The sequence below is a fragment of the Anser cygnoides genome, chromosome 14 (assembly GCF_040182565.1).
Source record: "Anser cygnoides isolate HZ-2024a breed goose chromosome 14, Taihu_goose_T2T_genome, whole genome shotgun sequence".
In the NCBI taxonomy this organism is placed as follows: domain Eukaryota; kingdom Metazoa; phylum Chordata; class Aves; order Anseriformes; family Anatidae; genus Anser; species Anser cygnoides.
Window position 1 is genome coordinate 20,424,826 of NC_089886.1, and position 144,179 is coordinate 20,569,004.

The following is a 144,179-nucleotide window of genomic DNA, read 5'->3' on the forward strand; positions in this document are numbered from 1 at the left end:
GCACTCTCCGGACTCACTGCAGTGCATCCGCAGTGGTGCCAGTGCACTCTTTCGAGTCACTGCACTGCATCCCCATTACTGCCAGTGCATTCTCTGGACTCACTGCAGTGCATCCCCAGTGGTGCCAGTGCACTCTCTGGACTCAATGCAGTGCATCCCCAGTGGTGCCAGTGCACTCTGTGGACTCACTGCACTGCATCCCCACTGGTGCCAGTGCACTCTCTGGAGTCACTGCAGTGCATCCCCAGTGGTGCCAGTGCACTCTGTGGACTCACTGCACTGCATCCCCAGTGGTGCCAGTGCACTCTCTAGAGTCACTGCAGTGCATCCCAGTGGTGCCAGTGCCCTCGCTGCACTCACTGCACTGCATCCCCAGTGGTGCCAGTGCACTTCTGGACTCACTGCAGTGCATTCCCCGTGGTGCCAGTGCACTCTCTGGACTCACTGCAGTGCATCCCCAGTGGTGCCAGTGCACTCTCTGGACTCACTGCACTGCATCCCCAGTGGTGCCAGTGCACTCTCTGGACTCACTGCACTGCATCCCCAGTGGTGCCAGTGCACTCTCTAGAGTCACTGCAGTGCATCCCCAGTGGTGCCAGTGCACTCTCTGGACTCACTGCACCGCATCCCCAGTGGCGCCAGTGCACTCTCTGGACTCACTGCAGTGCATCCCCAGTGGTGCCAGTGCACTCTCTGGAGTCACTGCAGTGCATCCCCATTGGTGCCAGTGCACTCTCTGGACTCACTGCAGTGCATCCCCAGTGGTGCCAGGGCACTCTCTGGACTCACTGCAGTGCATCCCCAGTGGTGCCAGTGCACTCTGTGGACTCACTGTACTGCATCCCCAGTGGTGCCAGTGCACTCTCTGGACTCACTGCACTGCATCCCCAGTGGTGCCAGTGCACTCTCTGGACTCACAGCACTGCATCCCCAGTGGTGCCAGTGCACTCTCTGGACTCACTGCAGTGCATCCCCAGTGGTGCCAGTGCACTCTCTGGACTCACTGCAGTGCATCCCCAGTGGTGCCAGTGCACTCTCTGGACTCACTGCACTGAATCACCATTGGTGCCAGGGCACTCTCCGGACTCACTGCAGTGCATCCGCAGTGGTGCCAGTGCACTCTTTCGAGTCACTGCACTGCATCCCCATTACTGCCAGTGCATTCTCTGGACTCACTGCAGTGCATCCCCAGTGGTGCCAGTGCACTCTCTGGACTCACTGCACTGCATCCCCACGGGTGCCAGTGCACTCTCTGGAGTCACTGCGCTGCATCCCCAGTGGTGCCAGTGCACTCTGTGGACTCACTGTACTGCATCCCCAGTGGTGCCAGTGCACTCTCTAGAGTCACTGCAGTGCATCCCAGTGGTGCCAGTGCCCTCGCTGCACTCACTGCACTGCATCCCCAGTGGTGCCAGTGCACTCTCTGGACTCACTGCAGTGCATTCCCCGTGGTGCCAGTGCACTCTCTGGACTCACTGCACTGCATCCCCAGTGGTGCCAGTGCACTCTCTGGACTCACTGCACTGCATCCCCAGTGGTGCCAGTGCACTCTCTAGAGTCACTTCAGTGCATCCCCAGTGGTGCCAGTGCACTCTCTGGACTCACTGCACCGCATCCCCAGTGGTGCCAGTGCACTCTCTGGACTCACTGCAGTGCATCCCCAGTGGTGCCAGTGCACTCTCTGGAGTCACTGCAGTGCAGCCCCTGAGGTGCCAGTGCACTCTCTGGACTGACTGCAGTGCATCCCCAGTGGTGCCAGGGCACTCTCTGGACTCACTGCACTGCATCCCCAGTCGTGCCAGTGCACTCTCTGGAGTCACTGCAGTGCATCCCCAGTGGTGCCAGTGCACTCTCTGGACTCACTGAAGTGCATCCCCAGTGGTGCCAGTGCACTCTCTGGACATTCAGCACTGGATCCCCTGTGGTGCCAGTGCACTCTCTGGAGTCACTGCAGTGCATCCCCTTTGGTGCCAGTGCACTCTCTGGACTCACTGCAGTGCATCCCCAGTGGTGCCAGTGCACTCTCTGGACTCACTGCAGTGCATCACCATTGGTGCCAGGGCACTCTCCGGACTCACTGCACTGCATCCGCAGTGGTGCCAGTGTACTCTTTCGAGTCACTGCACTGCATCCCCATTACTGCCAGTGCATTCTATGGACTCACTGCAGTGCATCCCCAGTGGTGCCAGTGCACTCTCTGGACTCAATGCAGTGCATCCCCAGTGGTGCCAGTGCACTCTCGGGACTCACTGCACTGCATCCCCAGTGGTGCCACTGCACTCTCTGGACTCACTGCACTGCATCCCCAGTGGTGCTAGTGCACTCTCTAGAGTCACTGCAGTGCATCCCCAGTGGTGCCAGTGCACTCTCTGGACTCACTGCACTGCATCCCCACTGGTGCCAGTGCACTCTCTGGACTCACTGCAGTGCATCCCCAGTGGTGCCAGTGCACTCTGTGGACTCACTGCAGTGCATCCCCAGTGGTGACAGTGCACTCTCTGTAGTCACTGCGCTGCATCCCCAGTGGTGCCAGTGCACTCTCTGGACTCACTGCACTGCATCCCCAAGGTGCCAGTGCACTCTCTGGACTCACTGGAGTGCATCCCCAGCGGTGCCTGTGCACTCTCTGCACTCACTGCACTGCATCCCCAGTGGTGCCAGTGCACTCTCTGGACTCACTGCAGTGCATCCCCAGTGGTGCCAGGGTAGTCTCTGGACTCTCTACACTGCATCCCCAGTGGTGCTAGTGCAGTCTCAGGACTCACTGCAGTGCATCTCCAGTTGGTGCCAGTGCAGTCTCTGGACTCACTGCACTGCATCCCCAGTGGTGCCAGTGCACTCTCTGGACTCACTGCAGTGCATCCCCAGTGGTGCCAGTGCACTCTCTGGACTCACTGCACTGCATCCCCAGTGGTGCCAGTGCACTCTCTGGACTCACTGCACTGCATCCCCAGTGATCCCAGTGCACTCTCTAGACACACTGCATTGCATCCCCAGTGGTGCCAGGGTAGTCTCTGGACTCTCTACACTGCATCCCCAGTGGTGCGAGTGTAATCTCAGGACTCACTGCAGTGCAGCACCAGTTGGTGCCAGTGCACTCTCTGGAGCAACTGCACTGCATCCCCAGTGGTGCCAGTGCACTCTCTGGACTCACTGCAGTGTATCCCCAGTGGTGCCTGTGCTCTCTCTGGACTCACTGAACGACATCCCCAGTGGTGCCAGTGCACTCTCTGGACTCACTGCAGTGCATCCCCATTGGTGCCAGTGCACTCTCTGGACTCACTGCAGTGCAGCCCCTGAGGTGCCAGTGCAGTCTCTGGACTCACTGCAGTTCATCTCCAGTTTTGCCACTGCACTCTCTGGACTCACTGCAGTGCATCAACAGTGGTGCCAGTGCACTCTCTGGACTCACTGCAGTGCATCCCCAGTGGTGCCAGTGCACTCTCTGGACTCACTGCACTGCATCAACAGTGGTGCCAGTGCACTCTCTGGACTCACTGCAGTGCATCCCCAGTGGTGCTAGTGCACTCTCTGGACTCACTTCACTAAAGCCCCAGTGGTGCCTGGGCACTCTCTGCACTTACTGCAGTGCATCCCCAGTGGAGCCAGTGCACTCTCTGGACTCACTGCAGTGCAGCCCCTGAGTTGCCAGTGCACTCTCTGGACTCACTGGAGTGCATCCCCAGCGGTGCCAGTGCACTCTCTGCACTCACTGCACTGCATCCCCAGTGGTGCCAGTGCACTCTCTGCACTGCATCCCCAGTGTTGCCAGTACACTCTCTGGACTCACTGCACTGCATCCCCGTTGGTACCAGTGCATTCTTTGCACTCACTGCACTGCATCCCCAGTGGTGCCAGTGCACTCTCTGGACTCACTGCAGTGCATCACCAGTGGTGCCAGTGCACTCTCTGGACTCACTGCAGAGCAGCCCCTGAGGTGCCAGTGCAGTCTCTGGACTCACTGCACTGCATCACCAGTGGTGCCAGTGCACTCTCTGGATTCACTGCACTGCATCCCCAGAGGTGCCAGGGCACTCTCTGGACTCACTGCGTTGCATCCCCAAAGGTGACAGTGCACTCTCTGGACTCACTGCAGCGCATCCCCAGTGGTGCCAGTGCACTCTCTGGACTCACTGAACTGCATCCCCAGTGGAGCCAGTGCACTCTCTGGACTCAAAGCAGTGCAACCCCAGTGGTGCCAGTGCACTCTCTGGGCTCACTGCACTGCATCCCCAGTGGTGTCAGTGCACTCTCTGGACTCAGTGCACTGCATCACCAGTGGTGGCAGTGCACTCTCTGGACTCACTACAGTACATCCCCAGTGTGCCAGTGCACTCTCTGTAGTCACTGCGCTGCATCCCCAGTGGTGCCAGTGCACTCTCTGGACTCACTGCACTGCATCCCCAAGGTGCCAGTGCACTCTCTGGACTCACTGGAGTGCATCCCCAGCGGTGCCTGTGCACTCTCTGCACTCACTGCACTGCATCCCCAGTGGTGCCAGTGCACTCTCTGGACTCACTGCAGTGCATCCCCAGTGGTGCCAGGGTAGTCTCTGGACTCTCTACACTGCATCCCCAGTGGTGCTAGTGCAGTCTCAGGACTCATTGCAGTGCAGCTCAAGTTGGTGCCAGTGCAGTCTCTGGACTCACTGCACTGCATCCCCAGTGGTGCCAGTGCACTCTCTGGACTCACTGCAGTGTATCCCCAGTGGTGCCTGTGCACTCTCTAGACTCACTGAACTGCATCCCCAGTGGTGCCAGTGCACTCTCTCGACTCACTGCACTAAATTCCCAGTGGTGCCAGGGCACTCTCTGCACTCACTGCAGTGCATCCCCAGTGGTGCCAGTGCACTCTCTGGTCTCACTGCAGTGCATCCGCAGTGGTGCCAGTGCACTCTCTGGACTCACTGCAATGCATCCCGAGTGGTGCCAGTGGACTATCTGGACTCAGTGCAGTGCATCACCAGTGGTGCCAGTGCACTCTCAGGACTCACTGCACTGCATCCCCAGTGGTGCCAGTGCACTCTCTGGACTCACTGCACTGCATCCCCAGTGGTGCCAGTGTACTCTCTGGACTCACTGCGCTGCATCCCCAGTGGTGCCAGTGCACTCTCTGGACTCACTGCATTGCATCCCCAGTGTGCCAGTGCACTCTATGGAATCACTGCAGTGCATCTCCAGTGGTGCCAGTGCACTCTCTGGACTCACTGCACTGCATCCCCAGTGATGACAGTGGCACTCTGGACTCACTGCACTGCATCCCCAGTGGTGCCAGTGCACTCTCTGGAGTCACTGCAGTGCATCCCAAGTGGTGCCAGTGCACTCTCTGGACTCACTGCACTGCATCCCCAGTGATGACAGTTGCACTCCGGACTCACTGCACTGCATCCCCAGTGGTGCCAGTGCACTCTCTGGACTCACTGCACTGCATCCCCAGTGGTGCCAGTGCACTCTCTGGACTCACTGCACTGCATCCCCAGTGGTGCCAGTGCACTCTCTAGAGTCACTGCAGTGCATCGCCAGTGGTGCCAGTGCACTCTCTGGACTCACTGCAGTGCATCCCCAGTGGTGCCAGTGCACTCTCTGGACTCACTGCAGTGCATCCCCAGTGGTGCCAGTGCACTCTCTGGAGTCACTGCAGTGCATCCCCATTGGTGCCAGTGCACTCTCTGGACTCACTGCAGTGCATCCCCAGTGGTGCCAGGGCACTCTCTGGACTCACTGCAGTGCATCCCCAGTGGTGCCAGTGCACTCTGTGGACTCACTGTACTGCATCCCCAGTGGTGCCAGTGCACTCTCTGGACTCACTGCACTGCATCCCCAGTGGTGCCAGTGCACTCTCTGGACTCACAGCACTGCATCCCCAGTGGTGCCAGTGCACTCTCTGGACTCACTGCAGTGCATCCCCAGTGGTGCCAGTGCACTCTCTGGACTCACTGCAGTGCATCCCCAGTGGTGCCAGTGCACTCTCTGGACTCACTGCACTGAATCACCATTGGTGCCAGGGCACTCTCCGGACTCACTGCAGTGCATCCGCAGTGGTGCCAGTGCACTCTTTCGAGTCACTGCACTGCATCCCCATTACTGCCAGTGCATTCTCTGGACTCACTGCAGTGCATCCCCAGTGGTGCCAGTGCACTCTCTGGACTCACTGCACTGCATCCCCACGGGTGCCAGTGCACTCTCTGGAGTCACTGCGCTGCATCCCCAGTGGTGCCAGTGCACTCTGTGGACTCACTGTACTGCATCCCCAGTGGTGCCAGTGCACTCTCTAGAGTCACTGCAGTGCATCCCAGTGGTGCCAGTGCCCTCGCTGCACTCACTGCACTGCATCCCCAGTGGTGCCAGTGCACTCTCTGGACTCACTGCAGTGCATTCCCCGTGGTGCCAGTGCACTCTCTGGACTCACTGCACTGCATCCCCAGTGGTGCCAGTGCACTCTCTGGACTCACTGCACTGCATCCCCAGTGGTGCCAGTGCACTCTCTAGAGTCACTTCAGTGCATCCCCAGTGGTGCCAGTGCACTCTCTGGACTCACTGCACCGCATCCCCAGTGGTGCCAGTGCACTCTCTGGACTCACTGCAGTGCATCCCCAGTGGTGCCAGTGCACTCTCTGGAGTCACTGCAGTGCAGCCCCTGAGGTGCCAGTGCACTCTCTGGACTGACTGCAGTGCATCCCCAGTGGTGCCAGGGCACTCTCTGGACTCACTGCACTGCATCCCCAGTCGTGCCAGTGCACTCTCTGGAGTCACTGCAGTGCATCCCCAGTGGTGCCAGTGCACTCTCTGGACTCACTGAAGTGCATCCCCAGTGGTGCCAGTGCACTCTCTGGACATTCAGCACTGGATCCCCTGTGGTGCCAGTGCACTCTCTGGAGTCACTGCAGTGCATCCCCTTTGGTGCCAGTGCACTCTCTGGACTCACTGCAGTGCATCCCCAGTGGTGCCAGTGCACTCTCTGGACTCACTGCAGTGCATCACCATTGGTGCCAGGGCACTCTCCGGACTCACTGCACTGCATCCGCAGTGGTGCCAGTGTACTCTTTCGAGTCACTGCACTGCATCCCCATTACTGCCAGTGCATTCTATGGACTCACTGCAGTGCATCCCCAGTGGTGCCAGTGCACTCTCTGGACTCAATGCAGTGCATCCCCAGTGGTGCCAGTGCACTCTCGGGACTCACTGCACTGCATCCCCAGTGGTGCCACTGCACTCTCTGGACTCACTGCACTGCATCCCCAGTGGTGCTAGTGCACTCTCTAGAGTCACTGCAGTGCATCCCCAGTGGTGCCAGTGCACTCTCTGGACTCACTGCACTGCATCCCCACTGGTGCCAGTGCACTCTCTGGACTCACTGCAGTGCATCCCCAGTGGTGCCAGTGCACTCTGTGGACTCACTGCAGTGCATCCCCAGTGGTGACAGTGCACTCTCTGTAGTCACTGCGCTGCATCCCCAGTGGTGCCAGTGCACTCTCTGGACTCACTGCACTGCATCCCCAAGGTGCCAGTGCACTCTCTGGACTCACTGGAGTGCATCCCCAGCGGTGCCTGTGCACTCTCTGCACTCACTGCACTGCATCCCCAGTGGTGCCAGTGCACTCTCTGGACTCACTGCAGTGCATCCCCAGTGGTGCCAGGGTAGTCTCTGGACTCTCTACACTGCATCCCCAGTGGTGCTAGTGCAGTCTCAGGACTCACTGCAGTGCATCTCCAGTTGGTGCCAGTGCAGTCTCTGGACTCACTGCACTGCATCCCCAGTGGTGCCAGTGCACTCTCTGGACTCACTGCAGTGCATCCCCAGTGGTGCCAGTGCACTCTCTGGACTCACTGCACTGCATCCCCAGTGGTGCCAGTGCACTCTCTGGACTCACTGCACTGCATCCCCAGTGATCCCAGTGCACTCTCTAGACACACTGCATTGCATCCCCAGTGGTGCCAGGGTAGTCTCTGGACTCTCTACACTGCATCCCCAGTGGTGCGAGTGTAATCTCAGGACTCACTGCAGTGCAGCACCAGTTGGTGCCAGTGCACTCTCTGGAGCAACTGCACTGCATCCCCAGTGGTGCCAGTGCACTCTCTGGACTCACTGCAGTGTATCCCCAGTGGTGCCTGTGCTCTCTCTGGACTCACTGAACGACATCCCCAGTGGTGCCAGTGCACTCTCTGGACTCACTGCAGTGCATCCCCATTGGTGCCAGTGCACTCTCTGGACTCACTGCAGTGCAGCCCCTGAGGTGCCAGTGCAGTCTCTGGACTCACTGCAGTTCATCTCCAGTTTTGCCACTGCACTCTCTGGACTCACTGCAGTGCATCAACAGTGGTGCCAGTGCACTCTCTGGACTCACTGCAGTGCATCCCCAGTGGTGCCAGTGCACTCTCTGGACTCACTGCACTGCATCAACAGTGGTGCCAGTGCACTCTCTGGACTCACTGCAGTGCATCCCCAGTGGTGCTAGTGCACTCTCTGGACTCACTTCACTAAAGCCCCAGTGGTGCCTGGGCACTCTCTGCACTTACTGCAGTGCATCCCCAGTGGAGCCAGTGCACTCTCTGGACTCACTGCAGTGCAGCCCCTGAGTTGCCAGTGCACTCTCTGGACTCACTGGAGTGCATCCCCAGCGGTGCCAGTGCACTCTCTGCACTCACTGCACTGCATCCCCAGTGGTGCCAGTGCACTCTCTGCACTGCATCCCCAGTGTTGCCAGTACACTCTCTGGACTCACTGCACTGCATCCCCGTTGGTACCAGTGCATTCTTTGCACTCACTGCACTGCATCCCCAGTGGTGCCAGTGCACTCTCTGGACTCACTGCAGTGCATCACCAGTGGTGCCAGTGCACTCTCTGGACTCACTGCAGAGCAGCCCCTGAGGTGCCAGTGCAGTCTCTGGACTCACTGCACTGCATCACCAGTGGTGCCAGTGCACTCTCTGGATTCACTGCACTGCATCCCCAGAGGTGCCAGGGCACTCTCTGGACTCACTGCGTTGCATCCCCAAAGGTGACAGTGCACTCTCTGGACTCACTGCAGTGCATCCCCAGTGGTGCCAGTGCACTCTCTGGACTCACTGAACTGCATCCCCAGTGGAGCCAGTGCACTCTCTGGACTCAAAGCAGTGCAACCCCAGTGGTGCCAGTGCACTCTCTGGGCTCACTGCACTGCATCCCCAGTGGTGTCAGTGCACTCTCTGGACTCAGTGCACTGCATCACCAGTGGTGGCAGTGCACTCTCTGGACTCACTACAGTACATCCCCAGTGTGCCAGTGCACTCTCTGTAGTCACTGCGCTGCATCCCCAGTGGTGCCAGTGCACTCTCTGGACTCACTGCACTGCATCCCCAAGGTGCCAGTGCACTCTCTGGACTCACTGGAGTGCATCCCCAGCGGTGCCTGTGCACTCTCTGCACTCACTGCACTGCATCCCCAGTGGTGCCAGTGCACTCTCTGGACTCACTGCAGTGCATCCCCAGTGGTGCCAGGGTAGTCTCTGGACTCTCTACACTGCATCCCCAGTGGTGCTAGTGCAGTCTCAGGACTCATTGCAGTGCAGCTCAAGTTGGTGCCAGTGCAGTCTCTGGACTCACTGCACTGCATCCCCAGTGGTGCCAGTGCACTCTCTGGACTCACTGCAGTGTATCCCCAGTGGTGCCTGTGCACTCTCTAGACTCACTGAACTGCATCCCCAGTGGTGCCAGTGCACTCTCTCGACTCACTGCACTAAATTCCCAGTGGTGCCAGGGCACTCTCTGCACTCACTGCAGTGCATCCCCAGTGGTGCCAGTGCACTCTCTGGTCTCACTGCAGTGCATCCGCAGTGGTGCCAGTGCACTCTCTGGACTCACTGCAATGCATCCCGAGTGGTGCCAGTGGACTATCTGGACTCAGTGCAGTGCATCACCAGTGGTGCCAGTGCACTCTCAGGACTCACTGCACTGCATCCCCAGTGGTGCCAGTGCACTCTCTGGACTCACTGCACTGCATCCCCAGTGGTGCCAGTGTACTCTCTGGACTCACTGCGCTGCATCCCCAGTGGTGCCAGTGCACTCTCTGGACTCACTGCATTGCATCCCCAGTGTGCCAGTGCACTCTATGGAATCACTGCAGTGCATCTCCAGTGGTGCCAGTGCACTCTCTGGACTCACTGCACTGCATCCCCAGTGATGACAGTGGCACTCTGGACTCACTGCACTGCATCCCCAGTGGTGCCAGTGCACTCTCTGGAGTCACTGCAGTGCATCCCAAGTGGTGCCAGTGCACTCTCTGGACTCACTGCACTGCATCCCCAGTGATGACAGTTGCACTCCGGACTCACTGCACTGCATCCCCAGTGGTGCCAGTGCACTCTCTGGACTCACTGCACTGCATCCCCAGTGGTGCCAGTGCACTCTCTGGACTCACTGCACTGCATCCCCAGTGGTGCCAGTGCACTCTCTAGAGTCACTGCAGTGCATCGCCAGTGGTGCCAGTGCACTCTCTGGACTCACTGCAGTGCATCCCCAGTGGTGCCAGTGCACTCTCTGGACTCACTGCAGTGCATCCCCAGTGGTGCCAGTGCACTCTCTGGAGTCACTGCAGTGCATCCCCATTGGTGCCAGTGCACTCTCTGGACTCACTGCAGTGCATCCCCAGTGGTGCCAGGGCACTCTCTGGACTCACTGCAGTGCATCCCCAGTGGTGCCAGTGCACTCTGTGGACTCACTGTACTGCATCCCCAGTGGTGCCAGTGCACTCTCTGGACTCACTGCACTGCATCCCCAGTGGTGCCAGTGCACTCTCTGGACTCACAGCACTGCATCCCCAGTGGTGCCAGTGCACTCTCTGGACTCACTGCAGTGCATCCCCAGTGGTGCCAGTGCACTCTCTGGACTCACTGCAGTGCATCCCCAGTGGTGCCAGTGCACTCTCTGGACTCACTGCACTGAATCACCATTGGTGCCAGGGCACTCTCCGGACTCACTGCAGTGCATCCGCAGTGGTGCCAGTGCACTCTTTCGAGTCACTGCACTGCATCCCCATTACTGCCAGTGCATTCTCTGGACTCACTGCAGTGCATCCCCAGTGGTGCCAGTGCACTCTCTGGACTCAATGCAGTGCATCCCCAGTGGTGCCAGTGCACTCTCTGGACTCACTGCACTGCATCCCCACTGGTGCCAGTGCACTCTCTGGAGTCACTGCGCTGCATCCCCAGTGGTGCCAGTGCACTCTGTGGACTCACTGTACTGCATCCCCAGTGGTGCCAGTGCACTCTCTAGAGTCACTGCAGTGCATCCCAGTGGTGCCAGTGCACTCTCTGGACTCACTGCACTGCATCCCCACTGGAGCCAGTGCACTCTCTGGAGTCATTGCAGTGCATCCCCAGTGGTGCCAGTGCACTCTCTGGACTCACTGCACTGCATCCCCAGTGGTGCCAGTGCACTCTCTGGACTCACTGCACTGCATCCCCAGTGGTGCCAGTGCACTCTCTAGAGTCACTTCAGTGCATCCCCAGTGGTGCCAGTGCACTCTCTGGACTCACTGCACCGCATCCCCACTGGTGCCAGTGCACTCTCTGGACTCACTGCAGTGCATCCCTAGTGGTGCCAGTGCACTCTCTGGAGTCACTGCAGTGCAGCCCCTGAGGTGCCAGTGCACTCTCTGGACTCACTGCAGTGCATCCCCAGTGGTGCCAGGGCACTCTCTGGACTCACTGCAGTGCATCCCCAGTGGTGCCAGTGCACTCTCTGGACTCACTGCACTGCATCCCCAGTCGTGCCAGTGCACTCTCTGGAGTCACTGCAGTGCATCCCCAGTGGTGCCAGTGCACTCTCTGGACTCACTGCACTGCATCACCATTCGTGCCAGGGCACTCTCTGGACATTCAGCACTGGATCCCCTGTGGTGCCAGTGCACTCTCTGGAGTCACTGCACTGCATCCCCCGTGGTGCCAGTGCACTCTCTGGACTCACTGCACTGCATCCCCAGTGGTGCCAGTGCACTCTCTGGACTCACTGCATTGCATCCCCAGTGTGCTAGTGCACTCTATGGACTCCCTGCAGTGCATCCCCAGTGGTGCCAGTGCACTCTTTCGAGTCACTGCACTGCATCCCCATTACTGCCAGTGCATTCTATGGACTCATTGCAGTGCATCCCCAGTGGTGCCAGTGCACTCTCTGGACTCAATGCAGTGCATCCCCAGTGGTGCCAGTGCACTCTCGGGACTCACTGCACTGCATCCCCAGTGGTGCCAGTGCACTCTCTGGACTCACTGCACTGCATCCCCACTGGTGCCAGTGCACTCTCTGGACTCAGTGCAGTGCATTCCCCGTGGTGCCAGTGCTTTCTCTGGACTCACTGCACTGCATCCCCAGTGGTGCCAGTGCACTCTCTAGAGTCACTGCAGTGCATCCCCAGTGGTGCCAGTGCACTCTCTGGACTCACTGCACCGCATCCCCAGTGGTGCCAGTGCACTCTCTGGACTCACTGCGCTGCATCCCCAGTGGTGCCAGTGCACTCTCTGGAGTCACTGCACTGCATCCCCAGTGGTGCCAGTGCACTCTCTGGACTCACTGCAGTGCATCCCCAGTGGTGCCAGTGCACTCTCTGGACTCACTGCACTGCATCACCATTGGTGCCAGTGCACTCTCCGGACTCACAGCACTGCATCCCCAGTGGTGCCAGTGCACTCTCTGGAGTCACTGCACTGCATCACCATTGGTGCCAGGGTACTCTCCGGACTCACTGCAGTGCATCCCCAGTGGTGCCAGTGCACTCTGTGGACTCAATGCAGTGCATCCCCAGTGGTGCCAGTGCACTCTCGGGACTCACTGCACTGCATCCCCAGTGGTGCCACTGCACTCTCTGGACTCACTGCACTGCATCCCCAGTGGTGCTAGTGCACTCTCTAGAGTCACTGCAGTGCATCCCCAGTGGTGCCAGTGCACTCTCTGGACTCACTGCACTGCATCCCCAGTGGTGCCAGTGCACTCTCTGGAGTCACTGCAGTGCATCCCCAGTGGTGCCAGTGCACTCTGTGGACTCACTGTACTGCATCCCCAGTGGTGCCAGTGCACTCTCTAGAGTCACTGCACTGCATCCCAGTGGTGCCAGTGCCCTCTCTGCACTCACTGCACTGCATCCCCAGTGGTGCCAGTGCACTCTCTGGACTCAGTGCAGTGCATTCCCCGTGGTGCCAGTGCAGTCTCTGGACTCACTGCAGTGCATCCCCAGTGGTGCCAGTGCACTATCTGGACTCACTGCAGTGCATCCCCAGTGGTGCCAGTGCACTCTCTAGAGTCACTGCAGTGCATCCCCAGTGGTGCCAGTGCACTCTCTGGACTCACTGCACCGCATCCCCAGTGGTGCCAGTGCACTGTCTGGACTCACTGCAGTGCATCCCCAGTGGTGCCAGTGCAGTCTGTGGACTCACTGTACTGCATCCCCAGTGGTGCCAGTGCACTCTCTGGACTCACTGCAGTGCATCCCCAGTGGTGCCAGTGCACTCTCTAGAGTCACTGCAGTGCATCCCCCGTGGTGCCAGTGCACTCTCTGGACTCACTGCACTGCATCCCCAGTGGTGCCAGTGCACTCTCTAGACTCACCGCAGTGCATCCCCAGTGGTGCCAGTGCACTTTCTGGACTCACTGCACTGCATCCCCAGTGGTGCCAGTGCACTCTCTGGACTCACTGCACCGCATCCCCAGTGGTGCCAGTGCACTCTCTGGACTCACTGCAGTGCATCCCCAGTGGTGCCAGTGCACTCTGTGGACTCACTGTACTGCATCCCCAGTGGTGCCAGTGCACTCTCTGGACTCACTGCAGTGCATCCCCAGTGGTGCCAGTGTACTCTCTGGACTCACAGCACTGCATCCCCACTGGTGCCAGTGCACTCTCTGGACTCACTGCAGTGCATCCCCAGTGGTGCCAGTGCACTCTGTGTACTCACTGTACTGCATCCCCAGTGGTGCCAGTGCACTCTCTAGAGTCACTGCAGTGCATCCCAGTGGTGCCAGTGCCCTCTCTGCACTCACTGCACTGCATCCCCAGTGGTGCCAGTGCACTCTCTAGAGTCACTGCAGTGCATCCCCAGTGGTGCCAGTGCACTCTCTGGACTCACTGCACCGCATCCCCAGTGGTGCCACTGCACTCTCTGGACTCACTGCAGTGCATCCCCAGTGGTGCCAGTGCACTCTCTGGAGTCACTGCAGTGCATCCCCATTGTTGCCAGTGCACTCTCTGGACTCACTGCACTGCATCCCCAGTGGTGCCAGGGCACTCTCTGGACTCACTGCACTGCATCACCATTGGTGCCAGGGCACTCTCCGGACTCACAGCACTGCATCCCCGGTGGTGCCAGTGCACTCTCTGGAGTCACTGCACTGCATCACCATTGGTGCCAGGGTACTCTCCGGACTCACTGCAGTGCATCCGCAGTGGTGCCAGTGCACTCTTTTGAGTCACTGCACTGCATCCCCATTACTGCCAGTGCATTCTCTGGACTCACTGCAGTGCATCCCCAGTGGTGCCAGTGCACTCTCTGGACTCAATGCAGTGCATCCCCAGTGGTGCCAGTGCACTCTCTGGACTCACTGCACTGCATCCCCAGTGGTGCCAGTGCACTCTCTGGACTCACTGCAGTGCATCCCCAGTGGTGCCAGTGCACTCTGTGGACTCACTGTACTGCATCCCCAGTGGTGCCAGTGCACTCTCTAGAGTCACTGCACTGCATCCCAGTGGTGCCAGTGCCCTCTCTGCACTCACTGCACTGCATCCCCAGTGGTGCCAGTGCACTCTCTGGACTCACTGCACTGCATCCCCAGTGGTGCCAGTGCACTCTCTAGACTCACCGCAGTGCATCCCCAGTGGTGCCAGTGCACTTTCTGGACTCACTGCAGTGCATCCCCAGTGGTGCCAGTGCACTCTCTGGACTCACTGCACTGCATCCCCAGTGGTGCCAGTGCACTCTCTGGACTCACTGCACTGCATCCCCAGTGGTGCCAGTGCACTCTCTAGAGTCACTGCAGTGCATCCCCAGTGGTGCCAGTGCACTCTCTGGACTCACTGCAGTGCATCCCCAGTGGTGCCAGTGCACTCTGTGGACTCACTGCAGTGCATCCCCAGTGGTGCCAGTGCACTCTCTGGACTCACTGCAGTGCATCCCCATTGGTGCCAGTGCACTCTCTGGACTCACTGCAGTGCATCCCCAGTGGTGCCAGTGCACTCTCTGGACTCACTGCAGTGCATCCCCAGTGGTGCCAGTGCACTCTCTGGACTCACTGCACTGCATCCCCAGTGGTGCCAGTGCACTCTCTGGAGTCACTGCAGTGCATCCCCAGTGGTGCCAGTGCACTCTCTGGACTCACTGCACTGCATCCCCAGTGGTGCCAGTGCACTCTCTGGACTTTCACTGCACTGCATCCCCAGTGGTGCCAGTGCACTCTCTGGAGTCACTGCACTGCATCCCCAGTGGTGCCAGTGCACTCTCTGGACTCACTGCAGTGCATCCCCAGTGGTGCCAGTGCACTCTCTGGAGTCACTGCAGTGCATCCCCAGTGGTGCCAGTGCACTCTCTGGACTCACTGTGCTGCATCACCATTGGTGCCAGTGCACTCTCTGGAATCACAGCACTGCATCCCCAGTGGTGCCAGTGCACTCTCTGGAGTCACTGCACTGCATCCCCATTGGTGCCAGGGCACTCTCCGGACTCACTGCAGTGCATCCGCAGTGGTGCCAGTGCACTCTTTTGAGTCACTGCACTGCATCCCCATTGGTGCCAGTGCACTCTCTGGACTCACTGCAGTGCATCCCCAGTGGTGCCAGTGCACTCTCTGGACTCACTGCAGTGCATCCCCAGTGGTGCCAGTGCACTCTCTGGACTCACTGCACTGCATCCCCAGTGGTGCCAGTGCACTCTCTAGAGTCACTGCAGTGCATCCCCCGTGGTGCCAGTGCACTCTCTGGACTCACTGCACTGCATCCCCAGTGGTGCCAGTGCACTCTCTAGACTCACTGCAGTGCATCCCCAGTGGTGCCAGTGCACTCTCTGGACTCACTGCACTGCATCCCCAGTGGTGCCAGTGCACTCTCTGGACTCACTGCACTGCATCCCCAGTGGTGCCAGTGCACTCTCTGGACTCACTGCAGTGCATCCCCAGTGGTGCCAGTGCACTCTGTGGACTCACTGTACTGCATCCCCAGTGGTGCCAGTGCACTCTCTAGAGTCACTGCACTGCATCCCAGTGGTGCCAGTGCCCTCTCTGCACTCACTGCACTGCATCCCCAGTGGTGCCAGTGCACTCTCTGGACTCACTGCAGTGCATTCCCCGTGGTGCCAGTGCACTCTCTGGACTCACTGCACTGCATCCCCAGTGGTGCCAGTGCACTCTCTGGACTCACTGCACTGCATCCCCAGTGGTGCCAGTGCACTCTCTAGAGTCACTGCAGTGCATCCCCAGTGGTGCCAGTGCACTCTCTGGACTCACTGCAGTGCATCCCCAGTGGTGCCAGTGCACTCTCTGGACTCACTGCACTGCATCCCCAGTGGTGCCAGTGCACTCTCTGGACTCACTGCACTGCATCCCCAGTGGTGCCAGTGCACTCTCTGGACTCACTGCACTGCATCCCCAGTGGTGCCAGTGCACTCTCTGGACTCACTGCACTGCATCCCCAGTGGTGCCAGTGCACTCTCTGGACTCACTGCACTGCATCCCCAGTGGTGCCAGTGCACTCTCTGGACTCACTGCACTGCATCCCCAGTGGTGCCAGTGCACTCTCTGGACTCACTGCACTGCATCCCCAGTGGTGCCAGTGCACTCTCTGGACTCACTGCACTGCATCCCCAGTGGTGCCAGTGCACTCTCTGGACTCACTGCAGTGCATCCCCAGTGGTGCCAGTGCACTCTCTGGACTCACTGCACTGCATCCCCAGTGGTGCCAGTGCACTCTCTGGACTCACTGCAGTGCATCCCCAGTGGTGCCAGTGCACTCTCTAGAGTCACTGCACTGCATCCCCAGTGGTGCCAGTGCACTCTCTGGACTCACTGCACTGCATCCCCAGTGGTGCCAGTGCACTCTCTGGACTCACTGCAGTGCATCCCCAGTGGTGCCAGTGCACTCTCTGGACTCACTGCACTGCATCCCCAGTGGTGCCAGTGCACTCTCTGGACTCACTGCACTGCATCCCCAGTGGTGCCAGTGCACTCTCTGGACTCACTGCAGTGCATCCCCAGTGGTGCCAGTGCACTCTCTGGACTCACTGCACTGCATCCCCAGTGGTGCCAGTGCACTCTCTGGACTCACTGCAGTGCATCCCCAGTGGTGCCAGTGCACTCTCTGGACTCACTGCACTGCATCCCCAGTGGTGCCAGTGCACTCTCTGGACTCACTGCAGTGCATCCCCAGTGGTGCCAGTGCACTCTGTGGACTCACTGTACTGCATCCCCAGTGGTGCCAGTGCACTCTCTAGAGTCACTGCAGTGCATCCCCAGTGGTGCCAGTGCACTCTCTGGACTCACTGCACTGCATCCCCAGTGGTGCCAGTGCACTCTCTGGACTCACTGCAGTGCATCCCCAGTGGTGCCAGTGCACTCTCTGGACTCACTGCACTGCATCCCCAGTGGTGCCAGTGCACTCTCTGGACTCACTGCAGTGCATCCCCAGTGGTGCCAGTGCACTCTCTGGACTCACTGCAGTGCATCCCCATTGGTGCCAGTGCACTCTCTGGACTCACTGCACTGCATCCCCAGTGGTGCCAGTGCACTCTCTGGACTCACTGCAGTGCATCCCCAGTGGTGCCAGTGCACTCTCTGGACTCACTGCACTGCATCCCCAGTGGTGCCAGTGCACTCTCTGGAGTCACTGCAGTGCATCCCCAGTGGTGCCAGTGCACTCTCTGGACTCACTGCACTGCATCCCCAGTGGTGCCAGTGCACTCTCTGGACTTTCACTGCACTGCATCCCCAGTGGTGCCAGTGCACTCTCTGGACTCACTGCACTGCATCCCCAGTGGTGCCAGTGCACTCTCTGGACTCACTGCACTGCATCCCCAGTGGTGCCAGTGCACTCTCTGGAGTCACTGCAGTGCATCCCCAGTGGTGCCAGTGCACTCTCTGGACTCACTGCAGTGCATCCCCAGTGGTGCCAGTGCACTCTCTGGACTCACTGCACTGCATCCCCAGTGGTGCCAGTGCACTCTCTGGACTCACTGCACTGCATCCCCAGTGGTGCCAGTGCACTCTCTGGAGTCACTGCACTGCATCCCCAGTGGTGCCAGTGCACTCTCTGGACTCACTGCAGTGCATCCCAGTGGTGCCAGTGCACTCTCTGGAGTCACTGCACTGCATCCCCAGTGGTGCCAGTGCACTCTCTGGACTCACTGCAGTGCATCCCCAGTGGTGCCAGTGCACTCTCTGGAGTCACTGCAGTGCATCCCCAGTGGTGCCAGTGCACTCTCTGGACTCACTGCACTGCATCCCCAGTGGTGCCAGTGCACTCTCTGGACTCACTGCAGTGCATCCCCAGTGGTGCCAGTGCACTCTGTGGACTCACTGCACTGCATCCCCAGTGGTGCCAGTGCACTCTCTGGACTCACTGCACTGCATCCCCAGTGGTGCCAGTGCACTCTCTGGACTCACTGCACTGCATCCCCAGTGGTGCCAGTGCACTCTCTGGACTCACTGCACTGCATCCCCAGTGGTGCCAGTGCACTCTCTAGACTCACTGCAGTGCATCCCCAGTGGTGCCAGTGCACTCTCTGGACTCACTGCACTGCATCCCCAGTGGTGCCAGTGCACTCTCTGGACTCACTGCACTGCATCCCCAGTGGTGCCAGTGCACTCTCTGGACTCACTGCAGTGCATCCCCAGTGGTGCCAGTGCACTCTCTGGACTCACTGCACTGCATCCCCAGTGGTGCCAGTGCACTCTCTGGACTCACTGCAGTGCATCCCCAGTGGTGCCAGTGCACTCTCTGGACTCACTGCACTGCATCCCCAGTGGTGCCAGTGCACTCTCTGGAGTCACTGCAGTGCATCCCCAGTGGTGCCAGTGCACTCTCTGGACTCACTGCACTGCATCCCCAGTGGTGCCAGTGCACTCTCTGGAGTCACTGCAGTGCATCCCCAGTGGTGCCAGTGCACTCTCTGGACTCACTGCACTGCATCCCCAGTGGTGCCAGTGCACTCTCTGGACTCACTGCAGTGCATCCCCAGTGGTGCCAGTGCACTCTCTGGACTCACTGCACTGCATCCCCAGTGGTGCCAGTGCACTCTCTGGACTCACTGCACTGCATCCCCAGTGGTGCCAGTGCACTCTCTGGACTCACTGCACTGCATCCCCAGTGGTGCCAGTGCACTCTCTGGACTCACTGCAGTGCATCCCCAGTGGTGCCAGTGCACTCTCTGGACTCACTGCACTGCATCCCCAGTGGTGCCAGTGCACTCTCTGGACTCACTGCAGTGCATCCCCAGTGGTGCCAGTGCACTCTCTGGACTCACTGCAGTGCATCCCCAGTGGTGCCAGTGCACTCTCTGGACTCACTGCACTGCATCCCCAGTGGTGCCAGTGCACTCTCTGGACTCACTGCAGTGCATCCCCAGTGGTGCCAGTGCACTCTCTGGACTCACTGCACTGCATCCCCAGTGGTGCCAGTGCACTCTCTGGACTCACTGCAGTGCATCCCCAGTGGTGCCAGTGCACTCTCTGGACTCACTGCACTGCATCCCCAGTGGTGCCAGTGCACTCTCTGGACTTTCACTGCACTGCATCCCCAGTGGTGCCAGTGCACTCTCTGGACTCACTGCAGTGCATCCCCAGTGGTGCCAGTGCACTCTCTGGACTCACTGCACTGCATCCCCAGTGGTGCCAGTGCACTCTCTGGAGTCACTGCAGTGCATCCCCAGTGGTGCCAGTGCACTCTCTGGACTCACTGCAGTGCATCCCCAGTGGTGCCAGTGCACTCTCTGGACTCACTGCACTGCATCCCCATTGGTGCCAGTGCACTCTCTGGACTCACTGCACTGCATCCCCAGTGGTGCCAGTGCACTCTCTGGAGTCACTGCACTGCATCACCATTGGTGCCAGGGCACTCTCTGGACTCACTGCAGTGCATCCGCAGTGGTGCCAGTGCACTCTTTGGAGTCACTGCACTGCATCCCCATTACTGCCAGTGCATTCTCTGGACTCACTGCAGTGCATCCCCAGTGGTGCCAGTGCACTCTCTGGACTCAATGCAGTGCATCCCCAGTGGTGCCAGTGCACTCTCTGGACTCACTGCACTGCATCCCCAGTGGTGCCAGTGCACTCTCTGGACTCACTGCAGTGCATCCCCAGTGGTGCCAGTGCACTCTGTGGACTCACTGCACTGCATCCCCAGTGGTGCCAGTGCACTCTCTAGACTCACTGCACTGCATCCCAGTGGTGCCAGTGCCCTCTCTGCACTCACTGCACTGCATCCCCAGTGGTGCCAGTGCACTCTCTGGACTCACTGCAGTGCATCCCAGTGGTGCCAGTGCACTCTCTGGACTCACTGCACTGCATCCCCAGTGGTGCCAGTGCACTCTCTGGACTCACTGCAGTGCATCCCCAGTGGTGCCAGTGCACTCTCTGGACTCACTGCACTGCATCCCCAGTGGTGCCAGTGCACTCTCTAGAGTCACTGCAGTGCATCCCCAGTGGTGCCAGTGCACTCTCTGGACTCACTGCACTGCATCCCCAGTGGTGCCAGTGCACTCTCTAGACTCACTGCAGTGCATCCCCAGTGGTGCCAGTGCACTCTCTGGACTCACTGCACTGCATCCCCAGTGGTGCCAGTGCACTCTCTGGACTCACTGCAGTGCATCCCCAGTGGTGCCAGTGCACTCTCTGGACTCACTGCAGTGCATCCCCAGTGGTGCCAGTGCACTCTCTGGACTCACTGCACTGCATCCCCAGTGGTGCCAGTGCACTCTCTGGACTCACTGCAGTGCATCCCCAGTGGTGCCAGTGCACTCTCTGGACTCACTGCACTGCATCCCCAGTGGTGCCAGTGCACTCTCTGGACTCACTGCAGTGCATCCCCAGTGGTGCCAGTGCACTCTCTGGACTCACTGCAGTGCATCCCCAGTGGTGCCAGTGCACTCTCTGGACTCACTGCAGTGCATCCCCAGTGGTGCCAGTGCACTCTCTGGACTCACTGCACTGCATCCCCATTGGTGCCAGTGCACTCTCTGGACTCACTGCAGTGCATCCCAGTGGTGCCAGTGCACTCTCTGGAGTCACTGCACTGCATCCCCAGTACTGCCAGTGCACTCTCTGGACTCACTGCAGTGCATCCCCAGTGGTGCCAGTGCACTCTCTGGACTCACTGCAGTGCATCCCCAGTGGTGCCAGTGCACTCTCTGGACTCACTGCACTGCATCCCCAGTGGTGCCAGTGCACTCTCTGGACTCACTGCACTGCATCCCCAGTGGTGCCAGTGCACTCTCTGGACTCACTGCAGTGCATCCCCAGTGGTGCCAGTGCACTCTCTGGACTCACTGCACTGCATCCCCAGTGGTGCCAGTGCACTCTCTGGAGTCACTGCAGTGCATCCCCAGTGGTGCCAGTGCACTCTCTGGACTCACTGCACTGCATCCCCAGTGGTGCCAGTGCACTCTCTGGACTCACTGCAGTGCATCCCCAGTGGTGCCAGTGCACTCTCTGGACTCACTGCACTGCATCCCCAGTGGTGCCAGTGCACTCTCTGGACTCACTGCACTGCATCCCCAGTGGTGCCAGTGCACTCTCTGGACTCACTGCACTGCATCCCCAGTGGTGCCAGTGCACTCTCTGGACTCACTGCAGTGCATCCCCAGTGGTGCCAGTGCACTCTCTGGACTCACTGCACTGCATCCCCAGTGGTGCCAGTGCACTCTCTGGACTCACTGCAGTGCATCCCCAGTGGTGCCAGTGCACTCTCTGGACTCACTGCAGTGCATCCCCAGTGGTGCCAGTGCACTCTCTGGACTCACTGCAGTGCATCCCCAGTGGTGCCAGTGCACTCTCTGGACTCACTGCAGTGCATCCCCAGTGGTGCCAGTGCACTCTCTGGACTCACTGCACTGCATCCCCAGTGGTGCCAGTGCACTCTCTGGACTCACTGCACTGCATCCCCAGTGGTGCCAGTGCACTCTCTGGACTCACTGCAGTGCATCCCCAGTGGTGCCAGTGCACTCTCTGGACTCACTGCACTGCATCCCCAGTGGTGCCAGTGCACTCTCTGGACTCACTGCAGTGCATCCCCAGTGGTGCCAGTGCACTCTCTGGAGTCACTGCACTGCATCCCCAGTGGTGCCAGTGCACTCTCTGGACTCACTGCAGTGCATCCCCAGTGGTGCCAGTGCACTCTCTGGACTCACTGCAGTGCATCCCCAGTGGTGCCAGTGCACTCTCTGGACTCACTGCACTGCATCCCCAGTGGTGCCAGTGCACTCTCTGGAGTCACTGCAGTGCATCCCCAGTGGTGCCAGTGCACTCTCTGGACTCACTGCACTGCATCCCCAGTGGTGCCAGTGCACTCTCTGGACTCACTGCAGTGCATCCCCAGTGGTGCCAGTGCACTCTCTGGACTCACTGCAGTGCATCCCCAGTGGTGCCAGTGCACTCTCTGGACTCACTGCACTGCATCCCCAGTGGTGCCAGTGCACTCTCTGGACTCACTGCACTGCATCCCCAGTGGTGCCAGTGCACTCTCTGGACTCACTGCACTGCATCCCCAGTGGTGCCAGTGCACTCTCTGGACTCACTGCAGTGCATCCCCAGTGGTGCCAGTGCACTCTCTGGACTCACTGCAGTGCATCCCCAGTGGTGCCAGTGCACTCTCTGGACTCACTGCACTGCATCCCCAGTGGTGCCAGTGCACTCTCTGGACTCACTGCAGTGCATCCCCAGTGGTGCCAGTGCACTCTCTGGAGTCACTGCACTGCATCCCCAGTGGTGCCAGTGCACTCTCTGGACTCACTGCAGTGCATCCCCAGTGGTGCCAGTGCACTCTCTGGACTCACTGCAGTGCATCCCCAGTGGTGCCAGTGCACTCTCTGGACTCACTGCAGTGCATCCCCAGTGGTGCCAGTGCACTCTCTGGACTCACTGCACTGCATCCCCAGTGGTGCCAGTGCACTCTCTGGACTCACTGCACTGCATCCCCAGTGGTGCCAGTGCACTCTCTGGAGTCACTGCAGTGCATCCCCAGTGGTGCCAGTGCACTCTCTGGACTCACTGTACTGCATCCCCAGTGGTGCCAGTGCACTCTCTAGACTCACTGCACTGCATCCCCAGTGGTGCCAGTGCACTCTCTGGACTCACTGCACTGCATCCCCAGTGGTGCCAGTGCACTCTCTGGACTCACTGCAGTGCATCCCCAGTGGTGCCAGTGCACTCTCTGGACTCACTGCACTGCATCCCCAGTGGTGCCAGTGCACTCTCTGGACTCACTGCAGTGCATCCCCAGTGGTGCCAGTGCACTCTCTGGACTCACTGCACTGCATCCCCAGTGGTGCCAGTGCACTCTCTGGACTCACTGCAGTGCATCCCCAGTGGTGCCAGTGCACTCTCTGGACTCACTGCACTGCATCCCCAGTGGTGCCAGTGCACTCTCTAGACTCACTGCAGTGCATCCCCAGTGGTGCCAGTGCACTCTCTGGACTCACTGCACTGCATCCCCAGTGGTGCCAGTGCACTCTCTGGACTCACTGCAGTGCATCCCCAGTGGTGCCAGTGCACTCTCTGGACTCACTGCACTGCATCCCCAGTGGTGCCAGTGCACTCTCTGGACTCACTGCAGTGCATCCCCAGTGGTGCCAGTGCACTCTCTGGACTCACTGCACTGCATCCCCAGTGGTGCCAGTGCACTCTCTGGACTCACTGCAGTGCATCCCCAGTGGTGCCAGTGCACTCTCTGGACTCACTGCACTGCATCCCCAGTGGTGCCAGTGCACTCTCTGGACTCACTGCAGTGCATCCCCAGTGGTGCCAGTGCACTCTCTGGACTCACTGCACTGCATCCCCAGTGGTGCCAGTGCACTCTCTGGACTCACTGCAGTGCATCCCCAGTGGTGCCAGTGCACTCTCTGGACTCACTGCACTGCATCCCCAGTGGTGCCAGTGCACTCTCTGGACTCACTGCAGTGCATCCCCAGTGGTGCCAGTGCACTCTCTGGACTCACTGCAGTGCATCCCCAGTGGTGCCAGTGCACTCTCTGGACTCACTGCACTGCATCCCCAGTGGTGCCAGTGCACTCTCTGGACTCACTGCACTGCATCCCCAGTGGTGCCAGTGCACTCTCTGGACTCACTGCAGTGCATCCCCAGTGGTGCCAGTGCACTCTCTGGACTCACTGCACTGCATCCCCAGTGGTGCCAGTGCACTCTCTAGAGTCACTGCAGTGCATCCCCAGTGGTGCCAGTGCACTCTCTGGACTCACTGCACTGCATCCCCAGTGGTGCCAGTGCACTCTCTGGACTCACTGCAGTGCATCCCCAGTGGTGCCAGTGCACTCTCTGGACTCACTGCAGTGCATCCCCAGTGGTGCCAGTGCACTCTCTGGACTCACTGCACTGCATCCCCAGTGGTGCCAGTGCACTCTCTGGAGTCACTGCAGTGCATCCCCAGTGGTGCCAGTGCACTCTCTGGACTCACTGCAGTGCATCCCCAGTGGTGCCAGTGCACTCTCTGGACTCACTGCAGTGCATCCCCAGTGGTGCCAGTGCACTCTCTGGACTCACTGCAGTGCATCCCCAGTGGTGCCAGTGCACTCTCTGGACTCACTGCAGTGCATCCCCAGTGGTGCCAGTGCACTCTCTGGACTCACTGCAGTGCATCCCCAGTGGTGCCAGTGCACTCTCTGGACTCACTGCAGTGCATCCCCAGTGGTGCCAGTGCACTCTCTGGACTCACTGCACTGCATCCCCAGTGGTGCCAGTGCACTCTCTGGACTCACTGCAGTGCATCCCCAGTGGTGCCAGTGCACTCTCTGGACTCACTGCACTGCATCCCCAGTGGTGCCAGTGCACTCTCTGGACTCACTGCAGTGCATCCCCAGTGGTGCCAGTGCACTCTCTGGACTCACTGCACTGCATCCCCAGTGGTGCCAGTGCACTCTCTGGACTCACTGCAGTGCATCCCCAGTGGTGCCAGTGCACTCTCTGGACTCACTGCACTGCATCCCCAGTGGTGCCAGTGCACTCTCTGGACTCACTGCAGTGCATCCCCAGTGGTGCCAGTGCACTCTCTGGACTCACTGCAGTGCATCCCCAGTGGTGCCAGTGCACTCTCTGGACTCACTGCACTGCATCCCCAGTGGTGCCAGTGCACTCTCTGGACTCACTGCACTGCATCCCCAGTGGTGCCAGTGCACTCTCTGGAGTCACTGCAGTGCATCCCCAGTGGTGCCAGTGCACTCTCTGGACTCACTGCACTGCATCCCCAGTGGTGCCAGTGCACTCTCTGGAGTCACTGCAGTGCATCCCCAGTGGTGCCAGTGCACTCTCTGGACTCACTGCACTGCATCCCCAGTGGTGCCAGTGCACTCTCTGGACTCACTGCAGTGCATCCCCAGTGGTGCCAGTGCACTCTCTGGACTCACTGCACTGCATCCCCAGTGGTGCCAGTGCACTCTCTGGACTCACTGCACTGCATCCCCAGTGGTGCCAGTGCACTCTCTGGACTCACTGCAGTGCATCCCCAGTGGTGCCAGTGCACTCTCTGGACTCACTGCACTGCATCCCCAGTGGTGCCAGTGCACTCTCTGGACTCACTGCAGTGCATCCCCAGTGGTGCCAGTGCACTCTCTGGACTCACTGCAGTGCATCCCCAGTGGTGCCAGTGCACTCTCTGGACTCACTGCACTGCATCCCCAGTGGTGCCAGTGCACTCTCTGGACTCACTGCAGTGCATCCCCAGTGGTGCCAGTGCACTCTCTGGACTCACTGCACTGCATCCCCAGTGGTGCCAGTGCACTCTCTGGACTCACTGCACTGCATCCCCAGTGGTGCCAGTGCACTCTCTGGACTCACTGCACTGCATCCCCAGTGGTGCCAGTGCACTCTCTGGACTCACTGCAGTGCATCCCCAGTGGTGCCAGTGCACTCTCTGGACTCACTGCACTGCATCCCCAGTGGTGCCAGTGCACTCTCTGGACTCACTGCAGTGCATCCCCAGTGGTGCCAGTGCACTCTCTGGACTCACTGCAGTGCATCCCCAGTGGTGCCAGTGCACTCTCTGGACTCACTGCACTGCATCCCCAGTGGTGCCAGTGCACTCTCTGGACTCACTGCACTGCATCCCCAGTGGTGCCAGTGCACTCTCTGGACTCACTGCACTGCATCCCCAGTGGTGCCAGTGCACTCTCTGGACTCACTGCACTGCATCCCCAGTGGTGCCAGTGCACTCTCTGGACTCACTGCAGTGCATCCCCAGTGGTGCCAGTGCACTCTCTGGACTCACTGCACTGCATCCCCAGTGGTGCCAGTGCACTCTCTGGACTCACTGCAGTGCATCCCCAGTGGTGCCAGTGCACTCTCTGGACTCACTGCACTGCATCCCCAGTGGTGCCAGTGCACTCTCTGGACTCACTGCACTGCATCCCCAGTGGTGCCAGTGCACTCTCTGGACTCACTGCACTGCATCCCCAGTGGTGCCAGTGCACTCTCTGGACTCACTGCAGTGCATCCCCAGTGGTGCCAGTGCACTCTCTGGACTCACTGCAGTGCATCCCCAGTGGTGCCAGTGCACTCTCTGGACTCACTGCACTGCATCCCCAGTGGTGCCAGTGCACTCTCTGGACTCACTGCAGTGCATCCCCAGTGGTGCCAGTGCACTCTCTGGACCACTGCACTGCATCCCCAGTGGTGCCAGTGCACTCTCTGGACTCACTGCAGTGCATCCCCAGTGGTGCCAGTGCACTCTCTGGACTCACTGCACTGCATCCCCAGTGGTGCCAGTGCACTCTCTGGACTCACTGCAGTGCATCCCCAGTGGTGCCAGTGCACTCTCTGGACTCACTGCAGTGCATCCCCAGTGGTGCCAGTGCACTCTCTGGACTCACTGCACTGCATCCCCAGTGGTGCCAGTGCACTCTCTGGACTCACTGCAGTGCATCCCCAGTGGTGCCAGTGCACTCTCTGGACTCACTGCACTGCATCCCCAGTGGTGCCAGTGCACTCTCTGGACTCACTGCAGTGCATCCCCAGTGGTGCCAGTGCACTCTCTGGACTCACTGCAGTGCATCCCCAGTGGTGCCAGTGCACTCTCTGGACTCACTGCACTGCATCCCCAGTGGTGCCAGTGCACTCTCTGGACTCACTGCACTGCATCCCCAGTGGTGCCAGTGCACTCTCTGGACTCACTGCAGTGCATCCCCAGTGGTGCCAGTGCACTCTCTGGACTCACTGCACTGCATCCCCAGTGGTGCCAGTGCACTCTCTGGAGTCACTGCACTGCATCCCCAGTGGTGCCAGTGCACTCTCTGGACTCACTGCACTGCATCCCCAGTGGTGCCAGTGCACTCTCTGGACTCACTGCAGTGCATCCCCAGTGGTGCCAGTGCACTCTCTGGACTCACTGCACTGCATCCCCAGTGGTGCCAGTGCACTCTCTGGACTCACTGCACTGCATCCCCAGTGGTGCCAGTGCACTCTCTGGACTCACTGCAGTGCATCCCCAGTGGTGCCAGTGCACTCTCTGGACTCACTGCACTGCATCCCCAGTGGTGCCAGTGCACTCTCTGGACTCACTGCAGTGCATCCCCAGTGGTGCCAGTGCACTCTCTGGACTCACTGCAGTGCATCCCCAGTGGTGCCAGTGCACTCTCTGGACTCACTGCAGTGCATCCCCAGTGGTGCCAGTGCACTCTCTGGACTCACTGCACTGCATCCCCAGTGGTGCCAGTGCACTCTCTGGACTCACTGCACTGCATCCCCAGTGGTGCCAGTGCACTCTCTGGACTCACTGCACTGCATCCCCAGTGGTGCCAGTGCACTCTCTGGACTCACTGCAGTGCATCCCCAGTGGTGCCAGTGCACTCTCTGGACTCACTGCACTGCATCCCCAGTGGTGCCAGTGCACTCTCTGGACTCACTGCAGTGCATCCCCAGTGGTGCCAGTGCACTCTCTGGACTCACTGCAGTGCATCCCCAGTGGTGCCAGTGCACTCTCTGGACTCACTGCACTGCATCCCCAGTGGTGCCAGTGCACTCTCTGGAGTCACTGCAGTGCATCCCCAGTGGTGCCAGTGCACTCTCTGGACTCACTGCACTGCATCCCCAGTGGTGCCAGTGCACTCTCTGGACTCACTGCACTGCATCCCCAGTGGTGCCAGTGCACTCTCTGGACTCACTGCACTGCATCCCCAGTGGTGCCAGTGCACTCTCTGGACTCACTGCAGTGCATCCCCAGTGGTGCCAGTGCACTCTCTGGACTCACTGCACTGCATCCCCAGTGGTGCCAGTGCACTCTCTGGACTCACTGCAGTGCATCCCCAGTGGTGCCAGTGCACTCTCTGGACTCACTGCACTGCATCCCCAGTGGTGCCAGTGCACTCTCTGGACTCACTGCAGTGCATCCCCAGTGGTGCCAGTGCACTCTCTGGACTCACTGCACTGCATCCCCAGTGGTGCCAGTGCACTCTCTGGACTCACTGCAGTGCATCCCCAGTGGTGCCAGTGCACTCTCTGGACTCACTGCACTGCATCCCCAGTGGTGCCAGTGCACTCTCTGGACTCACTGCAGTGCATCCCCAGTGGTGCCAGTGCACTCTCTGGACTCACTGCACTGCATCCCCAGTGGTGCCAGTGCACTCTCTGGACTCACTGCAGTGCATCCCCAGTGGTGCCAGTGCACTCTCTGGACTCACTGCACTGCATCCCCAGTGGTGCCAGTGCACTCTCTGGACTCACTGCAGTGCATCCCCAGTGGTGCCAGTGCACTCTCTGGACTCACTGCACTGCATCCCCAGTGGTGCCAGTGCACTCTCTGGACTCACTGCACTGCATCCCCAGTGGTGCCAGTGCACTCTCTGGACTCACTGCACTGCATCCCCAGTGGTGCCAGTGCACTCTCTGGACTCACTGCACTGCATCCCCAGTGGTGCCAGTGCACTCTCTGGACTCACTGCAGTGCATCCCCAGTGGTGCCAGTGCACTCTCTGGACTCACTGCAGTGCATCCCCAGTGGTGCCAGTGCACTCTCTGGACTCACTGCACTGCATCCCCAGTGGTGCCAGTGCACTCTCTGGACTCACTGCAGTGCATCCCCAGTGGTGCCAGTGCACTCTCTGGACTCACTGCACTGCATCCCCAGTGGTGCCAGTGCACTCTCTGGACTCACTGCAGTGCATCCCCAGTGGTGCCAGTGCACTCTCTGGACTCACTGCAGTGCATCCCCAGTGGTGCCAGTGCACTCTCTGGACTCACTGCAGTGCATCCCCAGTGGTGCCAGTGCACTCTCTGGACTCACTGCACTGCATCCCCAGTGGTGCCAGTGCACTCTCTGGACTCACTGCACTGCATCCCCAGTGGTGCCAGTGCACTCTCTGGACTCACTGCACTGCATCCCCAGTGGTGCCAGTGCACTCTCTGGACTCACTGCACTGCATCCCCAGTGGTGCCAGTGCACTCTCTGGACTCACTGCACTGCATCCCCAGTGGTGCCAGTGCACTCTCTGGACTCACTGCAGTGCATCCCCAGTGGTGCCAGTGCACTCTCTGGACTCACTGCACTGCATCCCCAGTGGTGCCAGTGCACTCTCTGGACTCACTGCAGTGCATCCCCAGTGGTGCCAGTGCACTCTCTGGACTCACTGCACTGCATCCCCAGTGGTGCCAGTGCACTCTCTCTCACTGCAGTGCATCCCCAGTGGTGCCAGTGCACTCTCTGGACTCACTGCAGTGCATCCCCAGTGGTGCCAGTGCACTCTCTGGACTCACTGCACTGCATCCCCAGTGGTGCCAGTGCACTCTCTGGACTCACTGCACTGCATCCCCAGTGGTGCCAGTGCACTCTCTGGACTCACTGCAGTGCATCCCCAGTGGTGCCAGTGCACTCTCTGGACTCACTGCACTGCATCCCCAGTGGTGCCAGTGCACTCTCTGGACTCACTGCAGTGCATCCCCAGTGGTGCCAGTGCACTCTCTGGACTCACTGCACTGCATCCCCAGTGGTGCCAGTGCACTCTCTGGACTCACTGCACTGCATCCCCAGTGGTGCCAGTGCACTCTCTGGACTCACTGCACTGCATCCCCAGTGGTGCCAGTGCACTCTCTGGACTCACTGCAGTGCATCCCCAGTGGTGCCAGTGCACTCTCTGGACTCACTGCACTGCATCCCCAGTGGTGCCAGTGCACTCTCTGGACTCACTGCACTGCATCCCCAGTGGTGCCAGTGCACTCTCTGGACTCACTGCAGTGCATCCCCAGTGGTGCCAGTGCACTCTCTGGACTCACTGCACTGCATCCCCAGTGGTGCCAGTGCACTCTCTGGACTCACTGCACTGCATCCCCAGTGGTGCCAGTGCACTCTCTGGACTCACTGCACTGCATCCCCAGTGGTGCCAGTGCACTCTCTGGACTCACTGCAGTGCATCCCCAGTGGTGCCAGTGCACTCTCTGGACTCACTGCACTGCATCCCCAGTGGTGCCAGTGCACTCTCTGGAGTCACTGCACTGCATCCCCAGTGGTGCCAGTGCACTCTCTGGACTCACTGCACTGCATCCCCAGTGGTGCCAGTGCACTCTCTAGAGTCACTGCAGTGCATCCCCAGTGGTGCCAGTGCACTCTCTGGACTCACTGCACTGCATCCCCAGTGGTGCCAGTGCACTCTCTGGACTCACTGCAGTGCATCCCCAGTGGTGCCAGTGCACTCTCTGGACTCACTGCAGTGCATCCCCAGTGGTGCCAGTGCACTCTCTGGACTCACTGCACTGCATCCCCAGTGGTGCCAGTGCACTCTCTGGACTCACTGCACTGCATCCCCAGTGGTGCCAGTGCACTCTCTGGACTCACTGCACTGCATCCCCAGTGGTGCCAGTGCACTCTCTGGACTCACTGCAGTGCATCCCCAGTGGTGCCAGTGCACTCTCTGGAGTCACTGCAGTGCATCCCAGTGGTGCCAGTGCACTCTCTAGAGTCACTGCAGTGCATCCCCAGTGGTGCCAGTGCACTCTCTGGACTCACTGCAGTGCATCCCCAGTGGTGCCAGTGCACTCTCTGGACTCACTGCACTGCATCCCCAGTGGTGCCAGTGCACTCTCTGGACTCACTGCACTGCATGCCCAGTGGTGCCAGTGCACTCTCTGGACTCACTGCAGTGCATCCCCAGTGGTGCCAGTGCACTCTCTGGACTCACTGCACTGCATCCCCAGTGGTGCCAGTGCACTCTCTGGACTCACTGCACTGCATCCCCAGTGGTGCCAGTGCACTCTCTGGACTCACTGCACTGCATCCCCAGTGGTGCCAGTGCACTCTCTGGACTCACTGCACTGCATCCCCAGTGGTGCCAGTGCACTCTCTGGACTCACTGCACTGCATCCCCAGTGGTGCCAGTGCACTCTCTGGACTCACTGCAGTGCATCCCCAGTGGTGCCAGTGCACTCTCTGGACTCACTGCAGTGCATCCCCAGTGGTGCCAGTGCACTCTCTGGACTCACTGCACTGCATCCCCAGTGGTGCCAGTGCACTCTCTGGACTCACTGCAGTGCATCCCCAGTGGTGCCAGTGCACTCTCTGGAGTCACTGCACTGCATCCCCAGTGGTGCCAGTGCACTCTCTGGACTCACTGCAGTGCATCCCCAGTGGTGCCAGTGCACTCTCTGGACTCACTGCAGTGCATCCCCAGTGGTGCCAGTGCACTCTCTGGACTCACTGCACTGCATCCCCAGTGGTGCCAGTGCACTCTCTGGACTCACTGCAGTGCATCCCCAGTGGTGCCAGTGCACTCTCTGGACTCACTGCAGTGCATCCCCAGTGGTGCCAGTGCACTCTCTGGACTCACTGCACTGCATCCCCAGTGGTGCCAGTGCACTCTCTGGACTCACTGCACTGCATCCCCAGTGGTGCCAGTGCACTCTCTGGACTCACTGCACTGCATCCCCAGTGGTGCCAGTGCACTCTCTGGACTCACTGCACTGCATCCCCAGTGGTGCCAGTGCACTCTCTGGACTCACTGCACTGCATCCCCAGTGGTGCCAGTGCACTCTCTGGACTCACTGCAGTGCATCCCCAGTGGTGCCAGTGCACTCTCTGGACTCACTGCACTGCATCCCCAGTGGTGCCAGTGCACTCTCTGGACTCACTGCACTGCATCCCCAGTGGTGCCAGTGCACTCTCTGGACTCACTGCAGTGCATCCCCAGTGGTGCCAGTGCACTCTCTGGACTCACTGCACTGCATCCCCAGTGGTGCCAGTGCACTCTCTGGACTCACTGCACTGCATCCCCAGTGGTGCCAGTGCACTCTCTGGACTCACTGCACTGCATCCCCAGTGGTGCCAGTGCACTCTCTGGACTCACTGCAGTGCATCCCCAGTGGTGCCAGTGCACTCTCTGGACTCACTGCAGTGCATCCCCAGTGGTGCCAGTGCACTCTCTGGACTCACTGCAGTGCATCCCCAGTGGTGCCAGTGCACTCTCTGGACTCACTGCACTGCATCCCCAGTGGTGCCAGTGCACTCTCTGGACTCACTGCACTGCATCCCCAGTGGTGCCAGTGCACTCTCTGGACTCACTGCACTGCATCCCCAGTGGTGCCAGTGCACTCTCTGGACTCACTGCACTGCATCCCCAGTGGTGCCAGTGCACTCTCTGGACTCACTGCAGTGCATCCCCAGTGGTGCCAGTGCACTCTCAGTGCACTCACTGCACTGCATCCCCAGTGGTGCCAGTGCACTCTCTGGACTCACTGCACTGCATCCCCAGTGGTGCCAGTGCACTCTCTGGACTCACTGCAGTGCATCCCCAGTGGTGCCAGTGCACTCTCTGGACTCACTGCACTGCATCCCCAGTGGTGCCAGTGCACTCTCTGGACTCACTGCACTGCATCCCCAGTGGTGCCAGTGCACTCTCTGGACTCACTGCACTGCATCCCCAGTGGTGCCAGTGCACTCTCTGGACTCACTGCAGTGCATCCCCAGTGGTGCCAGTGCACTCTCTGGACTCACTGCACTGCATCCCCAGTGGTGCCAGTGCACTCTCTGGACTCACTGCAGTGCATCCCCAGTGGTGCCAGTGCACTCTCTGGACTCACTGCACTGCATCCCCAGTGGTGCCAGTGCACTCTCTGGACTCACTGCAGTGCATCCCCAGTGGTGCCAGTGCACTCTCTGGACTCACTGCACTGCATCCCCAGTGGTGCCAGTGCACTCTCTGGACTCACTGCAGTGCATCCCCAGTGGTGCCAGTGCACTCTCTGGACTCACTGCACTGCATCCCCAGTGGTGCCAGTGCACTCTCTGGACTCACTGCAGTGCATCCCCAGTGGTGCCAGTGCACTCTCTGGACTCACTGCACTGCATCCCCAGTGGTGCCAGTGCACTCTCTGGACTCACTGCAGTGCATCCCCAGTGGTGCCAGTGCACTCTCTGGACTCACTGGACTCACTGCACTGCATCCCCAGTGGTGCCAGTGCACTCTCTGGACTCACTGCACTGCATCCCCAGTGGTGCCAGTGCACTCTCTGGACTCACTGCACTGCATCCCCAGTGGTGCCAGTGCACTCTCTGGACTCACTGCACTGCATCCCCAGTGGTGCCAGTGCACTCTCTGGACTCACTGCACTGCATCCCCAGTGGTGCCAGTGCACTCTCTGGTGCCAGTGCACTCTCTGGACTCACTGCACTGCATCCCCAGTGGTGCCAGTGCACTCTCTGGACTCACTGCAGTGCATCCCCAGTGGTGCCAGTGCACTCTCTGGACTCACTGCAGTGCATCCCCAGTGGTGCCAGTGCACTCTCTGGACTCACTGCACTGCATCCCCAGTGGTGCCAGTGCACTCTCTGGACTCACTGCAGTGCATCCCCAGTGGTGCCAGTGCACTCTCTGGACTCACTGCACTGCATCCCCAGTGGTGCCAGTGCACTCTCTGGACTCACTGCACTGCATCCCCAGTGGTGCCAGTGCACTCTCTGGACTCACTGCAGTGCATCCCCAGTGGTGCCAGTGCACTCTCTGGACTCACTGCACTGCATCCCCAGTGGTGCCAGTGCACTCTCTGGACTCACTGCACTGCATCCCCAGTGGTGCCAGTGCACTCTCTGGACTCACTGCACTGCATCCCCAGTGGTGCCAGTGCACTCTCTGGACTCACTGCACTGCATCCCCAGTGGTGCCAGTGCACTCTCTGGACTCACTGCACTGCATCCCCAGTGGTGCCAGTGCACTCTCTGGACTCACTGCACTGCATCCCCAGTGGTGCCAGTGCACTCTCTGGACTCACTGCAGTGCATCCCCAGTGGTGCCAGTGCACTCTCTGGACTCACTGCACTGCATCCCCAGTGGTGCCAGTGCACTCTCTGGACTCACTGCAGTGCATCCCCAGTGGTGCCAGTGCACTCTCTGGACTCACTGCACTGCATCCCCAGTGGTGCCAGTGCACTCTCTGGACTCACTGCAGTGCATCCCCAGTGGTGCCAGTGCACTCTCTGGACTCACTGCACTGCATCCCCAGTGGTGCCAGTGCACTCTCTGGACTCACTGCAGTGCATCCCCAGTGGTGCCAGTGCACTCTCTGGACTCACTGCACTGCATCCCCAGTGGTGCCAGTGCACTCTCTGGACTCACTGCACTGCATCCCCAGTGGTGCCAGTGCACTCTCTGGACTCACTGCACTGCATCCCCAGTGGTGCCAGTGCACTCTCTGGACTCACTGCAGTGCATCCCCAGTGGTGCCAGTGCACTCTCTGGACTCACTGCACTGCATCCCCAGTGGTGCCAGTGCACTCTCTGGACTCACTGCAGTGCATCCCCAGTGGTGCCAGTGCACTCTCTGGACTCACTGCACTGCATCCCCAGTGGTGCCAGTGCACTCTCTGGACTCACTGCACTGCATCCCCAGTGGTGCCAGTGCACTCTCTGGACTCACTGCACTGCATCCCCAGTGGTGCCAGTGCACTCTCTGGACTCACTGCAGTGCATCCCCAGTGGTGCCAGTGCACTCTCTGGACTCACTGCACTGCATCCCCAGTGGTGCCAGTGCACTCTCTGGACTCACTGCACTGCATCCCCAGTGGTGCCAGTGCACTCTCTGGACTCACTGCAGTGCATCCCCAGTGGTGCCAGTGCACTCTCTGGACTCACTGCACTGCATCCCCAGTGGTGCCAGTGCACTCTCTGGACTCACTGCACTGCATCCCCAGTGGTGCCAGTGCACTCTCTGGACTCACTGCACTGCATCCCCAGTGGTGCCAGTGCACTCTCTGGACTCACTGCAGTGCATCCCCAGTGGTGCCAGTGCACTCTCTGGACTCACTGCACTGCATCCCCAGTGGTGCCAGTGCACTCTCTGGAGTCACTGCACTGCATCCCCAGTGGTGCCAGTGCACTCTCTGGACTCACTGCACTGCATCCCCAGTGGTGCCAGTGCACTCTCTAGAGTCACTGCAGTGCATCCCCAGTGGTGCCAGTGCACTCTCTGGACTCACTGCTGCATCCCCAGTGGTGCCAGTGCACTCTCTGGACTCACTGCATGCATCCCCAGTGGTGCCAGTGCACTCTCTGGACTCACTGCAGTGCATCCCCAGTGGTGCCAGTGCACTCTCTGGACTCACTGCAGTGCATCCCCAGTGGTGCCAGTGCACTCTCTGGACTCACTGCACTGCATCCCCAGTGGTGCCAGTGCACTCTCTAGAGTCACTGCAGTGCATCCCCAGTGGTGCCAGTGCACTCTCTGGAGTCACTGTAGTGCATCTCCAGTTTAGCCAGTGCACTCTCTAGAGTCACTGCAGTGCATCCCCAGTGGTGCCAGTGCACTCTCTGGAGTCACTGCAGTGCATCCCCAGTGGTGCCAGTGCACTCTCTGGACTCACTGCACTGCATCCCCAGTGGTGCCAGTGCACTCTGTGGACTCACTGTACTGCATGCCCAGTGGTGCCAGTGCACTCTCTGGACTCACTGCACTGCATCCCCAGTGGTGCCAGTGCACTCTCTGGACTCACTGCACTGCATCCCCAGTGGTGCCAGTGCACTCTCTGGACTCACTGCACTGCATCCCCAGTGGTGCCAGTGCACTCTCTGGACTCACTGCACTGCATCCCCAGTGGTGCCAGTGCACTCTCTAGAGTCACTGCAGTGCATCCCCAGTGGTGCCAGTGCACTCTCTGGACTCACTGCACTGCATCCCCAGTGGTGCCAGTGCACTCTCTGGAGTCACTGCACTGCATCCCCAGTGGTGCCAGTGCACTCTCTAGAGTCACTGCAGTGCATCCCCAGTGGTGCCAGTGCACTCTCTGGACTCACTGCACTGCATCCCCACTGGTGCCAGTGCACTCTCTGGAGTCACTGCAGTGCATCCCCAGTGGTGCCAGTGCACTCTGTGGACTCACTGCACTGCATCCCCAGTGGTGCCAGTGCACTCTCTAGAGTCACTGCACTGCATCCCCAGTGGTGCCAGTGCACTCTCTGGACTCACTGCAGTGCATCCCCAGTGGTGCCAGTGCACTCTCTGGACTCACTGCAGTGCATCCCCAGTGGTGCCAGTGCACTCTCTGGACTCACTGCAGTGCATCCCCAGTGGTGCCAGTGCACTCTCTGGACTCACTGCACTGCATCCCCAGTGGTGCCAGTGCACTCTCTGGACTCACTGCACTGCATCCCCAGTGGTGCCAGTGCACTCTCTAGAGTCACTGCAGTGCATCCCCATTGGTGCCAGTGCACTCTCTGGACTCACTGCACTGCATCCCCAGTGGTGCCAGTGCACTCTCTGGACTCACTGCACTGCATCCCCAGTGGTGCCAGTGCACTCTCTGGACTCACTGCACTGCATCCCCAGTGGTGCCAGTGCACTCTCTGGACTCACTGCACTGCATCCCCAGTGGTGCCAGTGCACTCTCTGGACTCACTGCACTGCATCCCCAGTGGTGCCAGTGCACTCTCTGGACTCACTGCACTGCATCCCCAGTGGTGCCAGTGCACTCTCTGGACTCACTGCAGTGCATCCCCAGTGGTGCCAGTGCACTCTCTGGACTCACTGCACTGCATCCCCAGTGGTGCCAGTGCACTCTCTGGACTCACTGCACTGCATCCCCAGTGGTGCCAGTGCACTCTCTGGAGTCACTGCAGTGCATCCCCAGTGGTGCCAGTGCACTCTCTGGACTCACTGCAGTGCATCCCCAGTGGTGCCAGTGCACTCTCTGGACTCACTGCACTGCATCCCCAGTGGTGCCAGTGCACTCTCTGGACTCACTGCAGTGCATCCCCAGTGGTGCCAGTGCACTCTCTGGACTCACTGCACTGCATCCCCAGTGGTGCCAGTGCACTCTCTAGAGTCACTGCAGTGCATCCCCAGTGGTGCCAGTGCACTCTCTGGAGTCACTGCAGTGCATCCCCAGTGGTGCCAGTGCACTCTCTAGAGTCACTGCAGTGCATCCCCAGTGGTGCCAGTGCACTCTCTGGAGTCACTGCAGTGCATCCCCAGTGGTGCCAGTGCACTCTCTGGACTCACTGCACTGCATCCCCAGTGGTGCCAGTGCACTCTCTGGACTCACTGCACTGCATCCCCAGTGGTGCCAGTGCACTCTCTGGACTCACTGCACTGCATCCCCAGTGGTGCCAGTGCACTCTCTGGACTCACTGCACTGCATCCCCAGTGGTGCCAGTGCACTCTCTGGACTCACTGCACTGCATCCCCAGTGGTGCCAGTGCACTCTCTGGACTCACTGCACTGCATCCCCAGTGGTGCCAGTGCACTCTCTGGACTCACTGCACTGCATCCCCAGTGGTGCCAGTGCACTCTCTGGACTCACTGCACTGCATCCCCAGTGGTGCCAGTGCACTCTCTGGAGTCACTGCAGTGCATCCCCAGTGGTGCCAGTGCACTCTCTGGACTCACTGCAGTGCATCCCCAGTGGTGCCAGTGCACTCTCTGGACTCACTGCACTGCATCCCCAGTGGTGCCAGTGCACTCTCTGGACTCACTGCAGTGCATCCCCAGTGGTGCCAGTGCACTCTCTGGACTCACTGCACTGCATCCCCAGTGGTGCCAGTGCACTCTCTGGAGTCACTGCACTGCATCCCCAGTGGTGCCAGTGCACTCTCTGGACTCACTGCAGTGCATCCCCAGTGGTGCCAGTGCACTCTCTGGACTCACTGCAGTGCATCCCCAGTGGTGCCAGTGCACTCTCTGGACTCACTGCAGTGCATCCCCAGTGGTGCCAGTGCACTCTCTGGACTCACTGCACTGCATCCCCAGTGGTGCCAGTGCACTCTCTGGACTCACTGCACTGCATCCCCAGTGGTGCCAGTGCACTCTCTAGAGTCACTGCAGTGCATCCCCAGTGGTGCCAGTGCACTCTCTGGACTCACTGCACTGCATCCCCAGTGGTGCCAGTGCACTCTCTGGACTCACTGCACTGCATCCCCAGTGGTGCCAGTGCACTCTCTGGACTCACTGCACTGCATCCCCAGTGGTGCCAGTGCACTCTCTGGACTCACTGCACTGCATCCCCAGTGGTGCCAGTGCACTCTCTGGACTCACTGCACTGCATCCCCAGTGGTGCCAGTGCACTCTCTGGACTCACTGCACTGCATCCCCAGTGGTGCCAGTGCACTCTCTGGACTCACTGCAGTGCATCCCCAGTGGTGCCAGTGCACTCTCTGGACTCACTGCACTGCATCCCCAGTGGTGCCAGTGCACTCTCTGGACTCACTGCACTGCATCCCCAGTGGTGCCAGTGCACTCTCTGGACTCACTGCAGTGCATCCCCAGTGGTGCCAGTGCACTCTCTGGACTCACTGCACTGCATCCCCAGTGGTGCCAGTGCACTCTCTGGACTCACTGCACTGCATCCCCAGTGGTGCCAGTGCACTCTCTGGACTCACTGCACTGCATCCCCAGTGGTGCCAGTGCACTCTCTGGACTCACTGCACTGCATCCCCAGTGGTGCCAGTGCACTCTCTGGACTCACTGCACTGCATCCCCAGTGGTGCCAGTGCACTCTCTGGACTCACTGCAGTGCATCCCCAGTGGTGCCAGTGCACTCTCTGGACTCACTGCACTGCATCCCCAGTGGTGCCAGTGCACTCTCTGGACTCACTGCAGTGCATCCCCAGTGGTGCCAGTGCACTCTCTGGACTCACTGCACTGCATCCCCAGTGGTGCCAGTGCACTCTCTGGACTCACTGCAGTGCATCCCCAGTGGTGCCAGTGCACTCTCTGGACTCACTGCACTGCATCCCCAGTGGTGCCAGTGCACTCTCTGGACTCACTGCAGTGCATCCCCAGTGGTGCCAGTGCACTCTCTGGACTCACTGCACTGCATCCCCAGTGGTGCCAGTGCACTCTCTGGACTCACTGCACTGCATCCCCAGTGGTGCCAGTGCACTCTCTGGACTCACTGCACTGCATCCCCAGTGGTGCCAGTGCACTCTCTGGACTCACTGCAGTGCATCCCCAGTGGTGCCAGTGCACTCTCTGGACTCACTGCACTGCATCCCCAGTGGTGCCAGTGCACTCTCTGGACTCACTGCAGTGCATCCCCAGTGGTGCCAGTGCACTCTCTGGACTCACTGCACTGCATCCCCAGTGGTGCCAGTGCACTCTCTGGACTCACTGCAGTGCATCCCCAGTGGTGCCAGTGCACTCTCTGGACTCACTGCACTGCATCCCCAGTGGTGCCAGTGCACTCTCTGGACTCACTGCACTGCATCCCCAGTGGTGCCAGTGCACTCTCTGGACTCACTGCAGTGCATCCCCAGTGGTGCCAGTGCACTCTCTGGACTCACTGCAGTGCATCCCCAGTGGTGCCAGTGCACTCTCTGGACTCACTGCACTGCATCCCCAGTGGTGCCAGTGCACTCTCTGGACTCACTGCAGTGCATCCCCAGTGGTGCCAGTGCACTCTCTGGACTCACTGCACTGCATCCCCAGTGGTGCCAGTGCACTCTCTGGACTCACTGCAGTGCATCCCCAGTGGTGCCAGTGCACTCTCTGGACTCACTGCACTGCATCCCCAGTGGTGCCAGTGCACTCTCTGGACTCACTGCACTGCATCCCCAGTGGTGCCAGTGCACTCTCTGGAGTCACTGCAGTGCATCCCCAGTGGTGCCAGTGCACTCTCTGGACTCACTGCACTGCATCCCCAGTGGTGCCAGTGCACTCTCTGGACTCACTGCAGTGCATCCCCAGTGGTGCCAGTGCACTCTCTGGACTCACTGCAGTGCATCCCCAGTGGTGCCAGTGCACTCTCTGGACTCACTGCACTGCATCCCCAGTGGTGCCAGTGCACTCTCTGGACTCACTGCAGTGCATCCCCAGTGGTGCCAGTGCACTCTCTGGACTCACTGCACTGCATCCCCAGTGGTGCCAGTGCACTCTCTAGAGTCACTGCACTGCATCCCCAGTGGTGCCAGTGCACTCTCTGGACTCACTGCACTGCATCCCCAGTGGTGCCAGTGCACTCTCTGGACTCACTGCAGTGCATCCCCAGTGGTGCCAGTGCACTCTCTGGACTCACTGCACTGCATCCCCAGTGGTGCCAGTGCACTCTCTGGACTCACTGCAGTGCATCCCCAGTGGTGCCAGTGCACTCTCTGGACTCACTGCACTGCATCCCCAGTGGTGCCAGTGCACTCTCTGGACTCACTGCACTGCATCCCCAGTGGTGCCAGTGCACTCTCTGGACTCACTGCACTGCATCCCCAGTGGTGCCAGTGCACTCTCTGGACTCACTGCAGTGCATCCCCAGTGGTGCCAGTGCACTCTCTGGACTCACTGCACTGCATCCCCAGTGGTGCCAGTGCACTCTCTGGACTCACTGCACTGCATCCCCAGTGGTGCCAGTGCACTCTCTGGACTCACTGCAGTGCATCCCCAGTGGTGCCAGTGCACTCTCTGGACTCACTGCACTGCATCCCCAGTGGTGCCAGTGCACTCTCTGGACTCACTGCACTGCATCCCCAGTGGTGCCAGTGCACTCTCTGGACTCACTGCACTGCATCCCCAGTGGTGCCAGTGCACTCTCTGGACTCACTGCAGTGCATCCCCAGTGGTGCCAGTGCACTCTCTGGACTCACTGCACTGCATCCCCAGTGGTGCCAGTGCACTCTCTGGACTCACTGCACTGCATCCCCAGTGGTGCCAGTCACTGCACTGCATCCCCAGTGGTGCCAGTGCACTCTCTGGACTCACTGCACTGCATCCCCAGTGGTGCCAGTGCACTCTCTGGACTCACTGCAGTGCATCCCCAGTGGTGCCAGTGCACTCTCTGGACTCACTGCACTGCATCCCCAGTGGTGCCAGTGCACTCTCTGGAGTCACTGCAGTGCATCCCCAGTGGTGCCAGTGCACTCTCTGGACTCACTGCAGTGCATCCCCAGTGGTGCCAGTGCAGTGGACTCACTGCACTGCATCCCCAGTGGTGCCAGTGCACTCTCTGGACTCACTGCACTGCATCCCCAGTGGTGCCAGTGCACTCTCTGGACTCACTGCACTGCATCCCCAGTGGTGCCAGTGCACTCTCTGGACTCACTGCAGTGCATCCCCAGTGGTGCCAGTGCACTCTCTCACTGCAGTGCATCCCCAGTGGTGCCAGTGCACTCTCTGGACTCACTGCAGTGCATCCCCAGTGGTGCCAGTGCACTCTCTAGAGTCACTGCAGTGCATCCCCAGTGGTGCCAGTGCACTCTCTGGAGTCACTGCAGTGCATCCCCAGTGGTGCCAGTGCACTCTCTGGACTCACTGCACTGCATCCCCAGTGGTGCCAGTGCACTCTCTGGACTCACTGCACTGCATGCCCAGTGGTGCCAGTGCACTCTCTGGACTCACTGCACTGCATCCCCAGTGGTGCCAGTGCACTCTCTGGACTCACTGCACTGCATCCCCAGTGGTGCCAGTGCACTCTCTGGACTCACTGCACTGCATCCCCAGTGGTGCCAGTGCACTCTCTGGACTCACTGCACTGCATCCCCAGTGGTGCCAGTGCACTCTCTGGACTCACTGCACTGCATCCCCAGTGGTGCCAGTGCACTCTCTGGACTCACTGCAGTGCATCCCCAGTGGTGCCAGTGCACTCTCTGGACTCACTGCACTGCATCCCCAGTGGTGCCAGTGCACTCTCTGGACTCACTGCACTGCATCCCCAGTGGTGCCAGTGCACTCTCTGGACTCACTGCAGTGCATCCCCAGTGGTGCCAGTGCACTCTCTGGACTCACTGCACTGCATCCCCAGTGGTGCCAGTGCACTCTCTGGACTCACTGCACTGCATCCCCAGTGGTGCCAGTGCACTCTCTGGACTCACTGCAGTGCATCCCCAGTGGTGCCAGTGCACTCTCTGGACTCACTGCAGTGCATCCCCAGTGGTGCCAGTGCACTCTCTGGACTCACTGCACTGCATCCCCAGTGGTGCCAGTGCACTCTCTGGACTCACTGCACTGCATCCCCAGTGGTGCCAGTGCACTCTCTGGACTCACTGCAGTGCATCCCCAGTGGTGCCAGTGCACTCTCTGGACTCACTGCACTGCATCCCCAGTGGTGCCAGTGCACTCTCTGGACTCACTGCACTGCATCCCCAGTGGTGCCAGTGCACTCTCTGGACTCACTGCACTGCATCCCCAGTGGTGCCAGTGCACTCTCTGGACTCACTGCACTGCATCCCCAGTGGTGCCAGTGCACTCTCTGGACTCACTGCACTGCATCCCCAGTGGTGCCAGTGCACTCTCTGGACTCACTGCACTGCATCCCCAGTGGTGCCAGTGCACTCTCTGGACTCACTGCAGTGCATCCCCAGTGGTGCCAGTGCACTCTCTGGACTCACTGCACTGCATCCCCAGTGGTGCCAGTGCACTCTCTGGACTCACTGCACTGCATCCCCAGTGGTGCCAGTGCACTCTCTGGACTCACTGCAGTGCATCCCCAGTGGTGCCAGTGCACTCTCTGGACTCACTGCACTGCATCCCCAGTGGTGCCAGTGCACTCTCTGGACTCACTGCACTGCATCCCCAGTGGTGCCAGTGCACTCTCTGGACTCACTGCACTGCATCCCCAGTGGTGCCAGTGCACTCTCTGGACTCACTGCAGTGCATCCCCAGTGGTGCCAGTGCACTCTCTGGACTCACTGCACTGCATCCCCAGTGGTGCCAGTGCACTCTCTGGACTCACTGCACTGCATCCCCAGTGGTGCCAGTGCACTCTCTGGACTCACTGCACTGCATCCCCAGTGGTGCCAGTGCACTCTCTGGACTCACTGCAGTGCATCCCCAGTGGTGCCAGTGCACTCTCTGGACTCACTGCACTGCATCCCCAGTGGTGCCAGTGCACTCTCTGGACTCACTGCAGTGCATCCCCAGTGGTGCCAGTGCACTCTCTGGACTCACTGCACTGCATCCCCAGTGGTGCCAGTGCACTCTCTGGACTCACTGCAGTGCATCCCCAGTGGTGCCAGTGCACTCTCTGGACTCACTGCACTGCATCCCCAGTGGTGCCAGTGCACTCTCTGGACTCACTGCACTGCATCCCCAGTGGTGCCAGTGCACTCTCTGGACTCACTGCAGTGCATCCCCAGTGGTGCCAGTGCACTCTCTGGACTCACTGCACTGCATCCCCAGTGGTGCCAGTGCACTCTCTGGACTCACTGCAGTGCATCCCCAGTGGTGCCAGTGCACTCTCTGGACTCACTGCACTGCATCCCCAGTGGTGCCAGTGCACTCTCTGGACTCACTGCAGTGCATCCCCAGTGGTGCCAGTGCACTCTCTGGACTCACTGCAGTGCATCCCCAGTGGTGCCAGTGCACTCTCTGGACTCACTGCAGTGCATCCCCAGTGGTGCCAGTGCACTCTCTGGACTCACTGCACTGCATCCCCAGTGGTGCCAGTGCACTCTCTGGACTCACTGCAGTGCATCCCCAGTGGTGCCAGTGCACTCTCTGGACTCACTGCAGTGCATCCCCAGTGGTGCCAGTGCACTCTCTGGACTCACTGCACTGCATCCCCAGTGGTGCCAGTGCACTCTCTGGACTCACTGCACTGCATCCCCAGTGGTGCCAGTGCACTCTCTGGACTCACTGCAGTGCATCCCCAGTGGTGCCAGTGCACTCTCTGGACTCACTGCACTGCATCCCCAGTGGTGCCAGTGCACTCTCTGGACTCACTGCAGTGCATCCCCAGTGGTGCCAGTGCACTCTCTGGACTCACTGCACTGCATCCCCAGTGGTGCCAGTGCACTCTCTGGACTCACTGCACTGCATCCCCAGTGGTGCCAGTGCACTCTCTGGACTCACTGCACTGCATCCCCAGTGGTGCCAGTGCACTCTCTGGACTCACTGCACTGCATCCCCAGTGGTGCCAGTGCACTCTCTGGACTCACTGCAGTGCATCCCCAGTGGTGCCAGTGCACTCTCTGGACTCACTGCACTGCATCCCCAGTGGTGCCAGTGCACTCTCTGGACTCACTGCAGTGCATCCCCAGTGGTGCCAGTGCACTCTCTGGACTCACTGCACTGCATCCCCAGTGGTGCCAGTGCACTCTCTGGACTCACTGCAGTGCATCCCCAGTGGTGCCAGTGCACTCTCTGGACTCACTGCACTGCATCCCCAGTGGTGCCAGTGCACTCTCTGGACTCACTGCACTGCATCCCCAGTGGTGCCAGTGCACTCTCTGGACTCACTGCAGTGCATCCCCAGTGGTGCCAGTGCACTCTCTGGACTCACTGCAGTGCATCCCCAGTGGTGCCAGTGCACTCTCTGGACTCACTGCAGTGCATCCCCAGTGGTGCCAGTGCACTCTCTGGACTCACTGCACTGCATCCCCAGTGGTGCCAGTGCACTCTCTGGACTCACTGCAGTGCATCCCCAGTGGTGCCAGTGCACTCTCTGGACTCACTGCACTGCATCCCCAGTGGTGCCAGTGCACTCTCTGGACTCACTGCACTGCATCCCCAGTGGTGCCAGTGCACTCTCTGGACTCACTGCACTGCATCCCCAGTGGTGCCAGTGCACTCTCTGGACTCACTGCACTGCATCCCCAGTGGTGCCAGTGCACTCTCTGGACTCACTGCAGTGCATCCCCAGTGGTGCCAGTGCACTCTCTGGACTCACTGCAGTGCATCCCCAGTGGTGCCAGTGCACTCTCTGGACTCACTGCACTGCATCCCCAGTGGTGCCAGTGCACTCTCTGGACTCACTGCAGTGCATCCCCAGTGGTGCCAGTGCACTCTCTGGACTCACTGCAGTGCATCCCCAGTGGTGCCAGTGCACTCTCTGGACTCACTGCACTGCATCCCCAGTGGTGCCAGTGCACTCTCTGGACTCACTGCAGTGCATCCCCAGTGGTGCCAGTGCACTCTCTGGACTCACTGCACTGCATCCCCAGTGGTGCCAGTGCACTCTCTGGACTCACTGCAGTGCATCCCCAGTGGTGCCAGTGCACTCTCTGGACTCACTGCAGTGCATCCCCAGTGGTGCCAGTGCACTCTCTGGACTCACTGCACTGCATCCCCAGTGGTGCCAGTGCACTCTCTGGACTCACTGCACTGCATCCCCAGTGGTGCCAGTGCACTCTCTGGACTCACTGCACTGCATCCCCAGTGGTGCCAGTGCACTCTCTGGACTCACTGCAGTGCATCCCCAGTGGTGCCAGTGCACTCTCTGGACTCACTGCACTGCATCCCCAGTGGTGCCAGTGCACTCTCTGGACTCACTGCAGTGCATCCCCAGTGGTGCCAGTGCACTCTCTGGACTCACTGCACTGCATCCCCAGTGGTGCCAGTGCACTCTCTGGACTCACTGCAGTGCATCCCCAGTGGTGCCAGTGCACTCTCTGGACTCACTGCACTGCATCCCCAGTGGTGCCAGTGCACTCTCTGGACTCACTGCAGTGCATCCCCAGTGGTGCCAGTGCACTCTCTGGACTCACTGCAGTGCATCCCCAGTGGTGCCAGTGCACTCTCTGGACTCACTGCACTGCATCCCCAGTGGTGCCAGTGCACTCTCTGGACTCACTGCACTGCATCCCCAGTGGTGCCAGTGCACTCTCTGGACTCACTGCAGTGCATCCCCAGTGGTGCCAGTGCACTCTCTGGACTCACTGCACTGCATCCCCAGTGGTGCCAGTGCACTCTCTGGACTCACTGCACTGCATCCCCAGTGGTGCCAGTGCACTCTCTGGACTCACTGCACTGCATCCCCAGTGGTGCCAGTGCACTCTCTGGACTCACTGCACTGCATCCCCAGTGGTGCCAGTGCACTCTCTGGACTCACTGCACTGCATCCCCAGTGGTGCCAGTGCACTCTCTGGACTCACTGCAGTGCATCCCCAGTGGTGCCAGTGCACTCTCTGGACTCACTGCACTGCATCCCCAGTGGTGCCAGTGCACTCTCTGGACTCACTGCAGTGCATCCCCAGTGGTGCCAGTGCACTCTCTGGACTCACTGCACTGCATCCCCAGTGGTGCCAGTGCACTCTCTGGACTCACTGCAGTGCATCCCCAGTGGTGCCAGTGCACTCTCTGGACTCACTGCAGTGCATCCCCAGTGGTGCCAGTGCACTCTCTGGACTCACTGCAGTGCATCCCCAGTGGTGCCAGTGCACTCTCTGGACTCACTGCACTGCATCCCCAGTGGTGCCAGTGCACTCTCTGGACTCACTGCAGTGCATCCCCAGTGGTGCCAGTGCACTCTCTGGACTCACTGCACTGCATCCCCAGTGGTGCCAGTGCACTCTCTGGACTCACTGCAGTGCATCCCCAGTGGTGCCAGTGCACTCTCTGGACTCACTGCAGTGCATCCCCAGTGGTGCCAGTGCACTCTCTGGACTCACTGCACTGCATCCCCAGTGGTGCCAGTGCACTCTCTGGACTCACTGCACTGCATCCCCAGTGGTGCCAGTGCACTCTCTGGACTCACTGCACTGCATCCCCAGTGGTGCCAGTGCACTCTCTGGACTCACTGCACTGCATCCCCAGTGGTGCCAGTGCACTCTCTGGACTCACTGCAGTGCATCCCCAGTGGTGCCAGTGCACTCTCTGGACTCACTGCACTGCATCCCCAGTGGTGCCAGTGCACTCTCTGGACTCACTGCAGTGCATCCCCAGTGGTGCCAGTGCACTCTCTGGACTCACTGCACTGCATCCCCAGTGGTGCCAGTGCACTCTCTGGACTCACTGCAGTGCATCCCCAGTGGTGCCAGTGCACTCTCTGGACTCACTGCACTGCATCCCCAGTGGTGCCAGTGCACTCTCTGGACTCACTGCACTGCATCCCCAGTGGTGCCAGTGCACTCTCTGGACTCACTGCACTGCATCCCCAGTGGTGCCAGTGCACTCTCTGGACTCACTGCACTGCATCCCCAGTGGTGCCAGTGCACTCTCTGGACTCACTGCACTGCATCCCCAGTGGTGCCAGTGCACTCTCTGGACTCACTGCACTGCATCCCCAGTGGTGCCAGTGCACTCTCTGGACTCACTGCACTGCATCCCCAGTGGTGCCAGTGCACTCTCTGGACTCACTGCAGTGCATCCCCAGTGGTGCCAGTGCACTCTCTGGACTCACTGCACTGCATCCCCAGTGGTGCCAGTGCACTCTCTGGACTCACTGCACTGCATCCCCAGTGGTGCCAGTGCACTCTCTGGACTCACTGCACTGCATCCCCAGTGGTGCCAGTGCACTCTCTGGACTCACTGCAGTGCATCCCCAGTGGTGCCAGTGCACTCTCTGGACTCACTGCAGTGCATCCCCAGTGGTGCCAGTGCACTCTCTGGACTCACTGCAGTGCATCCCCAGTGGTGCCAGTGCACTCTCTGGACTCACTGCACTGCATCCCCAGTGGTGCCAGTGCACTCTCTGGACTCACTGCACTGCATCCCCAGTGGTGCCAGTGCACTCTCTGGACTCACTGCACTGCATCCCCAGTGGTGCCAGTGCACTCTCTGGACTCACTGCAGTGCATCCCCAGTGGTGCCAGTGCACTCTCTGGACTCACTGCAGTGCATCCCCAGTGGTGCCAGTGCACTCTCTGGACTCACTGCACTGCATCCCAGTGGTGCCAGTGCACTCTCTGGACTCACTGCAGTGCATCCCCAGTGGTGCCAGTGCACTCTCTGGACTCACTGCACTGCATCCCCAGTGGTGCCAGTGCACTCTCTGGACTCACTGCAGTGCATCCCCAGTGGTGCCAGTGCACTCTCTGGACTCACTGCACTGCATCCCCAGTGGTGCCAGTGCACTCTCTGGACTCACTGCACTGCATCCCCAGTGGTGCCAGTGCACTCTCTGGACTCACTGCACTGCATCCCCAGTGGTGCCAGTGCACTCTCTGGACTCACTGCAGTGCATCCCCAGTGGTGCCAGTGCACTCTCTGGACTCACTGCACTGCATCCCCAGTGGTGCCAGTGCACTCTCTGGACTCACTGCAGTGCATCCCCAGTGGTGCCAGTGCACTCTCTGGACTCACTGCACTGCATCCCCAGTGGTGCCAGTGCACTCTCTGGACTCACTGCAGTGCATCCCCAGTGGTGCCAGTGCACTCTCTGGACTCACTGCACTGCATCCCCAGTGGTGCCAGTGCACTCTCTGGACTCACTGCAGTGCATCCCCAGTGGTGCCAGTGCACTCTCTGGACTCACTGCAGTGCATCCCCAGTGGTGCCAGTGCACTCTCTGGACTCACTGCAGTGCATCCCCAGTGGTGCCAGTGCACTCTCTGGACTCACTGCACTGCATCCCCAGTGGTGCCAGTGCACTCTCTGGACTCACTGCAGTGCATCCCCAGTGGTGCCAGTGCACTCTCTGGACTCACTGCACTGCATCCCCAGTGGTGCCAGTGCACTCTCTGGACTCACTGCAGTGCATCCCCAGTGGTGCCAGTGCACTCTCTGGACTCACTGCAGTGCATCCCCAGTGGTGCCAGTGCACTCTCTGGACTCACTGCACTGCATCCCCAGTGGTGCCAGTGCACTCTCTGGACTCACTGCATTGCATCCCCAGTGGTGCCAGTGCACTCTCTGGACTCACTGCACTGCATCCCCAGTGGTGCCAGTGCACTCTCTGGACTCACTGCACTGCATCCCCAGTGGTGCCAGTGCACTCTCTGGACTCACTGCAGTGCATCCCCAGTGGTGCCAGTGCACTCTCTGGACTCACTGCACTGCATCCCCAGTGGTGCCAGTGCACTCTCTGGACTCACTGCACTGCATCCCCAGTGGTGCCAGTGCACTCTCTGGACTCACTGCACTGCATCCCCAGTGGTGCCAGTGCACTCTCTGGACTCACTGCAGTGCATCCCCAGTGGTGCCAGTGCACTCTCTGGACTCACTGCACTGCATCCCCAGTGGTGCCAGTGCACTCTCTGGACTCACTGCACTGCATCCCCAGTGGTGCCAGTGCACTCTCTGGACTCACTGCACTGCATCCCCAGTGGTGCCAGTGCACTCTCTGGACTCACTGCACTGCATCCCCAGTGGTGCCAGTGCACTCTCTGGACTCACTGCACTGCATCCCCAGTGGTGCCAGTGCACTCTCTGGACTCACTGCACTGCATCCCCAGTGGTGCCAGTGCACTCTCTGACTCACTGCACTGCATCCCCAGTGGTGCCAGTGCACTCTCTGGACTCACTGCAGTGCATCCCCAGTGGTGCCAGTGCACTCTCTGGACTCACTGCACTGCATCCCCAGTGGTGCCAGTGCACTCTCTGGACTCACTGCACTGCATCCCCAGTGGTGCCAGTGCACTCTCTGGACTCACTGCACTGCATCCCCAGTGGTGCCAGTGCACTCTCTGGAGTCACTGCAGTGCATCCCCAGTGGTGCCAGTGCACTCTCTGGACTCACTGCAGTGCATCCCCAGTGGTGCCAGTGCACTCTCTGGACTCACTGCAGTGCATCCCCAGTGGTGCCAGTGCACTCTCTGGACTCACTGCACTGCATCCCCAGTGGTGCCAGTGCACTCTCTGGACTCACTGCACTGCATCCCCAGTGGTGCCAGTGCACTCTCTGGACTCACTGCACTGCATCCCCAGTGGTGCCAGTGCACTCTCTGGACTCACTGCAGTGCATCCCCAGTGGTGCCAGTGCACTCTCTGGACTCACTGCAGTGCATCCCCAGTGGTGCCAGTGCACTCTCTGGACTCACTGCACTGCATCCCCAGTGGTGCCAGTGCACTCTCTGGACTCACTGCAGTGCATCCCCAGTGGTGCCAGTGCACTCTCTGGACTCACTGCACTGCATCCCCAGTGGTGCCAGTGCACTCTCTGGACTCACTGCAGTGCATCCCCAGTGGTGCCAGTGCACTCTCTGGACTCACTGCAGTGCATCCCCAGTGGTGCCAGTGCACTCTCTGGACTCACTGCACTGCATCCCCAGTGGTGCCAGTGCACTCTCTGGACTCACTGCACTGCATCCCCAGTGGTGCCAGTGCACTCTCTGGACTCACTGCAGTGCATCCCCAGTGGTGCCAGTGCACTCTCTGGACTCACTGCAGTGCATCCCCAGTGGTGCCAGTGCACTCTCTGGACTCACTGCAGTGCATCCCCAGTGGTGCCAGTGCACTCTCTGGACTCACTGCACTGCATCCCCAGTGGTGCCAGTGCACTCTCTGGACTCACTGCACTGCATCCCCAGTGGTGCCAGTGCACTCTCTGGACTCACTGCAGTGCATCCCCAGTGGTGCCAGTGCACTCTCTGGACTCACTGCACTGCATCCCCAGTGGTGCCAGTGCACTCTCTGGACTCACTGCAGTGCATCCCCAGTGGTGCCAGTGCACTCTCTGGACTCACTGCACTGCATCCCCAGTGGTGCCAGTGCACTCTCTGGACTCACTGCACTGCATCCCCAGTGGTGCCAGTGCACTCTCTGGACTCACTGCACTGCAGCCCCAGTGGTGCCAGTGCACTCTCTGGACTCACTGCAGTGCATCCCCAGTGGTGCCAGTGCACTCTCTGGACTCACTGCACTGCATCCCCAGTGGTGCCAGTGCACTCTCTGGACTCACTGCAGTGCATCCCCAGTGGTGCCAGTGCACTCTCTGGACTCACTGCACTGCATCCCCAGTGGTGCCAGTGCACTCTCTGGACTCACTGCACTGCATTCCCAGTGGTGCCAGTGCACTCTCTGGACTCACTGCAGTGCATCCCCAGTGGTGCCAGTGCACTCTCTGGACTCACTGCACTGCATCCCCAGTGGTGCCAGTGCACTCTCTGGAGTCACTGCACTGCATCCCCAGTGGTGCCAGTGCACTCTCTGGACTCACTGCACTGCATCTCCAGTGGTGCCAGTGCACTCTCTGGACTCACTGCACTGCATCCCCAGTGGTGCCAGTGCACTCTCTGGACTCACTGCAGTGCATCCCCAGTGGTGCCAGGGTAGTCTCTGGACTCTCTACACTGCATCCCCAGTGGTGCTAGTGTAATCTCAGGACTCACTGCAGTGCAGCTCCAGTTGGTGCCAGTGCAGTCTCTGGACTCACTGCACTGCATCCCCAGTGGTGCCAGTGCACTCTCTGGACTCACTGCAGTGTATCCCCAGTGGTGCCTGTGCTCTCTCTGGACTCACTGAACTGCATCCCCAGTGGTGCCAGTGCACTCTCTGGACTCACTGCAGTGCATCCCCAGTGGTGCCAGTGCACTCTCTGGACTCACTACAGTGCAGCCCCTGAGGTGCCAGTGCACTCTCTGGACTCACTGCAGTGCATCCCCAGTGGTGTGCACTCTCTGGACTCACTGCACTGCATCAACAGTGGTGCCAGTGCACTCTCTGGACTCACTGCAGTGCATCCCCAGTGGTGCCAGTGCACTCTCTGGACTCACTGCACTGCATCCCCAGTGGTGCCAGTGCACTCTCTGCACTCACTGCAGTGCATCCCCAGTGGTGCCAGTGCACTCTCTGCACTGCATCCCCAGTGTTGCCAGTGCACTCTCTGCACTCACTGCACTGCATCCCCATTGGTGCTGCACTCTCTGCCCTCACTGCACTGCATCCCCAGTGGTGCCAGTTCACTCTCTGGACTCACTGCAGTGCATCCCCAGTGGTGCCAGTGCACTCTCTGGACTCACTGCACTGCAGCCCCTGAGGTGCCAGTGCAGTCTCTGGACTCACTGCAGTGCATCCCCAGTGGTGCCTCTGCACTCCCTGGACTCACTGCACTACATCAACAGTGGTGCCAGTGCACTCTCTGGACTCAATGCAGTGCAACCCCAGTGGTGCCAGTGCACTCTCTGGGCTCACTGCACTGCATCCCCAGTGGTGTCAGTGCACTCTCTGGACTCACTGCACTGCATCACCAGTGGTGGCAGTGCACTCTCTGGACTCACTACAGTGCATCCCCAGTGTGCCAGTGCACACTCTGGACTCACTGCAGTGCATCCCCAGTGGTGACAGTGCAGTGCACTCTCTGGACTCACTGCAGTGCATCCCCAGTGGTGCCAGTGCACTCTCTGGACTCACAGCACTGCATCCCCAGCGGTGACAGTGCACTCTCTGCACTCACTGCACTGCATCTCCAGCGTTCCCGGTGCACTCTCTGGACACACTGCACTGCATCCCCAAGGTGCCAGTGCACTCTCTGGACTCACTGCACTGCATCCCCAGTGGTGCCAGTGGACTATCTGGACTCACTGCAGTGCATCTCCAGTGGTGCCAGTGCACTCTCTGAGTCACTGCAGTGCATTCCCAGTAGTGCCAGTGCACTCTCTGGACTCACTGCAGTGCATCGAAAGTGATGCCAGTGCACTCTCTGGACTCACTGCACTGCATCCCAAGTGGTTCCAATGCAATCTCTGGACTCACTGCAGTGCATCTCCAGTGGTGCCTGTGCAGTCTCTGGACTCACTGCAGTGCATCCCCAGTGGTGCCAGTGAACTCCCTGGACTCACTGCACTGCATCCCCAGTGGTGCCAGTGCACTCTCTGCACTCACTGCACTGCATCCCCAGTGTTCCCAGTGCACTCTCTGGACTCACCGAGGTGCAGCCCCTGAGTTGCCAGTGCACTCTCTGGACTCACTGGAGTGCATCACCAGGGGTGCCAGTGCACTCTCTGGAATCACTGCACTGCATCCCCAGTGGTGCCAGTGTACTCTCTGGACTACTGCACTGCATCCCCAGAGTTGCCTGTGCAGTCTCTGGACTCACTGCATTGCATCCCCAGTGGTGCCATTGCAGTCTCTGGACTCACTGCAGTGCATCCCCAGTTGTGCAAGTGCAGTCTCTGCACTCACTGCAGTGCATCTCCAGAGGTGCCAGTGCACTCTCTGGACCCACTGCAGTGCATCCCCAGTGGTGCCAGTGCACTCTCTGGACTCACTGCAGTGCATCGCCAGTAGTGCCAGTGCACTCTCTGTAGTCACTGCGCTGCATCCCCAGTGGTGCCTGTGCACTCTCTGGACTCACTGCACTGCATCCCCATTGGTGCCAGTGCACTCTCTGCACTCACTGCACTGCATCCCCAGTGTTGCCAGTGCACTCTCTGGACTCATCCCCGAGGAGCACTGCACCCCAGTGGTGCCTGTGCACTCTCTAGACTCACTGTACTGCATCCCCAGTGGTGCCAGTGCACTCTCTGCACTCACTGCACTGCATCCCCAGTGGTGCCAGTGCACTCTCTGGACTCACTGCACTGCATCCCCAGTGGTGCCAGTGCACTCTCTAGAGTCACTGCAGTGCATCCCCAGTGGTGCCAGGGTAGTCTCTGGACTCTCTACACTGCATCCCCAGTGGTGCTAGTGCAGTCTCATGATTCACTGCATTGCAGCTCCAGTTGGTGCCAGTGCAGTCTCTGGACTTCACTGCACTGCATCCCCAGTGGTGCCAGTACACTCTCTGGATTCACTGCAGTGTATCCCCAGTGGTGCCTGTGCACTCTCTAGACTCACTGAACTGCATCCCCAGTGGTGCCAGTGCAATCTCTGGACTCACTGCAGTGCATCCCCATTGGTGCCAGAGCACTCTCTAGAGTCACTGCACTAAAGCCCCAGTGGTACCAGTGCACTCTCTGCACTCACTGCACTGCATCCCCAGTGGTGCCAGTGCACTCTCTGGAGTCACTGCAGTGCATCCCCCGTTGTGCCAGTGCACTCTCTGGACTCACTGCACTACATCCCCAGTGATGCCAGTGCAATCTCTGGACTCACCGCAGTGCATCCCCAGTGGTGCCAGTGCACTCTCTGGACTCACTGCAGTGCATCCCCAGTGGTGCCAGTACACTCTCTCGACTCACTGCACTAAATCCCCAGTGGTGCCAGTGCACTCTCTGGACTCACTGCAGTGCATCCCAGTGGTGCCAGTGCACTCTCTGGACTCACTGCACTGCATCCCCAGTGGTGCCAGTGCACTCTCTGGACTCACTGCACTGCATCCCCAGTGGTGCCAGTGCACTCTCTGGACTCACTGCAGTGCATCCCCAGTGGTGCCAGTGCACACTCTGGACTCACTGCAGTGCATCCCCAGTGGTGCCAGTGCACTCTCTAGACTCACTGCAGTGCATCCCCAGTGGTGCCAGTGCACTCTCTGGACTCACTGCACTGCATCCCCAGTGGTGCCAGTGCACTCTCTGGACTCACTGCAGTACATCCCCAGTGGTGCCGGTGCACTCTCTGGACTCACTGCACTGCATCCCCAGTGGTGCCAGTGCACTCTCTGGACTCACTGCAGTGCATCCCCAGTGGTGCCAGTGCACTCTCTGGACTCACTGCAGTGCATCCCAGTGGTGCCAGTGCACTCTCTGGACTCACTGCAGTGCATCCCCAGTGGTGCCAGTGCACTCTCTGGACTCACTGCAGTGCATCGAAAGTGGTGCCAGTGCACTCTCTGGACTCACTGCACTGCATCCCCAGTGGTGCCAGTGCACTCTCTGGACTCACTGCAGTGCATCCCAGTGGTGCCAGTGCACTCTCTGGACTCACTGCACTGCATCCCCAGTGGTGCCAGTGCACTCTCTGGACTCACTGCACTGCATCCCCAGTGGTGCCAGTGCACTCTCTGGACTCACTGCACTGCATCCCCAGTGGTGCCAGTGCACTCTCTGGACTCACTGAGGTGCATCCCCCTGGTGCCAGTGCACTCTCTGGACTCACTGCACTGCATCCCCAGTGGTGCCAGTGCACTCTCTGGACTCACTGCAGTGCATCCCCAGTGGTGCCAGTGCACTCTCTGGACTCACTGCAGTGCATCCCCAGTGGTGCCTGTGCAGTCTCTGGACTCACTGCAGTGCATCCCCAGTGGTGCCATTGCACTCTCTGGACTCACTGCACTGCATCCCCAGTGGTGCCAGTGCACTCTCTGCACTCACTGCACTGCATCCCCAGTGGTGCCAGTGCACTCTCTGGACTCACTGCAGTGCATCCCCAGTGGTGCCAGTGCACTCTCTGGACTCACTGCAGTGCATCCCCAGTAGGTGCCAGTGCACTCTCTGGACTCACTGCACTGCATCCCCAGTGGTGCCAGTGCACTCTCTGGACTCACTGCACTGCATCCCCAGTGGTGCCAGTGCACTCTCTGTACTCACTGCACTGCATCCCCAGTGGTGCCAGTGCACTCTCTGGACTCACTGCAGTGCAGCCCCAGTGGTGCCAGTGCACTCTCTGGACTCACTGCACTGCATCCCCAGTGGTGCCAGTGCACTCTCTGGACTCACTGCAGTGCATCCCCAGTGGTGCCAGTGCACTCTCTGGACTCACTGCACTGCATCCCAGTGGTGCCAGTGCACTCTCTGGACTCACTGCAGTGCATCCCCAGTGGTGCCAGTGCACTCTCTGGACTCACTGCACTGCATCCCCAGTGGTGCCAGTGCACTCTCTGACTCACTGCACTGCATCCCCAATGGTGCCAGTGCACTCTCTGGACTCACTGCACTGCATCCCCAGTGGTGCCAGTGCACTCTCTGGACTCACTGCAGTGCATCCCCAGTGGTGCCATGTGCACTCTCTGGACTCACTGCACTGCATCCCCAGTGGTGCCAGTGCACTCTCTGGACTCACTGCACTGCATCCCCAGTGGTGCCAGTGCACTCTCTGGACTCACTGCACTGCATCCCCAGTGATGCCAGTGCACTCTCTGGACTCACTGCAGTGCATCCCCAGTGGTGCCAGTGCACTCTCTGGACTCACTGCACTGCATCCCCAGTGGTGCCTAGTGTAATCTCAGGACTCACTGCAGTGCAGCATCCCCAGTGGTGCCAGTGCACTCTCTGGACTCACTGCACTGCATCCCCAGTGGTGCCAGTGCACTCTCTGGACTCACTGCAGTGCAGCCCCTGAGGTGCCAGTGCAGTCTCTGGACTCACTGCAGTGCATCCCCAGTGGTGCCACTGCACTCTCTGGACTCACTGCAGTGCATCCAGTGGTGCCAGTGCACTCTCTGGACTCACTGCAGTGCATCCCCAGTGGTGCCAGTGCACTCTCTGGACTCACTGCACTGCATCCAGTGGTGCCAGTGCACTCTCTGGACTCACTGCAGTGCATCCCCAGTGGTGCCAGTGCACTCTCTGGACTCACTGCACTAAATCCCCAGTGGTTCCAGTGCACTCTCTGGACTCACTGCAGTGCATCCCCAGTGGTGCCAGTGCACTCTCTGGACTCACTGCAGTGCATCCCCAGTGGTGCCAGTGCACTCTCTGGACTCACTGCAGTGCATCCCCAGCGGTGCCAGTGCACTCTCTGGACTCACTGCAGTGCATCCCCAGTGGTGCCAGTGCACTCTCTGACTCATGCAGTGCATCCCCAGTGGTGCCAGTGCACTCTCTGGACTCACTGCACTGCATCCCCAGTGGTGCCAGTGCACTCTCTGGACTCACTGCACTGCATCCCCGTTGGTGCCAGTGCACTCTCTGCACTCACTGCACTGCATCCCCAGTGTGCCAGTGCACTCTCTGGACTCACTGCAGTGCATCCCCAGTGGTGCCAGTGCACTCTCTGGACTCACTGCACTGCATCCCCAGAGGTGCCAGTGCACTCTCTGGACTCACTGCAGTGCATCCCCAGTGGTGCCAGTGCACTCTCTGGACTCACTGCACTGCATCACCAGTGGTGCCAGTGCACTCTCTGGACTCACTACAGTGCATCCCCAGTGTGCCAGTGCACTCTCTGGACTCACTGCAGTGCATCCCCAGTGGTGCCAGTGCACTCTCTGACTCACTGCACTGCATCCCCAGTGGTGCCAGTGCACTCTCTGGACTCACTGCAGTGCATCCCCAGTGGTGCCAGTGCACTCTCTGGACTCACTGTAGTGCATCCTCCAGTGGTGCCAGTGCACTCTCTGGACTCACTGCAGTGCACCCCCAGTGGTGCCAGTGCACTCTCTGGACTCACTGCAGTGCATCCCCAGTGGTGCCAGTGCACTCTCTGGACTCACTGCACTGCATCCCCAGTGGTGCCAGTGCACTCTCTGGACTCACTGCAGTGCAGCCCCAGTGGTGCCAGTGCACTCTCTGGACTCACTGCAGTGCATCCCCAGTGGTGCCAGTGCACTCTCTGCACTGCATCCCCAGTGTTGCCAGTACACTCTCTGCACTCACTGCACTGCATCCCCAGTGGTGCCAGTGCACTCTCTGGACTCACTGCACTGCATCCCCAGTGGTGCCAGTGCACTCTCTGGACTCACTGCACTGCATCCCCAGTGGTGCCAGTGCACTCTCTGGACTCACTGCAGTGCAGCCCCTGAGGTGCCAGTGCAGTCTCTGGACTCACTGCAGTGCATCCCCAGTGGTGCCAGTGCACTCTCTGGACTCACTGCACTACATCAACAGTGGTGCCAGTGCACTCTCTGGACTCACTACAGTGCATCCCCAGTGTGCCAGTGCACTCTCTGGACTCACTGCACTGCATCCCCAGTGGTGCCAGTGCACTCTCTGGACTCACTGCACTGCACCCAGTGGTGCCAGTGCACTCTCTGCACTCACTGCACTGCATCCCCAGTGGTGCCAGTGCACTCTCTGGACTCACTGCACTGCATCCCCTGTGGTGCCAGTGCACTCTCTGGACTCACTGCAGTGCATCCCCAGTGGTGCCATTGCACTCTCTGGACTCACAGCACTGCATCCCCAGTGGTGCCAGTGCACTCTCTGGACTCACTGCACTGCATCCCCAGTGGTGCCAGGGCACTCTCTGGACTCACAGTACTGCATCCCCAAGGTGGCAGTGCACTCTCTGGACTCACTGCTCTGCATCCCCAGTGGTGCCAGTGCACTCTCTGGACTCACTGCACTGCATCCCCAAGGTGCCAGTGCACTCTCTGGACTCACTGGAGTGCATCCCCAGCGGTGCCTGTGCACTCTCTGCACTCACTGCACTGCATCCCCAGTGGTGCCAGTGCACTCTCTGGACTCACTGCAGTGCAACCCCAGTGGTGCCAGGGTAGTCTCTGGACTCTCTACACTGCATCCCCAGTGGTGCTAGTGCAGTCTCAGGACTCACTGCAGTGCAGCTCCAGTTGGTGCCAGTGCAGTCTCTGGACTCACTGCACTGCATCCCCAGTGGTGCCAGTGCACTCTCTGGACTCACTGCAGTGTATCCCCAGAGGTGCCTGTGCACTCTCTAGACTCACTGAACTGCATCCCCAGTGGTGCCAGTGCACTCTCTCGACTCACTGCACTAAATTCCCAGTGGTGCCAGGGCACTCTCTGCACTCACTGCAGTGCATCCCCAGTGGTGCCAGTGCACTCTCTGGACTCACAGCAGTGAATCCGCAGTGGTGCCAGTGCACTCTCTGGACTCACTGCACTGCATCCCGAGTGGTGCCAGTGGACTATCTGGACTCAGTGCAGTGCATCCCCAGTGGTGCCAGTGCACTCTCTGGACTCACTGCACTGCATCCCCAGTGGTGGCAGTGCACTCTCTGGACTCACTTCAGTGCATCCCCAGTGGTGCCAGTGCACTCTCTGGAGTCACTGCAGTGCATCCCCTGTGGTGCCTGTGCAGTCTCTGGACTCACTGCAGTGCATCCCCAGTGGTGCCAGTGCACTCTCTGGACTCACTGCACTGCATCCCCAGTGGTGCCAGTGCACTCTCTGCACTCACTGCACTGCATCCCCAGTGTTCCCAGTGCACTCTCTGGACTCACCGAGGTGCATCCCCAGTGGTGCCAGTGCACTCTCTGGACTCACTGCAGTGCAGCCCCTGAGGTGCCAGTGCACTCTCTGGACTCACTGCACTGCATCAACAGTGGTGCCAGTGCACTCTCTGGACTCACTGCAGTGCATCCCCAGTGGAGCCAGTGCACTCCTTGGACTCACTTCACTAAAGCCCCAGTGGTGCCAGTGCACTCTCTGCACTTACTGCAGTGCATCCCCAGTGGAGCCAGTGCACTCTCTGGACTCACTGCAGTGCAGCCCCTGAGTTGCCAGTGCACTCTCTGGACTCACTGGAGTGCATCCCCAGCGGTGCCAGTGCACTCTCTGCTCTCACTGCAGTGCATCCCCAGTGGTGCCAGTGCACTCTCTGCACTGCATCCCCAGTGTTGCCAGTACACTCTCTGCACTCACTGCACTGCATCCCCAGTGGTGCCAGTGCACTCTCTGCACTCACTGTACTGCATCCCCGTTGGTGCCAGTGCACTCTCTGCACTCACTGCACTGCATCCCCAGTGGTGCCAGTGCACTCTCTGGACTCACTGCAGTGCATCCCCAGTGGTGCCAGTGAACTCTCTGGACTCACTGCAGTGCAGCCCCTGAGGTGCCAGTGCAGTCTCTGGACTCACTGCAGTGCATCCCCAGTGGTGCCAGTGCACTCTCTGGACTCACTGCACTACATCAACAGTGGTGCCAGTGCACTCTCTGGACTCAAAGCAGTGCAACCCCAGTGGTGCCAGTGCACTCTCTGGGCTCACTGCACTGCATCTCCAGTGGTGTCAGTGCACTCTCTGGACTTAGTGCACTGCATCACCAGTGGTGGCAGTGCACTCTCTGGACTCACTACAGTACATCCCCAGTGTGCCAGTGCACTCTCTGGACTCACTGCAGTGCATCCCCAGTGGTGACAGTGCACTCTCTGTAGTCACTGCGCTGCATCCCCAGTGGTGCCAGTGCACTCTCTGGACTCACTGCAGTGTATCCCCAGTGGTGCCTGTGCACTCTCTAGACTCACTGCACTAAATTCCCAGTGGTGCCAGGGCACTCTCTGCACTCACTGCAGTGCATCCCCAGTGGTGCCAGTGCACTCTCTGGACTCACTGCACTGCATCCGCAGTGGTGCCAGTGCACTCTCTGGACTCACTGCAATGCATCCCGAGTGGTGCCAGTGGACTATCTGGACTCACTGCAGTGCATCCCCAGTGGTGCCAGTGCACTCTCAGGACTCACTGCACTGCATCCCCAGTGGTGCCAGTGCACTCTCTGGACTCACTGCGCTGCATCCCCAGTGGTGCCAGTGCACTCTCTGGACTCACTACAGTACATCCCCAGTGTGCCAGTGCACTCTCTGGACTCACTGCAGTGCATCCCCAGTGGTGACAGTGCACTCTCTCTAGTCACTGCGCTGCATCCCCAGTGGTGCCAGTGCACTCTCTGGACTCACTGCACTGCATCCCCAAGGTGCCAGTGCACTCTCTGGACTCACTGGAGTGCATCCCCAGCGGTGCCTGTGCACTCTCTGCACTCACTGCACTGCATCCCCAGTGGTGCCAGTGCACTCTCTGGACTCACTGCAGTGCATCCCCAGTGGTGCCAGGGTAGTCTCTGGACTCTCTACACTGCATCCCCAGTGGTGCTAGTGCAGTCTCAGGACTCACTGCAGTGCAGCTCCAGTTGGTGCCAGTGCAGTCTCTGGACTCACTGCACTGCATCCCCAGTGGTGCCAGTGCACTCTCTGGACTCACTGCAGTGTATCCCCAGTGGTGCCTGTGCACCCTCTAGACTCACTGCACTAAATTCCCAGTGGTGCCAGGGCACTCTCTGCACTCACTGCAGTGCATCCCCAGTGGTGCCAGTGCACTCTCTGGACTCACTGCAGTGCATCCGCAGTGGTGCCAGTGCACTCTCTGGACTCACTGCAATGCATCCCGAGTGGTGCCAGTGGACTATCTGGACTCAGTGCAGTGCATCCCCAGTGGTGCCAGTGCACTCTCAGGACTCACTGCACTGCATCCCCAGTGGTGCCAGTGCACTCTCAGGACTCACTGCACTGCATCCCCAGTGGTGCCAGTGCACTCTCTGGACTCACTGCACTGCATCCCCAGTGTGCCAGTGCACTCTATGGAATCACTGCAGTGCATCCCCTGTGGTGCCAGTGCACTCTCTGGACTCACTGCACTGCATCCCCAGTGATGACAGTGGCACTCTGGACTCACTGCACTGCATCCCCGGTGGTGCCAGTGCACGCTCTGGACTCACTGCAGTGCATCCCAAGTGGTGCCTGTGCACTCTCTGGACTCACTGCACTGCATCCCCAGTGGTGCCAGTGCACTCTCTGGACACACTGCAGTGCATCCCCAGAGTTGCCACTGCACTCTCTGGACTCACTGCAGTGCATCCACAGTGGTGCCAGTTTAGTCTCTGGACTCTCTACACTGCATCCCTAGTGGTGCTAGTGTAATCTCAGCACTCACTGCAGTGCAGCTCCAGTTGGTGCCAGTGCAGTCTCTGGACTCACTGCACTGCATCTCCAGTGGTGCCAGTGCACTCTCTGGACTCACTGCAGTGTATCCCCAGTGGTGCCTGTGCTCTCTCTGGACTCACTGAACGACATCGCCAGTGGTGCCAGTGCACTCTCTGGACTCACTGCAGTGCATCCCCAGTGGTGCCAGTGCACTCTCTGGACTCACTGCAGTGCAGCCCCTGAGTTGCCAGTGCAGTCTCTGGACTCACTGCAGTGCATCCCCAGTGGTGCCACTGCACTCTCTGGACTCACTGCACTGCATCAACTGTGGTGCCAGTGCACTCTCTGGACTCACTGCAGTGCATCCCCAGTGGTGCCAATACTCTCTGGACTCACTGCAGTGCATCCACAGTGGTGCCAGTGCACTCTCTGGACTCACTGCAGTGCATACCCTGTTGTGCCAGTGCACTCTCTGCACTCACTGCACTGCATCCCCAGTGGTGCCACTGCACTCTCTGGACTCACTGCACTGCAACCCCAGTGGTGCCAGTGCAGTCTCTGGAGTCACTACAGTGCATCCCCAGTGGTGCCAGTGCACTCTCTGGACTCACTGCACTGCATCCCCAGTGGTGCCAGTGGACTATCTGGACTGACTGCACTTCATCCCCAGTGGTGCCAGTGCACTCTCTGGACTCACTGCAGTAAAGCCCCAGTGGTGCCAGTGCAGTCTCTGGACTCACTGAACTGCATCCCCAAGGTGCCATTGCACTCTCTGGACTCACTGCACTGCATCCCCAGTGGTGGCAGTGCACTCTCTGGACTCACTGCAGTGCATCCCCAGTGGTGCCAGTGCACTCTCTGGAGTCACTGCAGTGCTTCACCTGTGGTGCCTGTGCAGTCTCTGGACTCACTGCAGTGCATCCCCAGTGGTGCCATTGCACTCTCTGGACTCACTGCAGTGCATCCCCAGTGGTGCCAGTGCACTCTCTGCACTCACTGCACTGCATCCCCAGTGTTCCCAGTGCACTCTCTGGACTCACCGAGGTGCATCCCCAGTGGTGCCAGTGCACTCTCTGGACTCACTGCAGTGCATACCCTGTTGTGCCAGTGCACTCTCTGCACTCACTGCACTGCATCCCCAGTGGTGCCAGTGCACTCTCTGGACTCACTGCACTGCAACCCCAGTGGTGCCAGTGCAGTCTCTGGAGTCACTACAGTGCATCCCCAGTGGTGCCAGTGCACTCTCTGGACTCACTGCACTGCATCCCCAGTGGTGCCAGTGGACTCTCTGGACTGACTGCACTTCATCCCCAGTGGTGCCAGTGCACTCTCTGGACTCACTGCAGTAAAGCCCCAGTGGTGCCAGTGCAGTCTCTGGACTCACTGAACTGCATCCCCAAGGTGCCATTGCACTCTCTGGACTCACCGAGGTGCATCCCCAGTGGTGCCAGTGCACTCTCTGGACTAACTGCAGTGCAGCCCCTGAGGTGCCAGTGCACTCTCTGGACTCACTGCACTGCATCCGCAGTGGTGCCAGTGCACTCTCTAGACTCACTGCAGTGCATCCCCAGTGGTGCCAGGGTAGTCTCTGTACTCTCTACACTGCATCCCCAGTGGTGCTAGTGCAATCTCAGGACTCACTGCAGTGCAGCTCCAGTTGGTGCCAGTGCAGTCTCTGGACTCACTGCACTGCATTCCCAGTGGTGCCAGTGCACTCTCTGGATTCACTGCAGTGTATCCCCAGTGGTGCCTGTGCACTCTCTGGACTCACTGAACTGCATCGCCAGTGGTGCCAGTGCACTCTCTGGACTCACTGCAGTGCATCCCCAGTGGTGCCAGTGCACTCTCTCGGCGCACTGAACTAAAGCCCCAGTGGTGCCAGGGCACTCTCTGCACTCACTGCACTACATCCCCAATGGTACCAGTGCACTCTCTGGACTCACTGCACTGCATCCCCTGTGGTGCCAGTGCACTCTCTGGACTCACTGCAGTGCATCCCCAGTGGTGCCATTGCACTCTCTGGACTCACAGCACTGCATCCCCAGTGGTGCCAGTGCACTCTCTCGAGTACTGCACTGCATCCCCAGTGGTGCCAGTGCACTCTCTGGACTCACTGCACTGCATCCCCAGTGGTGCCAGGGCACTCTCTGGACTCACTGCACTGCATCCCCAGTGATCCCAGTGCACTCTCTGGACACACTGCAGTGCATCCCCCGTGGTGCCAGGGTAGTCTCTGGACTCTCTACACTGCATCCCCAGTGGTGCTAGTGTAATCTCAGGACTCACTGCAGTGCAGCTCCAGTTGGTGCCAGTGCAGTCTCTGGACTCACTGCACTGCATCCCCAGTGGTGCCAGTGCACTCTCTGGACTCACTGCAGTGCAGCCCCTGAGGTGCCAGTGCAGTCTCTGGACTCACTGCAGTGCATCTCCAGTTTTGCCACTGCACTCTCTGGACTCACTGCAGTGCATCAACAGTGGTGCCAGTGCACTCTCTGGACTCACTGCAGTGCATCCCCAGTGGTGCCAGTGCACTCTCTGGACTCACTGCACTGCATCAACAGTGGTGCCAGTGCACTCTCTGGACTCACTGCAGTGCATCCCCAGTGGTGCCAGTGCACTCTCTGGACTCACTTCACTAAAGCCCCAGTGGTTCCTGGGCACTCTCTGCACTTACTGCAGTGCATCCCCAGTGGAGCCAGTGCACTCTCTGGACTCACTGCAGTGCAGCCCCTGAGTTGCCAGTGCACTCTCTGGACTCACTGGAGTGCATCCCCAGCGGTGCCAGTGCACTCTCTGCACTCACTGCAGTGCATCCCCAGTGGTGCCAGTGCACTCTCTGCACTGCATCCCCAGTGTTGCCAGTACACTCTCTGCACTCACTGCACTGCATCCCCAGTGGTGCCAGTGCACTCTCTGCACTCACTGCACTGCATCCCCGTTGGTGCCAGTGCACTCTCTGCACTCACTGCACTGCATCCCCAGTGATGCCACTGCACTCTCTCGACTCACTGCAGTGCATCCCCAGTGGTGCCAGGGCACTCTCTGGACTCACTGCAGTGCAGCCCCTGAGGTGCCAGTGCAGTCTCTGGACTCACTGCAGTGCATCCCCAGTGGTGCCACTGCACTCTCTGGACTCACTGCACTACATCAACAGTGGTGCCAGTGCACTCTCTGGACTCACTACAGTACATCCCCAGTGTGCCAGTGCACTCTCTGGACTCACTGCAGTGCATCCCCAGTGGTGACAGTGCACTCTCTGTAGTCACTGCGCTGCATCCCCAGTGGTGCCAGTGCACTCTCTGGACTCACAGCACTGCATCCCCAAGGTGGCAGTGCACTCTCTGGACTCACTGCTCTGCATCCCCAGTGGTGCCAGTGCACTCTCTGGACTCACTGCACTGCATCCCCAAGGTGCCAGTGCACTCTCTGGACTCACTGGAGTGCATCCCCAGCGGTGCCTGTGCACTCTCTGCACTCACTGCACTGCATCCCCAGTGGTGCCAGTGCACTCTCTGGACTCACTGCAGTGCAACCCCAGTGGTGCCAGGGTAGTCTCTGGACTCTCTACACTGCATCCCCAGTGGTGCTAGTGCAGTCTCAGGACTCACTGCAGTGCAGCTCCAGTTGGTGCCAGTGCAGTCTCTGGACTCACTGCACTGCATCCCCAGTGGTGCCAGTGCACTCTCTGGACTCACTGCAGTGTATCCCCAGTGGTGCCTGTGCACTCTCTAGACTCACTGAACTGCATCCCCAGTGGTGCCAGTGCACTCTCTCGACTCACTGCACTAAATTCCCAGTGGTGCCAGGGCACTCTCTGCACTCACTGCAGTGCATCCCCAGTGGTGCCAGTGCACTCTCTGGACTCACTGCAGTGCATCCGCAGTGGTGCCAGTGCACTCTCTGGACTCACTGCACTGCATCCCGAGTGGTGCCAGTGGACTATCTGGACTCAGTGCAGTGCATCCCCAGTGGTGCCAGTGCACTCTCTGGACTCACTGCACTGCATCCCCAAGGTGCCATTGCACTCTCTGGACTCACTGCACTGCATCCCCAGTGGTGGCAGTGCACTCTCTGGACTCACTTCAGTGCATCCCCAGTAGTGCCAGTGCACTCTCTGGACTCACCGAGGTGCATCCCCAGTGGTGCCAGTGCACTCTCTGGACTCACTGCAGTGCAGCCCCTGAGGTGCCAGTGCACTCTCTGGACTCACTGCAGTGCATCCCCAGTGGAGCCAGTGCACTCTCTGGACTCACTTCACTAAAGCCCCAGTGGTGCCTGGGCACTCTCTGGACTCACTGGAGTGCATCCCCAGCGGTGCCAGTGCACTCTCTGCTCTCACTGCAGTGCATCCCCAGTGGTGCCAGTGCACTCTCTGCACTGCATCCCCAGTGTTGCCAGTACACTCTCTGCACTCACTGCACTGCATCCCCAGTGGTGCCAGTGCACTCTCTGCACTCACTGCACTGCATCCCCGTTGGTGCCAGTGCACTCTCTGCACTCACTGCACTGCATCCCCAGTGGTGCCAGTGCACTCTCTGGACTCACTGCAGTGCATCCCCAGTGGTGCCAGTGAACTCTCTGGACTCACTGCAGTGCAGCCCCTGAGGTGCCAGTGCAGTCTCTGGACTCACTGCAGTGCATCCCCAGTGGTGCCACTGCACTCTCTAGACTCACTGCACTACATCAACAGTGGTGCCAGTGCACTCTCTGGACTCAAAGCAGTGCAACCCCAGTGGTGCCAGTGCACTCTCTGGGCTCACTGCACTGCATCCCCAGTGGTGTCAGTGCACTCTCTGGACTTAGTGCACTGCATCACCAGTGGTGGCAGTGCACTCTCTGGACTCACTACAGTACATCCCCAGTGTGCCAGTGCACTCTCTGGACTCACTGCAGTGCATCCCCAGTGGTGACAGTGCACTCTCTGTAGTCACTGCGCTGCATCCCCAGTGGTGCCAGTGCACTCTCTGGACTCACTGCACTGCATCCCCAAGGTGCCAGTGCACTCTCTGGACTCACTGGAGTGCATCCCCAGCGGTGCCTGTGCACTCTCTGCACTCACTGCACTGCATCCCCAGTGGTGCCAGTGCACTCTCTGGACTCACTGCAGTGCATCCCCAGTGGTGCCAGGGTAGTCTCTGGACTCTCTACACTGCATCCCCAGTGGTGCTAGTGCAGTCTCAGGACTCACTGCAGTGCAGCTCCAGTTGGTGCCAGTGCAGTCTCTGGACTCACTGCACTGCATCCCCAGTGGTGCCAGTGCACTCTCTGGACTCACTGCAGTGTATCCCCAGTGGTGCCTGTGCACTCTCTAGACTCACTGCACTGCATCCCCAGTGGTGCCAGGGCACTCTCTGCACTCACTGCAGTGCATCCCCAGTGGTGCCAGATCACTCTCTGGACTCACTGCAGTGCATCCGCAGTGGTGCCAGTGCACTCTCTGGACTCACTGCAATGCATCCCGAGTGGTGCCAGTGGACTCTCTGGACTCACTGCAATGCATCCCGAGTGGTGCCAGTGGACTATCTGGACTCAGTGCAGTGCATCCCCAGTGGTGCCAGTGCACTCTCTGGACTCACTGCGCTGCATCCACAGTGGTGCCATTGCACTCTCTGGACTCACTACAGTACATCCCCAGTGTGCCAGTGCACTCTCTGGACTCACTGCAGTGCATCCCCAGTGGTGACAGTGCACTCTCTCTAGTCACTGCGCTGCATCCCCAGTGGTGCCAGTGCACTCTCTGGACTCACTGCACTGCATCCCCAAGGTGCCAGTGCACTCTCTGGACTCACTGGAGTGCATCCCCAGCGGTGCCTGTGCACTCTCTGCACTCACTGCACTGCATCCCCAGTGGTGCCAGTGCACTCTCTGGAGTTACTGCAGTGCATCCCCAGTGGTGCCAGGGTAGTCTCTGGACTCTCTACACTGCATCCCCAGTGGTGCTAGTGCAGTCTCAGGACTCACTGCAGTGCAGCTCCAGTTGGTGCCAGTGCAGTCTCTGGACTCACTGCACTGCATCCCCAGTGGTGCCAGTGCACTCTCTGGACTCACTGCAGTGTATCCCCAGTGGTGCCTGTGCACTCTCTAGACTCACTGCACTAAATTCCCAGTGGTGCCAGGGCACTCTCTGCACTCACTGCAGTGCATCCCCAGTGGTGCCAGTGCACTCTCTGGACTCACTGCAGTGCATCCGCAGTGGTGCCAGTGCACTCTCTGGACTCACTGCAATGCATCCCGAGTGGTGCCAGTGGACTATCTGGACTCAGTGCAGTGCATCCCCAGTGGTGCCAGTGCACTCTCAGGACTCACTGCACTGCATCCCCAGTGGTGCCAGTGCACTCTCAGGACTCACTGCACTGCATCCCCAGTGGTGCCAGTGCACTCTCTGGACTCACTGCATTGCATCCCCAGTGTGCCAGTGCACTCTATGGAATCACTGCAGTGCATCCCCTGTGGTGCCAGTGCACTCTCTGGACTCACTGCACTGCATCCCCATTGATGACAGTGGCACTCTGGACTCACTGCACTGCATCCCCGGTGGTGCCAGTGCACTCTCTGGAGTCACTGCAGTGCATCCCAAGTGGTGCCAGTGCACTCTCTGGACTCACTGCACTGCATCCCCAGTGATGACAGTGGCACTCCGGACTCACTGCACTGCATCCCCAGTGGTGCCAGTGCACTCTCTGCACTCACTGCACTGCATCCCCAGTGGTGCCAGTGCACTCTCTGGACTCACTGCAGTGCATCCCCATTGGTGCCAGTGCACTCTCTGGACTCACTGCACTGCATCCCCAGTGGTCCCAGTGCACTCTCTGGACTCACTGCACTGCAACCCCAGTGGTGCCAGTGCACTCTCTGGACTCACTGCACTGCATCCCCAGTGGTGCCAGTGTACTCTCTGGACTCACTGCACTGCATCCCCAGTGGTGCCAGTGCACTCTCTGGACTCACTGCATTGCATCCCCAGTGTGCCAGTGCACTCTATGGACTCCCTGCAGTGCATCTCCAGTGGTGCCAGTGCACTCTCTGGACTCACTGCACTGCATCCCCAGTGATGACAGTGGCACTCTGGACTAACTGCACTGCATCCCCAGTGGTGCCAGTGCACTCTCTGGACTCACTGCACTGCATCCCCAGTGGTGCCAGTGCACTCTCTGGAGTCACTTAACTGCATCACCAGTTGTGCCAGTGCTGTCTGTGGACTCACTGTACTGCATCCCCAGTGGTGCCAGTGCACTCTCTGGACTCACTGCACTGCATCCCCAGTGGTGCCTGTGCACTCTCTGGACTCACTGCAGTGCATTCCCAGTGGTGCCAGTGCACTCTCTGGACTCACTGCAGTGAATCCCCGTTGGTGCCAGTGCACTCTCTGGAGTGACTGCAGTGCATCCCCAGTGGTGCCAGTGCACTCTCTGGACTCACTGCACTGCATCCCCAGTGGTGCCATTGCACTCTCTGGACTCACTGCATTGCATCCCCAGTGTGCCAGTGCACTCTATGGAATCACTGCAGTGCATCCCCAGTGGTGCCAGTGCACTCTCTGGAGTCACTTAACTGCATCACCAGTGGTGCCAGTGCTGTCTGTAGACTCACCGCAGTTCATCCCCAGTGGTGCCAGTGCACTCTCTGGACTCACTGCACTGCATCCCCAGTGGTGCTAGTGCACTCTCCAGAGCCACTGCAGTGCATCCCCAGTGGTGCCTGTGCACTCTCTGGACTCACTGCAGTGCATTCCCAGTGGTGCCAGTGCACTCTCTGGACTCACTGCAGTGAATCCCCGTTGGTGCCAGTGCACTCTCTGGACTGACTCCAGTGCATCCCCAGTGGTGCCAGTGCACTCTCTGGAATCACTGCACTGCATCCCCAGTGGTGCCAGTGTACTCTCTGGACTACTGCACTGCATCCCCAGGGTTGCCTGTGCAGTCTCTGGACTCACTGCATTGCATCCCTATTGGTGCCAGTGCAGTCTCTGGACTCACTGCAGTGCATCCCCAGTTGTGCAAGTGCAGTCTCTGCACTCACTGCAGTGCATCCCCTCTGGTGCCAGTGCACTCTCTGGACTCACTGCAGAGCATCGCCAGTAGTGCCAGTGCACTCTCTGTAGTCACTGCGCTGCATCCCCAGTGGTGCCTGTGCACTCTCTGGACCCACTGCAGTGCATCCCCAGTGGTGCCAGTGCACTCTCTGGACTCACTGCAGAGCATCGCCAGTAGTGCCAGTGCACTCTCTGTAGTCACTGCGCTGCATCCCCAGTGGTGCCTGTGCACTCTCTGGACTCACTGCGCTGCATCCCCAGTGGTGCCAGTGCACTCTCTGGACTCACTGCAGTGTATTCCCTCTGGTGCCAGTGCACTCTGAGGAGTCACTGCAGTGCATCCCCAGTGGTGCCAGTGCACTCTCTGGACTCAGTGCAATGCATCCCCAATGGTGCAAGTGCACTCTCTGGACTCAGTGCACTGCATCCCCAGTGGAGCCAGTGCATTCTCTGGACTCACTGCAGTGCATCCCCATTGGTGCCAGTGCACTCTCTGGACTCACTGCAGTGCAGGTCCTGAGGTGCCAGTGCACTCTCTGGACTCACTGCAGTGCATCGCCAGTGGAGCCAGTGCACTCTCTGGAGTTACTGCACTGCATCCCCAGTGGTGCCACTGCACTCTCTGGAATCACCGGGGTGCATCCGCAGTGGTGCCAGTGCACTCTCTGGACTCACTGCAGTGCATCGCCAGTGGTGCCAGTGCACTCTCTGGACTCACTGCAGTGCATCGCCAGTGGTGCCAGTGCACTCTCTGGACTCACTGCAGTGAATCCCCAGTGGTGCCAGTGCACTCTCTGGACTCACTGCAGTGCATCGCCAGTGGTGCCAGTGCACTCTCTGGACTCACTGCAATGCATCGCCAGTGGTGTCAGTGCACTCTCTGGACTCACTGCACTGCATCCCCAGTGGTGCCAGTGCACTCTCTGGACTCACTGCAGTGCATCCCCAGTGGTGCCAGTGCACTCTCTGGACTCACTGCACTGCATCCCCAGTGGTACCAGTGCACTCTCTGGACTCACTGCACTGCAACCCCAGTGGTGCCAGTGCACTCTCTGGACTCACTGCACTGCATCCCCAGTGGTGCCAGTGTACTCTCTGGACTCACTGCACTGCATCCCCAGTGGTGCCAGTGCACTCTCTGGACTCACTGCATTGCATCCCCAGTGTGCCAGTGCACTCTATGGACTCCCTGCAGTGCATCTCCAGTGGTGCCAGTGCACTCTCTGGACTCACTGCACTGCATCTCCAGTGATGACAGTGGCACTCTGGACTAACTGCACTGCATCCCCAGTGGTGCCAGTGCACTCTCTGGACTCACTGCACTGCATCCCCAGTGGTGCCAGTGCACTCTCTGGAGTCACTTAACTGCATCACCAGTGGTGCCAGTGCTGTCTGTGGACTCACTGTACTGCATCCCCAGTGGTGCCAGTGCACTCTCTGGACTCACTGCACTGCATCCCCAGTGGTGCCTGTGCACTCTCTGGACTCACTGCAGTGCATTCCCAGTGGTGCCAGTGCACTCTCTGGACTCACTGCACTGCATCCCCAGTGATGACAGTGGCACTCTGGACTAACTGCACTGCATCCCCAGTGGTGCCAGTGCACTCTCTGGACTCACTGCACTGCATCCCCAGTGGTGCCAGTGCACTCTCTGGAGTCACTTAACTGCATCACCAGTGGTGCCAGTGCTGTCTGTGGACTCACTGTACTGCATCCCCAGTGGTGCCAGTGCACTCTCTGGACTCACTGCACTGCATCCCCAGTGGTGCCTGTGCACTCTCTGGACTCACTGCAGTGCATTCCCAGTGGTGCCAGTGCACTCTCTGGACTCACTGCAGTGAATCCCCGTTGGTGCCAGTGCACTCTCTGGAGTGACTGCAGTGCATCCCCAGTGGTGCCAGTGCACTCTCTGGAATCACTGCACTGCATCCCCAGTGGTGCCAGTGTACTCTCTGGACTACGGCACTGCATCCCCAGAGTTGCCTGTGCAGTCTCTGGACTCACTGCATTGCATCCCCAGTGGTGCCAGTGCACTCTGTGGACTCACTGCAGTGCATCGCCAGTTGTGCCAGTGCACTCTCTGTAGTCACTGGGCTGCATCCCCAGTGGTGCCTGTGCACTCTCTGGACTCACTGCAGTGCATCCCCAGTGGTGCCAGTGCACTCTCTGGACTCACTGCAGTGTATCCCCTCTGGTGCCAGTGCACTCTGTGGAGTCACTGCAGTGCATCCCCAGTGGTGCCAGTGCACTCTCTGGACACAGTGCAATGCATCCCCAATGGTGCAAGTGCACTCTCTGGACTCACTGCACTGCATCCCCAGTGGTGCCAGTGCACTCTCTGGATTCACTGCAGTGCATCCCCAGTGGTGCCTGTGCACTCTCTAGACTCACTGAACTGCATCCCCAGTGGTGCCAGTGCACTCTCTGGACTCACTGCACTGCATCCCCAGTGGTGCCAGTGCACTCTCTAGACTCACAGCACTGCATCCCCAGTGGTGCCAGTGGACTATCTGGACTCACTGCACTGCATCCCCAGTGGTGCCAGTGCACTCTCTGGACTCACTGCATTGCATCCCCAGTGGGGCCAGTGGACTCTCTGGAGTCACGGCAGTGCACCCCGAGTGGTGCCAGTGCACTCTCTGGACTCACTGCACTGCATTCCCAGTGGTGCCAGTGCACTCTCTGGACTCACTGCAGTGCATCCCCAGTGGTGCCAGTGCACTCTCTGGACTCACTGCACTGCATCCCCAGTGGTACCAGTGCACTCTCTGGACTCACCGCAGTGCATCCCCAGTGGTGCCAGTGCACTCTCTGGACTCACTGCACTGCATCCCCAGTGGTGCCAGTGTACTCTCTGGACTCACTGCACTGCATCCCCAGTGGTGCCAGTGCACTCTCTGCACTCACTGCATTGCATCCCCAGTGTGCCAGTGCACTCTATGGAATCACTGCAGTGCATCCCCAGTGGTGCCAGTGCACTCTCTGCACTCACTGCATTGCATCCCCAGTGTGCCAGTGCACTCTATGGAATCACTGCACTGCATCCCCAGTGGTGCCAGTGCACTCTCTGGAGTCACTTAACTGCATCACCAGTGGTGCCAGTGCTGTCTGTAGACTCACCGCAGTGCATCCCCAGTGGTGCCAGTGCACTCTCTGGACTCACTGCACTGCATCCCCAGTGGTGCTAGTGCACTCTCCAGAGCCACTGCAGTGCATCCCCAGTGGTGCCTGTGCACTCTCTGGACTCACTGCAGTGCATTCCCAGTGGTGCCAGTGCACTCTCTGGACTCACTGCAGTGAATCCCCGTTGGTGCCAGTGCACTCTCTGGACTGACTCCAGTGCATCCCCAGTGGTGCCAGTGCACTCTCTGGAATCACTGCACTGCATCCCCAGTGGTGCCAGTGTACTCTCTGGACTACTGCACTGCATCCCCAGAGTTGCCTGTGCAGTCTCTGGACTCACTGCATTGCATCCCTATTGGTGCCAGTGCAGTCTCTGGACTCACTGCAGTGCATCCCCAGTTGTGCAAGTGCAGTCTCTGCACTCACTGCAGTGCATCCCCTCTGGTGCCAGTGCACTCTCTGGACTCACTGCAGAGCATCGCCAGTAGTGCCAGTGCACTCTCTGTAGTCACTGCGCTGCATCCCCAGTGGTGCCTGTGCACTCTCTGGACCCACTGCAGTGCATCCCCAGTGGTGCCAGTGCACTCTCTGGACTCACTGCAGAGCATCGCCAGTAGTGCCAGTGCACTCTCTGTAGTCACTGCGCTGCATCCCCAGTGGTGCCTGTGCACTCTCTGGACTCACTGCGCTGCATCCCCAGTGGTGCCAGTGCACTCTCTGGACTCACTGCAGTGTATTCCCTCTGGTGCCAGTGCACTCTGAGGAGTCACTGCAGTGCATCCCCAGTGGTGCCAGTGCACTCTCTGGACTCAGTGCAATGCATCCCCAATGGTGCAAGTGCACTCTCTGGACTCAGTGCACTGCATCCCCAGTGGAGCCAGTGCATTCTCTGGACTCACTGCAGTGCATCCCCATTGGTGCCAGTGCACTCTCTGGACTCACTGCAGTGCAGGTCCTGAGGTGCCAGTGCACTCTCTGGACTCACTGCAGTGCATCGCCAGTGGAGCCAGTGCACTCTCTGGAGTTACTGCACTGCATCCCCAGTGGTGCCACTGCACTCTCTGGAATCACCGGGGTGCATCCGCAGTGGTGCCAGTGCACTCTCTGGACTCACTGCAGTGCATCGCCAGTGGTGCCAGTGCACTCTCTGGACTCACTGCAGTGCATCGCCAGTGGTGCCAGTGCACTCTCTGGACTCACTGCAGTGAATCCCCAGTGGTGCCAGTGCACTCTCTGGACTCACTGCAGTGCATCGCCAGTGGTGCCAGTGCACTCTCTGGACTCACTGCAGTGCATCGCCAGTGGTGTCAGTGCACTCTCTGGACTCACTGCACTGCATCCCCAGTGGTGCCAGTGCACTCTCTGGACTCACTGCAGTGCATCCCCAGTGGTGCCAGTGCACTCTCTGGACTCACTGCACTGCATCCCCAGTGGTACCAGTGCACTCTCTGGACTCACTGCACTGCAACCCCAGTGGTGCCAGTGCACTCTCTGGACTCACTGCACTGCATCCCCAGTGGTGCCAGTGTACTCTCTGGACTCACTGCACTGCATCCCCAGTGGTGCCAGTGCACTCTCTGGACTCACTGCATTGCATCCCCAGTGTGCCAGTGCACTCTATGGACTCCCTGCAGTGCATCTCCAGTGGTGCCAGTGCACTCTCTGGACTCACTGCACTGCATCTCCAGTGATGACAGTGGCACTCTGGACTAACTGCACTGCATCCCCAGTGGTGCCAGTGCACTCTCTGGACTCACTGCACTGCATCCCCAGTGGTGCCAGTGCACTCTCTGGAGTCACTTAACTGCATCACCAGTGGTGCCAGTGCTGTCTGTGGACTCACTGTACTGCATCCCCAGTGGTGCCAGTGCACTCTCTGGACTCACTGCACTGCATCCCCAGTGGTGCCTGTGCACTCTCTGGACTCACTGCAGTGCATTCCCAGTGGTGCCAGTGCACTCTCTGGACTCACTGCACTGCATCCCCAGTGATGACAGTGGCACTCTGGACTAACTGCACTGCATCCCCAGTGGTGCCAGTGCACTCTCTGGACTCACTGCACTGCATCCCCACTGGTGCCAGTGCACTCTCTGGAGTCACTTAACTGCATCACCAGTGGTGCCAGTGCTGTCTGTGGACTCACTGTACTGCATCCCCAGTGGTGCCAGTGCACTCTCTGGACTCACTGCACTGCATCCCCAGTGGTGCCTGTGCACTCTCTGGACTCACTGCAGTGCATTCCCAGTGGTGCCAGTGCACTCTCTGGACTCACTGCAGTGAATCCCCGTTGGTGCCAGTGCACTCTCTGGAGTGACTGCAGTGCATCCCCAGTGGTGCCAGTGCACTCTCTGGAATCACTGCACTGCATCCCCAGTGGTGCCAGTGTACTCTCTGGACTACGGCACTGCATCCCCAGAGTTGCCTGTGCAGTCTCTGGACTCACTGCATTGCATCCCCAGTGGTGCCAGTGCACTCTCTGGACTCACTGCAGTGCATCGCCAGTTGTGCCAGTGCACTCTCTGTAGTCACTGGGCTGCATCCCCAGTGGTGCCTGTGCACTCTCTGGACTCACTGCAGTGCATCCCCAGTGGTGCCAGTGCACTCTCTGGACTCACTGCAGTGTATCCCCTCTGGTGCCAGTGCACTCTGTGGAGTCACTGCAGTGCATCCCCAGTGGTGCCAGTGCACTCTCTGGACTCAGTGCAATGCATCCCCAATGGTGCAAGTGCACTCTCTGGACTCACTGCACTGCATCCCCAGTGGTGCCAGTGCACTCTCTGGATTCACTGCAGTGCATCCCCAGTGGTGCCTGTGCACTCTCTAGACTCACTGAACTGCATCCCCAGTGGTGCCAGTGCACTCTCTGGACTCACTGCACTGCATCCCCAGTGGTGCCAGTGCACTCTCTAGACTCACAGCACTGCATCCCCAGTGGTGCCAGTGGACTATCTGGACTCACTGCACTGCATCCCCAGTGGTGCCAGTGCACTCTCTGGACTCACTGCATTGCATCCCCAGTGGGGCCAGTGGACTCTCTGGAGTCACGGCAGTGCACCCCGAGTGGTGCCAGTGCACTCTCTGGACTCACTGCACTGCATTCCCAGTGGTGCCAGTGCACTCTCTGGACTCACTGCAGTGCATCCCCAGTGGTGCCAGTGCACTCTCTGGACTCACTGCACTGCATCCCCAGTGGTACCAGTGCACTCTCTGGACTCACCGCAGTGCATCCCCAGTGGTGCCAGTGCACTCTCTGGACTCACTGCACTGCATCCCCAGTGGTGCCAGTGTACTCTCTGGACTCACTGCACTGCATCCCCAGTGGTGCCAGTGCACTCTCTGCACTCACTGCATTGCATCCCCAGTGTGCCAGTGCACTCTATGGAATCACTGCAGTGCATCCCCAGTGGTGCCAGTGCACTCTCTGCACTCACTGCATTGCATCCCCAGTGTGCCAGTGCACTCTATGGAATCACTGCACTGCATCCCCAGTGGTGCCAGTGCACTCTCTGGAGTCACTTAACTGCATCACCAGTGGTGCCAGTGCTGTCTGTAGACTCACCGCAGTGCATCCCCAGTGGTGCCAGTGCACTCTCTGGACTCACTGCACTGCATCCCCAGTGGTGCTAGTGCACTCTCCAGAGCCACTGCAGTGCATCCCCAGTGGTGCCTGTGCACTCTCTGGACTCACTGCAGTGCATTCCCAGTGGTGCCAGTGCACTCTCTGGACTCACTGCAGTGAATCCCCGTTGGTGCCAGTGCACTCTCTGGACTGACTCCAGTGCATCCCCAGTGGTGCCAGTGCACTCTCTGGAATCACTGCACTGCATCCCCAGTGGTGCCAGTGTACTCTCTGGACTACTGCACTGCATCCCCAGAGTTGCCTGTGCAGTCTCTGGACTCACTGCATTGCATCCCTATTGGTGCCAGTGCAGTCTCTGGACTCACTGCAGTGCATCCCCAGTTGTGCAAGTGCAGTCTCTGCACTCACTGCAGTGCATCCCCTCTGGTGCCAGTGCACTCTCTGGACTCACTGCAGAGCATCGCCAGTAGTGCCAGTGCACTCTCTGTAGTCACTGCGCTGCATCCCCAGTGGTGCCTGTGCACTCTCTGGACCCACTGCAGTGCATCCCCAGTGGTGCCAGTGCACTCTCTGGACTCACTGCAGAGCATCGCCAGTAGTGCCAGTGCACTCTCTGTAGTCACTGCGCTGCATCCCCAGTGGTGCCTGTGCACTCTCTGGACTCACTGCGCTGCATCCCCAGTGGTGCCAGTGCACTCTCTGGACTCACTGCAGTGTATTCCCTCTGGTGCCAGTGCACTCTGAGGAGTCACTGCAGTGCATCCCCAGTGGTGCCAGTGCACTCTCTGGACTCAGTGCAATGCATCCCCAATGGTGCAAGTGCACTCTCTGGACTCAGTGCACTGCATCCCCAGTGGAGCCAGTGCATTCTCTGGACTCACTGCAGTGCATCCCCATTGGTGCCAGTGCACTCTCTGGACTCACTGCAGTGCAGGTCCTGAGGTGCCAGTGCACTCTCTGGACTCACTGCAGTGCATCGCCAGTGGAGCCAGTGCACTCTCTGGAGTTACTGCACTGCATCCCCAGTGGTGCCACTGCACTCTCTGGAATCACCGGGGTGCATCCGCAGTGGTGCCAGTGCACTCTCTGGACTCACTGCAGTGCATCGCCAGTGGTGCCAGTGCACTCTCTGGACTCACTGCAGTGCATCGCCAGTGGTGCCAGTGCACTCTCTGGACTCACTGCAGTGAATCCCCAGTGGTGCCAGTGCACTCTCTGGACTCACTGCAGTGCATCGCCAGTGGTGCCAGTGCACTCTCTGGACTCACTGCAGTGCATCGCCAGTGGTGTCAGTGCACTCTCTGGACTCACTGCACTGCATCCCCAGTGGTGCCAGTGCACTCTCTGGACTCACTGCAGTGCATCCCCAGTGGTGCCAGTGCACTCTCTGGACTCACTGCACTGCATCCCCAGTGGTACCAGTGCACTCTCTGGACTCACTGCACTGCAACCCCAGTGGTGCCAGTGCACTCTCTGGACTCACTGCACTGCATCCCCAGTGGTGCCAGTGTACTCTCTGGACTCACTGCACTGCATCCCCAGTGGTGCCAGTGCACTCTCTGGACTCACTGCATTGCATCCCCAGTGTGCCAGTGCACTCTATGGACTCCCTGCAGTGCATATCCAGTGGTGCCAGTGCACTCTCTGGACTCACTGCACTGCATCCCCAGTGATGACAGTGGCACTCTGGACTAACTGCACTGCATCCCCAGTGGTGCCAGTGCACTCTCTGGACTCACTGCACTGCATCCCCTGTGGTGCCAGTCTACTCTCTGGAGTCACTTAACTGCATCACCAGTGGTGCCAGTGCTGTCTGTGGACTCACTGTACTGCATCCCCAGTGGTGCCAGTGCACTCTCTGGACTCACTGCACTGCATCCCCAGTGGTGCCTGTGCACTCTCTGGACTCACTGCAGTGCATTCCCAGTGGTGCCAGTGCACTCTCTGGACTCACTGCACTGCATCCCCAGTGATGACAGTGGCACTCTGGACTAACTGCACTGCATCCCCAGTGGTGCCAGTGCACTCTCTGGACTCACTGCACTGCATCCCCAGTGGTGCCAGTGCACTCTCTGGAGTCACTTAACTGCATCACCAGTGGTGCCAGTGCTGTCTGTGGACTCACTGTACTGCATCCCCAGTGGTGCCAGTGCACTCTCTGGACTCACTGCACTGCATCCCCAGTGGTGCCTGTGCACTCTCTGGACTCACTGCAGTGCATTCCCAGTGGTGCCAGTGCACTCTCTGGACTCACTGCAGTGAATCCCCGTTGGTGCCAGTGCACTCTCTGGAGTGACTGCAGTGCATCCCCAGTGGTGCCAGTGCACTCTCTGGAATCACTGCACTGCATCCCCAGTGGTGCCAGTGTACTCTCTGGACTACGGCACTGCATCCCCAGAGTTGCCTGTGCAGTCTCTGGACTCACTGCATTGCATCCCCAGTGGTGCCAGTGCACTCTCTGGACTCACTGCAGTGCATCGCCAGTTGTGCCAGTGCACTCTCTGTAGTCACTGGGCTGCATCCCCAGTGGTGCCTGTGCACTCTCTGGACTCACTGCAGTGCATCCCCAGTGGTGCCAGTGCACTCTCTGGACTCACTGCAGTGTATCCCCTCTGGTGCCAGTGCACTCTGTGGAGTCACTGCAGTGCATCCCCAGTGGTGCCAGTGCACTCTCTGGACTCAGTGCAATGCATCCCCAATGGTGCAAGTGCACTCTCTGGACTCACTGCACTGCATCCCCAGTGGTGCCAGTGCACTCTCTGGATTCACTGCAGTGCATCCCCAGTGGTGCCTGTGCACTCTCTAGACTCACTGAACTGCATCCCCAGTGGTGCCAGTGCACTCTCTGGACTCACTGCACTGCATCCCCAGTGGTGCCAGTGCACTCTCTAGACTCACAGCACTGCATCCCCAGTGGTGCCAGTGGACTATCTGGACTCACTGCACTGCATCCCCAGTGGTGCCAGTGCACTCTCTGGACTCACTGCATTGCATCCCCAGTGGGGCCAGTGGACTCTCTGGAGTCACGGCAGTGCACCCCGAGTGGTGCCAGTGCACTCTCTGGACTCACTGCACTGCATTCCCAGTGGTGCCAGTGCACTCTCTGGACTCACTGCAGTGCATCCCCAGTGGTGCCAGTGCACTCTCTGGACTCACTGCACTGCATCCCCAGTGGTACCAGTGCACTCTCTGGACTCACCGCAGTGCATCCCCAGTGGTGCCAGTGCACTCTCTGGACTCACTGCACTGCATCCCCAGTGGTGCCAGTGTACTCTCTGGACTCACTGCACTGCATCCCCAGTGGTGCCAGTGCACTCTCTGCACTCACTGCATTGCATCCCCAGTGTGCCAGTGCACTCTATGGAATCACTGCAGTGCATCCCCAGTGGTGCCAGTGCACTCTCTGCACTCACTGCATTGCATCCCCAGTGTGCCAGTGCACTCTATGGAATCACTGCACTGCATCCCCAGTGGTGCCAGTGCACTCTCTGGAGTCACTTAACTGCATCACCAGTGGTGCCAGTGCTGTCTGTAGACTCACCGCAGTGCATCCCCAGTGGTGCCAGTGCACTCTCTGGACTCACTGCACTGCATCCCCAGTGGTGCTAGTGCACTCTCCAGAGCCACTGCAGTGCATCCCCAGTGGTGCCTGTGCACTCTCTGGACTCACTGCAGTGCATTCCCAGTGGTGCCAGTGCACTCTCTGGACTCACTGCAGTGAATCCCCGTTGGTGCCAGTGCACTCTCTGGACTGACTCCAGTGCATCCCCAGTGGTGCCAGTGCACTCTCTGGAATCACTGCACTGCATCCCCAGTGGTGCCAGTGTACTCTCTGGACTACTGCACTGCATCCCCAGAGTTGCCTGTGCAGTCTCTGGACTCACTGCATTGCATCCCTATTGGTGCCAGTGCAGTCTCTGGACTCACTGCAGTGCATCCCCAGTTGTGCAAGTGCAGTCTCTGCACTCACTGCAGTGCATCCCCTCTGGTGCCAGTGCACTCTCTGGACTCACTGCAGAGCATCGCCAGTAGTGCCAGTGCACTCTCTGTAGTCACTGCGCTGCATCCCCAGTGGTGCCTGTGCACTCTCTGGACCCACTGCAGTGCATCCCCAGTGGTGCCAGTGCACTCTCTGGACTCACTGCAGAGCATCGCCAGTAGTGCCAGTGCACTCTCTGTAGTCACTGCGCTGCATCCCCAGTGGTGCCTGTGCACTCTCTGGACTCACTGCGCTGCATCCCCAGTGGTGCCAGTGCACTCTCTGGACTCACTGCAGTGTATTCCCTCTGGTGCCAGTGCACTCTGAGGAGTCACTGCAGTGCATCCCCAGTGGTGCCAGTGCACTCTCTGGACTCAGTGCAATGCATCCCCAATGGTGCAAGTGCACTCTCTGGACTCAGTGCACTGCATCCCCAGTGGAGCCAGTGCATTCTCTGGACTCACTGCAGTGCATCCCCATTGGTGCCAGTGCACTCTCTGGACTCACTGCAGTGCAGGTCCTGAGGTGCCAGTGCACTCTCTGGACTCACTGCAGTGCATCGCCAGTGGAGCCAGTGCACTCTCTGGAGTTACTGCACTGCATCCCCAGTGGTGCCACTGCACTCTCTGGAATCACCGGGGTGCATCCGCAGTGGTGCCAGTGCACTCTCTGGACTCACTGCAGTGCATCGCCAGTGGTGCCAGTGCACTCTCTGGACTCACTGCAGTGCATCGCCAGTGGTGCCAGTGCACTCTCTGGACTCACTGCAGTGAATCCCCAGTGGTGCCAGTGCACTCTCTGGACTCACTGCAGTGCATCGCCAGTGGTGCCAGTGCACTCTCTGGACTCACTGCAGTGCATCGCCAGTGGTGTCAGTGCACTCTCTGGACTCACTGCACTGCATCCCCAGTGGTGCCAGTGCACTCTCTGGACTCACTGCAGTGCATCCCCAGTGGTGCCAGTGCACTCTCTGGACTCACTGCACTGCATCCCCAGTGGTACCAGTGCACTCTCTGGACTCACTGCACTGCAACCCCAGTGGTGCCAGTGCACTCTCTGGACTCACTGCACTGCATCCCCAGTGGTGCCAGTGTACTCTCTGGACTCACTGCACTGCATCCCCAGTGGTGCCAGTGCACTCTCTGGACTCACTGCATTGCATCCCCAGTGTGCCAGTGCACTCTATGGACTCCCTGCAGTGCATCTCCAGTGGTGCCAGTGCACTCTCTGGACTCACTGCACTGCATCCCCAGTGATGACAGTGGCACTCTGGACTAACTGCACTGCATCCCCAGTGGTGCCAGTGCACTCTCTGGACTCACTGCACTGCATCCCCAGTGGTGCCAGTGCACTCTCTGGAGTCACTTAACTGCATCACCAGTGGTGCCAGTGCTGTCTGTGGACTCACTGTACTGCATCCCCAGTGGTGCCAGTGCACTCTCTGGACTCACTGCACTGCATCCCCAGTGGTGCCTGTGCACTCTCTGGACTCACTGCAGTGCATTCCCAGTGGTGCCAGTGCACTCTCTGGACTCACTGCAGTGAATCCCCGTTGGTGCCAGTGCACTCTCTGGAGTGACTGCAGTGCATCCCCAGTGGTGGCAGTGCACTCTCTGGAATCACTGCACTGCATCCCCAGTGGTGCCAGTGTACTCTCTGGACTACGGCACTGCATCCCCAGAGTTGCCTGTGCAGTCTCTGGACTCACTGCATTGCATCCCCAGTGGTGCCAGTGCACTCTCTTGACTCACTGCAGTGCATCGCCAGTTGTGCCAGTGCACTCTCTGTAGTCACTGCGCTGCATCCCCAGTGGTGCCTGTGCACTCTCTGGACTCACTGCAGTGCATCCCCAGTGGTGCCAGTGCACTCTCTGGACTCACTGCAGTGTATCCCCTCTGGTGCCAGTGCACTCTGTGGAGTCACTGCAGTGCATCCCCAGTGGTGCCAGTGCACTCTCTGGACTCAGTGCAATGCATCCCCAATGGTGCAAGTGCACTCTCTGGACTCACTGCACTGCATCCCCAGTGGTGCCAGTGCACTCTCTGGATTCACTGCAGTGCATCCCCAGTGGTGCCTGTGCACTCTCTAGACTCACTGAACTGCATCCCCAGTGGTGCCAGTGCACTCTCTGGACTCACTGCACTGCATCCCCAGTGGTGCCAGTGCACTCTCTAGACTCACAGCACTGCATCCCCAGTGGTGCCAGTGGACTATCTGGACTCACTGCACTGCATCCCCAGTGGTGCCAGTGCACTCTCTGGACTCACTGCGCTGCATCCCCAGTGGTGCCAGTGCACTCTCTGGACTCACTGCAGTGTATCCCCGCTGGTGCCAGTGCACTCTGAGGAGTCACTGCAGTGCATCCCCAGTGGTGCCAGTGCACTCTCTGGACTCAGTGCAATGCATCCCCAATGGTGCAAGTGCACTCTCTGGACTCAGTGCACTGCATCCCCAGTGGAGCCAGTGCATTCTCTGGACTCACTGCAGTGCATCCCCATTGGTGCCAGTGCACTCTCTGGACTCACTGCAGTGCAGGTCCTGAGGTGCCAGTGCACTCTCTGGACTCACTGCAGTGCATCGCCAGTGGTGCCAGTGCACTCTCTGGACTCACTGCAGTGCATCACCAGTGGTGCCAGTGCACTCTCTGGACTCACTGCAGTGAATCCCCAGTGGTGCCAGTGCACTCTCTGGACTCACTGCACTGCATCCCCAGTAGTGCCAGTTCAGTCTCTGGACTCACTGCACTGCATCCCCAGTGGTGCCTTAGCACTCTCTGGACTCACTGCACTGCTCCAGCTGCGGCAGCCGCTCCAGCCGCTTAACCGCGGCATCCGCTCCAGCCGCGGCAGCCCCTCCAGCCGCGGCAGCCGCTCCAGCCGCGGCATCCGTTCCATCCGCGGCAGACGCGACAGACGCCCCAACCGCGGCAGCCTCTTCAGCCGCCCATCCGCGGCAGCCGCAGCAGCCGCTCCAACCGCGCCAGCCGCTCCAGCCGCGGCACCGCTCCAGCCGCTCCAGCCGCTCCAGCCGCGGCAGCCGCTCTACTCGGTAGCGGCTGGAGCGGCTGCCGCGGCTAGAGCGGCTGGAGCGGCTGACGAGGCTGGAGCGGCTGCCGCGGTTGGAGCGGCTGCCGCGGATGGAGGGGCTGGAGCGGCTGCGGCGGCTGGAGCGGCTGCCGCGTTTGGAGCAGCTGGAGCGGCTGCCGCGGCTGGAGCGTCTAGAGCGTCTGCCGCGGCTGGAGGGGCTACCGCGGCTGGAGCGGCTGGTGTGGCTGGAGCGGCTGCCGCGGCTGGAGCAGTGCAGTGAGTCCAGAGAGTGCACTGGCACCACTGGGGATGCACTGCAGTGAGTCCACAGAGTCAACTGGCACCACTGGGGATGCAGTGCAGTGAGTCCAGAGAGTGCACTGGCACCACTGGGGATGCAGTGCAGTGACTCCAGAGAGTGCACTGGCACCACTGGGGATGCAGTGCAGTGAGTCCAGATAGTCCACTGGCACAACTGGGGATGCAGTGCAGTGAGTCCAGAGAGTGTACTGGCACCACTGGGGATGCACTGCAGTGAGTCCAGAGAGTGCACTGGCACCACTGGGAATGCAGTGCAGTGAGTCCAGAGAGTGCACTGGCACCACTCGGGGTGCACTGCCGTGACTCCAGAGAGTCCACTGGCCCCACTGGGGATGCAATGCAGTGAGTCCAGAGAGTGCACTGGCACCACTGGGGATGCAGTGCAGTGAGTCCAGAGAGTGCACTGGCACCACTGGGGATGCAGTGCAGTGAGTCCAGAGAGTGCACTGGCACCACTGGGGATGCAGTTCAGTGAGTCTAGAGAGTGCACAGGCACCACTGGGGATGCACTGCAGTGAATCCAGAGAGTGCACTGGCACCACTGGGGATGCAGTGCAGTGAGTCCAGAGAGTGCACTTGCACCATTGGGGATGCATTGCACTGAGTCCAGAGAGTGCACTGGCACCACTGGGGCTGCAGCGCAGTGAGTCCAGAGAGTGCACAGGCACCACTGGGGATGCAGCGCAGTGACTACAGAGAGTGCACTGGCACTACTGGCGATGCACTGCAGTGAGTCCAGAGAGTGCACTGGCACCACTGGGGATGCAATGCAGTGAGTCCAGAGAGTGCACTGGCACCACTGGGAATGCACTGCAGTGAGTCCAGAGAGTGCACAGGCACCACTGGGGATGCAGTGCAGTGAGTCCAGAGAGTGCACTGGCACCACTGGGGATGCACTGCGGTGAGTCCACAGACAGCACTGGCACCACTGGTGATGCAGTTAAGTGACTCCAGAGAGTGCACTGGCACCACTGGGGATGCAGTGCAGTGAGTCCAGAGAGTGCACTGGCACCACTGGGGATGCAGTGCAGTGAGTCCAGAGTGCCACTGTCATCACTGGGGATGCAGTGCAGTGAGTCCAGAGAGTGCACTGGCACCACTGGAGATGCACTGCAGGGAGTCCATAGAGTGCACTGGCACACTGGGGATGCAATGCAGTGAGTCCAGAGAGTGCACTGGCACCACTGGGGATGCAGTGCAGTGAGTCCAGAGAGTACACTGGCACCACTGGGGATGCAGTGCAGTGAGTCCAGAGAGTGCACTGGCACCACTGGGGTTGCAGTGCAGTGAGTCTAGAGAGTGCACTGGTACCACTGGGGATGCAGTGCAGTGAGTCCAGAGAGTGCACTGGCACCACTGGGGATGCACTGCAGTGAGTCCAGAGAGTGCACTGGCACCACTGGGGATTCAGTGCAGTGAGTGCAGAGAGTACACTGGCACCACTGGGGATGCAGTGCAGTGAGTCCGGAGTGCCACTGTCATCACTGGGGATGCAGTGCAGTGAGTCCAGAGAGTGCACTGGCACCACTGGAGATGCACTGCAGGGAGTCCATAGAGTGCACTGGCACACTGGGGATGCAATGCAGTGAGTCCAGAGAGTGCACTGGCACCACTGGGGATGCACTGCAGTGAGTCCAGAGAGTGCACTGGCACCACTGGGGATTCAGTGCAGTGAGTGCAGAGAGTGCACTGGCACCACTGGGGATGCAGTGCAGTGAGTCCAGAGTGCCACTGTCATCACTGGGGATGCAGTGCAGTGAGTCCAGAGAGTGCACTGGCACCACTGGAGATGCACTGCAGGGAGTCCATAGAGTGCACTGGCACACTGGGGATGCAATGCAGTGAGTCCAGAGAGTGCACTGGCACCACTGGGGATGCAGTGCAGTGAGTCCAGAGAGTACACTGGCACCACTGGGGATGCAGTGCAGTGAGTCCAGAGAGTGCACTGGCACCACTGGGGTTGCAGTGCAGTGAGTCTAGAGAGTGCACTGGTACCACTGGGGATGCAGGGCAGTGAGTCCAGAGAGTGCACTGGCACCACTGGGGATGCACTGCAGTGAGTCCAGAGAGTGCACTGGCACACTGGGGATGCAATGCAGTGAGTTCAGAGAGTGCACTGGCACCACTGGGGATGCAGCGCAGTGAGTCCAGAGAGTACACTGGCACCACTGGGGATGCAGTGCAGTGAGTCCAGAGAGTGCACTGGTACCACTCGGGATGCAGTGCAGTGAGTCCAGAGAGTGCACTGGCACCACTGGGGATGCACTGCATTGAGTCCAGAGAGTGCCCTGGCACCACTGGGGATGCAGTGCAGTGAGTCCTGAGAGTGCACTGGCACCACTGGGGATGCACTGAAGTCAGTCCAGATAGTCCACTGGCACCACTCGGGATGCAGTGCAGTGAGTCCAGAGAGTGCACTGGCACCACTGCGGATGCACTGCAGTGAGTCCAGAGAGTGCACTGGCACCACTGGGGATGCACTGCAGTGAGTGCAGAGAGTGCCCTGGCACCACTGGGAATTTAGTGCAGTGAGTCGAGAGAGTGCACTGGCACCACTGGGGATGCAGTTCAGTGAGTCTAGAGAGTGCACAGGCACCACTGGGGATACACTGCAGTGAGTCCAGAGAGTGCACTGGCACCACTGGGGATGCACTGCAGTGAGTCCAGAGAGTGCACTGGCACCAACTGGAGCTGCACTGCAGTGAGTCCTGAGACTGCACTAGCACCACTGGGGATGCAGTGTAGAGAGTGCAGAGACTACTTTGGCACCACTCGGGATGCACTGCAGTGAGTCCAGAGAGTGCACTGGCACCACTGGGGATGCAGTGCAGTGAGTGCAGAGAGTGCACAGGCACCGCTGGGGATGCACTCCAGTGAGTCCAGAGAGTGCACTGGCACCTTGGGGATGCAGTGCAGTGAGTCCAGAGAGTGCACTGGCACCACTGGGGATGCAGCGCAGTGACTACAGAGAGTGCACTGTCACCACTGGGGATGCACTGCAGTGAGTCCAGAGAGTGCACTGGCACACTGGGGATGTACTGTAGTGAGTCCAGAGAGTGCACTGCCACCACTGGTGATGCAGTGCACTGAGTCCAGAGAGTGCACTGACACCACTGGGGATGCAGTGCAGTGAGCCCAGAGAGTGCACTGGCACCAGTGGGGTTGCACTGCTTTGAGTCCAGAGAGTGCACTGGCACCACTGGTGATGCAGTGCAGTGAGTCCAGAGAGTGCAGTGGCACCACTGGGGATGCAGTGCAGTGAGTGCAGAGAGTGTACTGGCAACACTGGGGATGCAGTGCAGAGAGTGCACTGGCACCACTGGGGATGCACTGCAGTGAGTGCAGAGAGTGCACTGGCACCGCTGGGGATGCACTCCAGTGAGTCCAGAGAGTGCACTGGCTCCACTGGGGATGCACTGCAGTAAGTGCAGAGAGTGCCCAGGCACCACTGGGGCTTTAGTGAAGTGAGTCCAGAGAGTGCACTGGCACCACTGGGGATGCACTGCAGTGAGTCCAGAGAGTGCACTGGCACCACTGTTGATGCAGTGCAGTGAGTCCAGAGAGTGCACTGGCACCACTGGTGATGCACTTCAGTGAGTGCAGAGACTGCACTTGCACAACTGGGGATGCACTGCAGTGAGTCCAGAGACTGCACTGGCACCAATAGGGATGCAATGCAGTGAGTCCAGAGACTGCACAGGCAACTCTGGGGATGCAGTGCAGTAGTCCAGAGAGTACACTGGCACCACTGGGGATGCAGTGCAGTGATTCCAGAGAGTGCACTGGCACCACTGGGGATGCACTGAAGTCAGTCCAGAGAGTGCACTGGCACCAACGGGGTTTCACTGCAGTGAGTCCAAAGAGTGCACTGGCACCACTGGGAATGCACTGCAGTGAGTCCAGAGAGTGCACAGGCACCACTGGGGATGCACTGCAGTGACTCTGGAGAGTGCACTGGCACCACTGGGGATGCAGTGCAGTGAGTCCAGAGAGTGCACTGGCACCACTGGGGATGCACTGCGGTGAGTCCACAGACAGCACTGGCACCACTGGTGATGCAGTTAAGTGACTCCAGAGAGTGCACTGGCACCACTGGGGATGCAGTGCAGTGATTCCATAGAGTGCACTGGCACACTGGGGATGCAATGCAGTGAGTCCAGAGAGTGCACTGGCACCTCTGGGGATGCACTGCAGTGATTCCATAGAGTGCACTGGCACACTGGGGATGCAATGCAGTGAGTCCAGAGAGTGCACTGGCACCACTGGGGATGCAGTGCAGTGAGTCCAGAGAGTACACTGGCACCACTGGGGATGCAGTGCAGTGAGTCCAGAGAGTGCACTGGCACCACTGGGGATGCACTGCGGTGAGTCCAGAGAGTGCACTGGTACCACTGGGGATGCAGTGCAGTGAGTCCAGAGAGTGCACTGGCACCACTGGGGATGCACTGCAGTGAGTCCAGAGAGTGCACTGGCACCACTGGGAATGCAGTGCAGTGAGTCCAGAGAGTGCACTGGCACCACTCGGGGTGCACTGCCGTGACTCCAGAGAGTCCACTGGCCCCACTGGGGATGCAATGCAGTGAGTCCAGAGAGTGCACTGGCACCACTGGGGATGCAGTGCAGTGAGTCCAGAGACTGCACAGGCAACTCTGGGGTGCAGTGCCGTAGTCCAGAGAGTACACTGGCACCACTGGGGATGCAGTGCAGTGATTCCAGAGAGTGCACTGGCACCACTGGGGATGCACTGCAGTCAGTCCAGAGAGTGCACTGGCACCACTGGGGATGCACTGCAGTGACTCCACAGAGTGCACTGGCACCAGAGGGGATACACTGCAGTGAGTCCAGAGAGTGCACTGGCACCACTGGGGATGCAGCGCAGTGAGTCCAGAGAGTGCACAGGCACCACTGGGGATGCAGCGCAGTGACTACAGAGAGTGCACTGGCACAACTGGCGATGCAGTGCAGTGAGTCCAGAGAGTGCAATGGCACCACTGGGGATGCAATGCAGTGAGTCCAGAGACTGCACAGGCAACTCTGGGGATGCAGTGCAGTAATCCAGAGAGTACACTGGCACCACTGGGAATGCAGTGCAGTGATTCCAGAGAGTGCACTGGCACCACTGGGGATGCACTGCAGTCAGTCCAGAGAGTGCACTGGCACCAACGGGGATTCACTGCAGTGAGTCCAGAGAGTGCACAGGCACCACTGGGGATGCAGTGCAGTGAGTCCAGAGAGTGCACTGGCACCACTGGGGATGCACTGCGGTGAGTCCACAGACAGCACTGGCACCACTGGTGATGCAGTTAAGTGACTCCAGAGAGTGCACTGGCACCACTGGGGATGCAGTGCAGTGAGTCCAGAGAGTGCACTGGCACCACTGGGGATGCAGTGCAGTGAGTCCAGAGTGCCACTGTCATCACTGGGGATGCAGTGCAGTGAGTCCAGAGAGTGCACTGGCACCACTGGAGATGCAGTGCAGTGAGTCCAGAGAGTGCACTGGTACCACTTGGGATGCAGTGCAGTGAGTCCAGAGAGTGCACTGGCACCACTGGGGATGCACTGCACTGAGTCCAGAGAGTGCACTGGCACCACTGTGGATGCAGTGCAGTGAGTCCTGAGAGTGCACTGGCACCACTGGGGATGCACTGCAGTGAGTCCAGATAGTTCACTGGCACCACTCGGGATGCATTGCAGTGAGTCCAGAGAGTGCACTGGCACCACTGCGGATGCACTGCAGTGAGTCCAGAGAGTGCACTGGCACCACTGGGGATGCACTGCAGTGAGTGCAGAGAGTGCCCTGGCACCACTGGGAATTTAGTGCAGTGAGTCGAGAGAGTGCACTGACACCACTGGGGATGCAGTGCAGTGAGTCCAGAGAGTGCACTGGCACCAACTGGAGCTGCACTGCAGTGAGTCCTGAGACTGCACTAGCACCACTGGGGATGCAGTGTAGAGAGTCCAGAGACTACTCTGGCACCACTGGGGATGCACTGCAGTGAGTCCAGAGAGTGCACTGGCACCACTGGGGATGCAGTGCAGTGAGTCCAGAGACTGCACTGGCACCTTGGGGATGCAGTGCTGTGAGTCCAGAGAGTGCACTGGCACCACTGGGAATGCAGCGCAGTGACTACAGAGAGTGCACTGTCACCACTGGGGATGCACTGCAGTGAGTCCAGAGAGTGCACTGGCACACTGGGGATGTACTGTAGTGAGTCCAGAGTGTGCACTGCCACCACTGGTGATGCAGTGCACTGAGTCCAGAGAGTGCACTGACACCACTGGGGATGCAGTGCAGTGAGCCCAGAGAGTGCACTGGCACCACTGGGGTTGCACTGCATTGAGTCCAGAGAATGCACTGGCACCACTGTTGATGTAGTGCAGTGAGTCCAGAGAGTGCAGTGGCACCACTGGGGATGCACTGCAGTGAGTCCAGAGACTGCACTGGCAACTCAGGGGCTGCACTGCAGTGAGTCCAGAGAGTGCACTGGCACCACTGGGGATGCAGTGCAGTGAGTGCAGAGAGTGCACTGGCACCAACGGGGATGCAGTGCAGTGAGTGCAGAGAGTGCACTGGCACCACTGGGGATGCAGTGCAGTGAGTGCAGAGAGTGTACTGGCAACACTGGGGATGCAGTGCAGAGAGTGCACTGGCACCACTGGGGATGCACTGCAGTGAGTGCAGAGAGTGCACTGGCACCGCTGGCGATGCACTCCAGTGAGTCCAGAGAGTGCACTGGCAACTCAGGGGCTGCACTGCAGTGAGTCCAGAGAGTGCACTGGCTCCACTGGGGATGCACTGCAGTAAGTGCAGAGAGTGCCCAGGCACCACTGGGGCTTTAGTGAAGTGAGTCCAGAGAGTGCACTGGCACCACTGGGGATGCACTGCAGTGAGTCCAGAGAGTGCACTGGCACCACTGTTGATGCAGTGCAGTGAGTCCAGAGAGTGCACTGGCACCACTGGGGATGCACTGCAGTGAGTCCAGAGAGTGCACTGGCACCACTGGGGATGCACTGCAGTCACTCCAGAGAGTGCACTGGCACCAACGGGGATTCACTGCAGTGAGTCCAGAGAGTGCACTGGCACCACTGGGAATGCACTGCAGTGAGTCCAGAGAGTGCACAGGCACCACTGGGGATGCAGTGCAGTGAGTCCAGAGAGTGCACTGGCACCACTGGGGATGCAGTACAGTGAGTCCACAGACAGCACTGGCACAACTGGTGATGCAGTTAAGTGACTCCAGAGAGTGCACTGGCACCACTGGGGATGCACTGCAGTGAGTCCAGAGAGTGCACTGGTACCACTGGGGATGCAGTGCAGTGAGTCCAGAGAGTGCACTGGCACCACTGGGGATGCACTGCAGTGAGTCCAGAGAGTGCACTGGCACCACTGGGAATGCAGTGCAGTGAGTCCAGAGAGTGCACTGGCACCACTCGGGGTGCACTGCCGTGACTCCAGAGAGTCCACTAGCCCCACTGGGGATGCAATGCAGTGAGTCCAGAGAGTGCACTGGCACCACTGGGGATGCAGTGCAGTGAGTCCAGAGACTGCACAGGCAACTCTGGGGTGCAGTGCCGTAGTCCAGAGAGTACACTGGCACCACTGGGGATGCAGTGCTGTGATTCCAGAGAGTGCACTGGCACCACTGGGGATGCACTGCAGTCAGTCCAGAGAGTGCACTGGCACCACTGGGGATGCACTGCAGTGACTCCACAGAGTGCACTGGCACCAGAGGGGATACACTGCAGTGAGTCCAGAGAGTGCACTGGCTCCACTGGGGATGCACTGCAGTAAGTGCAGAGAGTGCCCAGGCACCACTGGGGCTTTAGTGAAGTGAGTCCAGAGAGTGCACTGGCACCACTGGGGATGCACTGCAGTGAGTCCAGAGAGTGCACTGGCACCACTGTTGATGCAGTGCAGTGAGTCCAGAGAGTGCACTGGCTCCACTGGGGATGCACTGCAGTAAGTGCAGAGAGTGCCCAGGCACCACTGGGGCTTTAGTGAAGTGAGTCCAGAGAGTGCACTGGCACCACTGGGGATGCACTGCAGTGAGTCCAGAGAGTGCACTGGCACCACTGGGGATGCACTGCAGTCACTCCAGAGAGTGCACTGGCACCAACGGGGATTCACTGCAGTGAGTCCAGAGAGTGCACTGGCTCCACTGGGGATGCACTGCAGTAAGTGCAGAGAGTGCCCAGGCACCACTGGGGCTTTAGTGAAGTGAGTCCAGAGAGTGCACTGGCACCACTGGGGATGCACTGCAGTGAGTCCAGAGAGTGCACTGGCACCACTGTTGATGCAGTGCAGTGAGTCCAGAGAGTGCACTGGCACCACTGGGGATGCACTGCAGTGAGTCCAGAGAGTGCACTGGCACCACTGGGGATGCACTGCAGTCACTCCAGAGAGTGCACTGGCACCAACGGCGATTCACTGCAGTGAGTCCAGAGAGTGCACTGGCACCACTGGGGATGCAGTGCAGTGAGTGCAGAGAGTGTACTGGCAACACTGGGGATGCAGTGCAGAGAGTGCACTGGCACCACTGGGGATGCACTGCAGTGAGTGCAGAGAGTGCACTGGCACCGCTGGCGATGCACTCCAGTGAGTCCAGAGAGTGCACTGGGAACTCAGGGGCTGCACTGCAGTGAGTCCAGAGAGTGCACTGGCTCCACTGGGGATGCACTGCAGTAAGTGCAGAGAGTGCCCAGGCACCACTGGGGCTTTAGTGAAGTGAGTCCAGAGAGTGCACTGGCACCACTGGGGATGCACTGCAGTGAGTCCAGAGAGTGCACTGGCACCACTGTTGATGCAGTGCAGTGAGTCCAGAGAGTGCACTGGCACCACTGGGGATGCACTGCAGTGAGTCCAGAGAGTGCACTGGCACCACTGGGGATGCACTGCAGTCACTCCAGAGAGTGCACTGGCACCAACGGGGATTCACTGCAGTGAGTCCAGAGAGTGCACTGGCACCACTGGGAATGCACTGCAGTGAGTCCAGAGAGTGCACTGGCACACTGGGGATGCAATGCAGTGAGTCCAGAGAGTGCACTGGCACCACTGTGGATGCAGTACAGTGAGTCCACAGACAGCACTGGCACAACTGGTGATGCAGTTAAGTGACTCCAGAGAGTGCACTGGCACCACTGGGGATGCACTGCGGTGAGTCCAGAGAGTGCACTGGTACCACTGGGGATGCAGTGCAGTGAGTCCAGAGAGTGCACTGGCACCACTGGGGATGCACTGCAGTGAGTCCAGAGAGTGCACTGGCACCACTGGGAATGCAGTGCAGTGAGTCCAGAGAGTGCACTGGCACCACTCGGGGTGCACTGCCGTGACTCCAGAGAGTCCACTGGCCCCACTGGGGATGCAATGCAGTGATTCCAGAGAGTGCACTGGCACCACGGGGGATGCAGTGCAGTGAGTCCAGAGACTGCACAGGCAACTCTGGGGTGCAGTGCCGTAGTCCAGAGAGTACACTGGCACCACTGGGGATGCAGTGCAGTGATTCCAGAGAGTGCACTGGCACCACTGGGGATGCACTGCAGTCAGTCCAGAGAGTGCACTGGCACCACTGGGGATGCACTGCAGTGACTCCACAGAGTGCACTGGCACCAGAGGGGATACACTGCAGTGAGTCCAGAGAGTGCACTGGCACCACTGGGGATGCAGCGCAGTGAGTCCAGAGAGAGCACAGGCACCACTGGGGATGCAGCGCAGTGACTACAGAGAGTGCACTGGCACAACTGGCGATGCAGTGCAGTGAGTCCAGAGAGTGCACTGGCACCACTGGGGATGCAATGCAGTGAGTCCAGAGACTGCACAGGCAACTCTGGGGATGCAGTGCAGTAATCCAGAGAGTACACTGGCACCACTGGGGATGCAGTGCAGTGATTCCAGAGAGTGCACTGGCACCACTGGGGATGCACTGCAGTCAGTCCAGAGAGTGCACTGGCACCAACGGGGATTCACTGCAGTGAGTCCAGAGAGTGCACTGGCACCACTGGGAATGCACTGCAGTGAGTCCAGAGAGTGCACAGGCACCACTGGGGATGCAGTGCAGTGAGTCCAGAGAGTGCACTGGCACCACTGGGGATGCACTGCAGTGAGTCCACAGACAGCACTGGCACCACTGGTGATGCAGTTAAGTGACTCCAGAGAGTGCACTGGCACCACTGGGGATGCAGTGCAGTGAGTCCAGAGAGTGCACTGGCACCACTGGGGATGCAGTGCAGTGAGTCCAGAGTGCCACTGTCATCACTGGGGATGCAGTGCAGTGAGTCCAGAGAGTGCACTGGCACCACTGGAGATGCAGTGCAGTGAGTCCAGAGAGTGCACTGGTACCACTCGGGATGCAGTGCAGAGTCCAGAGAGTGCACTGGCACCACTGGGGATGCACTGCAGTGAGTCCAGAGAGTGCACTGGCACCACTGTGGATGCAGTGCAGTGAGTCCTGAGAGTGCACTGGCACCACTGGGGATGCACTGCAGTGAGTCCAGATAGTTCACTGGCACCACTCGGGATGCATTGCAGTGAGTCCAGAGAGTGCACTGGCACCACTGCGGATGCACTGCAGTGAGTCCAGAGAGTGCACTGGCACCACTGGGGATGCACTGCAGTGAGTGCAGAGAGTGCCCTGGCACCACTGGGAATTTAGTGCAGTGAGTCGAGAGAGTGCACTGGCACCACTGGGGATGCAGTGCAGTGAGTCCAGAGAGTGCACTGGCACCAACTGGAGCTGCACTGCAGTGAGTCCTGAGACTGCACTAGCACCACTGGGGATGCAGTGTAGAGAGTCCAGAGACTACTCTGGCACAACTGGGGATGCACTGCAGTGAGTCCAGAGAGTGCACTGGCACCACTGGGGATGCAGTGCAGTGAGTCCAGAGACTGCACTGGCACCTTGGGGATGCAGTGCAGTGAGTCCAGAGAGTGCAGTGGCACCACTGGGGATGCACTGCAGTGAGTCCAGAGACTGCACTGGCAACTCAGGGGCTGCACTGCAGTGAGTCCAGAGAGTGCACTGGCACCACTGGGGATGCAGTGCAGTGAGTGCAGAGAGTGCACTGGCACCAACGGGGATGCAGTGCAGTGAGTGCAGAGAGTGCACTGGCACCACTGGGGATGCAGTGCAGTGAGTGCAGAGAGTGTACTGGCAACACTGGGGATGCAGTGCAGAGAGTGCACTGGCACCACTGGGGATGCACTGCAGTGAGTGCAGAGAGTGCACTGGCACCGCTGGCGATGCACTCCAGTGAGTCCAGAGAGTGCACTGGCAACTCAGGGGCTGCACTGCAGTGAGTCCAGAGAGTGCACTGGCTCCACTGGGGATGCAGTGCAGTAAGTGCAGAGAGTGCCCAGGCACCACTGGGGCTTTAGTGAAGTGAGTCCAGAGAGTGCACTGGCACCACTGGGGATGCACTGCAGTGAGTCCAGAGAGTGCACTGGCACCACTGTTGATGCAGTGCAGTGAGTCCAGAGAGTGCACTGGCACCACTGGGGATGCACTGCAGTGAGTCCAGAGAGTGCACTGGCACCACTGTTGATGCAGTGCAGTGAGTCCAGAGAGTGCAGTGGCAAAACTGGAGATGCACTGCAGTGAGTCCAGAGACTGCACTGGCACCTCAGGGGCTGCACTGCAGTGAGTCCAGAGAGTGCACTGGCACCACTGGGGATGCACTGCAGTGAGTCCAGAGAGTGCACTGGCACCACTGGGGATGTCGTTCAGTGAGTCCAGAGAGAGCACAGGCACCACTGGGGATAAACTGCAGTGAGTCCAGAGAGTGCACTGGCACCACTGGGGATGCAGTGCAGTGAGTCCAGAGACTGCACTGGCACCAACTGGAGCTGCACTGCAGTGAGTCCTGAGATTACACTAGCACCACTGGGGATGCAGTGTAGAGAGTCCAGAGACTACCCTGGCACCACTGGGGATGCACTGCAGTGTGTCCAGAGAGTGCACTGGCACCACAGGGGATGCAGTGCAGTGAGTCCAGAGAGTGCACTGGTACCATTGGGGATGCACTGCAGTGAGTGCAGAGAGTGCCCTGGCACCACTGGGGCTTTAGTGCAGTGCGCCGAGAGAGTGCACTGGCACCACTGGGGATGCACTGCAGTGAGTCCAGAGAGTGCACTGGCACCACTGGGGATTCAGTGCAGTGAGTGCAGAGAGTGCACTGGCACCACTGGGGATGCAGTGCAGTGAGTCCGGAGTGCCACTGTCATCACTGGGGATGCAGTGCAGTGAGTCCAGAGAGTGCACTGGCACCACTGGAGATGCACTGCAATGATTCCATAGAGTGCACTGGCACACTGGGGATGCAATGCAGTGAGTCCAGAGAGTGCACTGGCACCACTGGGGATGCAGCGCAGTGAGTCCAGAGAGTACACTGGCACCACTGGGGATGCAGTGCAGTGAGTCCAGAGAGTGCACTGGTACCACTCGGGATGCAGTGCAGTGAGTCCAGAGAGTGCACTGGCACCACTGGGGATGCACTGCATTGAGTCCAGAGAGTGCCCTGGCACCACTGGGGATGCAGTGCAGTGAGTCCTGAGAGTGCACTGGCACCACTGGGGATGCACTGCACTGAGTCCAGATAGTCCACTGGCAGCACTCGGGATGCATTGCAGTGAGTCCAGAGAGTGCACTGGCACCACTGCGGATGCACTGCAGTGAGTCCAGAGAATGCACTGGCACCACTGCGGATGCACTGCAGTGAGTGCAGAGAGTGCCCTGGCACCACTGGGAATTTAGTGCAGTGAGTCGAGAGAGTGCACTGGCACCACTGGGGATGCAGTTCAGTGAGTCTAGAGAGTGCACAGGCACCACTGGGGATACACTGCAGTGAGTCCAGAGAGTGCACTGGCACCACTGGGGATGCAGTGCAGTGAGTCCAGAGACTGCACTGGCACCAACTGGAGCTGCACTGCAGTGAGTCCTGAGACTGCACTAGCACCACTGGGGATGCAGTGTAGAGAGTGCAGAGACTACCCTGGCACCACTCGGGATGCACTGCAGTGAGTCCAGAGAGTGCACTGGCACCACTGGGGATGCAGTGCAGTGAGTGCAGAGAGTGCACAGGCACCGCTGGGGATGCACTCCAGTGAGTCCAGAGAGTGCACTGGCACCTTGGGGATGCAGTGCAGTGAGTCCAGAGAGTGCACTGGCACCACTGGGGATGCAGCGCAGTGACTACAGAGAGTGCACTGTCACCACTGGGGATGCACTGCAGTGAGTCCAGAGAGTGCACTGGCACACTGGGGATGTACTGTAGTGAGTCCAGAGAGTGCACTGCCACCACTGGTGATGCAGTGCACTGAGTCCAGAGAGTGCACTGACACCACTGGGGATGCAGTGCAGTGAGCCCAGAGAGTGCACTGGCACCAGTGGGGTTGCACTGCTTTGAGTCCAGAGAGTGCACTGGCACCACTGGGGATGCAGTGCAGTGAGTCCAGAGAGTGCAGTGGCACCACTGGGGATGCAGTGCAGTGAGTGCAGAGAGTGTACTGGCAACACTGGGGATGCAGTGCAGAGAGTGCACTGGCACCACTGGGGATGCACTGCAGTGAGTCCAGAGAGTGCACTGGCACCGCTGGGGATGCACTCCAGTGAGTCCAGAGAGTGCACTGGCAACTCAGGGGCTGCACTGCAGTGAGTCCAGAGAGTGCACTGGCTCCACTGGGGATGCACTGCAGTAAGTGCAGAGAGTGCCCAGGCACCACTGGGGCTTTAGTGAAGTGAGTCCAGAGAGTGCACTGGCACCACTGGGGATGCACTGCAGTGAGTCCAGAGAGTGCACTGGCACCACTGTTGATGCAGTGCAGTGAGTCCAGAGAGTGCACTGGCACCACTGGGGATGCACTGCAATGAGTGCAGAGACTGCACTTGCACAACTGGGGATGCACTGCAGTGAGTCCAGAGACTGCACTGGCACCAATAGGGATGCAATGCAGTGAGTCCAGAGACTGCACAGGCAACTCTGGGGATGCAGTGCAGTAGTCCAGAGAGTACACTGGCACCACTGGGGATGCAGTGCAGTGATTCCAGAGAGTGCACTGGCACCACTGGGGATGCACTGGAGTCAGTCCAGAGAGTGCACTGGCACCAACGGGGTTTCACTGCAGTGAGTCCAGAGAGTGCACAGGCACCACTGGGGATGCACTGCAGTGACTCTGGAGAGTGCACTGGCACCACTGGGGATGCAGTGCAGTGAGTCCAGAGAGTGCACTGGCACCACTGGGGATGCACTGCGGTGAGTCCACAGACAGCACTGGCACCACTGGTGATGCAGTTAAGTGACTCCAGAGAGTGCACTGGCACCACTGGGGATGCAGTGCAGTGATTCCATAGAGTGCACTGGCACACTGGGGATGCAATGCAGTGAGTCCAGAGAGTGCACTGGCACCTCTGGGGATGCACTGCAGTGATTCCATAGAGTGCACTGGCACACTGGGGATGCAATGCAGTGAGTCCAGAGAGTGCACTGGCACCACTGGGGATGCAGTGCAGTGAGTCCAGAGAGTACACTGGCACCACTGGGGATGCAGTGCAGTGAGTCCAGAGAGTGCACTGGCACCACTGGGGATGCACTGCGGTGAGTCCAGAGAGTGCACTGGTACCACTGGGGATGCAGTGCAGTGAGTCCAGAGAGTGCACTGGCACCACTGGGGATGCACTGCAGTGAGTCCAGAGAGTGCACTGGCACCACTGGGAATGCAGTGCAGTGAGTCCAGAGAGTGCACTGGCACCACTCGGGGTGCACTGCCGTGACTCCAGAGAGTCCACTGGCCCCACTGGGGATGCAATGCAGTGAGTCCAGAGAGTGCACTGGCACCACTGGGGATGCAGTGCAGTGAGTCCAGAGACTGCACAGGCAACTCTGGGGTGCAGTGCCGTAGTCCAGAGAGTACACTGGCACCACTGGGGATGCAGTGCAGTGATTCCAGAGAGTGCACTGGCACCACTGGGGATGAACTGCAGTCAGTCCAGAGAGTGCACTGGCACCACTGGGGATGCACTGCAGTGACTCCACAGAGTGCACTGGCACCAGAGGGGATACACTGCAGTGAGTCCAGAGAGTGCACTGGCACCACTGGGGATGCAGCGCAGTGAGTCCAGAGAGTGCACAGGCACCACTGGGGATGCAGCGCAGTGAGTCCAGAGAGTGCACTGGCACAACTGGCGATGCAGTGCAGTGAGTCCAGAGAGTGCACTGGCACCACTGGGGATGCACTGCAGTGAGTCCATAGACTGCACAGGCAACTCTGGGGATGCAGTGCAGTAATCCAGAGAGTACACTGGCACCACTGGGGATGCAGTGCAGTGAGTACAGAGAGTGCACTGGCACCACTGGGGATGCACTGCAGTCAGTCCAGAGAGTGCACTGTCACCAACGGGGATTCACTGCAGTGAGTCCAGAGAGTGCACTGGCACCACTGGGAATGCACTGCAGTGAGTCCAGAGAGTGCACAGGCACCACTGGGGATGCAGTGCAGTGAGTCCAGAGAGTGCACTGGCACCACTGGGGATGCACTGCGGTGAGTCCACAGACAGCACTGGCACCACTGGCGATGCAGTTAAGTGACTCCAGAGAGTGCACTGGCACCACTGGGGATGCACTGCAGTGAGTCCAGAGAGTGCACTGGCACCACTGGGGATGCAGTGCAGTGAGTCCAGAGTGCCACTGTCATCACTGGGGATGCAGTGCAGTGAGTCCAGAGAGTGCACTGGCACCACTGGAGATGCAGTGCAGTGAGTCCAGAGAGTGCACTGGTACCACTCGGGATGCAGTGCAGTGAGTCCAGAGAGTGCACTGGCACCACTGGGGATGCACTGCAGTGAGTCCAGAGAGTGCACTGGCACCACTGTGGATGCAGTGCATTGAGTCCTGAGAGTGCACTGGCACCACTGGGGATGCACTGCACTGAGTCCAGATAGTTCACTGGCACCACTCGGGATGCATTGCAGTGAGTCCAGAGAGTGCACTGGCACCACTGCGGATGCACTGCAGTGAGTCCAGAGAGTGCACTGGCACCACTGGGGATGCACTGCAGTGAGTGCAGAGAGTGCCCTGGCACCACTGGGAATTTAGTGCAGTGAGTCGAGAGAGTGCACTGGCACCACTGGAGATGCAGTGCAGTGAGTCCAGAGAGTGCACTGGCACCAACTGGAGCTGCACTGCAGTGAGTCCTGAGACTGCACTAGCACCACTGGGGATGCAGTGTAGAGAGTCCAGAGACTACTCTGGCACCACTGGGGATGCACTGCAGTGAGTCCAGAGAGTGCACTGGCACCACTGGGGATGCAGTGCAGTGAGTCCAGAGACTGCACTGGCACCTTGGGGATGCAGTGCTGTGAGTCCAGAGAGTGCACTGGCATCACTGGGGATGCAGCGCAGTGACTACAGAGAGTGCACTGTCACCACTGGGGATGCACTGCAGTGAGTCCAGAGAGTGCACTGGCACACTGGGGATGTACTGTAGTGAGTCCAGAGAGTGCACTGCCACCACTGGTGATGCAGTGCACTGAGTCCAGAGAGTGCACTGACACCACTGGGGATGCAGTGCAGTGAGCCCAGAGAGTGCACTGGCACCACTGTTGATGTAGTGCAGTGAGTCCAGAGAGTGCAGTGGCACCACTGGGGATGCACTGCAGTGAGTCCAGAGACTGCACTGGCACCTCAGGGGCTGCACTGCAGTGAGTCCAGAGAGTGCACTGGCACCACTGGGGATGCAGTGCAGTGAGTGCAGAGAGTGCACTGGCACCAACGGGGATGCAGTGCAGTGAGTGCAGAGAGTGCACTGGCACCACTGGGGATGCAGTGCAGTGAGTGCAGAGAGTGTACTGGCAACACTGGGGATGCAGTGCAGAGAGTGCACTGGCACCACTGGGGATGCACTGCAGTGAGTGCAGAGAGTGCACTGGCACCGCTGGCGATGCACTCCAGTGAGTCCAGAGAGTGCACTGGCACCACTGGGGATGCACTGCAGTGAGTCCAGAGAGTGCACTGGCTCCACTGGGGATGCACTGCAGTAAGTGCAGAGAGTGCCCAGGCACCACTGGGGCTTTAGTGAAGTGAGTCCAGAGAGTGCACTGGCACCACTGGGGATGCACTGCAGTGAGTCCAGAGAGTGCACTGGCACCACTGTTGATGCAGTGCAGTGAGTCCAGAGAGTGCACTGGCACCACTGGGGATGCACTGCAGTGAGTCCAGAGAGTGCACTGGCACCACTGTTGATGCAGTGCAGTGAGTCCAGAGAGTGCAGTGGCAAAACTGGAGATGCACTGCAGTGAGTCCAGAGACTGCACTGGCACCTCAGGGGCTGCACTGCAGTGAGTCCAGAGAGTGCACTGGCACCACTGGGGATGCACTGCAGTGAGTCCAGAGAGTGCACTGGCACCACTGGGGATGTCGTTCAGTGAGTCCAGAGAGAGCACAGGCACCACTGGGGATACACTGCAGTGAGTCCAGAGAGTGCACTGGCACCACTGGGGATGCAGTGCAGTGAGTCCAGAGACTGCACTGGCACCAACTGGAGCTGCACTGCAGTGAGTCCTGAGATTACACTAGCACCACTGGGGATGCAGTGTAGAGAGTCCAGAGACTACCCTGGCACCACTGGGGATGCACTGCAGTGTGTCCAGAGAGTGCACTGGGATCACTGGGGATGCAGTGCAGTACTCAAGAGAGTGCACTGGCACCACTGGGGATGCAGTGCAGTGAGTCCAGAGAGTGCACTGGCACCACAGGGGATGCAGTGCAGTGAGTCCAGAGAGTGCACTGGTACCATTGGGGATGCACTGCAGTGAGTGCAGAGAGTGCCCTGGCACCACTGGGGCTTTAGTGCAGTGCGCCGAGAGAGTGCACTGGCACCACTGGGGATGCACTGCAGTGAGTCCAGAGAGTGCACTGGCACCACTGGCGATGCAGTTCAGTGAGTCCAGAGAGTGCACAGGCACCACTGGGGATACACTGCAGTGAATCCAGAGAGTGCACTGGCACCACTGGGAATGCAGTGCAGTGAGTCCAGAGACTGCACTGGCACCAACTGGAGCTGCACTGCAGTGAGTCCTGAGATTGCACTAGCACCACTGGGGATGCAGTGTAGAGAGTACAGAGACTACCCTGGCACCACTGGGGATACACTGCAGTGAGTCTAGAGAGTGCACTGGCACCACTGGGGATGCAGTGCAGTGAGTCCAGAGAGTGCACTGGCACCTCAGGGGCTGCACTGCAGTGAGTCCAGAGAGTGCACTGGCACCACTGGGGATGCACCTCGGTGAGTCCAGAGAGTGCACTGGGAACACTGGGGATGCAGTGTAGTGAGTGCAGAGAGTGCACTGGCACCACTGGGGATGCAGTGCAGTGAGTCCAGAGAGTGCACCGGCACCACTGGGGATGCACTGCAGTGAGTCCAGAGACTGCACAGGCACCACAGGGGATGCACTGCAGTGACTCCAGAGAGTGCACTGGCACCACTGGGGATGCACTGCAGTGAGTCCAGAGAGTGCACTGCCACCACTGGGGATGCAGTGCAGTGAGTCCAGAGAGTGCAATGGCACCTTGGGGATGTAGTGCAGTGAGTCCTGAGAGTGCACTGGCACCACTGGGGATGCACTGCACTGAGTCCAGATAGTCCACTGGCACCACTCGGGATGCAGTGCAGTGAGTCCAGAGAGTGCACTGGCACCACTGCGGATGCACTGCAGTGAGTCCAGAGAGTGCACTGGCACCACTGGGGATGCACTGCAGTTTGTGCAGAGAGTGCCCTGGCACCACTGGGAATTTAGTGCAGTGAGTCGAGAGAGTGCACTGGCACCACTGGGGATGCAGTTCAGTGAGTCTAGAGAGTGCACAGGCACCACTGGGGATACACTGCAGTGAGTCCAGAGAGTGCACTGGCACCACTGGGTATGCAGTGCAGTGAGTCCAGAGACTGCACTGGCACCAACTGGAGCTGCACTGCAGTGAGTCCTGAGACTGCACTAGCACCACTGGGGATGCAGTGTAGAGAGTCCAGAGACTACCCTGGCACCACTGGGGATGCACTGCAGTGAGTCCAGAGAGTGCACTGGCACCACTGGGGATGCAGTGCAGTGAGTGCAGAGAGTGCACAGGCACCGCTGGGGATGCACTCCAGTGAGTCCAGAGAGTGCACTGGCACCACAGGGGATGCAGTGCAGTGAGTCCAGAGAGTGCACTGGCACCACTGGGGATGCAGTGCAGTGAGTCCAGAGACTGCACTGGCACCTTGGGGATGCAGTGCTGTGAGTCCAGAGAGTGCACTGGCACCACTGGGGATGCAGCGCAGTGACTACAGAGAGTGCACTGTCACCACTGGGGATGCACTGCCGTGAGTCCAGAGAGTGCACTGGCACACTGGGGATGTACTGTAGTGAGTCCAGAGAGTGCACTGCCACCACTGGTGATGCAGTGCACTGAGTCCAGAGAGTGCACTGACACCACTGGGGATGCCGTGCAGGGAGCCCAGAGAGTGCACTGGCACCACTGGGGTTGCACTGCATTGAGTCCAGAGAGTGCACTGGCACCACTGTTGATGTAGTGCAGTGAGTCCAGAGAGTGCAGTGGCACCACTGGGGATGCACTGCAGTGAGTCCAGAGACTGCAATGGCACCTCAGGGGATGCAGTGCAGTGAGTCCAGAGAGTGCACTGGCACCACTGGGGATGCAGTGCAGTGAGTGCAGAGAGTGCACTGGCACCAACGGGGATGCAGTGCAGTGAGTGCAGAGAGTGCACTGGCACCACTGGGGATGCAGTGCAGTGAGTGCAGAGAGTGTACTGGCAACACTGGGGATGCAGTGCAGAGAGTGCACTGGCACCACTGGGGATGCAGTGCAGTGAGTCCAGAGACTGCACTGGCACCAACTGGAGCTGCACTGCAGTGAGTCCTGAGATTACACTAGCACCACTGGGGATGCAGTGTAGGGAGTCCAGAGACTACCCTGGTACCACTGGGGATGCACTGCAGTGTGTCCAGAGAGTGCACTGGGATCACTGGGGATGCAGTGCAGTGAGTCCAGAGAGTGCACTGGCACCACTGGGGATGCACTGCAGTGAGTCCAGAGAGTGCCCTGGCACCACTGGGGATGCAGTGCAGTGAGTCCAGAGAGTGCACTGGCACCACTGGGGATGCAGTGCAGTACTCCAGAGAGTGCACTGGCACCACTGGGGATGCAGTGCAGTGAGTCCAGAGAGTGCAATGGCACCAGTGGGGATGCAGTGCTGTGAGTCCAGAGAGTGCACTGGCATCACTGGGGATGCAGCGCAGTGACTACAGAGAGTGCACTGTCACCACTGGGGATGCACTGCAGTGAGTCCAGAGAGTGCACTGGCACACTGGGGATGTACTGTAGTGAGTCCAGAGAGTGCACTGCCACCACTGGTGATGCAGTGCACTGAGTCCAGAGAGTGCACTGACACCACTGGGGATGCAGTGCAGTGAGCCCAGAGAGTGCACTGGCACCACTGGGGTTGCACTGCATTGAGTCCAGAGAGTGCACTGGCACCACTGTTGATGTAGTGCAGTGAGTCCAGAGAGTGCAGTGGCACCACTGGGGATGCACTGCAGTGAGGCCAGAGACTGCACTGGCACCTCAGGGGCTGCACTGCAGTGAGTCCAGAGAGTGCACTGGCACCACTGGGGATGCAGTGCAGTGAGTGCAGAGAGTGCACTGGCACCAACGGGGATGCAGTGCAGTGAGTGCAGAGAGTGCACTGGCACCACTGGGGATGCAGTGCAGTGAGTGCAGAGAGTGTACTGGCAACACTGGGGATGCAGTGCAGAGAGTGCACTGGCACCACTGGGGATGCACTGCAGTGAGTGCAGAGAGTGCACTGGCACCGCTGGCGATGCACTCCAGTGAGTCCAGAGAGTGCACTGGCACCACTGGGGATGCACTGCAGTGAGTCCAGAGAGTGCACTGGCTCCACTGGGGATGCACTGCAGTAAGTGCAGAGAGTGCCCAGGCACCACTGGGGCTTTAGTGAAGTGAGTCCAGAGAGTGCACTGGCACCACTGGGGATGCAGTGCAGTGAGTCCAGAGAGTGCACTGGCACCACTGTTGATGCAGTGCAGTGAGTCCAGAGAGTGCACTGGCACCACTGGGGATGCACTGCAGTGAGTCCAGAGAGTGCACTGGCACCACTGTTGATGCAGTGCAGTGAGTCCAGAGAGTGCAGTGGCAAAACTGGAGATGCACTGCAGTGAGTCCAGAGACTGCACTGGCACCTCAGGGGCTGCACTGCAGTGAGTCCAGAGAGTGCACTGGCACCACTGGGGATGCAGTGCAGTGAGTCCAGAGAGTGCACTGGCACCACTGGGGATGTCGTTCAGTGAGTCCAGAGAGAGCACAGGCACCACTGGGGATACACTGCAGTGAGTCCAGAGAGTGCACTGGCACCACTGGGGATGCAGTGCAGGGAGCCCAGAGAGTGCACTGGCACCACTGGGGTTGCACTGCATTGAGTCCAGAGAGTGCACTGGCACCACTGTTGATGTAGTGCAGTGAGTCCAGAGAGTGCAGTGGCACCACTGGGGATGCACTGCAGTGAGTCCAGAGACTGCAATGGCACCTCAGGGGATGCAGTGCAGTGAGTCCAGAGAGTGCACTGGCACCACTGGGGATGCAGTGCAGTGAGTGCAGAGAGTGCACTGGCACCAACGGGGATGCAGTGCAGTGAGTGCAGAGAGTGCACTGGCACCACTGGGGATGCAGTGCAGTGAGTGCAGAGAGTGTACTGGCAACACTGGGGATGCAGTGCAGAGAGTGCACTGGCACCACTGGGGATGCAGTGCAGTGAGTCCAGAGACTGCACTGGCACCAACTGGAGCTGCACTGCAGTGAGTCCTGAGATTACACTAGCACCACTGGGGATGCAGTGTAGGGAGTCCAGAGACTACCCTGGTACCACTGGGGATGCACTGCAGTGTGTCCAGAGAGTGCACTGGGATCACTGGGGATGCAGTGCAGTGAGTCCAGAGAGTGCACTGGCACCACTGGGGATGCACTGCAGTGAGTCCAGAGAGTGCCCTGGCACCACTGGGGATGCAGTGCAGTGAGTCCAGAGAGTGCACTGGCACCACTGGGGATGCAGTGCAGTACTCCAGAGAGTGCACTGGCACCACTGGGGATGCAGTGCAGTGAGTCCAGAGAGTGCAATGGCACCAGTGGGGATGCAGTGCTGTGAGTCCAGAGAGTGCACTGGCATCACTGGGGATGCAGCGCAGTGACTACAGAGAGTGCACTGTCACCACTGGGGATGCACTGCAGTGAGTCCAGAGAGTGCACTGGCACACTGGGGATGTACTGTAGTGAGTCCAGAGAGTGCACTGCCACCACTGGTGATGCAGTGCACTGAGTCCAGAGAGTGCACTGACACCACTGGGGATGCAGTGCAGTGAGCCCAGAGAGTGCACTGGCACCACTGGGGTTGCACTGCATTGAGTCCAGAGAGTGCACTGGCACCACTGTTGATGTAGTGCAGTGAGTCCAGAGAGTGCAGTGGCACCACTGGGGATGCACTGCAGTGAGTCCAGAGACTGCACTGGCACCTCAGGGGCTGCACTGCAGTGAGTCCAGAGAGTGCACTGGCACCACTGGGGATGCAGTGCAGTGAGTGCAGAGAGTGCACTGGCACCAACGGGGATGCAGTGCAGTGAGTGCAGAGAGTGCACTGGCACCACTGGGGATGCAGTGCAGTGAGTGCAGAGAGTGTACTGGCAACACTGGGGATGCAGTGCAGAGAGTGCACTGGCACCACTGGGGATGCACTGCAGTGAGTGCAGAGAGTGCACTGGCACCGCTGGCGATGCACTCCAGTGAGTCCAGAGAGTGCACTGGCACCACTGGGGATGCACTGCAGTGAGTCCAGAGAGTGCACTGGCTCCACTGGGGATGCACTGCAGTAAGTGCAGAGAGTGCCCAGGCACCACTGGGGCTTTAGTGAAGTGAGTCCAGAGAGTGCACTGGCACCACTGGGGATGCAGTTGAGTGAGTCCAGAGAGTGCACTGGCACCACTGTTGATGCAGTGCAGTGAGTCCAGAGAGTGCACTGGCACCACTGGGGATGCACTGCAGTGAGTCCAGAGAGTGCACTGGCACCACTGTTGATGCAGTGCAGTGAGTCCAGAGAGTGCAGTGGCAAAACTGGAGATGCACTGCAGTGAGTCCAGAGACTGCACTGGCACCTCAGGGGCTGCACTGCAGTGAGTCCAGAGAGTGCACTGGCACCACTGGGGATGCACTGCAGTGAGTCCAGAGAGTGCACTGGCACCACTGGGGATGTCGTTCAGTGAGTCCAGAGAGAGCACAGGCACCACTGGGGATACACTGCAGTGAGTCCAGAGAGTGCACTGGCACCACTGGGGATGCAGTGCAGTGAGTCCAGAGACTGCACTGGCACCAACTGGAGCTGCACTGCAGTGAGTCCTGAGATTACACTAGCACCACTGGGGATGCAGTGTAGAGAGTCCAGAGACTACCCTGGCACCACTGGGGATGCACTGCAGTGTGTCCAGAGAGTGCACTGGGATCACTGGGGATGCAGTGCAGTACTCAAGAGAGTGCACTGGCACCACTGGGGATGCAGTGCAGTGAGTCCAGAGAGTGCACTGGCACCACAGGGGATGCAGTGCAGTGAGTCCAGAGAGTGCACTGGTACCATTGGGGATGCACTGCAGTGAGTGCAGAGAGTGCCCTGGCACCACTGGGGCTTTAGTGCAGTGCGCCGAGAGAGTGCACTGGCACCACTGGGGATGCACTGAAGTGAGTCCAGAGAGTGCACTGGCACCACTGGCGATGCAGTTCAGTGAGTCCAGAGAGTGCACAGGCACCACTGGGGATACACTGCAGTGAATCCAGAGAGTGCACTGGCACCACTGGGAATGCAGTGCAGTGAGTCCAGAGACTGCACTGGCACCAACTGGAGCTGCACTGCAGTGAGTCCTGAGATTGCACTAGCACCACTGGGGATGCAGTGTAGAGAGTACAGAGACTACCCTGGCACCACTGGGGATACACTGCAGTGAGTCTAGAGAGTGCACTGGCACCACTGGGGATGCAGTGCAGTGAGTCCAGAGAGTGCACTGGCACCTCAGGGGCTGCACTGCAGTGAGTCCAGAGAGTGCACTGGCACCACTGGGGATGCACCTCGGTGAGTCCAGAGAGTGCACTGGGAACACTGGGGATGCAGTGTAGTGAGTGCAGAGAGTGCACTGGCACCACTGGGGATGCAGTGCAGTGAGTCCAGAGAGTGCACCGGCACCACTGGGGATGCACTGCAGTGAGTCCAGAGACTGCACAGGCACCACAGGGGATGCACTGCAGTGACTCCAGAGAGTGCACTGGCACCACTGGGGATGCACTGCAGTGAGTCCAGAGAGTGCACTGCCACCACTGGGGATGCAGGGCAGTGAGTCCAGAGAGTGCAATGGCACCTTGGGGATGTAGTGCAGTGAGTCCTGAGAGTGCACTGGCACCACTGGGGATGCACTGCACTGAGTCCAGATAGTCCACTGGCACCAGTGGGGATGCACTGCATTCAGTCCAGAGAGTGCACTGGCACCACTGGGGATGCAGTGCAGTGAGTCCAGAGAGTGCACTGGCACCACTGGGGATGCACTGCAGTTTGTGCAGAGAGTGCCCTGGCACCACTGGGAATTTAGTGCAGTGAGTCGAGAGAGTGCACTGGCACCACTGGGGATGCAGTTCAGTGAGTCTAGAGAGTGCACAGGCACCACTGGGGATACACTGCAGTGAGTCCAGAGAGTGCACTGGCACCACTGGGGATGCAGTGCAGTGAGTCCAGAGACTGCACTGGCACCAACTGGAGCTGCACTGCAGTGAGTCCTGAGACTGCACTAGCACCACTGGGGATGCAGTGTAGAGAGTCCAGAGACTACCCTGGCACCACTGGGGATGCACTGCAGTGAGTCCAGAGAGTGCACTGGCACCACTGGGGATGCAGTGCAGTGAGTGCAGAGAGTGCACAGGCACCGCTGGGGATGCACTCCAGTGAGTCCAGAGAGTGCACTGGCACCACAGGGGATGCAGTGCAGTGAGTCCAGAGAGTGCACTGGCACCACTGGGGATGCAGTGCAGTGAGTCCAGAGACTGCACTGGCACCTTGGGGATGCAGTGCTGTGAGTCCAGAGAGTGCACTGGCACCACCGGGGATGCAGCGCAGTGACTACAGAGAGTGCACTGTCACCACTGGGGATGCACTGCCGTGAGTCCAGAGAGTGCACTGGCACACTGGGGATGTACTGTAGTGAGTCCAGAGAGTGCACTGCCACCACTGGTGATGCAGTGCACTGAGTCCAGAGAGTGCACTGACACCACTGGGGATGCCGTGCAGGGAGCCCAGAGAGTGCACTGGCACCACTGGGGTTGCACTGCATTGAGTCCAGAGAGTGCACTGGCACCACTGTTGATGTAGTGCAGTGAGTCCAGAGAGTGCAGTGGCACCACTGGGGATGCACTGCAGTGAGTCCAGAGACTGCAATGGCACCTCAGGGGATGCAGTGCAGTGAGTCCAGAGAGTGCACTGGCACCACTGGGGATGCAGTGCAGTGAGTGCAGAGAGTGCACTGGCACCAACGGGGATGCAGTGCAGTGAGTGCAGAGAGTGCACTGGCACCACTGGGGATGCAGTGCAGTGAGTGCAGAGAGTGTACTGGCAACACTGGGGATGCAGTGCAGAGAGTGCACTGGCACCACTGGGGATGCAGTGCAGTGAGTCCAGAGACTGCACTGGCACCAACTGGAGCTGCACTGCAGTGAGTCCTGAGATTACACTAGCACCACTGGGGATGCAGTGTAGGGAGTCCAGAGACTACCCTGGTACCACTGGGGATGCACTGCAGTGTGTCCAGAGAGTGCACTGGGATCACTGGGGATGCAGTGCAGTGAGTCCAGAGAGTGCACTGGCACCACTGGGGATGCACTGCAGTGAGTCCAGAGAGTGCCCTGGCACCACTGGGGATGCAGTGCAGTGAGTCCAGAGAGTGCACTGGCACCACTGGGGATGCAGTGCAGTACTCCAGAGAGTGCACTGGCACCACTGGGAATGCAGTGCAGTGAGTCCAGAGAGTGCAATGGCACCAGTGGGGATGCACTGCAGTGAGTCCAGAGAGTGCACTGGCACCACAGGGGATGCAGTGCAGTGAGTCCAGAGAGTGCACTGGTACCATTGGGGATGCACTGCAGTGAGTGCAGAGAGTGCCCTGGCACCACTGGGGCTTTAGTGCAGTGCGCCGAGAGAGTGCACTGGCACCACTGGGGATGCACTGCAGTGAGTCCAGAGAGTGCACTGGCACCACTGGCGATGCAGTGCAGTGAGTCCAGAGAGTGCACAGGCACCACTGGGGATACACTGCAGTGAATCCAGAGAGTGCACTGGCACCACTGGGAATGCAGTGCAGTGAGTCCAGAGACTGCACTGGCACCAACTGGGGCTGCACTGCAGTGAGTCCTGAGATTGCAGTAGTACCACTGGGGATGCAGTGTAGAGAGTACAGAGACTACCCTGGCACCACTGGGGATGCACTGCAGTGAGTCTAGAGAGTGCACTGGCACCACTGGGGATGCAGTGCAGTGAGTCCAGAGAGTGCACTGGCACCTCAGGGGCTGCACTGCAGTTAGTCCAGAGAGTGCACTGGCACCACTGGGGATGCACCTCAGTGAGTCCAGAGAGTGCACTGGGAACACTGGGGATGCAGTGCAGTGAGTGGAGAGAGTGCACTGGCACCACTGGGGATGCAGTGCAGTGAGTCCAGAGAGTGCAATGGCACCACTGGGGATGCAGTGCAGTGAGTCCAGAGACTGCACAGGCACCACAGGTGAAGCACTGCAGTGACTCCAGAGAGTGCACTGGCACCACTGGGGATGCACTGCAGTGAGTCCAGAGAGTGCACTGCCACCACTGGGGATGCAGTGCAGTGAGTCCAGAGAGTGCAATGGCACCTTGGGGATGCAGTTGAGTGAGTCCAGAGACTGCACTGGCACCACTGGGGCTTTACTGCAGTGAGTCCAGAGAGTGCACAGGCACCACTTGGGATGAAGTGCAGTCAGTCCAGATAGTCCACTGGCACCACTGGGGATGCAGTGCAGTGAGTCCAGAGAGTGCACTGGCACCACTGGGGATGCACTGTAGTGAGTCCAGAGACTGCACTGGCACCACTGGGGATGCAGTGCAGTGAGTCCAGAGAGTGCAGTGGCACCACTGGGGATGCAGTGCAGTGAGTGCAGAGAGTGCACTGGCACAACAGGGTATGCACTGCAGTGAGTCCAGAGAGTGCACTGGCACCACTGTGGATGCACTGCAGTGAGTCCAGAGAGTGCACTGGCACCACTGGGGATGCACTGCAGTGAGTCCAGAGAGTGCACTGGCACCACAGTTGATGCAGTGCAGTGAGTCCAGAGAGTGCAGTGGCACCACTGGGGATGCACTGCAGTGAGTCCAGAGAGTGCACTGGCACCTCAGGGGCTGCACTGCAGTGAGTCCAGAGAGTGCACTGGCACCACTGGGGATGCACTGCAGTGAGTCCAGAGAGTGCACTGGCACCACTGGGGATGTCGTTCAGTGAGTCCAGAGAGAGCACAGGCACCACTGTGGATACACTGCAGTGAGTCCAGAGAGTGCACTGGCACCACTGGGGATGCAGTGCAGTAAGTCCAGAGACTGCACTGGCACCAACTGGAGCTGCACTACAGTGAGTCCTGAGATTACACTAGCACCATTGGGGATGCAGTGTAGAGAGTCCAGAGACTACCCTGGCACCACTGTGGATGCACTGCAGTGAGTCCAGAGAGTGCACTGGCACCACTGGGGATGCACTGCAGTGTGTCCAGAGAGTGCACTGGCACCACTGGGGATGCAGTGCAGTGAGTCCAGAGAGTGCACAGGCACCACTTGGGATGCACTGCAGTGAGTCCAGAGCGTGCACTGGCACCACTGGGGATGCAGTGCAGTGAGTCCAGAGAGTGCACTGGGACCACTGGGGATGCAGTGGAGTACTCCAGAGAGTGCACTGTCAGCACTGGGGATGCAGTGCAGTGAGTCCAGAGAGTGCAATGGCACCACTGGGGATGCACTGCAGTGAGTCCAGAGAGTGCACTGGTACCACTGGGGATGCACTGCAGTGAGTGCAGAGAGTGCCCTGGCACCACTGGGGCTTTAGTGCAGTGCGCCGAGAGAGTGCACTGGCACCACTGGGGATGCACTGCAGTGAGTCCAGAGGGTGCACTGGCACCACTGGCGATGCAGTTCAGTGAGTCCAGAGAGTGCACAGGCACCACTGGGGATACACTGCAGTGAATCCAGAGAGTGCACTGGCACCACTGGGGATGCAGTGCAGTGAGTCCAGAGACTGCACTGGCACCAACTGGAGCTGCACTGCAGTGAGTCCTGAGATTGCATTAGCACCACTGGGGATGCAGTGTAGAGAGTACAGAGACTACCCTGGCACCACTGGGGATGCAGTGCAGTGAGTCTAGAGAGTGCACTGGCACCACTGGGGATGCAGTGCAGTGAGTCCAGAGAGTGCACTGGCACCTCAGGGGCTGCACTGCAGTGAGTCCAGAGAGTGCACTGGCACCAATGGGGATGCACCTCGGTGAGTCCAGAGAGTGCACTGGGAACACTGGGGATGCAGTGCAGTGAGTGCAGAGAGTGCACTGGCACCACTGGGGATGCAGTGCAGTGAGTCCAGAGAGTGCACTGCCACCACTGGGGATGCAGTGCAGTGAGTCCAGAGAGTGCAATGGCACCTTGGGGATGCAGTTCATTGAGTCCAGAGACTGCACTGGCACCACTGGGGCTTTAGTGCAGTGAGTCCAGAGAGTGCACTGACACCACTGGGGATGAAGTGCAGTCAGTCCAGATAGTCCACTGGCACCACTGGGGATGCAGTGCAGTGAGTCCAGAGAGTGCACTGGCACCACTGGGGATGCACTGCAGTGACTCCAGAGAGTGCACTGGCACCACTGGGGATGCACTGCAGTGAGTCCAGAGAGTGCAGTGGCACCACTGGGGATGCAGTGCAGTGAGTGCAGAGAGTGCACTGGCACAACAGGGTATGCACTGCAGTGAGTCCAGAGAGTGCACTGGCACCACTGTGGATGCACTGCAGTGAGTCCAGAGAGTGCACTGGCACAACTGCGGATGCAGTGCAGTGAGTCTAGAGAGTGCACTGGCACCACTGGTGTTGCACTGCAGTGAGTCCGGAGAGTACCCTGGCACCAATAGTGATGCAGTGCAGTGTGTCCAGAAACTGCACAGGCACCACTGGGGATGCAGTGCAGTGAGTCCAGAGAGTGCACTGGCACCACTGGGGATGTAGTGCAGTGAGTCCAGAGAGCCACTGTCACCACTGGGGATGCACTGCAGTGACTCTAGAGAGTGCACTGGCACCACTGGGGATGCAGTGCAGTGAGTCCAGAGAGTACACTGGCACCACTGGTGATGCAGCGCAGTGACTACAGAGAGTGCACTGTCACCACTGGGGATGCACTGCAGTGAGTCCAGAGAGTGCACTGGCACACTGGGGATGCACTGTAGTGAGTCCAGAGAGTGCACTGCCACCACTGGTTATGCAGTGCAGTGAGTCCAGAGAGTGCACTGACAACACTGGGGATGCACTACAGTGAGTCCAGAGAGTGCACTGGCACCACTGGGGATGCAGTGCAGTGAGTCCAGAGAGTGCACTGGCCACACTGGGGATGCAGTGCTGTGAGTAGAGAGAGTGCACTGGCACCTTGGGGATGCAGTGCAGTGAGTCCAGAGAGTGCACTGTCAGCACTGGGGATGCAGTGCTGTGAGTCCAGAGAGTGCACTGGCACCACTGGGGATGCACTGCATTGAGTCCAGAGAGTGCACTGGCACCACTGGGGATGCACTCCAGTGAGTCCAGAGAATGCACTGGCATTAATGGGGATGCAGTGCAGTGACTCGAAAGAGTGCACTGGCACCACTGGGGATGCACTGCAGTGAGTCCGGAGAGTGCCCTGGCACCACTGGGGATGCACTGCAGTGAGTCCAGAGAGTGCACTGGAACCACTGGGGATACACTGCAGTGACTCCAGAGAGGGCACTGGCACCACTGGGGATGCAGTGCAGTGAGTCCAGAGAGCCACTGTCACCACTGGGGATGCAGTGCAGTTGAGTCCAGAGAGTGCACTGGCACCACTGGGGATGCAGTGCAGTGAGTCCAGAGAGTGCACTGGCACCACTGGGGATGCAGTGCAGTGAGTCCAGAGAGTGCACTGGCACCACTGGGGATGCAGTGCAGTGAGTCCAGAGACTGCACTGGCACCACTAGGGATGCACTGCAGTGAGGCCAGAGAGTGCACTGGCACACTGGGGATGCACTGTAGTGAGTCCAGAGAGTGCACTGCCACCACTGGTGATGCAGTGCAGTGAGTCCAGAGAGTGCACTGACAACACTGGGGATGCACTGCAGTGAGTCCAGAGAGTGCACTGCCACCACTGGGGATGCAGTGCAGTGAGTCCAGAGAGTGCACTGCCACCACTGGGGATGCAGTGCAGTGAGTCCTGAGAGTGCACTGGCCACACTGGGGATGCAGTGCTGTGAGTAGAGAGAGTGCACTGGCACCTTGGGGATGCAGCGCAGTGAGTCCAGAGAGTGCACAGGCACCACTGGGGATGCAGCGCAGTGACTACAGAGAGTGCACTGGCACAACTGGCGATGCACTGCAGTGAGTCCAGAGAGTGCACTGGCACCACTGGGGATGCAATGCAGTGAGTCCAGAGACTGCACAGGCAACTCTGGGGATGCAGTGCAGTAATCCAGAGAGTACACTGGCACCAACGGGGATTCACTGCAGTGAGTCCAGAGAGTGCACTGGCACCACTGGGAATGCACTGCAGTGAGTCCAGAGAGTGCACAGGCACCACGGGGGATGCAGTGCAGTGAGTCCAGAGAGTGCACTGGCACCACTGGGGATGCAGTGCAGTGAGTCCAGAGTGCCACTGTCATCACTGGGGATGCAGTGCAGTGAGTCCAGAGAGTGCACTGGCACCACTGGAGATGCAGTGCAGTGAGTCCAGAGAGTGCACTGGTACCACTCGGGATGCACTGCAGTGAGTCCAGAGAGTGCACTGGCACCACTGGGGATGCACTGCAGTGAGTCCAGAGAGTGCATTGGCACCACTGGGGATGCAGTGCAGTGAGTCCTGAGAGTGCACTGGCACCACTGGGGATGCACTGCACTGAGTCCAGATAGTCCACTGGCACCACTCGGGATGCATTGCAGTGAGTCCAGAGAGTGCACTGGCACCACTGCGGATGCACTGCAGTGAGTCCAGAGAGTGCACTGGCACCACTGGGGATGCACTGCAGTGAGTGCAGAGAGTGCCCTGGCACCACTGGGAATTTAGTGCAGTGAGTCGAGAGAGTGCACTGGCACCACTGGGGATGCAGTGCAGTGAGTCCAGAGAGTGCACTGGCACCAACTGGAGCTGCACTGCAGTGAGTCCTGAGACTGCACTAGCACCACTGGGGATGCAGTGTAGAGAGTCCAGAGACTACCCTGGCACCACTGGGGATGCACTGCAGTGAGTCCAGAGAGTGCACTGGCACCACTGGCGATGCAGTGCAGTGAGTGCAGAGAGTGCACAGGCACCGCTGGGGATGCACTCCAGTGAGTCCAGAGAGTGCACTGGCACCTTGGGGATGCAGTGCAGTGAGTCCAGAGAGTGCACTGGCACCACTGGGGATGCAGTGCAGTGAGTCCAGAGACTGCACTGGCACCTTGGGGATGCAGTGCTGTGAGTCCAGAGAGTGCACTGGCACCACTGGGGATGCAGCGCAGTGACTACAGAGAGTGCACTGGCACCACTGGGGATGCACTGCAGTGAGTCCAGAGAGTGCACTGGCACACTGGGGATGTACTGTAGTGAGTCCAGAGAGTGCACTGCCACCACTGGTGATGCAGTGCACTGAGTCCAGAGAGTGCACTGACACCACTGGGGATGCAGTGCAGTGAGCCCAGAGAGTGCACTGGCACCACTGGGGTTGCACTGCATTGAGTCCAGAGAGTGCACTGGCACCACTGTTGATGTAGTGCAGTGAGTCCAGAGAGTGCAGTGGCACCACTGGGGATGCACTGCAGTGAGTCCAGAGACTGCACTGGCACCTCAGGGGCTGCACTGCAGTGAGTCCAGAGAGTGCACTGGCACCACTGGGGATGCAGTGCAGTGAGTGCAGAGAGTGCACTGGCACCACTGGGGATGCAGTGCAGTGAGTCCAGAGAGTGCACTGGCACCACTGGGGATGCAGTGCAGTGAGTGCAGAGAGTGTACTGGCAACACTGGGGATGCAGTGCAGAGAGTGCACTGGCACCACTGGGGATGCACTGCAGTGAGTGCAGAGAGTGCACTGGCACCGCTGGCGATGCACTCCAGTGAGTCCAGAGAGTGCACTGGCAACTCAGGGGCTGCACTGCAGTGAGTGCAGAGAGTGCACTGGCTCCACTGGGGATGCACTGCAGTAAGTGCAGAGAGTGCCCAGGCACCACTGGGGCTTTAGTGAAGTGAGTCCAGAGAGTGCACTGGCACCACTGGGGATGCAGTGCAGTGAGTCCAGAGAGTGCACTGGCACCACTGGGGATGCACTGCAGTGAGTCCAGAGAGTGCACTGGCACCACTGTTGATGCAGTGCAGTGAGTCCAGAGAGTGCAGTGGCAAAACTGGAGATGCACTGCAGTGAGTCCAGAGACTGCACTGGCACCTCAGGGGCTGCACTGCAGTGAGTCCAGAGAGTGCACTGGCACCACTGGGGATGCACTGCAGTGAGTCCAGAGAGTGCACTGGCACCACTGGGGATGTCGTTCAGTGAGTCCAGAGAGAGCACAGGCACCACTGGGGATACACTGCAGTGAGTCCAGAGAGTGCACTGGCACCACTGGGGATGCAGTGCAGTGAGTCCAGAGACTGCACTGGCACCAACTGGAGCTGCACTACAGTGAGTCCTGAGATTACACTAGCACCACTGGGGATGCAGTGTAGAGAGTCCAGAGACTACCCTGGCACCACTGGGGATGCACTGCAGTGTGTCCAGAGAGTGCACTGGGATCACTGGGGATGCAGTGCAGTACTCCAGAGAGTGCACTGGCACCACTGGGGATGCAGTGCAGTGAGTCCATAGAGTGCAATGGCACCACTGGGGATGCACTGCAGTGAGTCCAGAGAGTGCACTGGCACCACAGGTGATGCAGTGCAGTGAGTCCAGAGAGTGCACTGGTACCATTGGGGATGCACTGCAGTGAGTGCAGAGAGTGCCCTGGCACCACTGGGGCTTTAGTGCAGTGCGCCGATAGAGTGCACTGGCACCACTGGGGATGCACTGCAGTGACTCGAAAGAGTGCACTGGCACCACTGGCGATGCAGTTCAGTGAGTCCAGAGAGTGCACAGGCACCACTGGGGATACACTGCAGTGAATCCAGAGAGTGCACTGGCACCACTGGGAATGCAGTGCAGTGAGTCCAGAGACTGCACTGGCACCAACTGGAGCTGCACTGCAGTGAGTCCTGAGATTGCACTAGCACCACTGGGGATACAGTGTATAGAGTACAGAGACTACCCTGGCACCACTGGGGATACACTGCAGTGAGTCCAGAGAGTGCACTGGCACCACTGGGGATGCAGTGCAGTGAGTCCAGAGAGTGCACTGGCACCTCAGGGGCTGCACTGCAGTGAGTCCAGAGAGTGCACTGGTACCACTGGGGATGCACCTCGGTGAGTCCAGAGAGTGCACTGGGAACACTGGGGATGCAGTGCAGTGAGTGCAGAGAGTGCACTGGCACCACTGGGGATGCAGTGCAGTGAGTCCAGAGAGTGCACCGGCACCACTGGGGATGCACTGCAGTGAGTCCAGAGACTGCACAGGCACCACAGGGGATGCACTGCAGTGACTCCAGAGAGTGCATTGGCACCACTGGGGATGCACTGCAGTGAGTCCAGAGAGTGCACTGCCACCACTGGGGATGCAGTGCAGTGAGTCCAGAGAGTGCAATGGCACCTTGGGGATGTAGTGCAGTGAGTCCTGAGAGTGCACTGGCACCACTGGGGATGCACTGCACTGAGTCCAGATAGTCCACTGGCACCACTCGGGATGCAGTGCAGTGAGTCCAGAGAGTGCACTGGCACCACTGCGGATGCACTGCAGTGAGTCCAGAGAGTGCACTGGCACCACTGGGGATGCACTGCAGTGAGTGCAGAGAGTGCCCTGGCACCACTGGGAATTTAGTGCAGTGAGTCGAGAGAGTGCACTGGCTCCACTGGGGATGCAGTTCAGTGAGTCTAGAGAGTGCACAGGCACCACTGGGGATACACTGCAGTGAGTCCAGAGAGTGCACTGGCACCACTGGGGATGCAGTGCAGTGAGTCCAGAGACTGCACTGGCACCAACTGGAGCTGCACTGCAGTGAGTCCTGAGACTGCACTAGCACCACTGGGGATGCAGTGTAGAGAGTCCAGAGACTACCGTGGCACCACTGGGGATGCACTGCAGTGAGTCCAGAGAGTGCACTGGCACCACTGGGGATGCACTGCAGTGAGTCCAGAGAGTGCACAGGCACCGCTGGGGATGCACTCCAGTGAGTCCAGAGAGTGCACTGGCACCTTGGGGATGCAGTGCAGTGAGTCCAGAGAGTGCACTGGCACCACTGGGGATGCAGTGCAGTGAGTCCAGAGACTGCACTGGCACCTTGGGGATGCAGTGCTGTGAGTCCAGAGAGTGCACTGGCACCACTGGGGATGCAGCGCAGTGACTACAGAGAGTGCACTGTCACCACTGGGGATGCACTGCCGTGAGTCCAGAGAGTGCACTGGCACACTGGGGATGTACTGTAGTGAGTCCAGAGAGTGCACTGCCACCACTGGTGATGCAGTGCACTGAGTCCAGAGAGTGCACTGACACCACTGGGGATGCAGTGCAGTGAGTCCAGAGACTGCACTGGCACCAACTGGAGCTGTACTGCAGTGAGTCCTGAGATTGCACTAGCACCACTGGGGATGCAGTGTAGAGAGTACAGAGACTACCCTGGCACCACTGGGGATGCACTGCAGTGAGTCTAGAGAGTGCACTGGCACCACTGGGGATGCAGTGCAGTGAGTCCAGAGAGTGCACTGGCACCTCAGGGGCTGCACTGCAGTTAGTCCAGAGAGTGCCCTGGCACCACTGGGGATGCACCTCAGTGAGTCCAGAGAGTGCACTGGGAACACTGGGGATGCAGTGCAGTGAGTGCAGAGAGTGCACTGGCACCACTGGGGATGCAGTGCAGTGAGTCCAGAGAGTGCAATGGCACCACTGGGGATGCAGTGCAGTGAGTCCAGAGACTGCACAGGCACCACAGGTGAAGCACTGCAGTGACTCCAGAGAGTGCACTGGCACCACTGGGGATGCACTGCAGTGAGTCCAGAGAGTGCACTGCCACCACTGGGGATGCAGTGCAGTGAGTCCAGAGAGTGCAATGGCACCTTGGGGATGCAGTTCAGTGAGTCCAGAGACTGCACTGGCACCACTGGGGCTTTACTGCAGTGAGTCCAGAGAGTGCACAGGCACCACTTGGGATGAAGTGCAGTCAGTCCAGATAGTCCACTGGCACCACTGGGGATGCAGTGCAGTGAGTCCAGAGAGTGCACTGGCACCACTGGGGATGCACTGTAGTGAGTCCAGAGACTGCACTGGCACCACTGGGGATGCAGTGCAGTGAGTCCAGAGAGTGCAGTGGCACCACTGGGGATGCAGTGCAGTGAGTGCAGAGAGTGCACTGGCACAACAGGGTATGCACTGCAGTGAGTCCAGAGATTGCACTGGCACCACCGTGGATGCACTGCAGGAGTCCAGAGAGTGCACTGGCACCACTGGGGATGCACTGCAGTGAGTCCAGAGAGTGCACTGGCACCACAGTTGATGCAGTGCAGTGAGTCCAGAGAGTGCAGTGGCACCACTGGGGATGCACTGCAGTGAGTCCAGAGAGTGCACTGGCACCTCAGGGGCTGCACTGCAGTGAGTCCAGAGAGTGCACTGGCACCACTGGCGATGCAGTGCAGTGAGTCCAGAGAGTGCACTGGCACCACTGGGGATGTCGTTCAGTGAGTCCAGAGAGAGCACAGGCACCACTGGGGATACACTGCAGTGAGTCCAGAGAGTGCACTGGCACCACTGGGGATGCAGTGCAGTGAGTCCAGAGACTGCACTGGCACCAACTGGAGCTGCACTACAGTGAGTCCTGAGATTACACTAGCACCACTGGGGATGCAGTGTAGAGAGTCCAGAGACTACCCTGGCACCACTGTGGATGAACTGCAGTGAGTCCAGAGAGTGCAGTGGCACCACTGGGGATGCACTGCAGTGTGTCCAGAGAGTGCACTGGCACCACTGGGGATGCAGTGCAGTGAGTCCAGAGAGTGCACAGGCACCACTTGGGATGCACTGCAGTGAGTCCAGAGCGTGCACTGGCACCACTGGGGATGCAGTGCAGTGAGTCCAGAGAGTGCACTGGGACCACTGGGGATGCAGTGGAGTACACCAGAGAGTGCACTGTCAGCACTGGGGATGCACTGCAGTGAGTCCAGAGAGTGCAATGGCACCACTGGGGAAGCACTGCAGTGAGTCCAGAGAGTGCACTGGTACCACTGGGGATGCACTGCAGTGAGTGCAGAGAGTGCCCTGGCACCACTGGCGCTTTAGTGCAGTGCGCCGAGAGAGTGCACTGGCACCACTGGGGATGCACTGCAGTGAGTCCAGAGAGTGCACTGGCACCACTGGCGATGCAGTTCAGTGAGTCCAGAGAGTGCACAGGCACCACTGGGGATACACTGCAGTGAATCCAGAGAGTGCACTGGCACCACTGGGGATGCAGTGCAGTGAGTCCAGAGACTGCACTGGCACCAACTGGAGCTGCACTGCAGTGTGTCCTGAGATTGCACTAGCACCACTGGGGATGCAGTGTAGAGAGTACAGAGACTACCCTGGCACCACTGGGGATGCACTGCAGTGAGTCTAGAGAGTGCACTGGCACCACTGGGGATGCAGTGCAGTGAGTCCAGAGAGTGCACTGGCACCTCAGGGGCTGCACTGCAGTGAGTCCAGAGAGTGCACTGGCACCAATGGGGATGCACCTCGGTGAGTCCAGAGAGTGCACTGGGAACACTGGGGATGCAGTGCAGTGAGTGCAGAGAGTGCACTGGCACCACTGGGGATGCAGTGCAGTGAGTCCAGAGAGTGCACTGCCACCACTGGGGATGCAGTGCAGTGAGTCCAGAGAGTGCAATGGCACCTTGGGGATGCAGTTCATTGAGTCCAGAGACTGCACTGGCACCACTGGGGCTTTAGTGCGGTGAGTCCAGAGAGTGCACTGACACCAATGGGGATGAAGTGCAGTCAGTCCAGATAGTCCACTGGCACCACTGGGTATGCAGTGCAGTGAGTCCAGAGAGTGCACTGGCACCACTGGGGATGCACTGCAGTGACTCCAGAGACTGCACTGGCACCACTGGGGATGCAGTGCAGTGAGTCCAGAGAGTGCAGTGGCACCACTAAGGATGCAGTGCAGTGAGTGCAGAGAGTGCACTGGCACAACAGGGTATGCACTGCAGTGAGTCCAGAGAGTGCACTGGCACCACTGTGGATGCACTGCAGTGAGTCCAGAGAGTGCACTGGCACAACTGCGGATGCAGTGCAGTGAGTCTAGAGAGTGCACTGGCACCACTGGGGTTGCACTGCAGTGAGTCTGGAGAGTACCCTGGCACCAATAGTGATGCAGTGCAGTGTGTCCAGAAACTGCACAGGCACCACTGGGGATGCAGTGCAGTGAGTCCAGAGAGTGCACTGGCACCACTGGGGATGCAGTGCAGTGAGTCCAGAGAGCCACTGTCACCACTGGGGATGCACTGCAGTGACTCTAGAGAGTGCACTGGCACCACTGGGGATGCAGTGCAGTGAGTCCAGAGAGTGCACTGGCGCCACTGGTGATGCAGCGCAGTGTCTACAGAGAGTGCACTGTCACCACTGGGGATGCACTGCAGTGAGTCCAGAGAGTGCACTGGCACACTGGGGATGCACTGTAGTGAGTCCAGAGAGTGCACTGCCACCACTGGTGATGCAGTGCAGTGAGTCCAGAGAGTGCACTGACAACACTGGGGATGCACTGCAGTGAGTCCAGAGAGTGCACTGGCACCACTGGGGATGCAGTGCAGTGAGTCCAGAGAGTGCACTGGCCACACTGGGGATGCAGTGCTGTGAGTAGAGAGAGTGCACTGGCACCTTGGGGATGCAGTGCAGTGACTCCAGAGAGTGCACTGTCAGCACTGGGGATGCAGTGCAGTGAGTCCAGAGAGTGCACTGGCACCACTGGGGATGCACTGCATTGAGTCCAGAGAGTGCACTGGCACCACTGGGGATGCACTGCAGTGAGTCCAGAGAATGCACTGGCACCTCTGGCGATGCAGTGCAGTGACTCGAAAGAGTGCACTGGCACCACTGGGGATGCACTGCAGTGAGTCCGGAGAGTGCCCTGGCACCACTGGGGATGCACTGCAGTGAGTCCAGAGAGTGCACTGGAACCACTGGGGATACACTGCAGTGACTCCAGAGAGGGCACTGGCACCACTGGGGATGCAGTGCAGTGAGTCCAGAGAGTGCAGTGGCACCGCTGGGGATGCAGTGCAGTGAGTGCAGAGAGTGCACTGGCACAACAGGGTATGCACTGCAGTGAGAAAAGAGAGTGCACTGGCACCACTGTGGATGCACTGCAGTGAGTCCAGAGAGTGCACTGGCACCACTGCGGATGCAGTGCAGTGAGTCCAGAGAGTGCACTGGCACCACTGGGGATGCAGTGCAGTGAGTCCAGAGAGCCACTGTCACCACTGGGGATGCAGTGCAGTTGAGTCCACAGAGTGCACTGGCACCACTGGGGATGCAGTGCAGTGAGTCCAGAGAGTGCACTGGCACCACTGGTGATGCAGCGCAGTGACTACAGAGAGTGCACTGGCACCACTAGGGATGCACTGCAGTGAGTCCAGAGAGTGCACTGGCACACTGGGGATGCACTGTAGTGAGTCCAGAGAGTGCACTGCCACCACTGGTGATGCAGTGCAGTGAGTCCAGAGAGTGCACTGACAACACTGGGGATGCACTGCAGTGAGTCCAGAGAGTGCACTGGTACCACTGGGGATGCAGTGCAGTGAGTCCAGAGAGTGCACTGGCACCACTGGGGATGCAGTGCAGTGAGTCCAGAGAGTGCACTGGTCACACTGGGGATGCAGTGCTGTGAGTAGAGAGAGTGCACTGGCACCTTGGGGATGCAGTGCAGTGAGTCCAGAGAGTGCACTGTCAGCACTGGGGATGCAGTGCAGTGAGTCCAGAGAGTGCACTGGCACCACTGGGGAAGCACTGCACTGAGTCCAGAGAGTGCACTGGCACCACTGGGGATGCACTGCAGTGAGTCCAGAGAATGCACTGGCACTAATGGGTATGCAGTGCAATGACTCGAAAGAGTGCACTGGCACCACTGGGGATGCACTGCAGTGAGTCCGGAGAGTGCACTGGCACCACTGGGGATGCACTGCAGTGAGTCCAGAGAGTGCACTGGAACCACTGGGGATACACTGCAGTGACTCCAGAGAGGGCACTGGCACCACTGGGGATGCAGTGCAGTGAGTCCTGAGAGTGCACTGTCACCACTGAGGATGCAGTGCAGTGAGTCCAGAGAGTGCACTGGCACCACTGGAGCTGCACTGCAGTGAGTCCAGAGATTGCACTGGCACCACTGGGGATGCAGTGCAGTGAGTCCAGAGAGTGCACTGGCACCACTGGAGCTGCACTGCAGTGAGTCCAGAGAGTGCAGTGGCACCACTGGGGATGCACTGCAGTGAGTCCAGAGACTGCACTGGCACCTCAGGGGCTGCACTGCAGTGAGTACAGAGAGTGCATTGGCACCACTGGGGATGCAGTGCAGTGAGTCCAGAGAGTGCACTGCTACCACTGGGGATGCACTGCAGTAAGTGCAGAGAGTGCCCTGGCACCACTGGGGCTTTAGTGCAGTGAGTCGAGAGAGTGCACTGGCACCACTGGGGATGCACTGCAGTGAGACCAGAGAGTGCACTGGCACCACTGGGGATGCACTGCAGTGAGTCCAGAGAGTGCACTGGCACCACTGGGGATGCACTGCGGTGAGTCCAGAGATTGCACTGGCATCACTGGGGATCTAGTGCAGTGAGTCCAGAGAGTGCACTGGCACCACTGGGGATGCACTGCAGTAAGTGCAGAGAGTGCCCTGGCACCAGTGGGGCTTTAGTGCAGTGAGTCGAGAGAGTGCACTGGCACCCCTGGGGATGCACTGCAGTGAGACCAGAGAGTGCACTGGCACCACTGGGGATGCACTGCAGTGAGTCCAGAGAGTGCACTGGCACCACTGGAGCTGCACTGCAGTGAGTCCTGAGATTGCACTAGCACCACTGGGGATGCAGTGTAGAGAGTACAGAGACTACCCTGGCACCACTGGGGATGCACTGCAGTGAGTCTAGAGAGTGCACTGGCACCATTGGGGATGCAGTGCAGTGAGTCCAGAGAGTGCACTGGCACCTCAGGGGCTGCACTGCAGTGAGTCCAGAGAGTGCACTGGCACCAATGGGGATGCACCTCGGTGAGTCCAGAGAGTGCACTGGGAACACTGGGGATGCAGTGCAGTGAGTGCAGAGAGTGCACTGGCACCACTGGGGATGCAGTGCAGTGAGTCCAGAGAGTGCAATGGCACCTTGGGGATGCAGTTCATTGAGTCCAGAGACTGCACTGGCACCACTGGGGCTTTAGTGCAGTGAGTCCAGAGAGTGCACTGACACCACTGGGGATGAAGTGCAGTCAGTCCAGATAGTCCACTGGCACCACTGGGGATGCAGTGCAGTGAGTCCAGAGAGTGCACTGGCACCACTGGGGATGCACTGCAGTGACTCCAGAGACTGCACTGGCACCACTGGGGATGCAGTGCAGTGAGTCCAGAGAGTGCAGTGGCACCACTGGGGATGCAGTGCAGTGAGTGCAGAGAGTGCACTGGCACAACAGGGTATGCACTGCAGTGAGTCCAGAGAGTGCACTGGCACCACTGTGGATGCACTGCAGTGAGTCCAGAGAGTACACTGGCACAACTGCGGATGCAGTGCAGTGAGTCTAGAGAGTGCACTGGCACCACTGGGGTTGCACTGCAGTGGGTCCGGAGAGTACCCTGGCACCAATAGTGATGCAGTGCAGTGTGTCCAGAAACTGCACAGGCACCACTGGGGATGCACTGCAGTGAGTCCAGAGAGTGCACTGGCACACTGGGGATGCACTGTAGTGAGTCCAGAGAGTGCACTGGCACCACTGGGGATGCAGTGCAGTGAGTCCAGAGAGTGCACTGGCCACACTGGGGATGCAGTGCTGTGAGTAGAGAGAGTGCACTGGCACCTTGGGGATGCAGTGCAGTGAGTCCAGAGAGTGCACTGTCAGCACTGGGGATGCAGTGCAGTGAGTCCAGAGAGTGCACTGGCACCACTGGGGATGCACTGCATTGAGTCCAGAGAGTGCACTGGCACCACTGGGGATGCACTGCAGTGAGTCCAGAGAATGCACTGGCACTAATGGGGATGCAGTGCAGTGACTCGAAAGAGTGCACTGGCACCACTGGGGATGCACTGCAGTGAGTCCGGAGAGTGCCCTGGCACCACTGGGGATGCACTGCAGTGAGTCCAGAGAGTGCACTGGAACCACTGGGGATACACTGCAGTGACTCCAGAGAGGGCACTGGCACCACTGGGGATGCAGTGCAGTGAGTCCAGAGAGTGCAGTGGCACCACTGGGGATGCAGTGCAGTGAGTGCAGAGAGTGCACTGGCACAACAGGGTATGCACTGCAGTGAGAAAAGAGAGTGCACTGGCACCACTGTGGATGCACTGCAGTGAGTCCAGAGAGTGCACTGGCACCACTGCGGATGCAGTGCAGTGAGTCCAGAGAGTGCACTGGCACCACTGGGGATGCAGTGCAGTGAGTCCAGAGAGCCACTGTCACCACTGGGGATGCAGTGCAGTTGAGTCCAGAGAGTGCACTGGCACCACTGGGGATGCAGTGCAGTGAGTCCAGAGAGTGCACTGGCACCACTGGTGATGCAGCGCAGTGACTACAGAGAGTGCACTGGCACCACTAGGGACCACTGGGGATGCACTGCAGTGAGTCCAGAGAGTGCACTGGCACACTGGGGATGCACTGTAGTGAGTCCAGAGAGTGCACTGGTACCACTGGGAATGCAGTGCAGTGAGTCCAGAGAGTGCACTGGCACCACTGGGGATGCAGTGCAGTGAGTCCAGAGAGTGCACTGGCCACACTGGGGATGCAGTGCTGTGAGTAGAGAGAGTGCACTGGCACCTTGGGGATGCAGTGCAGTGAGTCCAGAGAGTGCACTGTCAGCACTGGGGATGCAGCGCAGTGAGTCCAGAGAGTGCACTGGTACCACTGGGGATGCACTGCATTGAGTCCAGAGAGTGCACTGGCACCACTGGGGATGCACTGCAGTGAGTCCAGAGAATGCACTGGCACTAATGGGGATGCAGTGCAGTGACTCAAAAGAGTGCACTGGCACCACTGGGGATGCAGTGCAGTGAGTCCGGAGAGTGCCCTGGCACCACTGGGGATGCACTGCAGTGAGTCCAGAGAGTGCACTGGCACCACTGGGGATACACTGCAGTGACTCCAGAGAGGGCACTGGCACCACTGGGGATGCAGTGCAGTGAGTCCTGAGAGTGCACTGTCACCACTGAGGATGCAGTGCAGTGAGTCCAGAGAGTGCACTGGCACCACTGGAGCTGCACTGCAGTGAGTCCAGAGATTGCACTGGCACCACTGGGGATGCACTGCAGTGAGTCCAGAGAGTGCACTGGCACCACTGGAGCTGCACTGCAGTGAGTCAAGAGAGTGCAGTGGCACCACTGGGGATGCACTGCAGCGAGTCCAGAGACTGCACTGGCACCTCAGGGGCTGCACTGCAGTGAGTCCAGAGAGTGCATTGGCACCACTGGGGATGCAGTGCAGTGAGTCCAGAGAGTGCACTGCTACCACTGGGGATGCACTGCAGTAAGTGCAGAGAGTGCCCTGGCACCACTGGTGCTTCAGTGCAGTGAGTCGAGAGAGTGCACTGGCACCACTGGGGATGCACTGCAGTGAGACCAGAGAGTGCACTGGCACCACTGGGGATGCACTGCAGTGAGTCCAGAGAGTGCACTGGTTCCACTGGGGATGCACTGCGGTGAGTCCAGAGATTGTACTGGCATCACTGGGGATGTAGTGCAGTGAGTCCAGAGAGTGCACTGGCACAACAGGGGATGCACTGCAGTGACTCCAGAGAGTGCACTGGCACCACTGGGGATGCAGTGCAGTGAGTGCGGAGAGTGCACTGGTACCACTGGGGCTTTAGTGCAGTGACTCTAGAGAGTGCTCTGGCACCACTGCGGATGCACTGCAGTGAGTCCAGAGATTGCACTGGCACCACTGGGGATGCAGTTCAGTGAGTCTAGAGAGTGCACAGGCACCACTGGGGATACACTGCAGTGAATCCAGAGAGTGCACTGGCACCACTGGGGATGCAGTGCAGTAAGTCCAGAGACTGCAATGGCACCAACTGGAGCTGCAATGCAGTCAATCATGAGACTGCACTAGCACCACTGGGGATGCAGTGTAGAGAGTCCAGAGACTACCCTGGCACCACTGGGGATGCACTGCAGTGACTCTAGAGAGTGCACTGGCACCACTGGGGATGCAGTGCAGTGAGTCCAGAGAGTGCACTGGCACCACTGGGGATGCAGTGCAGTGAGTGCAGAGAGTGCACTGGCACCACTGGGGATGCAGTTCAGTGAGTCTAGAGAGTGCACAGGCACCACTGGGGTTGCACCTCGGTGAGTCCAGAGAGTGCACTGGGAACACTGGGGATGCAGTGCAGTGAGTGCAGAGAGTGCACTGGCACCAATGGGGATGCAGCGCAGTGAGTCCAGAGAGTGCACAGGCACCACTGGGGATGCAGCGCAGTGAGTCCAGAGAGTGCACTGGCACCCCTGGGGATGCACTGCAGTGAGTCCAGAGAGTGCACTGGAACCACTGGGGATACACTGCAGTGACTCCAGAGAGGGCACTGTCACCACTGGGGATGCAGTGCAGTGAGTCCAGAGAGTGCAGTGGCACCACTGGGGATGCAGTGCAGTGAGTGCAGAGAGTGCACTGGCACAACAGGGTATGCACTGCAGTGAGAAAAGAGAGTGAACTGGCACCACTGTGGATGCACTGCAGTGAGACCAGAGAGTGCACTGGCACCACTGCGGATGCAGTGCAGTGAGTCCAGAGAGTGCACTGGCACCACTGGGGATGCAGTGCAGTGAGTCCAGAGAGCCACTGGCACCACTGGGGATGCAGTGCAGTTGAGTCCAGAGAGTGCACTGGCACCACTGGGGATGCAGTGCAGTGAGTCCAGAGAGTGCACTGGCACCACTGGTGATGCAGCGCAGTGACTGCAGAGAGTGCACTGGCACCACTAGGGATGCACTGCAGTGAGTCCAGAGAGTGCACTGGCACACTGGGGATGCACTGTAGTGAGTCCAGAGAGTGCACTACCACCACTGGTGATGCAGTGCAGTGAGTCCAGAGAGTGCACTGACAACACTGCGGATGCACTGCAATGAGTCCAGAGAGTGCACTGGTACCACTGGGGATGCAGTGCAGTGAGTCCAGAGAGTGCACTGGCACCACTGGGGATGCAGTGCAGTGAGTCCTGAGAGTGCACTGGCCACACTGGGGATGCAGTGCTGTGAGTAGAGAGAGTGCACTGGCACCTTGGGGATGCAGTGCAGTGAGTCCAGAGAGTGCACTGTCAGCACTGGGGATGCAGTGCAGTGGGTCCAGAGAGTGCACTGGCACCACTGGGGATGCACTGCATTGAGTCCAGAGAGTGCACTGGCACCACTGGGGATGCACTGCAGTGAGTCCAGAGAGTGCACTGGCACCACTGGGGATGCAGTGCAGTGACTCGAAAGAGTGCACTGGCACCACTGGGGATGCACTGCAGTGAGTCCGGAGAGTGCCCTGGCACCACTGGGGATGCACTGCAGTGAGTCCAGAGAGTGTACTGGAACCACTGGGGATACACTGCAGTGACTCCAGAGAGGGCACTGGCACCACTGGGGATGCAGTGCAGTGAGTCCTGAGAGTGCACTGTCACCACTGAGGATGCAGTGCAGTGAGTCCAGAGAGTGCACTGGCACCACTGGAGCTGCACTGCAGTGAGTCCAGAGATTGCACTGGCACCACTGGGGATGCACTGCAGTGAGTCCAGAGAGTGCACTAGCACCACTGGAGCTGCACTGCAGTGAGTCCAGAGAGTGCAGTGGCACCACTGGGGATGCACTGCAGTGAGTCCAGAGACTGCACTGGCACCTCAGGGGCTGCACTGCAGTGAGTACAGAGAGTGCATTGGCACCACTGGGGATGCAGTGCAGTGAGTCCAGAGAGTGCACTGCTACCACTGGGGATGCACTGCAGTAAGTGCAGAGAGTGCCCTGGCACCACTGGGGCTTTAGTGCAGTGAGTCGAGAGAGTGCACTGGCACCACTGGGGATGCACTGCAGTGAGTCCAGAGAGTGCACTGGCACCACTGGGGATGCACTGCAGTGAGTCCAGAGAGTGCACTGGCACCACTGGGGATGCACTGCGGTGAGTCCAGAGATTGCACTGGCATCACTGGGGATGTAGTGCAGTGAGTCCAGAGAGTGCACTGGCACAACAGGGGATGCACTGCAGTGACTCCAGAGAGTGCACTGGCACCAACTGGAGCTGCACTGCAGTGAGTCCTGAGATTGCACTAGCACCACTGGGGATGCAGTGTAGAGAGTACAGAGACTACCCTGGCACCACTGGGGATGCACTGCAGTGAGTCTAGAGAGTGCACTGGCACCACTGGGGATGCAGTGCAGTGAGTCCAGAGAGTGCACTGGCACCTCAGGGGCTGCACTGCAGTGAGTCCAGAGAGTGCACTGGCACCAATGGGGATGCACCTCGGTGAGTCCAGAGAGTGCACTGGGAACACTGGGGATGCAGTGCAGTGAGTGCAGAGAGTGCACTGGCACCACTGGGGATGCAGTGCAGTGAGTCCAGAGAGTGCACTGCCACCACTGGGGATGCAGTGCAGTGAGTCCAGAGAGTGCAATGGCACCTTGGGGATGCAGTTCATTGAGTCCAGAGACTGCACTGGCACCACTGGGGCTTTAGTGCAGTGAGTCCAGAGAGTGCACTGACACCACTGGGGATGAAGTGCAGTCAGTCCAGATAGTCCACTGGCACCACTGGGGATGCAGTGCAGTGAGTCCAGAGAGTGCACTGGCACCACTGGGGATGCACTGCAGTGACTCCAGAGACTGCACTGGCACCACTGGGGATGCAGTGCAGTGAGTGCAGAGAGTGCACTGGCACCACTGGGGATGCACTGCAGTGAGTCCAGAGAGTGCACTGGCACAACAGTGGATGCAGTGCAGTGAGTCTAGAGAGTGCACTGGCACCACTGGTGTTGCACTGCAGTGAGTCCGGAGAGTACCCTGGCACCAATAGTGATGCAGTGCAGTGTGTCCAGAAACTGCACAGGCACCACTGGGGATGCAGTGCAGTGAGTCCAGAGAGTGCACTGGCACCACTGGGGATGTAGTGCAGTGAGTCCAGAGAGCCACTGTCACCACTGGGGATGCAGTGCAGTTGAGTCCAGAGAGTGCACTGGCACCACTGGGGATGCACTGCAGTGAGTCCAGAGAGTGCACTGGCACCACTGGTGATGCAGCGCAGTGACTACAGAGAGTGCACTGTCACCACTGGGGATGCACTGCAGTGAGTCCAGAGACTGCACTGGCACACTGGGGATGCACTGTAGTGAGTCCAGAGAGTGCACTGCCACCACTGGTGATGCAGTGCAGTGAGTCCAGAGAGTGCACTGACAACACTGGGGATGCACTGCAGTGAGTCCAGAGAGTGCACTGGCACCACTGGGGATGCAGTGCAGTGAGTCCAGAGAGTGCACTGGCCACACTGGGGATGCAGTGCTGTGAGTAGAGAGAGTGCACTGGCACCTTGGGGATGCAGTGCAGTGAGTCCAGAGAGTGCACTGTCAGCACTGGGGATGCAGTGCAGTGAGTCCAGAGAGTGCACTGGCACCACTGGGGATGCACTGCAGTGAGTCCAGAGAGTGCACTGGCACCACTGGGGATGCACTGCAGTGAGTCCAGAGAATGCACTGCAACTAATGGGGATGCAGTGCAGTGACTCGAAAGAGTGCACTGGCACCACTGGGGATGCACTGCAGTGAGTCCGGAGAGTGCCCTGGCACCACTGGGGATGCACTGCAGTGAGTCCAGAGAGTGCACTGGAACCACTGGGGATACAGTGCAGTGACTCCAGAGAGGGCACTGGCACCACTGGGGATGCAGTGCAGTGAGTCCAGAGAGTGCAGTGGCACCACTGGGGATGCAGTGCAGTGAGTGCAGAGAGTGCACTGGCACAACAGGGTATGCACTGCAGTGAGAAAAGAGAGTGCACTGGCACCACTGTGGATGCACTGCAGTGAGTCCAGAGAGTGCACTGGCACCACTGCGGATGCAGTGCAGTGAGTCCAGAGAGTGCACTGGCACCACTGGGGATGCAGTGCAGTGAGTCCAGAGACTGCACTGGCCACACTGGGGATGCAGTGCTGTGAGTAGAGAGAGTGCACTGGCACCTTGGGGATGCAGTGCAGTGAGTCCAGAGAGTGCACTGTCAGCACTGGGGATGCAGTGCAGTGAGTCCAGAGAGTGCACTGGCACCACTGGGGATGCACTGCATTGAGTCCAGAGAGTGCACTGGCACCACTGGGGATGCACTGCAGTTAGTCCAGAGAATGCACTGGCATTAATGGGGGTGCAGTGCAGTGACTCGAAAGAGTGCACTGGCACCACTGGGGATGCACTGCAGTGAGTCCGGAGAGTGCCCTGGCACCACTGGGGATGCACTGCAGTGAGTCCAGAGAGTGCACTGGAACCACTGGGGATACACTGCAGTGACTCCAGAGAGGGCACTGTCACCACTGGGGATGCAGTGCAGTAAATCCTGAGAGTGCACTGTCACCACTGAGGATGCAGTGCAGTGAGTCCAGAGAGTGCACTGGCACCACTGGAGCTGCACTGCAGTGAGTCCAGAGATTGCACTGGCACCACTGGGGATGCAGTGCAGTGAGTCCAGAGAGTGCACTGGCACCACTGGAGCTGCACTGCAGTGAGTCCAGAGAGTGCAGTGGCACCACTGGGGATGCACTGCAGTGAGTCCAGAGACTGCACTGGCACCTCAGGGGCTGCACTGCAGTGAGTACAGAGAGTGCATTGGCACCACTGGGGATGCAGTGCAGTGAGTCCAGAGAGTGCACTGCTACCACTGGGGATGCACTGCAGTAAGTGCAGAGAGTGCCCTGGCACAACTGGGGCTTTAGTGCAGTGAGTCGAGAGAGTGCACTGGCACCACTGGGGATGCACTGCAGTGAGACCAGAGAGTGCACTGGCACCACTGGGGATGCACTGCAGTGAGTCCAGAGAGTGCACTGGCACCACTGGGGATGCACTGCGGTGAGTCCAGAGATTGCACTGGCATCACTGGGGATGTAGTGCAGTGACTCCAGAGAGTGCACTGGCACAACAGGGGATGCACTGCAGTGACTCCAGAGAGTGCACTGGCACCACTGGGGATGCAGTGCAGTGAGTGCAGAGAGTGCACTGGTACCACTGGGGCTTTAGTGCAGTGACTCTAGAGAGTGCTCTGGCACCACTGGGGATGCACTGCAGTGAGTCCAGAGATTGCACTGGCACCACCGGGGATGCAGTTCAGTGAGTCTAGAGAGTGCACAGGCACCACTGGGGATACACTGCAGTGAATCCAGAGAGTGCACTGGCACCACTGGGGATGCAGTGCAGTAAGTCCAGAGACTGCAATGGCACCAACTGGAGCTGCAATGCAGTGAATCATGAGACTGCACTAGCACCACTGGGGATGCAGTGTAGAGAGTCCAGAGACTACCCTGGCACCACTGGGGATGCACTGCAGTGACTCTAGAGAGTGCACTGGCACCACTGGGGATGCAGTGCAGTGAGTCCAGAGAGTGCACTGGCACCACTGGGGATGCAGTGCAGTGAGTGCAGAGAGTGCACTGGCACCACTGGGGATGCAGTTCAGTGAGTCTAGAGAGTGCACAGGCACCACTGGGGTTGCAGTGCAGTGAGTCCAGGGAGTGCACTGGGAACACTGGGGATGCAGTGCAGTGAGTGCAGAGAGTGCACTGGCACCAATGGGGATGCAGCGCAGTGAGTCCAGAGAGTGCACAGGCACCACTGGGGATGCAGCGCAGTGAGTACAGAGAGTGCACTGGCACTACTGGCGATGCACTGCAGTGAGTCCAGAGAGTGCACTGGCACCACTGGGGATGCACTGCAGTGGGTCCAGAGAGTGCACTGGCACCTCTGGAGATGCACTGCAGTGAGTGCAGAGACTGCACTTGCACAACTGGGGATGCACTGCAGTGAGTCCAGAGACTGCAATGGCACCACTGGGGATGCAATGCAGTGAGTCCAGAGACTGCACAGGCAACTCTGGGGATGCAGTGCAGTAGTCCAGAGAGTACACTGGCACCACTGGGGATGCAGTGCAGTGATTCCAGAGAGTGCACTGGCACCCCTGGTGATGTACTCCAGTGAGTCCAGAGAGTGCACTGGCAACTCAGGGGCTGCACCTCGGTGAGTCCAGAGAGTGCACTGGCACCAATGGGGATGCAGTGCAGTGAGTCCAGAGAATGCACTGGCACCACTGGGAATGCAGTGCAGTGAGTCCAGGGAGTTCACTGGCACCACTGGGGATGCACTGCAGTGAGTCCAGAGACTGCACAGGCACCACTGGAGATGCAGTGCAGTGAGTCCAGAGATTGCATTGGAACCACTTGGGATGCAGTGCAGTGAGTCCAGAGAGTGCACTGGCATCACTTTCGATGCACTGCAGTGAGTCCAGAGAGTGCACTGGCACTACTGGGAATGCACTGCAGTGACTCAGAGAGTGCACTGGCACCACTGGAGATGCACTGCAGTGAGTCCAGAGAGTGCAATGGCACCTTGGGGATGCAGTTCATTGAGTCCAGAGACTGCACTGGCACCACTGGGGCTTTAGTGCAGTGAGTCCAGAGAGTGCACTGACACCACTGGGGATGAAGTGCAGTCAGTCCAGATAGTCCACTGGCACCACTGGGGATGCAGTGCAGTGAGTCCAGAGAGTGCACTGGCACCACTGGGGATGCACTGCAGTGACTCCAGAGACTGCACTGGCACCACTGGGGATGCAGTGCAGTGAGTCCAGAGAGTGCACTGGCACCACTGGGGATGCAGTTCAGTGAGTCTAGAGAGTGCACAGGCACCACTGGGGTTGCAGTGCAGTGAGTCCAGGGAGTGCACTGGCACCACTGGAGATGCAGTGCAGTGAGTCCAGAGAGTGCACTGGCACAACTGCGGATGCAGTGCAGTGAGTCTAGAGAGTGCACTGGCACCCATGGGGTTGCACTGCAGTGAGTCCGGAGAGTACCCTGGCACCAATAGTGATGCAGTGCAGTGTGTCCAGAAACTGCACAGGCACCACTGGGGATGCAGTGCAGTGAGTCCAGAGAGTGCACTGGCACCACTGGGGATGTAGTGCAGTGAGTCCAGAGAGCCACTGTCACCACTGGGGATGCACTGCAGTGACTCTAGAGAGTGCACTGGCACCACTGGGGATGCAGTGCAGTGAGTCCAGAGAGTGCACTGGCACCACTGGTGATGCAGCGCAGTGACTACAGAGAGTGCACTGTCACCACTGGGGATGCACTGCAGTGAGTCCAGAGAGTGCACTGGCACACTGGGGATGCACTGTAGTGAGTCCAGAGAGTGCACTGCCACCACTGGTGATGCAGTGCAGTGAGTCCAGAGAGTGCACTGACAACACTGGGGATGCACTGCAGTGAGTCCAGAGAGTGCACTGGCACCACTGGGGATGCAGTGCAGTGAGTCCAGAGAGTGCACTGGCCACACTGGGGATGCAGTGCTGTGAGTAGAGAGAGTGCACTGGCACCTTGGGGATGCAGTGCAGTGAGTCCAGAGAGTGCACTGTCAGCACTGGGGATGCAGTGCTGTGAGTCCAGAGAGTGCACTGGCACCACTGGGGATGCACTGCATTGAGTCCAGAGAGTGCACTGGCACCACTGGGGATGCACTGCAGTGAGTCCAGAGAATGCACTGGCACTAATGGGGATGCAGTGCAGTGACTCGAAAGAGTGCACTGGCACCACTGGGGATGCACTGCAGTGAGTCCGGAGAGTGCCCTGGCACCACTGGGGATGCACTGCAGTGAGTCCAGAGAGTGCACTGGAACCACTGGGGATACACTGCAGTGACTCCAGAGAGTGCACTGGCACCACTGGGGATGCAGTGCAGTGAGTCCAGAGAGTGCAGTGGCACCACTGGGGATGCAGTGCAGTTAGTGCAGAGAGTGCACTGGCACAACAGGGTATGCACTGCAGTGAGTCCAGAGAGTGCACTGGCACTACTGTGGATGCACTGCAGTGAGTCCAGAGAGTGCACTGGCACAACTGCGGATGCAGTGCAGTGAGTCTAGAGAGTGCACTGGCACCACTGGGGTTGCACTGCAGTGAGTCCGGAGAGTACCCTGGCACCAATAGTGATGCAGTGCAGTGTGTCCAGAAACTGCACAGGCACCACTGGGGATGCAGTGCAGTGAGTCCAGAGAGTGCACTGGCACCACTGGGGATGTAGTGCAGTGAGTCCAGAGAGCCACTGTCACCACTGGGGATGCACTGCAGTGACTCTAGAGAGTGCACTGGCACCACTGGGGATGCAGTGCAGTGAGTCCAGAGAGTGCACTGGCACCACTGGTGATGCAGCGCAGTGACTACAGAGAGTGCACTGTCACCACTGGGGATGCACTGCAGTGAGTCCAGAGAGTGCACTGGCACACTGGGGATGCACTGTAGTGAGTCCAGAGAGTGCACTGCCACCACTGGTGATGCAGTGCAGTGAGTCCAGAGAGTGCACTGACAACACTGGGGATGCACTGCAGTGAGTCCAGAGAGTGCACTGGCACCACTGGGGATGCAGTGCAGTGAGTCCAGAGAGTGCACTGGCCACACTGGGGATGCAGTGCTGTGAGTAGAGAGAGTGCACTGGCACCTTGGGGATGCAGTGCAGTGAGTCCAGAGAGTGCACTGTCAGCACTGGGGATGCAGTGCTGTGAGTCCAGAGAGTGCACTGGCACCACTGGGGATGCACTGCATTGAGTCCAGAGAGTGCACTGGCACCACTGGAGATGCACTGCAGTGAGTCCAGAGAATGCACTGGCACTAATGGGGATGCAGTGCAGTGACTCGAAAGAGTGCACTGGCACCACTGGGGATGCACTGCAGTGAGTCCAGAGAGTGCACTGGCACACTGGGGATGCACTGTAGTGAGTCCAGCGATTGCACTGCCACCACTGGTGATGCAGTGCAGTGAGTCCAGAGAGTGCACTGACAACACTGGGGATGCACTGCAGTGAGTCCAGAGAGTGCACTGCCACCACTGGGGATGCAGTGCAGTGAGTCCAGAGAGTGCACTGCCACCACTGGGGATGCAGTGCAGTGAGTCCTGAGAGTGCACTGGCCACACTGGGGATGCAGTGCTGTGAGTAGAGAGAGTGCACTGGCACCTTGGGGATGCAGCGCAGTGAGTCCAGAGAGTGCACAGGCACCACTGCGGATGCAGCGCAGTGACTACAGAGAGTGCACTGGCACAACTGGCGATGCACTGCAGTGAGTCCAGAGAGTGCACTGGCACCACTGGGGATGCAATGCAGTGAGTCCAGAGACTGCACAGGCAACTCTGGGGATGCAGTGCAGTAATCCAGAGAGTACACTGGCACCACTGGGGATGCAGTGCAGTGATTCCAGAGAGTGCACTGGCACCACTGGGGATGCACTGCAGTCAGTCCAGAGAGTGCACTGGCACCAACGGGGATTCACTGCAGTGAGTCCAGAGAGTGCACTGGCACCACTGGGGATGCACTGCAGTGAGTCCAGAGAGTGCACAGGCACCACTGGGGATGCAGTGCAGTGAGTCCAGAGAGTGCACTGGCACCACTGGGGATGCACTGCGGTGAGTCCACAGACAGCACTGGCACCACTGGTGATGCAGTTGAGTGAATCCAGAGAGTGCACTGGCACCACTGGGGATGCAGTGCAGTGAGTCCAGAGAGTGCACTGGCACCACTGGGGATGCAGTGCAGTGAGTCCAGAGTGCCACTGTCATCAACGGGGATGCAGTGCAGTGAGTCCAGAGAGTGCACTGGCACCACTGGAGATGCAGTGCAGTGAGTCCAGAGAGTGCACTGGTACCACTCGGGATGCAGTGCAGTGAGTCCAGAGAGTGCACTGGCACCACTGGGGATGCACTGCAGTGAGTCCAGAGAGTGCACTGGCACCACTGGGGATGCATTGCAGTGAGTCCAGAGAGTGCACTGGCACCACTGCGGATGCACTGCAGTGAGTCCAGAGAGTGCACTGGCACCACTGGGGATGCACTGCAGTGAGTGCAGAGAGTGCCCTGGCACCACTGGGAATTTAGTGCAGTGAGTCGAGAGAGTGCACTGGCACCACTGGGGATGCAGTGCAGTGAGTCCAGAGAGTGCACTGGCACCAACTGGAGCTGCACTGCAGTGAGTCCTGAGACTGCACTAGCACCACTGGGGATGCAGTGTAGAGAGTCCAGAGACTACCCTGGCACCACTGGGGATGCACTGCAGTGAGTCCAGAGAGTGCACTGGCACCACTGGCGATGCAGTGCAGTGAGTGCAGAGAGTGCACAGGCACCGCTGGGGATGCACTCCAGTGAGTCCAGAGAGTGCACTGGCACCTTGGGGATGCAGTGCAGTGAGTCCAGAGAGTGCACAGGCACCACTGGGGATGCAGTGCAGTGAGTCCAGAGACTGCACTGGCACCTTGGGGATGCAGTGCTGTGAGTCCAGAGAGTGCACTGGCACCACTGGGGATGCAGCGCAGTGACTACAGAGAGTGCACTGTCACCACTGGGGATGCACTGCAGTGAGTCCAGAGAGTGCACTGGCACACTGGGGATGTACTGTAGTGAGTCCAGAGAGTGCACTGCCACCACTGGTGATGCAGTGCACTGAGTCCAGAGAGTGCACTGACACCACTGGGGATGCAGTGCAGTGAGCCCAGAGAGTGCACTGGCACCACTGGGGTTGCACTACATTGAGTCCAGAGAGTGCACTGGCACCACTGTTGATGTAGTGCAGTGAGTCCAGAGAGTGCAGTGGCACCACTGGGGATGCACTGCAGTGAGTCCAGAGACTGCACTGGCACCTCAGGGGCTGCACTGCAGTGAGTCCAGAGAGTGCACTGGCACCACTGCGGATGCAGTGCAGTGAGTGCAGAGAGTGCATTGGCACCACTGGGGATGCAGTGCAGTGAGTGCAGAGAGTGCACTGGCACCACTGGGGATGCAGTGCAGTGAGTGCAGAGAGTGTACTGGCAACACTGGGGATGCAGTGCAGAGAGTGCACTGGCACCACTGGGGATGCACTGCAGTGAGTGCAGAGAGTGCACTGGCACCGCTGGCGATGCACTCCAGTGAGTCCAGAGAGTGCACTGGCAACTCAGGGGCTGCACTACAGTGAGTGCAGAGAGTGCACTGGCTCCACTGGGGATGCACTGCAGTAAGTGCAGAGAGTGCCCAGGCACCACTGGGGCTTTAGTGAAGTGAGTCCAGAGAGTGCACTGGCACCACTGGGGATGCAGTGCAGTGAGTCCAGAGAGTGCACTGGCACCACTGGGGATGCACTGCAGTGAGTCCAGAGAGTGCACTGGCACCACTGTTGATGCAGTGCAGTGAGTCCAGAGAGTGCAGTGGCAAAACTGGAGATGCACTGCAGTGAGTCCAGAGAGTGCACTGGCACCTCAGGGGCTGCACTGCAGTGAGTCCAGAGAGTGCACTGGGATCACTGGGGATGCAGTGCAGTACTCCAGAGAGTGCACTGGCACCACTGGGGATGCAGTGCAGTGAGTCCAGAGAGTGCAATGGCACCACTGGGGATGCACTGCAGTGAGTCCAGAGAGTGCACTGGCACCACAGGGGATGCAGTGCAGTGAGTCCAGAGAGTGCACTGGTACCATTGGGGATGCACTGCAGTGAGTGCAGAGAGTGCCCTGGCACCACTGGGACTTTAGTGCAGTGCGCCGAGAGAGTGCACTGGCACCACTGGGGATGCACTGCAGTGAGTCCAGAGAGTGCTCTGGCACCACTGTTGATGCAGTTCAGTGAGTCCAGAGAGTGCACAGGCACCACTGGGGATACACTGCAGTGAATCCAGAGAGTGCACTGGCACCACTGGGAATGCAGTGCAGTGAGTCCAGAGACTGCACTGGCACCGACTGGAGCTGCACTGCAGTGAGTCCTGAGATTGCACTAGCACCACTGGGGATGCAGTGTAGAGAGTACAGAGACTACCCTGGCACCTCAGGGGCTGCACTGCAGTGAGTCCAGAGAGTGCACTGGCACCACTGGGGATGCACCTCGGTGAGTCCAGAGAGTGCACTGGGAACACTGGGGATGCAGTGCAGTGAGTGCAGAGAGTGCACTGGCACCACTGGGGATGCAGTGCAGTGAGTCCAGAGAGTGCACCGGCACCACTGGGGATGCACTGCAGTGAGTCCAGAGACTGCACAGGCACCACAGGGGATGCACTGCAGTGACTCCAGAGAGTGCATTGGCACCACTGGGGATGCACTGCAGTGAGTCCAGAGAGTGCACTGCCACCACTGGGGATGCAGTGCAGTGAGTCCAGAGAGTGCAATGGCACCTTGGGGATGTAGTGCAGTGAGTCCAGAGAGTGCACTGGCACCACTGGGGATGCACTGCACTGAGTCCAGATAGTCCAGTGGCACCACACGGAATGCAGTGCAGTGAGTCCAGAGAGTGCACTGGCACCACTGCGGATGCACTGCAGGGAGTCCAGAGAGTGCACTGGCACCACTGGGGATGCACTGCAGTGAGTGCAGAGAGTGCCCTGGCACCACTGGGGATTTAGTGCAGTGAGTCGAGAGAGTGCACTGGCACCACGGGGGATGCAGTTCAGTGAGTCTAGAGAGTGCACAGGCACCACTGGGGATACACTGCAGTGAGTCCAGAGAGTGCACTGGCACCACTGGGGATGCAGTGCAGTGAGTCCAGAGACTGCACTGGCACCAACTGGAGCTGCACTGCAGTGAGTCCTGAGACTGCACTAGCACCACTGGGGATGCAGTGTAGAGAGTCCAGAGACTACCCTGGCACCACTGGGGATGCACTGCAGTGAGTCCAGAGAGTGCACTGGCACCACTGGGGATGCAGCGCAGTGAGTGCAGAGAGTGCACAGGCACCGCTGGGGATGCACTCCAGTGAGTCCAGAGAGTGCACTGGCACCTTGGGGATGCAGTGCAGTGAGTCCAGAGAGTGCACTGGCACCACTGGGGATGCACTGCAGTGAGTCCAGAGACTGCACTGGCACCTTGGGGATGCAGTGCTGTGAGTCCAGAGAGTGCACTGGCACCACTGGGGATGCAGCGCAGTGACTACAGAGAGTGCACTGTCACCACTGGGGATGCACTGCCGTGAGTCCAGAGAGTGCACTGGCACACTGGGGATGTACTGTAGTGAGTCCAGAGAGTGCACTGCCACCACTGGTGATGCAGTGCACTGAGTCCAGAGAGTGCACTGACACCACTGGGGATGCAGTGCAGTGAGCCCAGAGAGTGCACTGGCACCACTGGGGTTGCACTGCAGTGAGTCCAGAGAGTACACTGGCACCACTGTTGATGTAGTGCAGTGAGTCCAGAGAGTGCAGTGGCACCACTGGGGATGCACTGCAGTGAGTCCAGAGACTGCACTGGCACCTCAGGGGATGCAGTGCAGTGAGTCCAGAGAGTGCACTGGCACCACTGGGGATGCAGTGCAGTGAGTGCAGAGAGTGCACTGGCACCAACGGGGATGCAGTGCAGTCAGTGCAGAGAGTGCACTGGCACCACTGGGGATGCAGTGCAGTGAGTGCAGAGAGTGTACTGGCAACACTGGGGATGCAGTGCAGAGAGTGCACTGGCACCGCTGGGGATGCACTGCAGTGAGTGCAGAGAGTGCACTGGCACCGCTGGCGATGCACTCCAGTGAGTCCAGAGAGTGCACTGGCAACTCAGGGGCTGCACTGCAGTAAGTGCAGAGAGTGCCCAGGCACCACTGGGGCTTTAGTGAAGTGAGTCCAGAGAGTGCACTGGCACCACTGCGGATGCAGTGCAGTGAGTCCAGAGAGTGCACTGGCACCACTCTTGATGCAGTGCAGTGAGTCCAGAGAGTGCAGTGGCAAAACTGGAGATGCACTGCAGTGAGTCCAGAGACTGCACTGGCACCTCAGGGGCTGCACTGCAGTGAGTCCAGAGAGTGCACTGGCACCACAGGGGATGCACTGCAGTGAGTCCAGAGAGTGCACTGGCACCACTGGGGATGTCGTTCAGTGAGTCCAGAGAGAGCACAGGCACCACTGGGGATACACTGCAGTGAGTCCAGAGAGTGCACTGGCACCACTGGGGATGCAGTGCAGTGAGTCCAGAGACTGCACTGGCACCAACTGGAGCTGCACTGCAGTGAGTCCTGAGATTACACTAGCACCACTTGGGATGCAGTGTAGAGAGTCCAGAGACTACCCTGGTACCACTGGGGATGCACTGCAGTGTGTCCAGAGAGTGCACTGGGATCATGGGGGATGCAGTGCAGTGAGTCCAGAGAGTGCACTGGCACCACTGGGGATGCAGTGCAGTGAGTCCAGAGAGTGCCCTGGCACCACAGGGGATGCAGTGCAGTGAGTCCAGAGAGTGCAGTGGCACCACTGGGGATGCAGTGCAGTACTCCAGAGAGTGCACTGGCACCACTGGGAATGCAGTGCTGTGAGTCCAGAGAGTGCAATGGCACCAGTGGGGATGCACTGCAGTGAGTCCAGAGAGTTCACTGGCACCACAGGGGATGCACTGCAGTGAGTCCAGAGAGTGCACTGGTACCATTGGGGATGCACTGCAGTGAGTGCAGAGAGTGCCCTGGCACCACTGGGGCTTTAGTGCAGTGCGCCGAGAGAGTGCACTGGCACCACTGGGGATGCACTGCAGTGAGTCCAGAGAGTGCACTGGCACCACTGGCGATGCAGTGCAGTGAGTCCAGAGAGTGCACAGGCACCACTGGGGATACACTGCAGTGAATCCAGAGAGTGCACTGGCACCACTGGGAATGCAGTGCAGTGAGTCCAGAGACTGCACTGGCACCAACTGGAGCTGTACTGCAGTGAGTCCTGAGATTGCACTAGCACCACTGGGGATGCAGTGTAGAGAGTACAGAGACTACCCTGGCACCACTGGGGATGCACTGCAGTAAGTCTAGAGAGTGCACTGGCACCACTGGGGATGCAGTGCAGTGAGTCCAGAGAGTGCACTGGCACCTCAGGGGCTGCACTGCAGTTAGTCCAGAGAGTGCACTGGCACCACTGGGGATGCACCTCAGTGAGTCCAGAGAGTGCACTGGGAACACTGGGGATGCAGTGCAGTGAGTGCAGAGAGTGCACTGGCACCACTGGGGATGCAGTGCAGTGAGTCCAGAGAGTGCAATGGCACCACTGGGGATGCAGTGCAGTGAGTCCAGAGACTGCACAGGCACCACAGGTGAAGCACTGCAGTGACTCCAGAGAGTGCACTGGCACCACTGGGGATGCACTGCAGTGAGTCCAGAGAGTGCACTGCCACCACTGGGGATGCAGTGCAGTGAGTCCAGAGAGTGCAATGGCACCTTGGGGATGCAGTTCAGTGAGTCCAGAGACTGCACTGGCACCACTGGGGCTTTACTGCAGTGAGTCCAGAGAGTGCACAGGCACCACTTGGGATGAAGTGCAGTCAGTCCAGATAGTCCACTGGCACCACTGGGGATGCACTGTAGTGAGTCCAGAGACTGCACTGGCACCACTGGGGATGCAGTGCAGTGAGTCCAGAGAGTGCAGTGGCACCACTGGGGATGCAGTGCAGTGAGTGCAGAGAGTGCACTGGCACAACAGGGTATGCACTGCAGTGAGTCCAGAGAGTGCACTGGCACCACTGTGGATGCACTGCAGTGAGTCCAGAGAGTGCACTGGCACCACTGGGGATGCACTGCAGTGAGTCCAGAGAGTGCACTGGCACCACAGTTGATGCAGTGCAGTGAGTCCAGAGAGTGCAGTGGCACCACTGGGGATGCACTGCAGTGAGTCCAGAGAGTGCACTGGCACCTCAGGGGCTGCACTGCAGTGAGTCCAGAGAGTGCACTGGCACCACTGGGGATGCACTGCAGTGAGTCCAGAGAGTGCACTGGCACCAGTGGGGATGTCGTTCAGTGAGTCCAGAGAGAGCACAGGCACCACTGGGGATACACTGCAGTGAGTCCAGAGAGTGCACTGGCACCACTGGGGATGCAGTGCAGTGAGTCCAGAGACTGCACTGGCACCAACTGGAGCTGCACTACAGTGAGTCCTGAGATTACACTAGCACCACTGGGGATGCAGTGTAGAGAGTCCAGAGACTACCCTGGCACCACTGTGGATGAACTGCAGTGAGTCCAGAGAGTGCAGTGGCACCACTGGGGATGCACTGCAGTGTGTCCAGAGAGTGCACTGGCACCACTGGGGATGCAGTGCAGTGAGTCCAGAGAGTGCACAGGCACCACTTGGGATGCACTGCAGTGAGTCCAGAGCGTGCACTGGCACCACTGGGGATGCAGTGCAGTGAGTCCAGAGAGTGCACTGGGACCACTGGGGATGCAGTGGAGTACTCCAGAGAGTGCACTGTCAGCACTGGGGATGCAGTGCAGTGAGTCCAGAGAGTGCAATGGCACCACTGGGGATGCACTGCAGTGAGTCCAGAGAGTGCACTGGTACCACTTGGGATGCACTGCAGTGAGTGCAGAGAGTGCCCTGGCACCACTGGGGCTTTAGTGCAGTGCGCCGAGAGAGTGCACTGGCACCACTGGGGATGCACTGCAGTGAGTCCAGAGAGTGCACTGGCACCACTGGCGATGCAGTTTAGTGAGTCCAGAGAGTGCACAGGCACCACTGGGGATACATTGCAGTGAATCCAGAGAGTGCACTGGCACCACTGGGGATGCAGTGCAGTGAGTCCAGAGACTGCACTGGCACCAACTGGAGCTGCACTGCAGTGTGTCCTGAGATTGCACTAGCACCACTGGGGATGCAGTATAGAGAGTACAGAGACTACCCTGGCACCACTGGGGATGCACTGCAGTGAGTC